The 144179-nt window shown below is 47.8% G+C and overlaps 1 protein-coding gene and 1 pseudogene across 2 annotated transcripts in view; both read right to left on the reverse strand.

Moving 5' to 3' along the window:
• Positions 1-796: 796 nt before the first annotated feature.
• SLC6A11 (solute carrier family 6 member 11) lies at positions 797-120888 on the reverse strand (the record flags this gene model as incomplete). The annotated part of the gene is made up of 14 exons (XM_079712796.1): positions 797-1039; positions 3936-4106; positions 4910-5010; positions 5833-5935; positions 9574-9711; positions 12489-12601; positions 24302-24426; positions 30211-30314; positions 66373-66507; positions 97040-97172; positions 113701-113791; positions 117302-117442; positions 117557-117691; positions 120624-120888. 14 exons carry the CDS (start codon positions 120886-120888, stop codon positions 887-889), a joined length of 1908 nt encoding a protein of 635 aa, XP_079568922.1. The 3' UTR covers positions 797-886.
• A 22510-nt stretch (positions 120889-143398) lies between these two features.
• Positions 143399-144179, reverse strand: part of LOC307058738 (26S proteasome regulatory subunit 10B-like) — a 1171-nt pseudogene continuing 390 nt past the window's right edge. Inside the window, exon 1 of the transcript in view lies at positions 143399-144179. This exon is cut by the window's right edge and continues 390 nt beyond it. The product of the transcript in view is annotated as a 26S proteasome regulatory subunit 10B-like (transcript).

Consider the following 144179-nt stretch of genomic DNA (forward strand, 5'->3'; position numbering starts at 1 on the left):
TCAGCCAGGGAGGCCTGGAGCAGCACCAGCCAGCTCCCCAGACCCCAGGGCTGTACCGAGGGAGGGGTGGGAGCCCTCATCTCCCCATCAGTGAGGCTGAGGCTTCTCAGCTCCCTGGCCAGGGAGGCAGGTGGTTGGCTCCTGGGAAAAAGGTAGGGAAGAAGCCTTGTGAAAATTCAAGGTTTCTGCTGGTGACAGGAAGGGATGGGGAGGGATTGGAGGTCACAGGATGGCAGGAGAGGGAGGAAGGCAGGGGCGACAGCGAGAGGGAGAAAACGAGGCAGAGGCACAAAGAAGGGGCTGGAGGAGGAAACCAGGCTCCAGGCCCAACCATAGCTCCCTCCCTGGAGGCTGCTGGAAGGTCCTACAATGCAGATCCCGGCAGAGGCAGTGGCAGGACAGGCAGCCGCAAGCAGAATAGAGGCTGCTGCCTGGGCCCGAGAACCAGCGCGCAGGCAACTCCAGCCAGTCGTGCTGAGGAGGACAGAGCGGCAGAGCGGAGGGTGTGAGCAGACGGCCAGGAGGAGCCCTGCCACAGGGCCGAGTATAAAAGTCTGACCCTATGATACAACTTCCTAACCCCTAGAAAATGCTGGTTAAAACTGTCCTAGCACAAGAGGATGAGATACTAGTCCCTGTACAGGATTATCTCTGCGTATCGTTACTCACATGGCAACTGGGGGGCGAGGAGGGGATGTGACTTGAAACCAGAGTGGGTGCGGCCACCTTAAAATTAACTTGTTAATAAATCCTGTGCAAAACGAGCAAGCCTCTACCATTAGAAGTACGTGTTTCAGGTATTCATTTGTACACGGGGCGGGGACGGCGGGGACGGCGGGGACGGCGGGGACGAGGAGCAGGAGAGGCCTCAAGGTGGCAGGGGCGGTCAGAAGTGCGTCTCCTTTTCTGTGATAGCTGCAATGGTCCCATCACCCTTGAGTTTGGCGTCACAGTCATTAACCATCACCGTCCGTGGGCCTGCCCCAAGCTTGCCCCGCATGTTCAGATCGGCGCTGGGGGTCGTCAACTTCTGGAATTTCTACATGGTTGGAGAGGAGAAGAGCTGTCTGAGAGTGGCTGCCAGGGTCCCGGGCCTGCCTTGGCGCCTCCCAACGGCATGGTGGACACCTCGGGGCAGTGGAGCCACCAGCCCCAGCCCTGCCACTCAGAGCTCTATCCTGGACGATGCGTGGACCTCCGGGTCTCCGTTTCCCGCCCCCACCCCCGGTCATGGGGACACCAGGGTACCCACTGCTATCACTGGATGAGGAGTAAGGAGACAGTGAGCGGAAGTGCCCACCCTGTACCTGGCCCGCTGCAGGTGGCCAGGACGTGAGAGCTGTACCCAGGGCTGCTTGCTGCATCCCTCCTCCCGTGGAGACAGAGAAGCTGGGGTGTGAGCCGCTGCCCAGCCTCACTACATGTGGGGCACGTCACCTAACATCTCTGAGCTGTGTTTTCCCATCTGTGAAGTGGGATAGGAGTACCTGCCCGAAGGGCTGCTGTGAGGATGAGCTACGGCACCTCCAGAGCCGTTCATATAATGATCGCTGGATAAACGGGTACGTTTCCCACAAAAGGCTGTCATCACGCTCCCCCATCCAGGGGAACAGGCGGTGTGTGTCTGAAGACGGAAACGTTATCCCTAAGGCCACAGCCTCACGCCGCCTGGCAGAGTGGCCGGCTCTGGGCTGGGCGCAGACAGGGTGGCCATCGTCTACTCTACCGATGAGGGAGTGGAGGCCACGGGCAGACCCTGGACACACGCTCCTGCCCCCTGGGCCCGGCCTCGGGTCCCACACCTCAGCCTCATGTGCACCTCCAGAAGACATCAGGCCAGGATTTGGGAGGCCTTTCCCGGGCATAAACCTTCTCCCCAGGAAGGCTGGGAAGACTTTGGGGTGGCTGGTTTCTTATGATCAAGGTTCTGTTTTCTCTTTCAGATCCTGCCGTGCCTGAGAGAGGCGGGACCTATCCTGCCCGGGGGGGATTAACAGGCGGATCCTGTACCCCCACCCACCCTTCGGCAATGCCGAGCACCTCCTGGGTGCCAGGCACGGTGCTAGGCTCTTGACACAGGACAGGTGCTGGGAGCACGGGCTCTGGAACCAGACACCTGGGCTTGACTCCCAGTCCCACCACTTAACTGGGGCAAGAACTTAACCCTCTGTGCCTCGTTCCCTCATCTGTCAAAGGGGGTCACAGTGGCACGTGCCTCTAGCGTTGTCATGAGGCGGCCTCAGATTTGTTGACCCATCCACAGCTCTTAGCACAGACTACCCACCCTCACAGCAATTCTCTGACCCCATTTTTCCTTCCAGATCCTTCCCATCAGTGGGCAGAACCTTCTGGAAATGGAGGGAGGTGAACTAACTGGCAGGGGCCTGCCATGGCCAAGGTGTTAGGGCTCCAGGGCTGCTCTCCTCTGGACACGTCTGGTCCCAAACCAGAATCAACAACTGCCCTTGACCTACATTCCCTGCAGGAGCGGAGGACCCTGACTTGCTCCGAGGGCACGAGCAGGCTGGAGAAAGGGACCTTCCCTCTCAGCCTGCCCCTCCTGGCTGGATGTTGGCTTTTCTGGAGCTCAGGCCCCTGGGTGGGCAGGAGAGCTGGCTCTTGCCTGTGCGTGTCTGCACAGGCCACATGCTTGTGAGACGCAGGTCAGCCCCGAGAGCCCTGGGGTGCTGCGTTGGGGCAGGAACGAGGCGGGGGTGGGGGGCACAGGGTACCTGCTCCATCACTCAGAGGCTGTGTGCCCTTGGGTAACTTGCTTCACTTCTCTGTGCTCAGCTTCCTCACCTGTGACATGGGGACAGGAAGCTCCTCCACCTCACAGGACTGCTGTGAGGATTCAGTGGCCTAGTGCTTGTAGATGGCTTAGAGCAGCGTCTGGCACACAGCAGACAGTTTGCAAAATGGGCGAGAAGCTGACTCAGACCTTCTGATCTGCCAGCGGGTGGGAAAGGAGAGTGAAGAGAGAGTGGGTGTGGGGGATATGACGCGTTGGGGTCCAAATTCACTCTGCTACCAAGAGACCACATACTGCAGGATTCCACTGGCAGGAAACACCCATAAGAGGCACACACACAGAGACAGATTTGTGCGTGTCTGGGCTTGGGACCAGGGCTTACTGGGAATGGGCACCAGGGATCTTAAAAAATAATAATAATAAAAATAAATAAATAAATAAATAAATACAAATATTTGCAAACTGATTTATGGTGATGACTGCACTACACAGAAAGTTACTAAAAAAAAACCCCACTGAATTGTATACCTGAAATGGCTGAATTTTATGATATGATATAGAAAACATACCTCAATAAAATTGTTAAAAAACTTTGGTTTGCTAATTTTTGGCTGTGTGATCCTAGGCAAATGACTTAATTTCTCTGAGGACTAGAGGAGATGCAGCACAGAGAGAGCTTGGCACAGCGACGACACAGGATAGATGTTTCACAAATGTCAGACACTCTCCCTGTGCCCTGGGAATGGGGTCCTTAATGAACACAATCAACAGAGCAGTAAGAGCTAACACTTGGTCTCTCTCTCTCTCCCAGGGCCTGGTCTAAGCGCTTTCCCTCTGCATACTCACTGAGTCCTCAAACAACCTCTGTAAGTGAGCGACTGCTGTTGACCCATTCTACAGATGAGGAAACTGAGGCTGAGCTCAGGGAAAACATCTCAACCCCGAGGCTTCAGCACAGCAGTACTGACGAATACCCACTGGGGAGGAGCTGGCCAGGCTTCCCTGGGAGACACGTAGGGGCATGTTCTCATCACACCCATTGCCCAGATGAGGAAGCGGGGACCCAGACATGCCCATGGCTGTACCCACACTCACCAACCCTCCCAGCACTGCCAGCCCTGTCCTGAGCCATACCCCCCACCTCTGAGCCGCCCTTGCTGACCCCTTCTCCCAGGCTGCTCACCTCCAGCAGCGTCCCCTCCGTCTTCCACACCTTGATGAAGACCCAGAGCGGGATGCAGAGCATGGAGGACAGGGCCATGAGCCAGCCAATGCCATAGCCCCAGGCGGGGTAGGTGTAGATGTTGTTGTACTTGAGGGGCTTGTACTTGACCAGGAAGAAGATGAAGATGCCCTGCGGGGAGACATGGAAAGGTCCCTGGGGCGGCTCTCAGCCTGCGTGCGGGCAGCCAGCAGGGGAGACAGTCAACCCTGTGTGGCGGCCTTGGAGAGGTGACACCCTGCTGGGTCCACAGCGAGAAACACGGGGAACTGACCCCCACAGATCCCAGGAGACCCTCCCCGAGCCCCAGGAGCCTCATCCCCAGCCTCTGCCCAGTCAGGAATTATTACTTTTTCCTAGCTACTTCTCAGGGCTGGTTTCAAAGCTGCCTTTCAGAACTAAGATGGTTTGTGAAGATGCTCTGAGATACTTCCAGTGCCAAGAGCTGGGTGAAGAGCAGGGGGTTTTGTTTTTTTAATTAAACATCCTCTCACAAAGGCCTCTCCCGGTCTGATGTGAGGCGCAGAGCGTGAGCCCCGCTTTACCCTCACACTGTTGCTTCCCTGTGAACAGCAGAGCCAAGTGCCTTTCCTGGGACCCTCGGCCCTCGCAGAGGCAGGTCCCAGCCGCCTTCTATACATATGCAGGCATAGAACCTGAGGTCCCAAGAAGGGAGGTGATTTGCTCACAATCACACAGCAAGCTGGTTGCAGGGCTGGGGTCCTAGTGAGGCCCCCTGGCCAAGCCCAGAGACTGTCCCCATAATGCTGGCTTTGAAAGGTGTCAGGTGCCTCGGACTTTCTGAAGGCACAGAGGGTCCCCAGGGGGACACCACCTCCTCAGTCTCGGCCTCAGCCAGGTCTGGGCTCTGGGGTGCAGAAGTACATGGGTGGGTGGGTGGGTGGGCTGCAGGCGGCTCCTGGCAGGGCCCTTACCGCACAGATCCCGGGGGTCACGACTTTCCAGCACCATTGGATGAGTGACAACGGCCGGTAGCCAATCATGTCTTCGATGTTATCATAGAAGCGGTTGCTTCCTGTCCAGAATAAAGAAGACGGGCACACACACCCCAGAAGATTTCTGTACAAGACTCAGAGGGAAGGCTATGAGTGTCTGGTTTCCCCAGCCCAAGACAAATTGCGGCAGGAACCCTATTTACCGCTTAAAAACTACCAAGGTGTTACATATGTGAGGTGTCAGGATAAACTGCAGTAGAAGGGACTCTGGTTCAATATTGGGAAGACCCCTTCTGACCTTGGGCAGTGAGGTCCAGGAAACGGGCAGGAGTTTCTGGGGGAAAGGAGGAAGGTGGTCCCTTTGAGGCAGGGCCAGGGGCTGGCTGACCTGCACGGGGGCGGGGGTCAGGGCTCTGAAGGTGAGGGCCAGACGGGTGGCCTGTGGGGTGTCTATTCCCGAACCACACTTGGGAGTGTGCATCATCATTCAGACCAGCAACCCTCACGCACTCATACGGTTTGGGGAACCAGAAGGCACGTGCTGACTTAGGGCCAGGCACTGGGGTGGCTGCTTTGCCTACACTACCTCCTGCTCGGAGACATGGTGATTGTTTATAGTACTCCATTTTGCAGATGGGAAAACTGAGCATCAGGGGCAGAAGGAGAGAATCAAGGTCACAATGTCTGAGCCTGGAACCCCTCCCTCTGCTGCAGGGATATAAAAGCAGGAGGGTCTCCCGACAAGTGGGAAAGGACAAGAAGTCCCTGAGGGGAGGACGAAGAGGTTGATGCAGATGGAGACCAGCCACAGGGAACCCAGGCCCAGCCGGGTCCCGGGTGATGCCCATGTGCTGGGCACCATGGTGGCCTCTGGGGTGTGGAAGGGCTCAGCCTCTACTCACCGTATACCCAGCCGATGCAGATGCATTCGAAGATGGCCACAAAGAGAAGGCACATCCCACTGGCGGCGTAGGAGTCAAAGAGCTGGAAGATGTACATGCCACCCTGGGAAGCGAGAGGACAGAAATATGGACAGAGTGACAGACACACTGGACAGCAGGGTCAGCCAGCTGGCCCTGGGAAGGGCTCTCTGCCCTGTGGCTACCACCAGCCGGGACTCACTTCCACCAGGACAGACTGGTCTCCCCAGGGTCCTGGAACACTGCACCCACCACACCTGGGCGCTCCCTAAGACCACCCTCTGGGGGTTGCTGGGATTGCGTTGGTTTGTCTTGTCCCTGCTCCTCAAACGTCAGAGACAACACAGAAGACCAGAGATTGGAGGTTGGGAAGGCTCAGCACCTCTCTCCAGGAGGCTGTGACAGCCTCCCCACTGGCCTCCCTGCCTCCAGCCTCCCTCTCCTACCCTTCCACACACCAGCTTTCACAGGGACCTTTCCAACCTGCAAATCCAACCATGTCACCCTACAGTTTACAATTACCCCTTGGCTTCCTTCAGCCTGCCAGCCAGGGCTGCCCTCCTCACTGGGCCTCAGCTCCCCCTCCCACAGTCCCCCTCAACATGCTCCCTCCTGGACACACCAAGGGACTGTCTCACTTCTGTGCCTTTGCACATGCTATTCCCTTTCACTGGGTAAGTTCCTTCAAAGCTCATCTCAAATGTCACCTCCTCCAAGCAGCCCTCCCTGACAGCCTCGTTCTTTCTTTGGGCCTCCATAGCACATTTTAAGGATTCATAGTTTAAAAAAAAAAAATGCGTTCTGCCATCAGCTACTCTGTTAGCTCTGAGCTCCTGCTGGGAAGGCCCCCGCACTGGTCCTCTGTGTGTCTCCCACCCTCAGCACAGGGCCCGGCTTGCAGTATGTCCCCGTAAGTGCGAATTGAATCAAATGGAGTGAGTGCTCCATTGGGGAGGGACTGTGAATGGCTTGTCCACAGCTGTGTCCCTGTTTCTGGCCAAAGACTCGGCACACAGTAGGTGCGCAATCGTTGTGGGATGCAGGAACAAAGTGGGCCAGCTCTGTGATATACAAATCTCTGAAGATTAAATTCAGTGGAAGGCCAGGGAGGTGCAAGCTTGGCTGGCCAAGGTGATCTGGGAGGATCTCTGGGAGGCAGGGGAGGCGTCTGGGTGGGCAGAGGAGGGGAGGCCAGATGCAGGGGTGGGAAGGGTTGGGATCCGTAAAGAAAATCCTACAACACAATGAGAGTCCTCAGCGGGACAATCAAAAGCAGCAGAAATAAAAGTACAAAAGGGAGGGAGGGTCGGGTTGGGGGAGGTGTTCCAAATGCCAGGAAAGGACGGGGGTTAAGAGGCCAGGATGAAGCCTAGACAGCCTCCTTATGTGTCTGCCACGGGGACCTCTTGGGACTAAGCTTCTTCTCTGTGTTCCCCAAGCCCCCGGGCCTCCTTCTGTCATGTGAAAGACCACACACCCTGGGACTATTTGTTTCCTCATTCATCTCTTCAACTAGATCGGAGGCAACATCTCAGTGCTGAGTCCAAGTGGTCCTAGTGTGTGACAGCAGGGAGTGGTGGGGACTGTGGCTAACTGGAGAGCGCAGGCCCCACGTGGCCACACAACTCCAGTCGATTGCTGCTGGGGGACGTAGGCCTGGGCAGCCAGGTCTGCAGATTTTCTGGAAGGTGCCCAAAATCCAAATTTTCTTGAGAAATCTTTCTCTTTAATTTTGGTAACCTCTTCGTCTTCTTAAAAAATCACAGTGAGGGGGAAACAACATGGATCGCTGGGCCGTATCTGGTCTGGGGCCTCCTGTCTGTGACAGATATGGCAGGCGTTCGGGTCTCTGAGGGTAAGGAGCTTTCTGAGTTAAACCCAGGACTGCCCTCCTAATTGCTCTCCCGAGGGTCTCCTTCCACAAACATCATACATTAAAAAAACCCAGAAGGAAGCCTTAACGCAGGGCTCTCCAAGTGCCAGCTCTGTTGTAACTGGTCCCAGGTCTCAGTCTAGCTGTTCCTGGCACAGTGTGATCACAGGGCAGGCGCTACAGTTATCCTCAGTACTCACGCGGGGGAACCCGAGGCCCGGGCCAGTGACAATACGCACCACAGGTCACCCAGCTGCCCAGCCGTGGGGCTGAGGACTGAGCCCAAGTGTCCGGCTGCAGAGCCCGTGCCCTTCACCACCCACCACACTGCCTCAGTGGAAGATCAGATATTTGCGGACTAGTTTATCCCTAGAGCAGAGCTTTAAATGTGTTTAAATGAGGGAGAAGATCCTGCCAGCAATTACTGAGGCCGACAGGACCCATTTGGCAGTTTGAACTTCCCGGTGTGATCACTCAAGGACACGCTGGTCCTGGGCAGACGCAGCGCTGGCTCCCTGATGGGCTGGGGCCCCAGGTGCCCCGGGGCAGACCCGAGGCCTGGAGGAGGGTGGGCTGGAAGGCTCTGTGAGCAGGGCACCCAGGGCCGGTGTCCAGGAGGGCCCTCCACCTGCCTGCTGCAAGCCGGGGACACCCGCCAATGCCTGCTCTTCTTGTAGCGCCACCAGCCTTTTTAAGGCATCAGGTTAACCCCCCCAATTTGTGCGTGACAAAAGACTCTACTTTGCATAATTAATCAGTACTTAATGGGGCCCTACTCACTGCCTCCCTGGTTCTTCGTGTGGAAGTGCTGCACCATTCATTTTCTCAAACGCTGATTATCACTCCCATTAATGTGACAATGACTAGGAGCAGTAATAACACCAGCCACCGTGCCCCAGAGCCCACCCCATGCCAGGTCCCAAGGGTGCAAAGCAGGTCAAGGCCAGCTCCTGTTCTTGAGGACCTCGGGGCCTGGTGGGGGCAGCAGGTGAACAGACAGGTCATTGTCATGGCCAGAGGGAGGCTGAGCTGAGCTTAGAATGAAGTCCTGAGTGGGAAGGAAAGCAGAGGAGGCTTCCAGGAGGAGGTGGCATTTGAATTGAGAAGTGGAGGATGACGATCAACAGACCGACTTCAGTACCATATCAGCTGCTGTGACAGATTCTGAATTCCCTCATTTCTTTCCATGTTTCTCACAAAACCTCTTCTTGTCTAGACAACAGTTTTTAGGCTTTTTGGTGGGGGGTGGTTTGGCTTTTAAAATCAATTAATTTTCTGAGTGTGGATAAAAAGATATCTAATCTCACCTTCCCAAGGTACTTAAGAAAGTATTTATTAGACAGGATGGCTGCAGGAGGGAAGAGAATCATGGCTTTATGAGACAGTCTTAATTTAGGGTCATGATGAGCCCCTCCTGACCCCAGGCAGAGACAAGAAGAGGGTACACATGAAGGGCTGGCGCGGGCACACACAGTGCCTGAAGGTGCCAATTCCTCATGCCTATTCTCAGTGATGCCCCAGAAAAGCCTAGTAACTAGTTGAGGGTTCCGTAGCTGACACTGTCCCCTTCACCCAGAAGTTACTAAAAGGGGTGGCCCTGGCAGCCAGACGTTCACGATGACCAGGTAAACCCAGCCTTTCCCTCTGGGAGTTTTATTCCCTCTGGCGGTGAAGTGGACACCTTCATTACAACCCATTACAAACATAAGAGCATGGAGTCCCCGAGAAGTGCCGGACCTGGAGCCAGGGTCACACAGCTAGTCAATGTCAGATCCACTAAACCAAAGCCCAGGCGCTTAACCCTTGTGCTACCCTGTTCACATCACTTAACCTGTATCCTTATCACTCACCTCTGTTAACATCACGAGGCCCAGAAAATAGGAGGTGACCGACAGGGCCAGGATGAGCAGCTCCCGCCGATAGCCCCTCCGGAAGACCTTGGGGTACATGTCCACCACAGCGGTCACCAGGCTTTCCACACACACAAACTGCACAGGGTAGAAATGATGGTGTGAAACCCAAGAGAAAGGCCGTTCTTACTGGCCCTGGCTCCAGGCAAGTACAGCAGCCTTAAACCCTGGGCTTCCTTTCCACTGGGTCTCACTTTTATTCCCACACTTACCCTGATGGAGGACCCAAGAATAAAAACAATAATCCCAGCGTTTACAGAACTCCGGCAGGCCCATTTAACACATGAGGACCCTGAGGCTCAGAGAGGGAAAGCGACCTGCCCAAAGTCTCTCAGCAAGGAAGCGGCAGGGTCAGGACTTGAAATGAGGTCTCCTGACTCTAGAATTCCTTCTCCCCAAAAGCTGCCTATCACGTGCCTATGTGCGGGGCCCTGTTCTGGGGTCAACGACTTAAATGAGACGCAGCCTCTGCCTGGGAGGCAAGATGGGAGTCCCTGTAACTGTCCTGAGAGCTGAGGGCTCTGCTGCTGGCAGGCTCTGGTCTGTGGGTGGGACTTGACTTGCTTTGTCCTCCAGGCCTGTGACATTTCCCCTGCCCTTTGCTTCTAGTGGGCAAGTGACCCTCTGCTTCTAGTGGGCAAGTGACCCTCTGCTTGGGGGAGGGCAGTCAGGTGAGCTAACACCCAGCTCTTGCGTTTGGGCTGGGCAGCCTTCAGCGGCAGAGCCTGAGCCGTTAGGCATCTGTGTCCCGCCATGCTGAGACAGGGCTGGGTGTGGGATAAATTACACTCCTATTCACCCCTCAACACCCAGCCCAAATATCCCAGCACACCCCTACCCCCCTGCCTGGGTTCTCCCAGCACTGTGGGCAGACCTCCTGCATGAGCCTTTTCCTGACTGCTCCTCCTTGCTTCCTACTTGGGCAGAAGAGATTTCCCCTCTCTTCCATGCCTAGTCCACATCCCTCATCTCGTGGGGCCCATGATTGCTCTTGATCTGTCTCCTAGCAAGAAGGTGAGACCCTGGAGGGCAGAGGCCACATCATTTTCATCTATTTCCAGTGGCACAGAGGAGATGCTCAGAAAATGTTTAATAAATGAATAATAACAACAGTGGCAAACACATGGTGCTTGTCGTGTGCCAGGCTCAGTCCTAAGCAGTTAACAGATATTAATTTATTTAATCTCTAGGCGTTAGGTCCTAGTATTACCTGTTTTGTAAATGAAGACACGGAAGCATAGGGGTGTAAGCAACTTTCCCTGAGATCAGAGGTATAATATATTAGGAATATACCAGAATTTGAACCAGGCAATCTTGTCCCAGAGGCTGGCTGTCACCTCTGCAGGGCACTCCCCCCACTTCCCTGGAGCCATTCTTTGGCTCCAAATCCTTTCTGGTTCATGTCCACCTCCTTAGGGTACGGATTTCTATCCTTATTGTGCAAAGGGACTGTAGCACAGAGAGGTGAGGTGACTAGCCCAGAGTCACACAGCTGGCCAGAGTCGTGCAGCTGGGACTCAACCCCAGCCCTGTCTGGCTTCAACACCTGGACTCCTAGCCTCCAGGCTGCCCTGCCTCTGCAGCAAGGCTGGCCGTGCTCATCCTTTCTCCAGGGTCCCCAGGGAAGGAAGGAGATTCCAGGGAGCCTGTTGATCCAGCACCTAAACTGAAGTGACGTCAGAGCAGGTGGGCTAAGAAGCACACAGACCTGGGTGCATGTCCCAGCAACTCACTCAGCATTTCTGGGCCTCAGTTTCTTCCTCTGCAAAATGAGGATAACAAAAGGGGACCCCCAGCTCATGTCGTTATCATGACTGAGAACTGAGGACACAGCCCAGGCACAAAGCCCATGCCATTTACACCTGGGGGTGAGCAGAGCAGCCATCCAGGCCAGACCTCTGGGCCCCCCGTTCCCCTTTGCCAACCAAGTGTCTCTGTCCTAATGCTGGCCTGGCTCAGCCCAGAGACTCACAGAGCCTAGGCCCAGACCCCACACCCCGTGCGGAGGCAGGCCTGTCACTGTCACACAAGCTGCCGATCCTTCCTGAGGCCTCTGCCCGCAACAATGGATGGGATGATTATCAGCAAAAACACCCGGTGCTTCCGCAGCTCGGCTTAGCAGTTTCTGAGAAACCATCCAGGGGAAGAAATAGGACTTGGCTGAATAGACAGACACACCAGCCACCAGGCTTGGGTGCTAAGTGACTCGCACAAGGTCACAGGTAGGGGGGTGGGCAGCACCTCGCCAAGGGACCCCTGTCTGAGAGCGGAGCACCAGGCTTTGGCTGGAAAATCTTCTCTGGGGCTCTTAGGAAACCCAGCCACGATGGAGCAGCAGGGCAAGGGGCAGATTCTGGGACAGAAGAGAGACTGGAGGCCGCAGGTTTCTGGCAGGAAAACCAAGGAGAGGATTGGAGGAGGGTGGGAGGGTGGGCTGGGTGGGTTTTACAGTGTGAGAAGGTGTAAGTGCACGTGTTCGTGTAGAGAGAAAGGAAAACGTGCACAGATAAATTGCTAGTTCTAACTCTACAGCCTTCACGGAGGATGGCGGGCTGCCAAGTGGAGGGTGGGTCGGGAGAAGCCCACAGTGAGAAGAGAGGCAGGCAGGTGGAATGTCAGGGCAGCGGTAGCTGGTGGTGGTACCGAGGACCCATGTGGCCGCCAGCGGCATGACACGGGGCCCCAATCCAGAGATAAAGGAAGGAAGAAGAAGATGCTCTTCCACATCTCCGTGTCCTCCAGGGTCTGGGTGGTTCTGACGACAAGGACCAGGACGTGGTGTGTAGGTCTCAGAGCTGTTCTGGAGAGCAATATACCTGGCTCCCTGCCCCTTCCAGCCTGGACTCCCCTCTTACCTGGCTGTCCAGGCCCAGGAAGATGAGCATCATGAAGAACAAGGTGGCCCACAGCGGGGAGAGGGGAATCATGGTGACGGCCTTGGGGTAAGCGATAAAGGCCAGGCCGGGCCCTGGAGAGGAAGGAGAGGGAAAGGTGCTGAGTGGGGTCCAGTGCCGCATTCAAGTGTTATTTTAATCCAACATGTATTGAGTGCTTCCTCTGTGCCAGGTGCTGTGCCTAATTCTCACTCAAATCACATAAATCTCCCAGCCACCTCATGCTATTGGTACTATTATGATGCCCATTGTACAGATGAGCAAGCTGAGGCAGAGAGAGGGAAGCAAGGGTCTGGAAGGGTCAGATTCAAGCCCAGGTTGTTCTGACACCCAGATCTTCCTCTGCACAGACCTGTCTCTACTCTTCCTACTGGGGTAGGTGGGGCTAGGAGGGGGACATTCTTATTAAAATGCAGGCTCTCAGGCCCACCCCAGGGATTCTAATTCAGTCGGTCTAGGGTGAGGCAAGGACCAGGCACCCAATGATTCCTATGTAAGTATTTAGAAGTCCAGGCTTGGACAAATGCTGGTCCCCCCAGGCCACCTCTTCCTTTGGGCGTCTCCTCTCATTTCCCAGATCCACACTCACTTCTCTTAGCTGCTCCCAGTAGTGGGCTTGTTAGCACATCCTCAGGATAAGCTTTATTAATGTCAAGGGCAAGACTGTGATGTTCTAGCCCTGTAGCACAGTGGTCAAGGGTTCAGATCCTCATTTTTTACTGTAAGTTCTACCTCTGTCTCCTCAGCTAGAAAATGGGAACAATGTAGCCCTACCTAATAGGGTGGTTTGGGGAATTCAGTGGGATGATACAGAATATGGAAAGCATTTAAAAAGGTAAATGTTCAAAAAACATTCATTCTGATTGTTTTCTACCTTAGAAACAGCCTTGTTAAAGTCTAGTTTACCTATAATAAGCATTCATTTTAAGTGTACAGTTCAATGAGTTTTGAAAAGTGGATACACCCAGATACCCACACTGCAATCAAGATATAGAATACTTCCATCATCCCCTGGGGCCCCTCTGTAGTCTCTCCACCCTCATTCCCTGTCTTTGCCCTGGTCAACCACTGATATGATATTTTTTCACTTAGATTAGCTTTATCCATCCTACCTGGAATTACCAGGTCAGATGGTAATTTTATGTTTAACTTTCTAAGAAATGCCCAACTGATTCTGAAGTTAACTGTGCCATTTTACATTCCTACCAGCAATGTTTGAGAGTTCCAGTGGCTCCACATCCTTGTCAACACTAGATTTTATTTATTTATTTATTTATTTATTTATTTATGAATGCATGCATGCAGCACTGGGTCTTAGTTGTGGCACGCAGGACCTTCATTGCGGCATGTGGGATCTTTTAGTTGCAGCAATGCAGACTTCTTAGTTGCGGCATGTGGACATCTTAGTTGCGGCATATGGGTTCTTAGTTGTGGCATGCAAACTTTTAGTTGTGGCATGCACACGGGATCTAGTTCCCTGACCAGGGATCAAACCAGGCCCCCTGCATTGGGAATGTGGAGTCTTACCCACTAGACCACCAGGGAAGTCCCTGATGTTGGCTTGCCTTTTCATTTTTTAATTGTGTCTTGTGAAAATCAGAAGTTTTAAATTTTCCAATTGTTTGTTGCCAGCATATACACAATACAGTAGATTTTTGCTTATTATCTTTTTATCCTGTGACCTTACTAAATTCACTTAGTAATTTTTTTCTGTAGGTTTCTTAGGCCTTCTCTATGTGGTCAATCATGATGTTTATGAATGAAGACAGGTTTTATTCTTCCTTTCCAATCTTAATCTTTTTTATTTATTTTTCTTGCCTTATCACACTCTCTAGGAATTCCAGTATTATATGGAATAGAAGTGGAGACAGCATACATCTTTGCTTTGTTTCAGATTTTAGGGTAAAGCATTTAATATTTAATAGCTAGGAAATTAACATTGGTACAATACTATTAATTAAGCTACAGACTTTATTCATATTCCATCAGTTTTTTTCCTTATGTCCTTTATTCTGTCCCAGTATCCAATTCAGGATTCCACTTTGCACTTCATGGCTGTCTGTCTTTAGTCTCCTCCATCCTGTGACAGTTCCTCAGCCCTTTCCTGTCTTTCATGACCTTTTGATGAGTACTGGTCATTATTTTGCAGAATGCTCCTCAATGTGAGTTTGTCTGATGTTCATTACTAAACTGAGATTATGCATATTTTTGGCAAGAAAACTATAGAAGTGATACTGTGTCTTTCTCAGTTTATCATATAAAGGGACATAGGATGTCAGTAAAACTTAGTACAGGAGATGTATACCTTGATCATTTGGGTAAGTTGGTGAATGCCAGTTTTCTCCACTATAAAGTTACCATGTTTCCCTTTGTAATTGGTAACCATCTTGGGGAGGATACTTTTGAGATCATGAAAATATCCTCTTTCAGGTCAAACCTTTACCCATTGATTTTATCATCCATTGGTGGATCTTGCCTGCAACAATTATCCCTATGGTGTTTGCCTAATGGGTTTATATTTTCTTCATTCCTTCTATATTTACTAATTAGAATTTTCCTGTAAGAAAGAGCTGCCCTGTCACACCCACTTATTTATTCAATTTTTATTAATTTCAGGTATGGACTCGTGGGTACTTAGTTTATTCTAGGGGTCATAATCCAATACTATCATTATATATTTTGCTATTCAAATTATCCCTGGTTTGGCCTTTGGGAACTTCTTCAGATTGATTCCTGTGTCTTTTTGACATACCTCCAATATTTTTCTGAGTACTTTCTTATTTTAGGGGCACCATAATATGTTCCAACTTCATCTTGTCCTTCCCCAGCACTCAAATCAATTGCTTCTCCAAGGGGCTCTGGTTCCTTTCTAAATGGCATTTAGAAATCAAGATCTGACCACTAGGTATGGTCATTGCTACTGGAGTATCATTGTTCACAGACCCTCTCAGCACACAAAGCTAGGAAACATGTATACATATATTTACCCACACAAACATACACGCTGTGTGTCTATATCTACCTGTATAAATATTAAAACCATAAGTCCATACTTATACCTCCAATTCTAATACAGTTCATTCTAGCTTCTTTACTTTCCTTATTTGTAACTTCTTTTTCAGGCAGTGAAAAATCTGCCTCAAATTATCTATATTGACTTGTTTGTTCAATCCTAACATACCCAGGTAATAGTTTAGAATTGCTAACCCATTTCCTTTTACCAACAAGGGTACAGTAATTTTTTTTAGCCTTACAGTTTCCAGTCAACATACTGCTTCCTGAAATTCACTTATGTTAGCTCTTTTCTTCCCCATTCTCTTAAGTATGGTTGCATTGTTCGTTTGTAATATAGTTAAGTTCGTATGTCACTATTTGTATTACATTTTGGTTCCACCCACAAAAGGCAACTATTTATTTTGGGTGGTATGTGAAATATTACTGTGACTCTAAGAGTCGGAACTATTAAAGATATATACTCAGGGAAGGGGTGCTTCCTTCTCATCCTTACTTCTTATTCCTCCCCCTTTTCTATCCCTTTTCTACCCACCCCTTCAGGTAACCATGCTCTTTCTTTTCTAGTTTCTCCTATTTATTTTAAAATAAACAAACAAGTTTATTATTAATAATTAACCATATTTAATAATTAATTAATAAATAATTATATTAAAAGATTAATTAATATTAACAATTTTTAATTATTAATAAACAATTAATTATTGATAAAACTTAATAAGTTTTCTCCTTTCTATTTATTTATTTTCTGTTTATTTTTACACAAACACACAGACATATTTTCTTTTATCTCCTTCTTTATTACATGATGGTGGAATATCATAGATACTTGCTTTTTAAACTTTGATATGCATACCTATTTAAAAAATATGCTTCAATTTCCATTTACTTGATTTTTTTTATAGTGAATAAATGTTGAATTTTTCAAAGACTTTTTCAGTATCTATGGAGATAATTTTATGATTTATTTTATTTGGGCTATTAATATAGTGTGTGACATTAATGGCTTTCTTAGTGTTAAATCAACCTTACATTACTCCTGTAATAAATCCTACTTGGACATGGTATACTACCTTCTTAATGTGATTTTGGATTCTAATATTTTGGATTTGAGTTTGCTAATATTTTATTTAGTATTTCTGCATCAATACACATGAGTGATACTAATCTGTAGTTTTCTTTCTTTGCATTGTCTATTTGGTTTAGGTATCAATATTCTACTTTTCATATAATGAGTTAGGAAAGTTTCCTCCCCTTTCAATGCTCTGGAATAATTTATACAGCACTGGGCCTAGCTGGTTCCAAAGGTTTGGTAGAATTCTTCTGAGAAACCATCTGGGCCTGTTGTTTTTTTGTGGGGTAGTTCCTCAATAACTTTGTCTATCTCTTCTATGGAAATTGGCCTGTTTAAGCTTTCTAAATCAAATGGGGTCAATTTTAGCAATCTCTATCTCCCTAGGAAGATATTCATTTCATCTAGGTTTTCAAATTTATATGCAAAGAGGATTACAAAATAATCTCTTACGATTTTTAAAAATGTCTTCTGCTTCAGTGGTTATTTCCCCTTTGTCATTTCTAATTTTTCTATTTGCATGTTCTCCCCCCACTGTTTTTTTCTTGATCATCTGGTGATTTGCCTATTTTTATTTCTAAAAACCTAGAATTTTAATTTATTATTATTTTAACTTTTATTAGAGTATAGTTGATTTACAATGTTGTGTTAGTTTCAGGTATACAGCAAAGTGAATCAGTTATACATATATTGATACATAAATCCACTCTTTTTTGATTCTTCTCTCAAATAGGCCATTACAGACTATTGAGTAGAGTTCCCTGTGCTATACAGTAGGTCCTTATTAGGTATCTATTTTATATATAATAGTGTGTATATGTCAATCCCAATATCCCAATTTATCCCTACCCCCTGATCCCCTGGTAACCATAAGTTTGTTTTGTATACCTATAACTCAATTTCTGTTTTGTAGGTAAGTTCATTTGTACCCTTTTTTCAGATTCCACATATAAGCAATATCATATGATATTTGTCTTTCTTCGTCTGACTTACTTCATTCAGTATGACAATCTCTAGGTCCATCCATGTTGCTGCAAATGGCATTATTTCATTCGTTTTTATGGCTGAGTAATATTCCATTGTATATATGTACCACATCTTCTTTATCCATTCCTCTGTTGATGGACATTTAGGTTGCTTAATTTATTATTTTTAAAAAACCAGATCTACTATTTTTCTATTTTCTACTTCACTACTTTCTGCTTTTATCTTTATTATTTCCTTCCTTGTGCCTTCTTTTAGATCATTTTGTTGTTGTTTTTCTTATTTTTCTAAACAGGGGATGTAATTAATTTATTTTCATTCTTTCACTTTTATTGATAGATGTGTTTAGTAAAGTTTTCTCTTATTGTTAGTTTATTTCTATCTCTGTCTCCTTGCATCTCCTGCAGTTTTTGCTTCATAAAGATTATTGCTGTGTTATTTAGTGCATACATTTTTGTGTGTGTTATATCTTCATTGTGAATTGTGGCTTTTAACATTAAAAAGCATCCCTTTGTCATGCTTAATGCATTTGGGTTTGAATGCTACTTTGTCTGATATCAGAATTGTTATCATCATCTATCCCTTTATTTTTAGGCTTTGTGAATCATTTTGCTTTAGATGTGTCTCTTATATACAGCACATACAGGCATACCTCAAGAGATGCTGCAGGCTCAGTTCCAGACCACCACAACAAAGTGACTATCACAATAGAGTGAGTCACATGAATTTTTTTGGTTTCCCAGCAAATGTAAAAGTTATGTTTACACTACACTGTAGTCTACTAAGTGTACAATACCATTATGTCTAAAAAAACAATACCTTAATTAAAATATACGTGATTACTAAAAATGCTAACCATCATCTGAGCCTTCAGTGAGTCACATTTTTTTTGCTGGTGGAGGGTCTTGCCGCAATGTGGATGGCTGCTGACCGATCAGGTGGTGGATGCTGAAGACTGGGGTCGCCGTGGCAATGTCTTAAAATAAGACGACAGTAAAGTTTGCAGCATCGGTTGACTCTTCTTTTCCAGAGCGATTTCTCTGTAGCATTCCGTGCTATTTGACAGCATTTTATCCGCAGTAAACGGGGTATGCAGGGTTGCCACAAAGCATTAATTTGTAAAAAATGCAGTATCTGCAAAGCACAATAAAACAAAGTATGCCTGTGCGTAGGTCTTATTTTGTGAGCCAAATTGAAAATCTTTTTCTTTTAATAGTTAAGGTCATTCACATTTATTGATATGATTGATATATTTGGTCTTAACTGATAATATATTTTATAATTATGTATATTTTTATATGTATCTCTCTGAGTTGTGTATTCTTCGTTCTTTTTTTATACTTTTATTATTATTATTATTATTTTGGTATTTAGGAAGGTTTATGTTTTTATACTAGTGGTTACTTTTATACTTGTACCTTTTTAAAATGCTCTTAGGCCCTTGTTCTCTTATGTAAATCTTTACTATCCGGCTTTCCAGGTTTCACCCCCAGTATCCTTTACTATCACCTATTGCTCATACATCAGTGAGCTTTTCCTATTGATATTTTCTCTTGCCTCCTCTATTTTTTGGTTAATGATTTCTACTTTGTAACAGTATGTAGCATATTTCTACATTAGTCCTCTATCTTTTTCCCCACCTCTGTTTTGGTCTTATATGTATACTTATATATATTTTAAGTGCTTGCCATCAGGCCTTTTTCTGAAGTTTCCCCAGTCCTTAATGGGTTGGATGAAGTTCACCCTCTGGCAGATTCTTCCAAAGGGCTGAAGATTGTATAAGTCTCGAAGTTCTTGTATATTGAAAATGTTTTTTCTATAGCCTTCACATCTGAAGACATGGTCGGATATCAAATCTTTGGTTCACACTTCTTTGTGTGAATTTTTAAAAAATGCTGCCCCATAGCTGTCTTGTATGTTAGTTTTGAAAAGTATGATGCTAGTTTAATACTTTTGCTGTTATAAGTTATTTGATCTTTTTTTACCTGGAAGGCTTGAGGATTTTATCTTTATCTTTGAAATCTAGTATCTTTACTAAGATGTCTTGGAGTTGATCACTCTGGGTTAATTTTTCCTAGTACCCAAGGAGTCCTTTCAATGTGTATATTCAGCTCTTTTTCTGTTTCTAAAAAGTTTTCTTGGATTATAGTTTTAAATATTACCTCTGTTCCATTGTTTTATTTATTTATTTTTCTTTAGGGGGCTCTGATAATACGAATATTTCCTTCTTTGCTGGTCTTCCCTCTACTTTTTTGGAGGGATCATTTTTACTTCTTTATGTCATTTTCATTCACTTGGTTGTTTTCCTTCCTTTTAAAAATGCCTTTTATTGAGACTATTCTCCATTTGATACTTTGCAATTTATTCTTCATCTCTGAGATAACAATATCTTTCCTTTTTTCTCATTTTTTCCCTGATTTCAATCAACTCCCTTTTCATTCATTCCTGCTCTCCCCCTCATGCATTTGTTAAAATTTCTGGTTCAAAGAGTTTTTTCACATCCTCAGATGCTTGTTTGAGTATATTTAATTCTGTTTGGAGTGTTGACTTAAATTTTTCTTCTACTTCATGTTTGGTTTTCAGAGGCACAGTGTGGTTCTTCATAGATACGTGGGAACTTTCTACTCCTGATCTTCTATAGTAGTTCTGCAGGGACTTGACTTTTCTCTTGTTTGTGTTCTTGGGTATTTTACAATAGTCCCAGCTTAATAGTGCCCTCTTCTGCCAGTATTGCAAAGTCCAGGCACATTAGCAGCCTTTTGTTCTGGTGATGGGGGAAGGGTGAGCTCCCATTTTCACACCCTGACTTTATGGTTCTCTTTTGTTTTGCAGGTATTTACATTTTATCCCCTTTTCTTGGTTTCCCTTCACCATATCATTGTAAAAGGGTGTTTTTCCTTTCTTTTTGCCTTTTTTCTCCCCAAGAAGCTTTGTGTTTTAAATGGTACCTCCTTTAAAATGTTCCTGTCCCTTTAAATGGCCCATGCCCCTTGAAGTCACACCTACATTGAATCCCTTCTCTGTAGTCCCTGCTAAGGGATCTGTCTGGATCCTTTCCAGTATATTCAGGTTTAGAGTAGATTTAATCTTTCTGGTGGTTGCTCCAAATCACTCTTAGGTCCTTTCACTAGCCTCTATCTTCTGTCTGTCCCACAGTTTTTCTCGGTTTGCCTTTGTGGTGGAGATTGTGAACTGGGATTGGTGATTTTTCTTTCTGTTACAGTTATCTGCATCTTCAACATTTTCTGCTTCAGGTTATGCAGGGGGCATAGTTTTCTGTAGAATATACTTTTCCCTTCTTGTTTTTTTCTTTTTTGGGGGAAAAAAATGGGGATATATGTAGCTATATAGCTGTCGTCCTCAGATACTCTTACTTCCTCTAATTTTTAAAAGAGTTTGTGTAAGAGTGATATTATTTCTTATTTAAGACTCCAGCAGGGCTTGGAGTCTTCTTGGTAGAAAGATTTTTGACAATGAATTCAATTTCTTTTCAAAATATAGAGCCATTTAGTTTTTCTATTTCTTCTTGACTCAGTTTAAGTAAATTATGGATTTTTAGGAATCTGTCCATTTAATTTACATTATCAAGTATATTTGCTTGAAGTTGTTCATGATATTTCCTTATTCTCATTTTTAATGTCTATAGTATCTGTAGCCATATCTCTGCTTTCATTCTTGATATCAGTAATTTGTGTTTTCTCCCATTTTTTTCCTTAATTAGTCTTGCCAGGGTGTTATAAATTTTGCTACCTTTTCTAATACCAAATTTTGGCTTTGAAAATTTTCTCTATTGTTTTTATGTCTTAACTTTATTATTTATTTATTTTTAAAATATGTAACGCTTCACGAATTTGCGTGTCATCCTTGTGCAGGGGCCATGCTAATCTTCTCTGTATTGTTTCAATTTTAGTATATGTGCTGCCGAACCTAGCACACCTTTATTATCTCTTTGCTACTATTTACTCTGGGTTTAATTTGTACTTTTTTTTCAGCTTCTTCCGATAAAAACTTTAATTTTTTACTTTAAACCCTTCTTTCTAGTGAGAGAGTGGCATTGACATATATACACTACCAAATGTAAAATAGATAGCTACTGGGAAGCAGCTGCAGAGCACAGGGAGATCAGCTCAGTGTTTTGTGACCACCTAGAGGGGTGGGATAGGGAGGGTGGGAGGGAGACGCAAGAGGGAGGGGATATGGGGATATACGTATGCATATAGCTGATTCACTTTGTTATACAGAAACTAACACAACTAACACAAGCAATTATACTCCAATAAAGATGTTAAAAAAAAAAACCCTTCCTTCTAATTAGGTATTTAAAGTTGTAAGTTTCCTTGTAAGAACCTGCTGAGAAGGGTGATGGGGCTACATACTTGCAACATGCAATTTATCCAAATGGCGGGAACTCCTAAAGGGGATCTTGGTCTGATTCACACCCCTAACCATAGAGCAGGCTTACCTGCTTGGCACCAGGAGTGACACAGGAGGGTGAAGCAGAAGAGGCTAGAGGCAGGCTGTACCACCTATGGGCTGTGTGGCCGTAGGGGAACCACTTCCTGCTCAACGTTACAGAGTCCTCGTCTGTAATGGGCAGTATAAAGCCCAGGACTGCTGTCTATGTGAATGACGCCCCCTGGAGTTGTGCAGGGCACATTCTTCACAGCCACAAATGCAGGCCTTGATAAAGCATGCCTTGCAGAGGTGCTATGAGCATTTCATGAGGTAGTATATGAACAACCACCCCAGGGCCTGACAAGTGAGACACAGTAAATCAATTATGGTACATCCATTCAGTGGAATACCACACAGCCATTAAAACTCATGATTGAGATCTTTATTTACTGTGGCAGAAAGTTCTCATGCTTTATTATGAATTGAAAAATGCAACCTAATATGATCTAGTTTTCATTAATATAGATATAGCTACGTATGTATGGAAAATCCTGGCAGGAGAACCCCAAAGTGTAGTGAGATTCAGATCAGAAACTTTCCTTTGTCAATATTTCAGCATTTTTTCTACAGTGAATGTGCTTTCAATTTGAAATAAGAAAAAAAAACAATATAATTTATTTTTAGTTGGCTCTTTTGCTTTCTATCCATGACTCTTCTCTGAGCTTCATCTGTAAAATGGAAATAACAATAAAAAGAATAACAATAGTGCTGTAGATATCCTATAGCACTCAACACCTGAGGTGGGAGTTAGTTCGTTCATTTTATAGAGGAGGAAGCAGATTCTCAGAGAGGACAAAGGTCCCTCAGAGAGGGCCAAAGTCCCATAGAGAAGGTAATGCTGCCTCCTCACAGGGCTGCCCCGTGGTTTAATGCGAGGGAGGAACATGAATATTTTGTGAAGTGCCAGGTGCCTGCCCCCAGTGGGCAACGGGATGGAGTAGTGAGAGCATGGCCTGGATTAAATCTAGCCCTGTTCTTTCCAGTCTGTGTGACCTTGGATAAGTGATGGCACGTCTCTGAGCCTCAGCTTTCTCATCTGTAAAATGGGGGTAGCAAAACTGCCACCTCGGAGGGCTGAGTTGAGGATCATATGAGACAGTTCCTGCCCAGAGCAGGCACTCGATGATTGAGAGCTTCGATCATATTAATATCCTCTGGTCCAGCTCTGGCCCCCCGATTTCAGCAGGGACTGCTTGTCCCTCTGACAGACACCCTGCAGAGGAAGGTGGAGCCCGAGTGGTCATGAAGCAGAGCTTGGCAACCAGCTTCCTGCTCCAGCGTCCACATCTACCACCCTGCCCAGCTTGGTGGGTCAGAGGGGTGCTTCCCTCTCTGTGTGCGCCAGGCAAAAGCAGCCACACCCTAGACTGGGGTACTCAGTGGAGGGAATGCAGCCCCAGGGGTGTGTCATAAAAAATGGAGGGCATGACCAGCACTGAGTAGATGGAGGCCAGGGAGGCTGGGCCCCCTGTGATGTTCCTGACTAACTGTCCTACCAGACATTCTTGCAGGTGAAAAACCTATTTAGATGTATTGGAGGTGAGAGGCTAACTCTGTTATGTAAATGCAAACTATTTTTGTACTTTTAACTATACATTTAATTTTCTCAGAATTCAAAAAAATGTAAATCAAGGGGAGAGTTATTCACCATTTTGCACAATTACCTTAGCAGCAATAACCCTACCTGTGGTGTGTTTGATACAAACACGTCATCTTACACTAGGAATGTCACACTCGTGGTGATTCTACATCTAGAACAAGGAAAGGGAAAGAGGTCCTCCAAGCAGAGGGAACAGCATGTGCAAAGGCCCTGGGGTGGCAGGGCGGGAGAGAGTGATGCTGCAGAAGTGAAAGCAGACCACAGTGTGGTGAGGCAGAGTGAGCACAGGGGAGTGAGGTGGAGGGTGAGACCGCAGGAGCTGGGCAGTGCAGGGCCTTGGGGGCCACACTGAGAGGTCAGCCCTAGGAGAAGCCAAAACAGGCTGTTCATCAGGGAAGGACATGTCCAGGTTTGCGTTTTGAAAAAAAAATCACTCTGCAGGATCAGAGGTGCATGGAACAGAGCGGACAATAGGGGAGGCAGGGAGGCCAGTGAAAGCTCCTGTGGTCGACCAGGTGACGGTTCTCTGGGCTGGTGGCTCCCTCCCAGGAGCCTGGTGTGTGGATGGACAGTGGGCCCCCTCCTGAGACCTGAGCCCAGGAGAAGAGCGAGTTGAGGAGGAAGATCATAGTTTCTCTTTGGCAAACTTACCTGACTCTGCTACCTCGGCGATGGGCACCCCTTGCTCATATGCCATGAAGCCCAGGACTGAGAAGATGGCAAACCCGGCCAGGAAGCTGGTGCCGCTGTTCAGGCAACAGAGCATGATGCAGTCCCTGTGGGGAAGCAGCAAGAGAAGCTTGGGTCAGGGCGGGTGAAACCAGTGCAGTACTGGAACATTCTGTCTGAGCACCATGGCTGTCCCACTGCCTGAGGAAGCCCTCGTGGTTCAGAGAGGGTAGGTGGCTGGCCCACGATCACACAGCTTCTCCTGCATTTCTAGAAGGTAAGGTAGGTCACAGACCAGAAGCATGGAGAGGGGGTGGGAAGGAAGGGAAGGTGGCAAGTGGGAAAATGCACAACCGGTGAGGAAAGACTTGGAGACAAACCATCGCTCCTCCAAATTTCTGGTAGGAGAGAAAACCAAGGGAAGCAAGAGAGGATTGATTTTCTAGGAGCTCAAAACATGAGGATATAAGCCTCTGAGAGAAAGGACTGCTTCCCCGACAGTGGAGCAGCCTTGGGAGAGACACCCCTCCTGGCCCAGCTCTTTACCAGAGCGGCATCTCCCAGACCTCACTGCAAGTCTATGCTCTTCTGCTGTGAGGGGCAGCCCCTCCCAGGCCAGACTCCTCATGGGGGCTTCACCAGAGCAGTGACGGCTCCCTGCTCTTGGGAAGGGCTCACAGCAAAGAAGCAGCAGCATAAAGCCGTGACCCAGGAGATTTCAGACTACAAATGACAGGGCTTTGTCAAGATGAAGAAGATGGAACCCTCACATCCGAGTCCCTTCAACCTCCAGCTGTGCATCCTCATGCAGATGGGTCAGGGAATCAGCCTCTCAGGATCTCAGCCCCCACAGAGCGTGCACATAGGAATCGCGCTTACAACACCTGTGATGCTCCACTTCAAAGCAAGGGGCTCTGGGTGTTCTGTCCAATCTCCTCCCTGAAGCATGACCAGCCTGGAGCATCCCAGCAATGGTGGCGAGCTGGCCTCTGCTCCCACCCTAGCAAGCAGGACCAGTCACCTCGCTCCGTGGTGCTTTGCTGCCCGGACCGCTCTTGCCGCTCACAGTGTAAGAACTTCCTCATGCTGTGTTCGACCCAAATCCACCTCCTCTGGGAAGTTTTAGTTCTACCCTCCCTAACAGCCTAAAGATCTGAAGATATCCCCTTCAGATCCCCTTGAGGTTTTAGCTCGCTCATTTACACCTCCCAGTTCCCTTATCAGTGTTCCTCATCCTGCTCGTGATCTGAAATTCACTCCAGCTTGTCCAGACCCTTTTCCAATGTCACATCCAGGACTGAGCACTACACTCAAGAACAGAGCAGTACTCTCACCTCCTCTTCTCCTGACACCATACTTTTTGTAATGCAACCAAAGGTTACACTGATGTTGGTGACTGTGACCCCCAGTTGCATTGCATTGACCCTGGGAATCAAGGGCATGGCGGAAAGAGCATTAGACTGGGGGTCAGGAGCCTTGGGTTCCAATTCCCCTTGTAATACCTTCTCTCTGGGCCTGACCTTACCATCTATATGACAAGGTGGCTTGGATAAGAGGGTCTCTTGGGCCTTGTGATTGATTAAGTCATTTTTCAGCAAGTGGTCGCTTCCATACCTTTTTCCTTGGGGTAGAGTATATTTCCCTGCCCCAATGACTTTGGGCTTAGCCACGCGACTTGCTTTGGCCAATGAGCTATCAGCAGGTGTGACACAAGCAGAGGCTTGAGATGTGCTTGCGCAATTGGTCTTGTCCTTTATCCCTTCTGTGATCTGCCATGAGAAGGACTTTTCCAGGGGAGCTGCTGTCCCTGCAGCATGGACCCCAGAATGTACACATGGAGCAGGCTTAAGCCTGGTCTGGACCCTGGAGCCAAACCTGCCCAACCCACAGCCTGAAGGAGAGAGTCCCCAGCTGACCAGCAGACTGGTGAGCAATAAAAGCGAATGCTTGTTGTGGTGAGCTACTGAGTTCTGGGGCTGCTTGTTACACAGCATTCTTGTGGTAGTGAGTGGCTGATACAGGTCCCTTTACAGAACTCTTCAGGCACTGTGGACAGAGGCTGGGCTGGCAGGCCTGGAGACTTTATCTGCAAGACTGATCACCTCCTCTCTCAGGGAAATTCAGCTCAGCCCAGGAGGGCAAAGTTATTCCTAAGGCTGGGGTAAATCTGCCCTGCATGCCTGTTTCTGGCCCCTGACTTATCCAACAGTGCAAAACAAGGCAGCACTGGTGAGCAACGTGTTTTCTCCATAGCCTCTCCATTCTGGAATTCTCCTGTGTTTTTTGGACCTGCAGTGTTGAACATTGTCACTGAATCCTGAGGCCCAGGGAGGATAGTCACACACTCAATCTCTTTTGTCATCTGCCGGGAAAGCTGGGATGTGAATCTAGTTGTCTCAAACACCAAAGCCCACTCTTTTCCTAAGAGCTACACAGTAACAATGCTCCCTAAGAATTCAGACTTCTAAATCCTGACTTTTGGAAAACAATCTTTGGGTGTCCATGTGGCTGTTGAAAACAAATGTACCTTATTGCAAGGTTCCCCGCCACCCCCCCCCGACCCTGAGTGATGTCCTCACATCACAGAGGGACTGCTCTGAGCAAACCCGAGGTGCTTCCAGTCCTGTGCCCTGAACCCCCTTCCTCGCAGCACCCCAACCTCCAAGCAGAGAGAGCTTAGCGGCCTGTGTTCTGAAGTGAGGATTTTCCCCGCCTGGTTTGCTCCATCTCCATCCTTCTAATTCCTTCCCCACAGGGCACTTTCTAGGTGAAAAGATACGTAAGAAGTGCTTTGAAGTTGGCAGGAGCTGAGCTGGGCTTTGAAGACCTCCAGAAGCTATTATGCTGTCGGAAGAGAAGGTATTAATCTACTCCCTCTGAGTTGGGAAGATCTGCTCAGGGAACAATTTGGAAACAGAAATAAAAGGAGCCCTCAGATTTTGCAATGTCACCTAGGGGATTTGCTTTCTGCTGCTGACAGGAGGGGGAAAAACCTGCCTGTCGGAGGGGAAAGCAGAAGGGATCTGGGGCGGTCAGCATATTTCACCCACGTGCTTGGCGAGGAAGAAAGTTGCCATTGCCACTGCCCTGAGACACAGCCTGATAACGAGGCATTCTTGGCTAAATCCTTGTTGACTGTAGTAGTTGGGGAAGAACTGGCCAGGCCTGGGAGTGAGGGATGGGGTGCAGCAGCCAGAAAGGCCCAGGTTCAAAGCCACGTTCCATCGAGCAAGTGGCCTACCCCTGGCCTCAGTTTTCTCATCTGTATAACGGCGTGGCTCCTTCCTTGCTTCCTTACACTTCAACCAGTGTTCTCCTAGGCTTGAGGAATGGTGGTGAACAAGAGGACCCAGACTGTGTCCTCATGGAGCTGACGGCTGAGCTGGAGGTGATGGACAGTGACCTAGAGATTTCCGCAACGCCCAGCACAGAGGGCCCGCACTGGACGCTGGCTGCTGATGTGCTGACAGCTGTATGCAGACAGCATCCCTCTCCAGCAGCCAGAGGGTGTCACACTCAACCCGGACCAGAGGCCTGCCCGCTGCTCTCCCTGTGCCTGCGCCCTTCTCTTCCTACCAGTGGTTCTATTTTGTATCGTGGCTGACAGTGCGCTACATCTCATCCCCCAGACCCACCTCCCGTGAATGCCTTGAAGGATGAGAGGCTCTTCTGGACAACCTGGTCTGACCTCCCACCTCTCTAACATCCCTCTGTCCAACAGTACCCAATGACTTCGCTGCCTAACGGCCCAGGGACAGCAGAGCTCGCTGGCTTCCCCTGTGGCCTTTCCTCCAGCATGTTGGATCTGCCCCCTTTCATTGCCTTGGTTTCCCCAAGTGGCAGTCTCTATAGACTGGAGCTGTGTGTATCTCCAAAGGTAGCGATTTGGGCATCTCACACTTAGTGACACATACAGCACACGGCTGACTTAACAAATGGGTTGGTAAAGCGATCACAAAGCCAGCTTCCAGGGAGGATGCAGCGGAGTGGTAGGATGGAGATTAGAAGACCGTGGCCAGAGTCCAGGTCTACCACACCTAGCTGGAGGAATGACATCCATGAGCCTCAATTTCCCTCCCTCGAAGATGAGGATAACACGGGAGGGACTTCATCACCGACAAAAGTTCTCTGAAATGATGCTCCCACTTGAGCCACATAACAACCAAGTGATGTGGCTGTCACGTCCAAGTTCCCATCCCACCAACAGACTGTGACATGGCCCCTCTCACTGTACCCTCACCTGCATCAGACATGGGTCATTTTTAGACCACAGCTCATTTGCTAGTTAAGGAAAATAAGCTCATTATTTTAAGAGTGTGTTGCTGATTTTTCTCTTGGCGTTTTAGGGTTTTTCATATGGGTCTGTTTGTAATCTTTACATATTAGGGGTGCCAACCCTTTGAGTATCATATTATATGTTGTTAGTATGCCCTTTAATTTTGTAGATGATCTTCATAATGTTTTGTTTGGAGATGTAATGCAGAAGGTATACAGATAACATTTGTATTAATGTGGCTTTTTAAAAATTATAAAAGCAATATGTACTCAAGAGTAAAGACAAGGCAAAACAAAACATTTAAATTGTACAGGAAGGTATAGGTAGAAAAAGCCTGTCTCCCTATCTCTGACTTCTGTGTCTCTCTTCAGAGGTGACTCTTTTTAATAGTTTCCTATGTATCTTTCCAGAAATTTAGAAGTTCTAGATATTTATGTGAATCAATCTGTCACTTCCTTCCTGATTTAATTACTTTGATGTTTCCATACCTTTCCCATTATGAAAACAATATTTTACTCCTTGTTTTAGGATGGTTTTCTTTTAAAAAATATTTAACTGTTGAATCAATCTGACACTTATTATAGTGCATATGTGGGGCAAGGTGAGGATCTATCCTAATTACTTCCACCAAAATACTTATCCTATCTCAGAATCGTTTGCTGAAAAACCCTTCCTTTTCCAATGAATCCGTGTTCAGGGACGGCTTCATTGCCATTAGTCCACAAGTTTCTACATTAGAATGAGGAGCTCTGGAACTCGGGGGCAGAGATGTGCTGTCCAGCCATCTCTGCGTATTCACCGTCTGTGACCAGGCACTGATTCAGGAGTGCAGCGACCTCAGCAAACAGGCCACTGGCCTAGAGTTAGAGACCAGGGTGCAAAGTTCACTTCCGCCAGGCACTGATGGGTGACCCTGGCCAAGTCCCTGGGCCTCTGTGGACTCAGCCTCAGGGTAGAAACCAGGCTGCAGGCATGAGGACCAGGCAGCCAGGGTCACACAGCCTCAGGCTCACCTCCCCATGTGGGCCCCTTCCCCACGATGGGTGCGGCCAGCTGCAGGAAGCCAGGGAGGGAGGGAGGCCTGTCAAGAGAGGGGCAGCAGGGCACTGGCCATTCCAAGCGGGACTGGACAGGACCCTACAGTCAAGGGTGAAGAAGCAGGAAAGAAATTCCTGAACAGAAGGCAGAAGAACAAGGCCCTTCATGTCAGAAGACCTGGGTTCAAGTCCCAGCATTGCCACTTACTAGCTGTATAACCTTGGGCCAAGCATTTATCCTGGGATAAAGCTTTGCTGTATAGGGTAGGATGGAGGCCTGAATACCATTCCCAGAGTAGACTCACTTTGCAGCCTGGAACGCACTCTGATCATGTTTGTTATTCTCCTGGCCCCTCTGTTGGACCATTCTTTGACCCTGGGGTGGGGAGAGGCTGACAAATAGCCCAGGGTCCTCTCCAGTTCCACCTGGAATGGCTGGTGCCCTGCCGCCCCTCTCTTGACAGGCCTCTTTCCCTCACCCAGACCTGCAAGGTGGGAAGATGACCGCGAACTAGCCGGGCAGCATGGAGGGCTCTCCGGTTTGGTGGAGAGCTGGCAGGGCCTGGGGAAATGCTCACCTGTAGCAGTTGTTGTTATAATCGTTATAACTTCCCAGAGCAGTCAGACAACCCAGGCAGATGGCATAGGAGAAAAAGATCTGCGTCCCAGCATCTACCCAGACCTGTAGGGAGGCACAAAGAAGTTGGCAGAAAGAGAAGTCAGATGTGCGGTGAGGGGGTGGGTGGGGGGGATGGCCCTGTTCTCTGAAAGCCCCCACCCACACCCAACCTGCAAAAAGACTCCACAAAGGGACAATCAAATGTCTTCATCTCAGGAACGTGTTTTTTTTAGAAGTTCTATTCTTGGGGTGATTAAATATAAACAGCCTTAGTTAAAACCAGAATTTTCTGGACTTTATGGACAGTAGTTCACCAAATAGCAAGAATTTGGGTTTTAGGACTCTGCTCCAGCTGTGTGACCTTGGAAAAGTTACTTAACCTCTCTGAGGCTTAGTCTCCTGAACTGCAAAGTGGGAAATAAACTTCCCTCTCAGGACTGCTGAAGCCAAAACAAGTGATTTTTCTGCTTTGTGATTAAGACCACCAAGAGAAAAGCTCTCTCGGGTGTTTCTGAACTCACAGAACTTATTTACCATGTAGACCAGGGGACCATTCACCATGGGGCCCAGTTACAATGAAACCCCATTTTTCCTACAGGTCTGGAAGCTTCTCTCACTCTGCCCCATGCGCTCGGCCAGAGGACAGGGAAGTGAGATGGGGGAGGCCCTCCCACCAAATCTTTACCACCTTTCCAAAGAGGTGCATTTGGGCTTCCTATGTGATACATGTGGAAACTACTTTCTTAGTCTCCAAGCTTCCCTCCAACGAAACCTGCCGTGGAAGGCCTGACACGCACAACAGGAATTATGGTGGTTTCTCTAACGCTCCCCTGGGCTCTCTTTGAGCCCTGCTCCTAGAAGCTACCAAGGAAAATCCACAGCTAAAACCCAAATGCAGCTGATGAGACTGAAGCTGGCGAAGCAAGTGCCATCTAGAGAACGGGGCAACTTGCTCAAGACCACACAGCTGGGAGTGGCAGATGCAAGTCCAAGGAGACACACCTCTAGAGAAACATGTGTAACCAACCCCAGAATTTCAAAAAACCTCTGGTGTAACCCCCTACCCAACACAGGACTCTCTTCTGGGTATTTTTGACAGAATAGTCTCTGCTTGACTACCACCAGTGATGGGGAGCTCCCTACCTTTTGACACAGCCCCTTTCTTTTTCTTTAGAGAACTCTGACCATTAGAGCATTTCTTAAAATAAGAGAAAATCTCCCTTCCTGTTTTCCTAGTTCTGGGGCCACCCAGGCCACATCTCCCTCTCCCATGCGGCAGCACTTTACAGATTTGAAGAACCCTCTACAACACAGCCTTTTCCAGGCAAATTATCTTAACTTCCTCTCTCTTGGGGATTTGATTACACAGTACAGGTCACTCTACCCTGGATTTGCTTGCTTGTTAAATCATTCAAGAAATACTTATTAAAAGTGAAGATCACAGTGCTGGTTCTCAACCTAAAAAGTGGTACATTTTCTTCCTCTAACAAAGAGCCTTCGGGTTTAGTGTCTCAGTGCTAAATGAGGAACGCAGGGAAGGCTCTTTCACGAAGTGTGTGTATGTGTGTGTGTGGAGGGGGTGCCAGCAGATCAGAGCGGGCTGAGACACGGTGAGGAGGAAATGGGAAGAGGGAATATTAAAAAACTTTTTCAAGAAAGGGGAGTTGGGAGACAGGGTGGTCGTGAGAGAGAAAATAATTTAGGGAGGTTTTTTTAAAAAATAGCAGAAACTTGAGGATGCTTAAATGTTGATAGGAAGGGCCCAATGCAAAAAAAAAAATGTTGAAGATTTGGGAGAGAAATGGATGTAATTTAAAGTCCTCCTGCTCTGCCTCAGTCTCCCCATTTGCCACCTTAGTGCACTCCCTTTTCTCCTCGGTAAGGCCAGTAAACCATATGGAGAAGCAAAATACAGGTCAGCTCCTAACCTAGAAAGCAAAGCCAGATCCCAGCAGCAAGGTGCTGGGATGCTCAGCACTCGAACACGTGTGGTTTCTAAAGCCTCTGCAAACAGGGTGTCCCTCTCCCCAGAACCTTCACTGAGTGCACAGACCAGAGCGAGAGAAGCCTCCAGACCTGTGGGAAACCTGGGGGCTTCATCACAACTGGGCCCCATGGCAAATGGTCCCACCCTCCCCACATGGTAAATAAACCCCTCAGTGAGTTCAAAAACACCCAAGAGAGCTTTCCACCCACACGTCCCAAAGATGGGGCCTCAAACCACGCTTTCCACCTGCAGGGGATTTTTCTTGCAGTTTGCTCATCACACCCAGCACTAAAACAGGCATCTGCTGGTTTTGCCCACCCGGCACCCATCTCCCCTTTTCAGGTAACAGCACCCCAGTTTTACTTTGAGAAACCACCTCTTCCCCACCCAGGCCAATCAAAGCATTTCTCTTGGCCACAGTGACTGGTTCGGGGATGAGCATATGATGCAAACCAAGCCAATGAAACTCAATTCTGGGACTTTTAGTGGAGCTACTGCAAATGGGACACATTCTTTTCTCTTAGAGATATTAAGCTTGTAACTGCTGGGGGTCATCGCTGACCATGAGTGAAGAGCCTGCCTGAGAATAAAGCCAATGCAGAGGAAAGCAGAGTTTAGAGCAAAGACGGACTAATATTGGAGATATGACTCAAGTCCCTGGATCCAGCCACATCTGAAATCAGGCCTACCTGAGAGTATTTCAGTTTCAGAGGCCTATAATTCCTCTTTTTCTTAAGTCAGTTTGAACGGGACTGCTGTCACTTCAAGCAGAAAAAATTCTGACTAATAGCAACATTAAGATCTTAGAAAAACCCAGGGGCTCTAAGCCCAAATTCTTCAATCAATCCTGAATTACCAATGACCCAGCATTTATTGAGTGCCTTCTGTATGCAGAACCCTGTGCCAGGCTCTGAAAGAGGTACTGTACAATTATTTATAGCACTCCATCTCTGTCTGCAGGTGAGATAAAATGAAACATTCAGAGAACAAGATACCCAGTACCTGGGAGTGGCAGAGGAGGGGAAAGATTTACATGTGCTAGGGCAATCAGAGAAGGCTGTCTGGAGGAGGCACACCTTTAAAGACTAGAGAAGTGATGAAAGAGGACACATTGGGTATGGTTCACGTGAGAGAGGAATGTGTTCTCAATGATTTTTTTTTCTTGCTCCCTTACCTCTGTAGGAAAAAGGCTGTCATTTTTATTCAGATGATTACCATTAAATCAACACCTTTATACAATACCCTTAGCCCTCCCCCTGTTGGTTCCCTACTATGGGGAATATTGAAATTAGCCACATCTTCTCTTTCTTTCTTCCCTTTCCTCTAGAATCTAACTTGAAGAAATATTCATTTGTTTCCAGTTAATACCTAAAGGCATTATGTGAATTTACTTTACTTTTCATATACACACTCCCTTCTCTCCCAATTTTTAATACTGTACTGTATCTGCATTATCAGAACATACAACCATTTCATATTATATCGTCCCCCTTTTGCCATTATTTAGTGTGAGTTCTACAGGTGACTATAAATTTAATGCTCACCCCCAGCCATTATGTTAATACCTCTCCAGTCAGTTTTGTTGTAGCTTGTTCTCTAGTAAATTCCTCAGGAAAGGCTTATGGGAAATATATTTCCTGGGTCCTTTCATGTTCCTAACAGTTGATCTGTGGCTTTTGTACCTGAAAGTTGGTTTGGCTGCATATAAAATCCTTGGTTCTTTTTCTCTTCCTGAGTACTTTGATGTTGCTTAGTTGTCTCCTGGCACAAAGTGAAGCTGTAGAAAAGTCTGACGCCACTCTCATTTGTTTCCTCTTACAAAAGCATTTACTCTTTTTGTCTGAATTATCAACAGGTTTGTTGCTTTCTCTTGGAAGTCTAATAATTCTAATATTATTCTAATAAAAACATGTCTTAATGTTGATTATTCTGGGTTATTTTTCCCAGGCATGTGATATACTTCTTCAAGATGCAAATTCAAGTCTCTTCTTTTATTTCAGGGGGAAAAATTTCCTGAATAATTGTTTTTAGTATGTGTTCTCTTCCATTACTTTGGATTTCTCCTTTGGGGACTTGTTTGTATGTTGGATCTTCTTTATTTCTATACCTATCACTTTTTCTTACATTCTTTAAAAACTTTCTTCATTTTTTTCTTTCATAAGCTGTCCTTCCTGTCAGCTCTCCTTTCAAATATTCTTTTTGCCTAACAATTTCATTTATGCTAGCGCTTCATAGCATCTATTGTTTCTTCATTTCTTTTAGCTTGTTGTGAAGTATTAAGTTGCTGGGTCTTTGTGGAATGCATTCATTATCTATAGGAACACTATTCTGCTCCTAATTCTTTTTCTTATAATAGCTTTGTATGAGACTTGATTGCAATCCTTTTCTGGTGCTCACATGTAGGTGACATGCTTTTTTTTTTTTTTTCTTGGTACTTTTAGTAGGAGGTTTTCTTGTGTAGAGGATCCAGGGAGATTTTCTGGCCTCACAGGTCTAGAGTTGCCTCTTCCGACAGTACCAAAAAGTCTTTAAAACTATAGCCACGCAGAGAGTACTTTCTGAAATTACTGTTCTCCACTCTTATCCAGAATTTCTTTTTGTTTCCTCTACTGTCTTTGTCCTGCTCAATTTGGATTCTGCTTCCAGTGGTTTCTCCTCAATGTGGGGGTCCTGTCTGACCACAGAGCCTCAGCTGGTCAGTCTGTAGAGTTCCCAGGTCCCAGAGCCCTGCCTGAACTTCCCACAGTCCTCTCACACTCACCTGTGACTTGCAGCCTGAACACATCCCTCCTAGTTTCAGCTGACATTCTCAGATGGGTGCACCAACCTTGTATTCCCAGAGCCCTCTCCTTCTGTGGGTGAATACATGTTAGAGACTTATGGGTTTCCTGTCTCTCAGCCTTCTGTATCCCTTTGCCTTCCTCTTCCTCTTCCTCTTCATCTCATCCCATAGAGTGGATACCATGCACATGTTACTGTTGTTGGTGTTTGACCCTACCTGTTCAGTTCACCTTTTGTGGTTCATGGAGCCACCTAGTTATGCTGAAGGTACCATCCATATGCTTTTTGGTTTACTATCCTAGTTTCTCTGTTTAGGTGTGGAGATTCTGGAAAATTAAAAAAAAATTTTTTTCTGTTGCCATCTTGTCTCCTTGGTTCTCAAGACATTTTCAGAGGGCAGATTAAAGAAGATTGGTCTTGACTAGAGGTGAGAGACGGATCCCCAGAACTGAGGGATGTGGTGGATGGGGGTGTAACACTAGAGGATGAGCCAGTTTTTTAAAGGGAGGTTCGAGGTACAATGTGGGGGAAATGGGTACAAGTATAGTCTGAGCTGTTCAGGAGATAGGCAGAAAGTCTAGGGCTAAATATTGCAGTCTGGGCTGGAGATACAGATTTGCAAGTCATCAGGATTTTAGTACTAACTTAACGTCTCCTTGACTCCAGATCCAAAGCTCTCTCCACTGGCCTTTTCTATTTTCCACATTTGATAAACCAGTGTTGATTCAACTTTTCTGCTGAGCTACATGTTTATTGGGCCTGCAGAGCCCGAGAAGCTTCAGGATTAGATTTCTTGAAAAAGTCTCACAAAGAAGCACGATATGTCTTCACGTGGACTCTACACCATCGGACTCCTTAGCAGACAGGCATACCTGATGCACGTCTATATTCTTAAACACACCTGTGGCTGCGAAAATGCCACAGGGTTCCAACTGTCAGCCTCCCTACAACCTCTGTTTAGGAAGAAACGAATGAACTCACTGGGGGAGCTGTATTTGTTAAGGCTACGCTGAAATAAACAATAACCCCCTGAGTCTCAATGGCTTAGCACAACGGAAGTTTATTTCCCGCCTACACAAAGCACATGGCAGATTGTGGAGGGGCTGGCTCTCTTCCACCCAATGACAGCGAGCAAGGCTTCCTACCTTATCACGATACCCCTAGGTCAGCACAGCCTCTGACGCAGAGGAAAAGACTACTAGAGCTTTGCTTGGGAAGGTGTTTTTTTTTTTTTAATGATTTCATTTATTTTTTGCTGCATTGGGTCTTCACTGCTGTGCGTGGGCTTTCTCTAGTTGTGGCGAGTGGGGGCTACTCTTCGTTGCGGTGCGCGGGCTTCTCATTGCAGTGGTTTCTCTTGTTGTGGAGCACCGGCTCTAGTGGGCTTCAGTAGTTGTGGCACGTGGGCTTCAGTAGTTGTGGCTCGTGGGCTTCAGTAGTTGTGGCTCGCAGGCTCTAGAGCGCAGGCTCAGTAGCTGTGGCGCACGGGCTTAGCTGCTCCGCAGCATGTGGGATCTTCCCAGACCAGGGCTCGAACCCATGTTCCCTGCATTGGCAGGCGGATTCTTAACCACTGCGCCACCAGGGAAGTCCCATGCTTGGGAAGTTTTTAGAATCAGACTTGGGAATTACTAATACCACTCTGCTCACACACCACTGACCAGAACCAAGTCCCGTGATCCCAACTTAAAGACAAGGAAGTCTGGGAAAGTCTCTTCCCATTTCACTCAGGAAGAGAAAAAATAGATGGTTAGTGAACACAAAGCATTGCCTCTGCTACAGGCATTATCCCAAGTCTTTTTCATCTAAGGCGATTTCTTTCTTCAACTAGGAATTCCACAAACACCCGGAGATCAAAGTAGAACATGGTGGCCACTGGAATGATTTGACAGAATGATTTGCAAACAGAGGCTAATAAAACAGGCCAACAGGACATTCATGAACCTTCTACCAGTTTGGTGATGCCTTAGGAAGTGGGAATCTTGAGTCACCATTTGTTGAAAACCTACTGTGTATGCAAGGCTTTCATGGAACAATCTCATAATTTACATAACCATCTCACTAGGCAGTATTGTCACCTCCATCTTTAGAGAAGAGGAAGCGGATCCATAGACGGCCAAACAGCTAATAAGGGACAGAGTCAGGTTTGAACCCCAGGCGTTCTGGCTCCACATTTTAAAGAGAAAAGCTGGGGCCTCCTGGTGCACTGAGTAGGCCTGGACTCTCAGCAGGGGTTTAAACAGCTCTGTGGCTGTGAGGTCAACAGGACAAAAGCAACCCCACCTCCATGAAAGGAAGACCAGGCAACTGAGCCCCACTGACCAGCATCTCCCAGGACGCCACAAAGGGGGGGCAGCTCAGTGGAGAAAGGGCTTCCTAGTTCTCAACAGAATTTGAAGAGAAAACAGTCTCCACAGAACAAACCCTAAGGAAGCTGGGTCAGTAGCCGAGAAACGGATCGCTCCCCATGTTCTGCAGCAATGAATGGGGGGCGTTCTGGCTGCGCGGCAGGGGCGGTCCACATTCAGAGGTTTGGAGGACAGATTTGCATGGGAACCAGGGAGCAGAACCCCTCTGGAAGAGAAGTGGCCCCACCCTCCTAGCTCTGGGGCAACTTCACCTCTCTCAGAGCAACTTGTTCCCATGAGCCCTGGTGCCCAGTAGGTGCAGAAAGCAATGGATCAGGGTGAAACCTTCCTTCCCAACTGGATCAGTGGGGCCCAGCTGGGGGAAGCAAGGAAGGATGGACGGACCAGGACACACTCTTCCCTACCAAGCTCAGGAGCTACGCTGTCAAGATGGATGCTCAGTACCCGCTGCCCCTGTCCACACGGACAGCACTTTAGAGTGTACAAGACATCGTCCTACATCCTGTGACCTGCCCACTGCACTGGGGTGGGCGTCATCACGCCCAGGTTAGAGACAGCTGTTGGCGGTGGCGGGGGGACACGGAAAACGCCTGCCCTCTCTCCCTCTTCCCCCTTTGACCTTATATGTAGAATGTCTAATCTCCTAGAAGCTTGAGGGCAAAAGCGTCACCTCTTTTTCTCACCCCTTGTAGAGAAGAGACTACCCTGATTGCGGAGACCTGGGAGAGGGTCAGTGTGCACAGCGGTGAGCCCCTCCCTCCTTCTCTTGCGCACAGAAGATTAAATAAGATGATGTGTGTGAAACAAATGCTCAGCACAGAGCCCAGCTCTTGGAAAGCACTGAGGAAGTGCTCAGAAACCCAGCCGTGAGCTCCAACAGCAGGCACTTAGTCAACGTTAATCCCTTCTCAGAATCTACCGGTCTTCACAAATCTGGAGAAGAAAAAAGCCTCTTTTCCCTTTTCTCCCCACAATGCACAAGCACTGAGTGTCCACTATGTGTCCAGGAGCTCCTGCCCTCAGGGAGCTTACTACCTTCTAGCAGGAGAGACAGACCACACACACGGGCAGATACGCTGGAACACGGCATCTGGTGGAGACGGGCAAGTGGGCGGATGGATGACGGTGAGAGGCAGGGGCGTGGGGCAGCGGGGCCAGGGCCCTGCTCTGTGAAGGGGCAGTTGCAGATGTGACCTGCTGCAGTGTCTTAAGGCAGCACGGGCTACAGAAAGAAGATCCCCCAGAGATGTGCTCTCATGTCTACAAACAGCCGCCAGTCAAAGCAGAAGAGCAGCAACCCTGCCAGGGATCAAAGCTGGCGCCGGCAGGTGGGCCTGGTCCGTCTGTCCCTGCGCCCTGGAGGAGACGGTGTTTGCTGCACTGAGGCTCTGAGGTCTCTGACAAACGCAGCGTTAACCCATCCTGCCAGGAAAGCACCAGTGAGACGAGCCAGTCATCAGAGCACCTGCTCACCTTTGGAAGCACCGATGACACACCGGGGGCTGTTCTACACACTTCACAAATATTAGACTCACTGCTGAGATCGGTGCAATTATTATCTCCCTTTTATGGATAAAAAACTAACACCCAGAGAGGGGGAGTTTGTTGTCTATTTAGCTTTGGAGAGATGTACGCACTGGCCACTGTGTGAGGAGTCCCCTTGGGCTTAGGGACAAAACCTCCAGAACCTGGCCCGCCTTAGGGAGAAGGCCCTGGAGCATCATGTGAAGGGGACTAAATCAAACCTGGGCTTTTCCCCGGTACCTGGTTCTGCACCTCTCTGGGGCTTAATGGAAAGGGCATGAGCTTCAGGGTCAGGGAGACCCAGGCTGGAGCCCCGCACTGCCATCTACCTGCTGTGCAACTCTGGGCAAGTGACTCCACTTCTCTGAGCCCCAACTTCCTTGTTCACAAAAGAAAGATACAATGAACGTAAAGTACGTAATGGGGTACCTGGTATGGCTCCCTTAATCTGCTTCCTTTTGGTGGCTAATGCTTTTCCACTTCTAATGTGGCTAATGCTATACATAGCATGTACAGTAGCTTCTCCACTAAACATGTTATGAAAACAGGCTCCCAGGTCTTTCCCACCAACCCAGCCCCCTCCCTACCAGGTGAACTAATCAGATTTCTGAGCAGTACCAAATGCTGCCACCGTCCATCACTAAAGCAGAGTCACCTGCCCTTAGGGCCGTGAGCTAGGGTACAACAGGGAGGGGCGGAGGGAGCCAGCACCCCACTGCTCCCATGCTCCTTGCCCTGCCAAGAAGATGCAAAAACCTCCAGACCCAACAGCGCATGCGGTGTCTGGCTCTCGGATCCAAGTAGCCAGGACAGGGCTTGGTGGCCGTCCTGGGCTCATGACCCCCAACCTTCTCTTTCTTTAACATTTTCTTTTCAGACAGACAGCCACACACAGACACACAAACACACACACAACACCACTTTTGTAAGCAGAGCCTTCCACTGAGGTGAAAACATAACGTATATGGCCCGGCAGAAAATAGCTGAATTAAGCTCTTTCTTTTGGCCATTTATATTGGCAAATAGTCTCAGAAGATTAAAAGTAGGTTAGGAGAATAATACAACAGCTGTGTTTCCAGTGTGTACCTGACAACGGCTTTTGTAGAAGTGAATGATTACATGAATATCACTTCCTTCCCACCTCTTTCGCAGCCCCCTCTGGGTTGCTAGGCGCCCTCTCTTCTCCGCTCAGCTAATGCCACATACAGACACTGATGAATACAGTATGGCCATTATGAGGAAGGGAGTCGAGGCAGGAGGATTCAACTGCTCCCTCCCTGGTGCATTCAGTGAGGGGAGAGGGCTTTGGGGGAGATGATTCTGGATATATTTAAATGCTAATGTGCTGGGCAGCCGGGCAGGGCCGGCGGGAACAGTGGTGGGAAGGGGCAGCAGCTCTTGGCCTGGAAGCTCCACTGGAAATATGTTCTGCAGCCTCTGGCTCCAGTGCCAGCCCTTCCCCGGGCAGCCAGCCTTGCCCAGAGGCCCTGCCAGCAAAGTGTCACTGGGCTGAAGGGTTGCACCGTGGGCGGTGAGGGGAGCCTGGGTGTGTCGGCTGACCCTGGTGGCCCCTTTGTGTGGAGCAGGGAGCAGGGTCACTGTGCTGGGCCTTTGCCCGGAGGCTGGACAGCTGTGTCCTGGTCACACAGTGTAGAGGGAGTGGATGAGAAGTTGCTGGCACTGGGCTGATGGCAATGACCTCCGTGCCTTATGTGACAGAATCCTGGGGCCATGCACGTCTACCCCTTAAACCATCACATGAGACAGTGGAGCCCCATTTTACTATAGGGCTAAAGAGAGGAGGTTTGGAGCAATGGAGGGCATGAGTAAGGCCCGAAGACAGCACGTTCTTGGTCCTGCGCTGTTCCCGGGACTGTTCACACGGCCTTGGGGGCTACATTTTAGGGCAAGGTCTTCTCCCTAAAGTGTTCCTCTAAGAGGGTGCTACTGGCCTTCTGGACAGGACATTCATTATGCAGGACGGTCCTGTTCGTTGTAGGAGGTTTAGCATCACCCAGTCCCACTCCCTAAATGCCAGAGGTGCCCCCGTCATAGAGGAAACCAGAATTACTCCCCGACGTGTTACTAAATGACCCCTGGGCAGTGGTCCCACCTCTCTCCCTGGGAGAACCAGTGAGGCAGGGGATTCTGAGCTGGCATCAGCGGTGGGGCTGCAGAACCCAGCTGCCATTGCTGGGAACACAAGGCCAGGGTCTTCTGGGCCAAACCGAGCCCCAAGCAGGTGCGTTCTCCTGTGTCATCCAAGCAAGCACTGAGATGGAAATGAAACCTTGTCATCTCCCGCCTTAACCACTTCTCTCCTAAGAACCATGGAGCTGGTACAGAGGCAGAGAGCCAGGGAAAGAAAGGGCACACAAGGAGGCTCCAGGCCCTAGGAGAGCCAAGCAGTGGTGTATACTACAGTCTAGAGAAGGGACTTCCTCAAGAGGAAAACAAAACAGCAAGCAGCCACGGTTGGTGAAGGCAGCCGCCTCTGCGTCTGCCCAGAGACAGAGAAGTCAATACATTTAATGACATCATTATATTCGTTGATTTTTGTCTGTCTCCCCCCCAACTAGAACAGAAGTGCCAGGAGAGCAGGAAGTTCTGTTTTTTTCACTGATGCATTCCCCAGCACTTTGCACATTGTCAGCACTCAAAAAATATATATTGAATGCCACAGCTGCTTAGAGTCTCCAGTACATAGGAATGGGGAATTCAAGGCTTATGCAGAATCCTAGCTACCAGGCCAAGTGGAGAGTGTGTTAGACTGAGAGGGTCAGGACACCTGGTTCCAATTCTAGGTTGTCCTGAAAGTTCCTATGTGTTTTCCCTAAAGTTCTTTCTTTCCTCCTGGCCTCAGTTTTCTGATCTTCAAAATAAGGAAACTGGAATGCAATGAGATGACAAATATATGGCATGCACATCCCATCCCTATTCCTGTCCATGGCAGACATTACTGATCAATCCCACCTATCATTCCTGCCCATGGCAGACATTGCTAATCAATCACACAGTTCTTTTGCCCCCAGCTATGGTGGAAAAAGCCCACCACCAGTCAGAGTTGGTAAGCGAGTTAAAACCTGACAGTGATGTACACCGCAGACCTACATAGCAAGGCTATGTCTGGGGGTCAGCTGTGACTCATTTTCCTTGGGGTTTTCTGCTGGGGTGTTTCAATCCTACAGTCTTGAAAGTCTAGGAAGACACTATAACACCACACAGTTTAAGCTCCTACCCCACATTAGGAACAAACTTCAAGTCAAATGCACAGGGCAGAGAGTCTTTATAAAAGCAAGAAGGAGAACAACACCATGCTCATGGAGATTCACACTTTCAATGGATTTTTGGTACTTGTCCTGGCCTGGAAGGCTGGAGGTAAGTGGCATAAGCAAAGGCCTGGAGGTAGGGAAAAGAAAGGACTGTCTGGAGTTTCCTAGTGGGAATGCTAAGGACCGAGAGAGGGGATGGAATGCTCCTTCCTGAATCCCATGGATTCAGAGAGCTGGTATTTCATTCATCACTTCGTCTTTGGCTGAGGTGGGAAAATACCTATGGTAGCCACAGGGTGGATGCAGAAGATGCTACTCAATTCCACATGAAAAGAATTCTGATGGGGCAAGGCAAAGTGCTCAAATTTCGGCCCTGAGCAGCCTCCCAGAGGGGATCCATGGTGGCGGTGGAGGGGTGGGGAGGTCAGTCAGAGTCAACAACGGAAGAGCTTCCTCCCTGGCTGAGACCCCCAGCCCTGGGATGAGTTCCCTGTTAGTAGAGGTAACCAAGCATAGTTGGGGATGCAATTCTTGCATTGCCTTGGAAGTTAGGGCAGAAGATCTCTGAGGTTTTCTGCTGGTAAGAAACTTGATGGTCAGTGGGCCAATTCCCCTCAACAACGTTTTCTGAGCACCATATATATCTGCCAGGCATGGCCAGTACGGAGATAATTCAGAACGCCGATCCCCTGCTCGGAGGCTAGCAATCTAGCAAGTGTATGTGGGGAAAGGAAGTCAGCCAAATGCTTTCCCTAGTCACACAGAGTCAGGCAGATCTGGCTGAGTGCCAGCTCTGCTGGGCAACTTCAAGGAGGTCACTCCTCGAGCCTCAGTTTCTTTGTGGGCACAATGGGAACAAGAACAGCTCCAGGGGGTTCTGGAGACATGAGTCAGCATGTGTAGAGCGCGTGCTGGCACCTGGCTCACAGTAAATGCTCATCCAGTGGGAGGGGCTGAGTGGCCAAAGATGGCTCCTGACTTCCGGCTTGAGAAGAATCTTTGAAGGGTCTAGGGGCTGAGTAGGTGTGTCCCAGGAGGGTAAGCAGAAGAAAAGTCACCTCTTCTCGGCACAGTCAGGGGCTGGTCCCAGAGCCCCGCCACCTCCCCACCTGGTATCACAGCTGCACCAGGGGCAGGACCCTGGCCCCCTTGCAGAGTCTCAGAACTGCCCCGAGAGCTGCCCAACAAGCCTCCTTCTTAGTCACACCTCCTTCCTCCCCCAGGCCCACAGACAAACCCCAGGGAGCGGGGCTCTGAAGGCCTCAGGGCGCCTCTCTGTCTCCCTGGGGCCATTGCCTCCGGGTGTCATTAGGAGTAAGAACAAAGGGGAAACCCACTGAGGCTGTGGGGGCCTTCATGGCTGCCTGTGTGAGCATCGCCTGGGGATGCAAAGACACCCTCTGCTCCTGAAAAAAGAAGGTGGGTGGGTTTTCTTAATCATCTCAGCCACAGACATCCAGGATCCCAAGCCCTTGCAGACTCCCTCTCTGCTGGGGGCTTACGAAGCTGACTGCTCATCTCGTGTGGTCCTCGCCACACCTCAAGTCAGATGCTGTTATTATCTCCACTTACAGACCAGGAAACAGAGGCCCAGAGAGGCTCTAGAAGTGGCCCTGGATCAGCCAGCCAGTAGGGAGAAGACCCAAACCCAGACTTGTTGACCCCAAAGCCCTCCCTTTAATCTCCCCAATAGACTTGCACCATCTCAACCAAGAGGAGAGAGCCCCGGGCGACCAGCCTATCACCCGAGTCTCTGCTCCTCCCAGGCCCACATCCCAGTGGAGGCGGTGCTTGACATCCGCGGACCTGCCTGTGTCCGCTCACAAATTCTCCCTCCACCGCCCACCCCCACCGCACGTCCTTGCCAGCCTTCACGGTCACATAGCCATCTGCTCCACACCGCCTCTCCTCTGCTCATCCGAACGGAGAGGTGACAGCCTTCAACGACACCAGATGCTCGGGAGGCTGACTAACAGAGCAGCAAGCCCAGAGTGCCCAGGAAGAGGGCAGAAGAGGTCCAGAGACTGTGTGAGTGCACGACCGTCACAATATGGCAGGCTGCCCCCCACCCATAAGCTGCGAGGTCATCTTCCTGACCACGCAAGTCAAGGTCGTGCAGGGTGAGAAAACAGAAGGGATGGCTAACCTCACGTGAGCACGCACAGGAGACAAGACAGGCCGCCACAACACTCCCTCCCAAGTGATGCTACAGGAGGGTGGCCTCGGCTCTGGGCAAAGCCAACTGACAGAGGGACTGTCCTCACTCCTCACACCTCTCTGTGATGTCCCCAGGCATCTGCTTGAGCAACAAAACCAAGAATGACAGAATGACCAGTTTAAAAATAAATCAAGACATGAATGTTGAAGTCTTTGGGGAATGAAGTGTGCCAATGTCTGCAACTTACTCTGAAATGTATCCAAAGAAATAAAATGGATGGATGGATACAAGTCTTGGGAAGGTCTGTGATGAAGCCAACACAGCAAAATGTCAATGGCAGAATCTAGGTGGCGGGTAAGATGTGAGTGTTCCCTGGGCAGGTAGAACCAACAGGATGCTGGAGAGGATGCTCCCATGCAGCAGTGGGAACTGTGGACTCACTGGGGAGATGGGTCCGTAACTGCCAAGAGGGAGGGAAACGCTTCCCAGGGACATGTCCGGGAGAAGATGTGTGTTTTGTGGCCAGTACCTCACGAGCGCATCAGTGGGGACTAAACTGAGGAAATCCTAGCTCTGCCCAGGTGACAGTCAGGGGCCAAACCCAGCATTCAGTCAGCGACCAGAAATCTCAGAGTTTTCTGGGATTCACAAGTCTCCTTGACCTCAAAGATTAAAAACACATCTGAATTCTTTAAATCCTCCAACTGCGATTTGTGGATTTATCTGAGCAGGGCTTAAACCTCACTGTCAGCCACAATTCCTTTTAGGCTGAGGTGGAACAACCTTCCAGGGTTCAAGAGAGGAGCAGGAGTGGTGACCAAGAAGGCACAAGGGCACACACCCTCCCCACCCCCACCGTCGCCCTCTGCATATGGTTTCACGGATACATGTGATGCTCTGTCTCTGAGGCATTCACTAAGATGTCCATGTCTGTAATGTGTTTTCCTCATCTGTCTCTCTTAGAGAACCTTTACTTTCTTCCTCCCTTTGTGTCTTCTCTACTCTGTCATCTATTTTGAGGTATAAACAATTATCATGGCAGCCCCGGGCAGGAGCCTAGCGCTGAGATGATGGCATTCTACAACAGGTGTTTAGTGAGCACGTACTGGGTGCTGGGCAGCATGGTAGCCCCCGTGGGGGAGGTATGGTTGAAAGAGATGCTGTCTATGTTCTGGAAGGGTAGTCTTGGGTGGTGAGCCTGTGTAGTTAGGATTAAGCCCCCAAGGATGTTAATCACATATTTGCTTAGAATGGCATTCATGCAACCCTCTTCCCCCACTTACTCACATGGCCTTGAAAACTCTTAATGTGCTATCATCTATAACCTTGGAGACATGTGGGTGATTTATAACATAAAAATATTCACATGCTCATAGATAAATCATCTCCAATCTCTGGGTCTGACTTTCATAGAAGGACATTTTAAAGACTAATTCCTGGGCTCTGGCACATTTTTTTTTTTTTTTTTTTGCGGTACGCGGGCCTCTCACTGTTGTGGCCTCTCCCGTTGCGGAGCACGGGCTCCAGACGCGCAGGCTCAGCGGCCATGGCTCACGGGCCCAGCCGCTCCACGGCATGTGGGATCTTCCCGTCCCGGGGCACGAACCCGTGTCTCCTGCATCGGCAGGTGGACTCTCAACCACTACGCCACCAGGGAAGCCCTGGCACCTTTATTAATCATACACATACAACCGCTAATAGGAACTTCCTGTCCACATGAAATAGCCCAGAATGGGTCATAAGGGGAGAAAGAAAAGTCAAGGGTCATTGATCGTAAAAAGATTGAAAACCAGTGATTTTACTTGATGCCCTCATTATGGCTGAGGGAACTCATCACAAGGGGGGACAATGACCCTCCAAGGTCAGTGATGGAGCTGGCCCCCTGATCCTGAGCCTAGGAGTTTCCCACTGGGCAACAGTACCTCCTGCAGGCAGGAGAGGGTGGGAACGGCACGGAGGGAGCGGCCGAGCCAAGTGGGGTGTCTCTCGGCGCTAATCAAGGAGCCGGAGCAGCTTCCACCCTCTTTGTGAATGTCATGCAGGACTCAGTACTGGCCCTGAGGGTCTTTTCAGCTCTCGCTTGCACACGAGAAGTGAGGCAGGCAGAACATGAGATTCACACACCAGTGAGTTTTCAGCATCAAAAGTCCCAATCCCCAGCAAACTCAGATGTATCAAAGCCCTGTCACCTTGCTGCTCGCAGGCAGAGGAAAGCCTTGCTCTCCTTGCTCCCATTTGTGCTGGGTCAGAAATCATCAGAGTATGTTGCATTTGCAAAGCATGCGCCTTCCTCACTAAGGAGGTATCTCGGGAGGCAGTCTTAGCATCTTCCAGAAAAGAACGGCGTACACCTCTTGGCGGCCCTGTGTTCCTCAAAGGTCTGTCGTACGGGTCAGCCCCATTGGTACTCTCAGCAGTCACTTGAGGTGGAGAGGGTTGGGCTTATAAAGATAGAAGCCCAGAGAGGTTAAGTGACCTGCTCAAGGGTACAAAGCTAGTGAGTCAGGACCTTATTCCATGTCTGCTCTAACCTCTTGATTTCATAGCTGGGGAAACAGGCTCAAAGGGTGGAAAGATAATAGATGTTTCAAACTGGAGGTTCTATGTCCTCGTCCTGTTCTCCCCCAGCTGTGGCCGTGGGTAAGTCATGTCCTCTCTCTGGGACTCAGCAACTTGTCCACAAAAGAAGAAGGTGAATCTAGAAACTGACTCTCAAATTTGTTAAAACAGCAAATAAATGGGGCCCATGGGACTTTTTGTCAAAAACCTTGACAAATATGATTTTACTCCATGTGCTACAGACAAATTCACTGTCAGAAAACATAATCATGGATAGTATGAAATATGGAGTCATCACCACAAACATATGACTTTATGAACAAAACTGAACTGTTGAATTAAGCACTCAGGGCTACTTCCTTTAATATTAATTTCCTGCTTAAACGTTCAGTATGTCATGCTCAAGACCAGCAGATGAAGAAAAGCAAATACCAAGGGTCCAACATATTTTTATGAGAGATACAGAAAACAAATAAGTATGAAATATAACAGATATTGAAAATTCATAACCTGTCTGGAAAGGGCGATAGAAAATTCTTCCAGATGCCAGAAATGAAAGTCAAAGCTAAAAGATGAGGACTAGGAATAGACCCAGCAACCCATGGGGATATCCAAGTAGAGAGACACCTGAGGATCTAGAATTTAAATTCCTTCCCAAGGACAGAATTAAGATTTCAGGCCCTGGCAGGAATACACAAAGGAGAAAAGACAGTCTCCTGAATAACTTGTGCTGGGAAAACTGGACAGCTACACATAAAAGAATGAAATTAGTATATTCTCTAACACAATGTATAAAAATAAACTCAAAATGGATTAAGGATCTAAATTTAAGACTGGAAACCACAAAATTCCTAGAGGAAAACATAGGTAGATCATTGCTCTACATGAATCACAGCAATATTTTTTTTGGATCTGTCTCCTAAAGTAAAGGAAATAAAAGCAAAAATAAATAAATGGGACCTAATTAAACGTAAAAGCTTTAAAGCAAAGGAAACCATCGACAAAATGAAAAGACAACCTACTGAATGGGAGAATATATTTGCAAATTATATGACCAAGAAGGGCTTAGTATTCAACATACACAAACAGTTCATACAACTCAATATCAAAAAAACCAAACAACCCAATTGAAAAATGGGCAGAATAGGCATTTTTCCAAAGAGGACATGCAGATGGCCAACATGCACATGAATAGATGCTCAACACCACTAATCATCAGGGAAATGCAAATCAAAACCACAATGAGATATAACTTCACACCGGTTGGAACGGCTACCACCAAAAGAAACACAAATAACAAATGTTGGCGAGGATGTGGAGAAAAGAGAACCCTTGTACACTGTTGGTGGGAATGTAAATTGGTGCAGCCAGTGTGGAAAACAGTATGGAGGTTTCTCAAAAAACTAAAAATAGAACTACCATATGACCCAGCAATTCCACTCCTGAGTATATATCTGAAAAAGACAAAAACACTAATTCGAACAGATACATGCACCCCAATGTTCATACCAGCAATATTTATAATTGCCAAGATATGAAAGCAACCTGTGTCCATCAACAGATGAATGGATAAAGAGGATGTTGTTCGTTTATACAATGGAATACTACTCAGCCATAAAGAGAATGAAATAATGCCATTTGCAGCAACATGGATGGACCTAGAGATGATCATACGAAGTGAAGTAAGTCAGAGAAAGACAATAATTCCATGATATCACTTATATGTGGAATCTAAAATATGATACAGAGACAAATATTGTATGATAGCACTTATATGTGGGATCTAAAAAATATAACAAACTAATGAATATAACAAAAAAGAAACAGACTAACAGATATAGAGAACCAACTAGTGGTTACCAGTGGGGAGAGGGAAGGGAGGCAATATAGGGGTAGGAGATTGAGAGGTACAAACTATCATATATAAAATAAACTACAAGGATATATTACACATCACAGGAATATAGCCAGTATTTTATAAGTGGAGTATAAACTTTAAAAATCACTATATTGTACACCTGTAACTTACATAATACCGTACATCAACTATACTTCAATAAAACAAATTATTTAAAATAGAAGATTCCAGGCCCTGGGCATGACCAGAAACTGGGTGGGATTACTGCAAAAACCTAGGAGCCAGAAAGGGATTGTCTTATAGTGAATGAGGTGTCAGAAAACTCTGCCCCTCAGCCCAGGACTCGGTATGGAAATATCAGGTATGGGTATGATCACACGGTGCTCCTGCAAAGTGGGCATCCAAGTTTAAACAGACACTTTAAAACTATTGTCCTAGAATTGCATACCCAGCTAAACTCCCATTCCAGGGTGACAGTGAAATAAATACCTTTTCAGTTATGAACTAAGAGAGCTCAGTTCCCAAAGGCCTTTGCTGAAAGAACTACTAAAGGATGTACTCCAACAAGAAGAAGTTTAATCTATTAGAAAAGAGTAAAAATAACAGGAAGCAAAGAAATCAGTAAACACATTGTAAAATCCAAATAAGTATCAACTCTATACAGTAATAAAGCAGAATTTAAAAAGGGGTGGAAAACAATAACAAGGATGGGGAGAGTGTGGAAGCTGGAGGGAAATTTGTGTCCTCTGGTATTTCTTGCTCAGAAAGACGAAAAGGCTAGTTAAGAGCCACTCTGACTAACTGGGCACCCGTGTCTTCTGTCTTCCCACTGCTCTGGGGGGGAGACCCTTTCCTCCCATCCTGGGGCCACTGCAAATGCAGCTAGCACAGCCTCCTCGGCATGTCACTGGGTGGAACTCCACTGCAGTCCACTCTGCCCAAGACAGCTGTGGCCACAGTTCTGGTCCTAATTCTTCAATGTGCATTCTTTGAACTCTTCTGGAAATAACCAGGCCCCTAAGGGGTAGAGGAAAGAAACCCACAATGCCAACAGCATGCCTTCAGAGAGCCAGGGCTCACTTGGCACCCGATGCAACTGGAGTTTGAGTTTCCACAGACTCTTCTGCTTCTTGAGGCTTTATCCCTCTAGAGCACAAAAGTACAACAGAATGGTCTGCAATGATAGAAACATTCTATATCTGCTCTGTCTGACATGGGAGGAACCAGCCACATGTGGCTATTGAGCATCTGAAATCTGACTCTTGAACCCGAGGAACGGAATATTGACTTTAATTTCAATGACTTTAAATTTAAATGGTTAGGGCTTCCCTGGTGGCGCAGTGGCTGAGAGTCCGCCTGCCGATGCAGGGGACACGGGTCTGTACCCCGGTCCAGGAGGATCCCACATGCCACAGAGCGGCTGGGCCCGTGAGCCATGGTCGCTGAGCCTGAGCGTCCGGAGCCTGTGCTCCGCAACGGGAGAGGCCACAACAGTGAGAGGCCCGCGTACCGCAAAAAAAAAAAAAAAATTTAAATGGTTAGATATGGCTTGTGGCTCCTGTGATGGACAGTGTAGTTTTAGAGGGTGGGCGATCCCTGAAGGGATCCATTCCATTCTCAAATGATCCTGAGAGAGATGGGTACAGGAATTCCCAGAGTGATCTCTCCCACCCTCTGCCCTGGAACATGAGCGAGAGCAGGTAGGTGGCCCCAACACCCAGGAAAACCTTGCTCACCTTACTTGGCCCCAGGACCTCTTCCTCCCTGACCACAGCCTTCACTGATGTGTCTGATACGTCTCAGCCAGACCTGAATGCTCTTAGATCAGTGCTCCTCAAACTCCCACATTGTAAAACCAGTGAAGATGCTGCTGAGATGCAGACTCTGATGGGGCAGGTTGGGGATGGGGCCTGAGAATCTGCATTTCTAAAAACCTCCCAAATAAGGCTGATGCTACTGCTGGTCTGGGGACCACACTTGGAGTCATAAGGTTTTAGATTTCTTGAAATGTCGGTTAGTTCTGCCTACATGTACGATGACAGCTAGCATAATAGCTTACATTAACATCTGTATCTGTTCTCTAAAAGCGTTTAAAAGCATATTCTGTGAGAACAAGATGGGTTAACAAGTTCATACTAGGCAGCACCACAAAAATGCCTGAAGTTTTGGTCAAGAAAATAAAATTAAAGGCATGTTCAACTCTTAAAGAAGATAACAGCTAACATTTACTGAGCATTTACCAAGTGCTGGACACAATGCTATCCACACAATGAATGAGCATTGTCTCATTTAATCCTCACAACAACCCTTTTTACAGATGAGGAAATCAAGGCACAGAGAGGCTAAGTAATGTGGCTGCAGTTACACAGTTAGTAAGCTGATGAGCCATGAAATCCAATTAGTCTGATGGGACCCCACACTGTACCTGCAGCTCTGGTTGAAAGCCAAGAACAGGGATCTCTGTTGGGGGTGAATGGACTCTTTTTAAGAAAAAGATGCTAACGAAATACGTGCCCACAGATATTCATAGCAGCTTTATTCACAATGATCAAACTTGGAAGTACCCAAGATGTCCATCAATAGGTGAAAGGATAAACAAATTGTGCTTCAACCAGACAACAGAATATTATTCAGGGATAAAAAGAAAAGAGCTATCACGACACAAAAAGACATGCAGGAACCTTAAATGCATATTATTAAGTGAAAGAAGCCAATCTGAAAAGGTTACATAATGTATGGCATTCTGGAAAAGGCAAAACTATGGAGACAATAAAGATCAGTGGTTGGCAGGGGTTTGGTGAGGAAGGAGGAGGGATGCCTAGTGGAGCAATTTTAAGGCAGTGAAACTGTCCTTCCTGTATGACACCATAATGCTGGATACATGACATGATGCATTTGTCAAAACCCATAGCCTGCAACACACAAAGAGTGTGCCCTAATGTAAACAATGGACTTATTTAGCAAATACTGCAATAATAATGTATCAATACTGCCTCATCTTTTTTTTTTTTTTTTTTTTTTTTTTCGGTACGCAGGCCTCTCACTGTTGTGGCCTCTCCTGTTGCGGAGCACTGGCTCCGGACACGCAGGCTCAGCGGCCATGGCTCACGGGCCCAGCTGCTCCTCGGCATGTGGGATCTTCCCAGACCGGGACACGAACCCGTGTCCCCTGCATCGGCAGGCGGACTCTCAGCCACTGCGCCACCAGGGAAGCCCACTGCCTCATCAATTTTAACAAATGTACCACAGAAATATAGGATGTTAATAATAGGGAAAAGTGGGACCAGGGGAGAGGAGATATATGGGAACTCTATATTTTCTGCTTAATTTTTCTGTAAAGCTAAACCTGCTTTAAAAACGTTTATTAATTGAAAAAGAACATGCTTAATATACAATATTTTATGTCTAACTTTGGGGAGGGGTGGCCAAAGACCCTCCCCCAATGAAAAAAGTCCTGTCCTAGAATATATCGCTCATCCACCCCTCCACCCAACTCCCACAGAGCCCAGCAAATGTCTGGCAAGAGTGGATACTTTGTACATTTCTGTTGATTCATTTTCAAAGCAAAGACCAGGCGCAATACCTGGCATACAGTATGTGTTCAGTGATACTTGCCGGATGAATAAACATAAGACTGGAATTCTAAAACATTGGCCTAAGAACCCCTGGAGATGGGCTTGCAGCTGCTCCTCTCCTGTGCTGTAGAGCTGGAGTCCTCACTCTCTGTGGCTCTCACCAGCCCCAGCTGTGGCCACTCCCGGTGACATCTCAAGGGTAAAACCAGTGCCTGATTCATCCCTCATACTTCCACCCCATGGGCAGGGCTTGCACACAGTAGGTGCATCCTGAATGTTTGCTGACATCGGTCTCTTTTCTCTGTAGCGCCTCTCGGGCTTCTGCAAGTAGCTAGACAAACTCACACAATGGCACTAACTCCAGCCACACCTGCCCATACACCTGTGACATCACAGCTGGAGCGCTGCTTCTCATACCCCCTATGACATGGCAAAGCTTCCCCTCCCCCCCAGATCAAGGTCATCTGGTACGTATCTCTGCTTCTTCCCTCTTCACCTCCAAACATACTCAATTTTCTCGCTCTTTCTACACACCTGGAGAAGTTCCCCTGTGCTGTTTCATCTAACCTTACCATATCTACGAGGGGGCAGGAGGTGAGTAAAAGATGGGACCTTGCCTGCTAGAGGCTTACGAGAGAGGAAACTGAGTCTCAGAGAGAGTGAGTCACTTGCTCAAGGTCACACAGTGGGTGAGGGAGAGGCAGGCACTCAAATGCAGCTCCGTTCGACTCTAAAGCTCTCTGATGGCAAGCTCTGCTGACCCTCTCTTGTCTGCAGAATCGTCTGACGTTACAGCTTTGTTCATGCCAGTCAACCTCTGGCCCCGAAATGCTCAACAGCTCCCTACCGACCACTGGATGAAATCTTCAGCTCTCCGGCCTTGACACAGGATGCTCTCAAATGGAGGGGTCTCAGTCTACTGTCTCAACCTCATTTCCTGTGATTCCCTGTCACAAAACCTATCCTGTAGCCACCCCGAACTTCTTACCATTTCCTTCGTATATGTAGACTTTCTGGTCTTTGCTTATCTCCAGATAGCCTTCCCTTCCCCATCCTTCAAGGATGAAATGAAAGGCTCCCTGTTTCATAAAATCTTCTCTGGGACATATAATTGGAAATAATTTGGCTCTCCTCTGTTAGCAGTCCTTCATCTAAACCACCATATGACATCCACCCACCCACTCACCCATCCACCCACCTTCTCATCCAGTATTGACTGGGAGCCTAACATATGCTAGGCTCCGTGCCAGGTGCCAGGGAGTCCATATTCTAATTGAGGGAGGCGAACAGAGAGGCTTCAACAAATGAACGCGCGATCGGTTCAGAGAGCCATCAGCCCCGTGAATAAAATAAAACAGGGGCTTGGTTAAAGTCACGGGGTTTAGTGGGGATGTTTGAGCTCAGCTGATCAGAGATGACTTTGAAGCGGAGACCTGTAGGGTGAGAAGGAGCTGGACCTGGGAATATCTGATGGGGCAGTGGCCCAGACAGACAGGGTCTGTGGTAGGAAAGCGCGTGGGATGCCCAGGACCATGTGGGACATGGGACCAGGCCACCGAGGGCTCCTCAGCCTCGGCCATGGTGAGTAGTCTGGATTTTTAATCCTACTGCAAGGGGAAGCTGCTAGGGCTTGTAAGCAGGAGAGTCAGACTTCTGCTTCTGGTCCTGAGTGACGGGTAAGGAATGGCCCTCCTGCCATAAGCAACTATCAGAGCAGACAAAAATATAACCATTTTCAGGCAGTAGATAACATGCAGGGCAAGACTGCTACCCCTGAGAGATGGGAAGATCCAAGAGGGGTGTGCTGAGCCCTCTGCCTGGGGACAAGAACTAGAGCCAAGCAGAACACACAGTCCCGTCAAGCTGAACAGGCAGGGCCAGAGAGTAGGGCAGCTGAAATAGCTGGAATCTGCAGTGCGGGGCACAGGAAAGGGGGAACTGTGCAGAGCGGATGCCCCAGATGTCCCTGTGGAGGTTCCCATGAGGCTGTGGCTGATGTAAAAATCCAGGGTGAGACCACCAAGACTTCCCAGATAGCACCACTTGGGGTTGAAAATGCAACAGAGACACTAGAGGCCAGACGCTGCCAGGGAAAGAGCAGTGCCAGGGGATCGGGGCTCCCTCCCTGCCCGAGTAGACAGATCTGGTCAACACCAAGTATTCACCCTTGCTACCTGGCTGAGACACAGGAAGACCTTCCATTAGGGGAAAGAACCATGTCCTAAAGCAGGGTTTCTACACTGTGGCACTATGGACATTTGGGACCCATAATTCTTTGTTGCAGGGGCTGTCCTGTGCATTGTAGAATGTTTAACAGCCTCCCTGGCCTCTGCTCACTAGATGCCAGTAACCCCCCAAGTTGTTAACAATCAATACTGTTTGCAGACATTTCCAAGTGTCTCCTGGGAGGCACAATTTCCCTGGTTGAGAACCATCACTCTAGAGTAATCACTACTCTAGCTCCATCCTAATAAACCCTAAAGCCAAGCCCTGGCAAGATCTACAGGGGAGACAGAGTTCAGAATCCCATTAAGTCCTACCCAGTCCTATTAAATTAGAGGAGCTTGGGAAACAGCTTGGGATTTCCACAGATCCACACTAAAAAACAAAGTTGAACCTATATACGTTTAAGGTCATCAGCCAGTAACGGAACTACTTATTAAAATAAAAAAAACAACACTCTGCAGAGGAAGATAACAAAATCCAGAGTGTGTACAACATACTATTCACAATATTCAGTCAAAAACTACCAGACATGCAAAAAAAAACAAAACAAAAAACCAGAAAAACATGACCTAAATCCTAAAAATGTCAGATTTAGCAAAGACTGTAAAGTAGTTATTATAGATATATTCAAAGCATTAAAGGAAAATATATTTGAAGAACAACATCAGGAAGTTGCATGATCCAGGATTCCTTTTTCAGAGCTCCCTGGGTCTGCTATGTGAGGAAGAGAGTGAGTAAGTGAGTAAGAGGACCACCTTGGAGGACGGGGCCCATCTTGGAGGCTATTCTATTAGCCCAGAGGAGGCTGGCTTGTGCCTCAGTAGTTTAGGCTCCATTTAAATTAGTGTGTTCAACCCTGGTGGATACTCTCAAAGTGGGGGACTGCCAACTTAGAGCAGATGAGTGGAGAAAGAATAAATGAATATCTCAACATTGGGACCCAGGTGAGTAGAAAGCTGTCCCAAAGTAGAGGTGAGGGGCTTCCATGTCACAGGAGGGGCCAATCAGTGGCTGACCAGGTTACTACAGAGGGCATTCCTGCACTGGGCACCTCGGGTGGGAATCTCACCCAATGCTGAGATTCTAGGATTCCTGCAAAATAGTCACATAGGTCTGGGATGCTCAAAGACCCCAGAACCAGGACTGTCAGCCCAGTGCTGGGCAGAGAGAGAGTGAGCCCAGAAAAATCAGATATGACAGAAAGTTTCAGCGTTGAATCCTTTACACGGCCAAGTCAGACTCACCTGGGTTCAAGTGCTAGCTCTATAAGCAAGACGCTAGTGCTTTAACCTCTTGGAGCCCTGACTCCTCATATGAAAACCTTTAGGTCATGGGTTTTAAGATTCTCAGGTCCTATAAGATAGGACTTTTCTCTCGGTCACAGAATCTAAGGACTTATTGGTCATCAGAATTTAAGGTACTTATATATAGCACTTAGCTCCTGAGTCTGGAACAGAATAATTTTCAACAACTGACTATTTGCTGATTGAGTGAATTGGATAAATTAAATGACAAGTTCATAAAGCACAGTAACTGACATAGAGTCAGCCATCAAGAAATGATAAGCAGGGCTTCCCCCGTGGCGCAGTGGTTGAGAGTCCGCCTGCCGATGCAGGGGACACAGGTTTGTGCCCCGGTCCGGGAAGATCCCACATGCCGCAGAGCGGCTGGGCCCGTGAGCCATGGCCACTGAGCCTGCGCATCCAGAGCCTGTGCTCCGCAGCGGGAGAGGCCACAACAGTGAGAGGCCCGCGTACCGCAAAAAAAAAAAGGAAAAAGAAATGATAAGCAGTAACCAGTATCACTACTCTTACGGATACCTGAGCAGCTCTTCAACCATCAAGACTGCAGGTTAATAAGGTGCCACTAAAACTGCTGAAAACTAAAAAGCACAAACCTTCACCTTGAGTAAACCTGTGGTTGGAAGAATTTAATGGGCGCCCAGCAATGTACAGAATCTCACTGGCGTGTACAGGAATTCTGATTCTAACAGCAGGCAATTCTGAAGGAATTCCAAGCAGTAAAGAAAGAAACATTCACTGTCTTTAAGTGTACATGATGTCAGATCAATAACGCATCTCTCATTCCAGAGGAGTTTACCTGATGACTGGAAGGAGCACACCTGTGTCAGGAGAATTCCGACCACTGCACAGCCCTTCATCACTGACTTTATTGTTATTGTGTGTCTTTCCTAAGAGGCTGTCATCTCCTTGAAGATAAGAACAACGTGTGATCTGATTCTGCACCCCCCTGCTTGGTACTGAGAGGAAAACAAACCAGCATGGTGGAGCAGTGACCCTAACCCAGAATCAAACGTACCGAAAGGAGACCTTGGGGGATTTTCAGTCCCATGGCGTGAGGTTTGCAACCCCCATGTCAGTGAGGTTTGTAATCTTTTCCAAAACACATCCAATGTCTCTGAGTCGATATCAATTTTGTAAATATTGGTTTGAACGTCCAACAGCCAAGAGGCCCATTTTCCCTTGGGTCCCTGCCTGGAATCAGAGTACACTGCCAACAGGTGGAAGCAATTCCATGGTCCCATCCCTGAGGTTCATCAGGTAGGGTTTTCTTTTATTTATTTATTCATTTATTTATTTTTCACATCTTTATTGGAGTATAACTGCTTTACAATGGTGTGTTAGTTTCTGCTTTATAACATAGTGTATCAGCTATACATTTACATATATCCCCATATCTCCTCCCTCTTGCGTCTCCCTCCCTCCCACCCTCCCTATCCTACCCCTCTAGGTGGTCACAAAGCACCAAGCTGATCTCCCTGTGCTATGCGGCTGCTTCCCACTAGCTATCTATTTTACATTTGGGAGTGTATATATGTCCATGCCACTCTCTCACTTCGTCCCAGCTGGGTAAGCAGGTAGGGTTTTAACCCGGGGTCTTGTTTTCCCTGATGTGTCCTCCTTTGGGGTGGGGAGGGGGATAGATTTGGTGTTCTACGGGCTCTCACTGTTTGGGCATCCTTGGACCCCATCCCCAGGATCTGACACCTTAGCTACAGGCTCCAGTTCCCTCCAGAGAGGAGGCTGACTTGGGGAACTTGTACACGCCCTGGGAAAGCAGACCCCACGACCTGGATCTGTGACAGGCTTTTCTATTCTTGCCCTGAAAACACACACTTGAAACACAATGAAGAGCGAGAGTGGCAGGAATCTGGGGCAGGGAAAATGTGATTTCCTGCAAGAGCCCCTCGGCTCCCCAGATACTGAAAAGGCAGAAAATAAAAATTTTAGGGGAAAAAAAATGGAGTGGAAGCACTTCATACTTCAGAGAGAACACAGGGCTGACAGAGAAGACAAATAGATGTTTAGAAAGTTATAACAGACCACGGAATGCAAATTGCCAGGGGACAAAGGCAGCAAGTTGCTGTGTAGCTTCAAGGGCTTAACGAGAAACTTAATTTACTGGACCCATGATAAAAGCTCTCGGTTCTGAGTTCAAGGCCTCCCCTTTGGGCTGTGAGGCCTAGGCTTGTCCTGGCCAGCGCCAGTGGCGTGGACACAGAATGAGGAACACCGCCGACTTCCCGGTGCCCTCCTATGTGCCGGGCACCCAAACTGAAAACTAGAAGTGTGTTTGCATTCCCAGGCGCACTGGCTTCACGGCTACTCTATGCAGTAGATAGTCATACCTGGACGGAGAGGTGAGCGCCTTGAGCCCAGAGAAGTAAAGGGATGGGCTGAAGGCCGTCCAGCAGCTCAAGGGCAGTGGTGTCTCAAATTTCGTTCCCTCGACACCAGATTCCACTGCACTGAAAACCCCTCTCTCTGGAGAGCAGACCCCCAACCACAATGTATGCTACGTCACCGTAATGCAAAGTCACACAGGCTCTGGTGGGAATCGTCCTTCCTTCACTCATTCAAAAACTATTTATCGAGTGCGTACTGTGGGGCAGGCACAGTTCTGGGGGCTGGAGTTCTACAGCGAACGGAAGAGATCAGTCACCTGCGCTCACTCACGGAGCCTACACTGTAGCGTGTGGAGGACAGTGACACACAATGAACAACGTCTGAATGTTGGCAAGTGTCAGGGAGAAACCAAAGCCGGGAAGGTGGGCAGAATGCGTGGAGGGTGGAAGGGGGCTGCGGTTTTAAACCAGGTGGTCGGGAAGCCCTCACGGACACTACAGCCTTTTAGACCTGGAAACAACTGCCATGGCTCTCTCGACCCCGCGTTTCCCTGTGAGGAAGGTGTTCTCCCAGCTCCCAGGCTCCCACAACTTAGCTCTTTACCTACTTTTGCTTTCTGGGGTTCTCTCTCCTGCTTCACTAGCTGGGAGACAGGAAGAGGCGGCTGTTGTGAACGCTCCCCGAGCCGGACCGACAATCAGTTTTGATGGAGAATCCCTGCCACACAAGCCCAGAGGGGCCAGGAGGGTCCCTCAAAGGGAATTTTCCCTTGTCCAAGGCCCCGCGGAGCTGGGGTCCAGAGCTTTGCACCAGTCAGGCTCCCTGTGTCCCTTTGTAAATGTAAATGACACAGCAAATAGGCGTGTCTGAGCCCCTTGTAAGCAGGAGGGTAGGGGAGCTGGGCCCGGGCCTGGAATTAATAGAGATGCTGGATCCTGGGGAGGCTGCAGGGCTGCATCTAAGCTCCTCATCAGTCTGGTCCGGATGCCGGGAGAAGAGCGTCCTATGGGGCGGGAAGGCACACTGGGGACCGTCTTTCTCCTGTGGGTCACTGCCTCCCCTCCCCCTGATGACCTGCATGGGCACCACCCCCCCACCCCAGGCCCAAGACTTCCGGGAACCCCCAACATGTCTGCAGAGAAGTGAAGCTCTGATGGTAATGTGCAGCCCCCCAGTTATCACTGGAGCCCCAGGACAGGGCCCGTGCCTCAGGCTGCAGGAGAGACCAGGAGACTTGGGGGTTCTAACGTGTGCAGCCTCAGCCATCAGCACCCCCCGCCCCTGAAGCCCCCACCAAGTAAGCCTCTGGAAGGCATGAGAGGGAAAGGCATGGCAAGAGGGCAGCCGCTTCCCATCCCCTTGGATGTATGTACAAAAGGCTGAATCATGCACTGGCTTTGGCACAAGGACGGTTATCAGTAACAAGCTGCCACATTCTTCTCAACTGACTGGAAGGAAGCTGCAATCTCGCCCAGTCCCTCTTCCCTCTTCTTACAGGGACAAGAACTCAGGCGAGGAGGGGTGACTCTGCCCTCTTATGCCAGACTGTGGGTCCCCCTGCGGGGAAGGGGGGGTCTTACTCATTCTACACACTGATGTCTGGCACATAGGTTCACGCAACAAGCATCCGGAATAATGGAAGGTGCGGCTTTGCCAGGCTCTGGTGACAGATGAGTGGTACACAGGACCATCGGGATGCCTGTCCTCGTGCGGTCTGCAGATCAGGAAGGACCCCCAACCAAGTGTTCGCTTCACCCCCTGCTGACCCCTCAGTGCACCTGAGATCACTGACCACCCCCCACTCCCCAGGGACCGGATGGGGCAGCCCAGGGGACCAATGACCTCCCTGTGGCTCACCTGTCCCCATCACCTCTCCTTCCCAGCTCTCCACCCAGGTGGCTCCAGAATCAACCCTTGAGTCCCTCACAGCCTGAACATTGCAACTTCTAGATCATCCCCACGAAACAAGCGTGTTCACACTCCAAGAGCAGCCAAACAACTAGACCGAGTGACACTTTCCAGGAACTTTCCTTCTTGGTGCAATTTGAAGTACAAATGGGAAACTAACTTAAGATGAGTATTCAGAAAAAAATAATCTGGACTTGCTAAAAGGAGAACACTACCAAGAGACACAAGACCGAGGCTTTTTTTTTTTTTTTTTTTTCCCGGTACGCGGGCCTCTCACTGTTGTGGCCTCTCCCGTTGCAGAGCACAGGCTCCGGACGCGTAGGCCCAGTGGCCATGGCTCACGGGGCTAGCTGCTCCGCGGCATGTGGGATCTTCCCAGACCAGGGCACGAACCCATGTCCCCTGCACCGGCAGGCGGACTCTCAACCACTGCGCCACCAGGGAAGCCCAAGACCAAGGCTTTTACTGACCTCCTGATAAAATATTTCCAGCCAGCAGCTCTCAGACCAATTTTCTCTAACTGTGAGAGCTGGTCTCTTGTGTCAAGCAGGAGCACGTGGCCACCTAAAGTCCTAACGCTACCCAGATGTCCCTCCAGCCCCGGCTGTGGCCCAAACTTCAGCCAACCACCTTTCACTTGCGCTATTTTTGCCATGTCCATGTTTGTTCTAATATTTATTTAATACTGCCTTACTAACACAACACTGTAAAGCAATTATGCTTCAATAAAGATGTTAAAAAAAAGAATGTTATGACAAGATAATAAACATAATTTGCAAAATAAAAAAAATTAACCTTGTTTATTTTATCATGCATATATATACACACACACACACACATATATATTTTTTACCAGTCATTATTTGATGGATATTTATTTCCAATGTTTCCTATGATAAACTTTTTATCTTTTTTATTTTTTTATTTTTTTTTTTAAGCAAACCTCTGTGTGCATGCCTCCTTATGCACACACATAAGGGATGTTCTGGGTGGCAGCCTATGCTCACTCCTGGTTTTCAAAGTTCTTGCCAAATTACCCTTCAGAGTATGTGTGTGAGGTTGTGGGGAGGGGTGTCACATATATACATGTGAGTGTGTACACTGTCGGGCCTCTGTATTCACGGTTCCACATCCTTGGATTCAACCAATTGCAGATGGAAAATACTACATGGTCTGTGGTTTGTTCAATCTGCAGATGCAGAAGCTGTGGATATGGAGGGCCAACAGTAAGGGACTTGAGGATTTGTGGATTTTAGTATCTTCAGAAGACTGGCTCCAGGACTTCACACAGAAACCAAAATCTGCAGATGCTCAAGTCCCGTAGTCGGCCCTCTGTGTCTGGGGCTCTGCATCCGGAGATTCAACCAACCACACATCGTACTGTAGCATTTACTGAAAAAAAAAAAAATCCATGTATAAGTGAACCCACACAGTTCAAACCTGTGTTGTTCAAGGGTCAACTCTGTGTGTGTGTGTATTTTGATTTGGTTGATATCCCAGATTTTTTTCTAATGCACATTAAAATAAGTACATAACTATAAAAGGAAAAGAATATTCCTCCATGGCTGGGCCATCATCCTAGACCTTCATGGTCATCTGATGGCGCAGGCAAGTACAGCCTGGGATCCTCATTCTAGAAAAGAGGGGACTCACCCCAGAGAGGTGAGGAACCTTGCTTGAGGCCACATCTCCAATAACGGGAGAGTAGGAATCAAAACCAGTGGCCTCTGCTTCTTCATGGTCTGGAATATGTACAAATGGGAACAGTTGTTACAGGATAGTGTGGATCTGTTTTCTTCTTAAGACAACACCCTTCATTTAGGAGTTGTCCTTCCCAGAACCCAGGAACCCTGGGCTCTAAGTCTTCACTGGGTTGCCAAGCGGCTGTGTGGCCACAGGCAAGTGGCTCAGCCTCCCTGACCTGGACCTCTCTATCTGTCGAGTAGACATTCCAGCTGGGGCATTGTGATTCTACTGACCTGCTCAGATGCTGCCCTCCCTCTCCACAAGGAGACAAGCTTTGCGTGATGCACCAGCCTCCAAAGTTTGAGGAGCCATCAAAACCCTTATGCAGACTCATCATGACTGTACACTCCACTGCCTGCCTTTCAGCCCCCAGAGCACATCAAGAGCAGGTTCAGGGCTGCTCCCACCTCCCTTTCCAGACATGCTGAGCCGTTCCTGCAACACACCCCAGCTTCCAAAAAACACTAGCTACCTGGAGTTTTGTTTTCCTTACCCTTTGGGGTCACTATCCGTATCTCTGTCCAGACAATCAGCTATGACTATTGCTTTTTGGTGGAGACACACACAAACATATCTATTTTCTGGCCATTACTGAGAGAGAAACAAAACACATTACAGCTCACAGATCTGGTGAGCGGGAGGTTTTTAGACTTCTTGCTAAAGCAACAAAATCTTTCTTTAAAAACCACAATAGCTCTGGCTCTTATATTCATTCAGCAAACATTTACTGAGCTATTATGTACCAGGCACTGAGCTATCCAGGGCCTAGGGACACAGTGGTGGGCAAGGCAGATACAGACCCAGCTTCCAAGGTGCCTTCTTAGAGAGGCCCTTCCTGGCCACCTGTTGGGAGTCACAGCCCTTTTCCCCAGCACTCTTTCCCCACGTCCACACTTTGTCTCCATGGTTCTTGCCACCCTCTAATGGATGGCACCTTTTACTTGATTTTGTTTACTGCCTTCTTCCCCAGCCAGCATATAAATTCCATGGGGCGGGGATCACTCTTTTGTCCACTAATTCCATATGCCTAATACCTATAATAATCTCTGACACAAGAGTAGGCACTCAGTAAATATCTGTTGCAAATAAATGGAAAATAAATAAATCATACAGGTCATACATATATATGACATATATATGTGATTATTTCACTGCAAACATGATAAGTGCTTTGGAAAGTCAGTCCAGGGGTGCATGGTTGGCAGTTGGGACAGACTTGCCTGACCAAATAATGTTTAAACTGAATCCTAAAGGGTGACTGCGGGTTGTTCAGGCAAGGTGGGGAAGGAGGGTCTCGGGGAGAAAGAGTGCTCGCAGTGGAGAAACAGCATGTGCGAAGGTCCTGGGGCAGAAAGGAGCCCCAAATCTGGAATTCTAAGGTCTGGAATGATAGAGGAGGAGAGTGATGGGGGATGCAGCAAGGAGGCAGCTCACGGAGGACCTTAGAGGCCCCTCCACTTGGATCTTATTGCAAAGACCACAGGGAACCCCAGAATGGATTTAAACAAAGAGGTGCCCATCAGATTTATATTTCAAAAAGATCACTCTGCTGCTGGGTGGGAAGTAGCCTAGAAGGGTTAAGAGCCACTTCTGGAAGACCAGTTAGGAGGCTTCTGTAGTTGTCAAATGGGAGATGGTGGTGGCCTGAATGAGGCTGGTGGCAGTAGAGGCAGAGGGCAACAAGGATGGAGTGGGGGGGATCAGGTGGGGGTCGGAGCCCATCAACCTTCCCCTCACAGGTGTCTGAAGGTTCTTCAACTCAGGGGTCAGCAGACTTTCTCCAGAAGAGGCCAAACAGTAAATATTTAATGTTTTGCAGGTGTGCAGGAAAGCGTTACCATAGCAGGCCTGATGCTGCTCTCCAGGAGGCATGGCTTGCCCTGGTGTCTGGGAACTCCGCTACGACATTCCCTACGATGCCAAGTGATGCGGTTGTCCGCATGCCTGGGGCACTCAGTTCTGCTGGACCAGCCTGCCTGGACTGTCCATACAAGCAATGCAATTTACAGTGCATGCCTGCTTTCCTGATGGGGGTGTGGAATCCAGAGAACTGTGATCGATCATGCACTTAATAAAATGCCCCCATTAAAAACCCGGACTCCAAGTCCAGAGCAGTCTCCTCTGGGCAGAAGTGCTGCCCACGTGCTGCCGCATTTCGATACTGGAAGAAGGAGGACGTTCTGTGCAGCCTCTCCCGGCAGCAAGGGGAGAGACGGCTCTACGCCTGGTGTGGATTCCTCCAGACTCTGCCTGATGTGTCTTTTTCTGCCACTGATGATGGAAATAAACCAAATCCAAGAGAATAACTTCTTCTACGTCTCGCAAGCCCTTCTAATACATCACTGAATGTGGGGTGGTGATGGGGGGAGGTCTTGGAACCCTTGAAACAGGGGGTCATATGGTTTCTGCCTCAACCACCCAGTTCTGCCTTTGAAGAGCCACAGACAATATGTTAAAAAGAAATAATACCATGGCCATGTTCCAATAAGACCGTATTTATAAAAATGGGCAGGGGGCTGAATCTGCCGTGCAGGTCATAGTTTGCCGACTCGTGCTCATGGAAAACTCAGGGCTCTCCAAATCTACTTTGAAAACCATTGACTGAATTCACCCTTTCATGTCATCAGCGGGGAATTGAGGCCCAGAAGGAGAAAGAGAAGGAACTTGCCGAAGGTCACTCAGGACCAGTGGCAGAACCAGAGGAAGAATCCATGTCCTGACTCCCAGCCCTGTGTGCTTTCCACCACTCCAAGCAGCCGCTCCATAGAACAGCCTCGCCGATACGTGCTGGCCTGGGACCCAGAGGCCTAAAGGAAAGATCCCGTAGGAAACTGGGATGATCAGGGCAGGTGGTCTGAATGGGGAACCGCCTGGCCTCACTTCTATTCTGCGTGTGGAGGTGGGTGTGTCTGAGTGTGCACACGTGTCTATCTATGTGTAGGGCTCCAACGTTGTAGGTATCAGTTGGGTTTTTGCAAACTTTTCTGATCATCAGAATGGCCTCTGAAGCTTCTTAATGACACAGATGCCCAGGTGCCATCTCAGCCCCCTGAGAAAATGCATTTCAGCATGTGCCAAGGTGTTCTGAGGATCAGCCAGGTTTGGAAACTCTGGGAGATGCTCAGGACTGGCCAGCCCTGAGGACCAGGAGAAGGAAGCCGGTGGGCAGAGGAGAGAACAGGACAGCCATCCTGGATCAAGGCAGAATTTGTGGACCTAACAAAAATGCACAGACCAGTGATTTTGGAAATCTGTTTTCCAAAACTGCTTCTTCAACTGAGCCTTTGGCATCAGACATTGGAGTTAGTGAAGCCAGCCATCAGGAGCTAATTTCCTTCTTCCTGGGATTCTGCTTGCAGCGCAGGCTGCTGCTGTTGGGGCCTGAGCCTCGGGGCCCTCACGGCGGGGCAAACTGAGACAGAAATGAGCACACGGGCCCAGCCGCCATCGACCTGAACCCACCGTAATGAGCTACAGCTCAGCTGCGCGAACCAGCACTCCTCACACCCCCATTCTCCTAATAGGGGGTGGCCACAAGCCAGAGACAGAAGACCTGACATCTCTTGCAAGCCTCGTGATCAGCTGAATGCAGATCCCACACTCTACTGCACGATCTGTGTTTGTTTTCAAAGAAAAACGAGCGCCTCTTCACCCACTGAGATATCTGTTGAGTATGTTATTTCACACATTGGAATTGCCAGGGGGCCTTTAAAAGACACTGAGACCTGAGACCCACCCCCAGAGAGTTTGTTTTCAATGGTATGGGTTGCGCTCTGGGTGGGAATCAGGATTTTCAAAAGCTCCCCAGGAGTTTCTAACAAGTAGTGGAGGTTGAGAAGACCTGGGCCCCTAAGATGCTGCGTTCATCTGTTGTCTAACACACCCCCCAGGCACACCACCCCTACCCACCTGGAGAGGCTTCGGCATGAACAGTTCTACCCAGAATTCAGAACAGCTGATGCCTTTCCAAAGACAACTGACAGCTTAGCCAGGTCACCAGTTACTTTGTTTCTGTGACCTACCCCCGCAAAGAAAATCACCAACAAAGACCCAGTTTCTCTCAGAGACGCACGCCTGCAGAGATCTGTGTTCTTAGGTGGAGAAAAAAGTGTATTTTTATTTTAAATGACCTCTAACTGAAATTTAGCATTTCCTTCAATTACAAAGGCAGGCAACAGACCACAGTACTGTAATCGGTAGAAATCCCAGATATTTTCATATCACGGTACAGAGTTCTCCAAATATCATGTATGCTCATCACTACTTTGAAATCATGGAAATTATTCACCTCGTGCTGGATCTTGCTACATTACCATGTCACAAATCTGTCTATTTTTCATGTTTTGGTGATTGTATTTCAATGTATTTGATTCCCTGTGTATGTAATTTATGCATTGAAAAGTATTATTCTGAGAAGGGGCCACAGACTTCCCTCCAAGGATCGTTGAGTCTCCGTGTAGAAGGCTTCCCAGAGGTGGAGGGCAGCTGTGCACGGAGCCAGCGACTCTTACCTGTGGGTCGGAGAGCCGGGAGAGGTCGGGGTACAGGTAGAACTTGATGCCGTCGGAGGCCCCGGGCAACGTGACCCCCCGGATCAGGAGTATCAGCAGCATGACGTAGGGGAAGGTCGCGGTTACGTACACCACCTGCCAGGAGAGGAGAGGAGAGGATCAAGAAGGAGTGACGGTGGCGGGCAACGTGGCAGGCCCCTAACTTCTTGCCGGCAGCAAAGGGCCACCCAGCGCAGCGGTAAGAAGTGAGCCCTCACACAGCCTGTTCTCACACCCACCCCCTCAAGGCTGGGTCTTGCAGTGAGCATCTCCTGAGAGCCCACAGTGGTGCTGTATCAGTGCTTTCCAATCTTTTTTTGACCAGAACGGAAGAAAGAAATATATACGATATCACAACTCATACACACATAGAGCTGAAACAGGAAGTTTCACCAACTCATGCTCATCTCACATGTGTGATGCACTCTAATATTTTCTATCATACTGTGTCATTTTTAAAAAACTGGTCATGGCCCTTTAAATTCATGTCACAATTCACTAGTGGGTCAAGACCCACTTTTTTTTTTTTTTTTTTTTTTTTTTTCTGGTACGCGGGCCTCTCACTGCTGTGGCCTCTCCCGTTGTGGAGCACAGGCTCCGGACGCGCAGGCTCGGCGGCCATGGCTCACGGGCCCAGCCTCTCCGCGGCATGTGGGATCTTCCCGGACCGGGGCACGAACCCGCGTCCCCTGCATCGGCAGGCGGACTCTCAACCACTGCGCCACCAGAGAAGCCCCAAGACCCACATTTTTGAACATCACTGCTCTTAATGAAAATCAAGTTTTCACAGCCAAAGATGGAGAGGAGAGGAGAGGAGAGGATAAAACAGAGGAGGGAATGGGAGGGGGAGAGGAGAATGGGGAGCTGTTTAGGGTGGGAAAGACCCAGTGTTTTCCTGGAATCATTTCTGCTTGGTCTGCTTGGAAGCAAGCGATTGGACCCAATGAACCTGAGAGACCCTTGCAGCCCATGGATTCTGTGCAAGAATCAAGGCAGTGAAAGAAACGAAATCTTCCCTAAGCTTCCTTGAACAAGAGCTGCACAGAAGGAAACAGCAACACCTTGACAGACCACAGGAGTTCCTGTTCTACCTAAGGTGCCCTCAGGACTCAGTGTCCCCTCCTGGTCTTATTTTTTCTCCCTCGTCACATGCTCTCCTCCAATCACTTCATTCCTCCACCTATTTAGAGCATCAGCTTGTTAATATTTGGGGGCCACAGACACTTCTGAGAATCTGATGACAGCTATGGACCCGCTCCCCCTTTTCCCCCAAATGTGCACTTTCACAGATATGTGCACCAGCTTTTGGATGGTCCAGAGGCTCAGATTCCTCAAGTACAGAAGCTGTGCTCGAGGACCTAAGATCTTAATCCCTCCATCACTCTGGAGCCTCTCACCCCTTTGCAATGCAGGGTTTCTTTCACTAGTGGCTCAGGCCTTCACTCCACTCATTTATTTATTTACTCACTCATTCACTCACACACCCTAAACACTCCCTTGTACCGAACACTGAGCTAGACTCCTGAATGAATGGGAGCCACAGGATGAAAGTTTCTGTTTCAAGAGGCTTCCCACTGACAGAAAAGACAGGCGTGTATGTAGGTAGATAACTAATGCACTGTGTAATCAGGGGAATGCAAAGGATGGTGGAGCACAGAGAAGGGAGTAGCTAATCTCAGGGGTAGTCAAGAGAGGGCTTCTCCAAGGACGTGACCCAGGTGTCCTCCCGTAAAGGATGAATAGGAGTTCAGGACATGGGAAATGGAGACGGAAGGAAGAAGGAACGAACAAAATCCTACTATATGCTGCGCACTTTACACATGACGATAGAAACTGCTATGTTTATTCATCACTTCCACACACCAGACATTCATTCTTCAGATAGTTATGATTATCGTCTTTTTAGATATGAGGAATGTCAGAGAGGTCACTGCTCACTCACCTAGGATGGCCCAGCTAAGGAATGTCAGATGTCAGATTCACAACGAGGCCTGTCTGACTTCAAGGTCATGCAATCAACCATGAAGCTGTATATGTGACTCCCACGACAGCCATGCAAATTCAGTGTTATTTTCCCCATTTTTACAGATGTGACTCTCAGAGAAGTTAAGTCATTTGGTTGGTAAGTGACAATGCAGGGATTTAAACTCAGCCTGAACAATAGGAAATAAGAACCAGCAGGGGGTGGGGTCCATGGGTCCTGCCAGCACAACCTGGAAGGCTGGATGATCTCATCCAGACACTGTTCCTAACCTACCATGATGGCACCCACCTCAGGCCACCCACAACTCTGCCCCACAAATTTCTACGTCCATGTTCCCAGATCAACCACTGGCTCAATCGACAAGGCATATAATCAATACAAACAATTTCTTGCTGTCACATATATGGTAATCCAAAGAAGTTGAAAGCAAGTCAAATATATAACTACAGACCAGTAGACAATACTAGTAATAATAATACTAAAAATAATAAATTAGAGACCAGTAAACAGTAAATGTTGGTGGTTCCTGCCCAGAGAGCTAATTAATATTGCTATAAAATCTCCACTTCCCTTAGCTTTGTAGGCACAATCTATCATAGATCTTCAGCATTTCACACAAATGCTTGACTCTCCTCCTTCAAAATGAACCCCCCTAATCAACCAGCTTATGTCTATGAAGCTGGGAAGGCGAAAATCTATTGCTTTCACCGTATAATTTCCATTTTTGTCTCTGTTGTATGGCAGAAGATTAATTATCCAAAATGCCCAGGACCTGATTAATGATATTTCTGGAGCTTAACCCCCAATGCTCACAAAATTTAGGGAAAAAGATGTTATCCTGTAAAACATAAGAACAAACGAAAATCATAGACATTTGGCCTTCATCTATGGGACCATCCTGATGTGACTAAATGTGCTGGTTGTGCTCTGTCTGGTCTGTGGTGAGAGGACTGGGCCACTGGTGTGTCATCAGGGGTCATCCATAACCTGGCCACACGCAGCCTGCCATGCCCCTGGCGGTACACAGAGCAGACTGCTCCTCAGTCAGCACATGGGCAGGATTTATTAAGTGGCTGATGATTATTCTGAATCAATTCCAATGTTCAGAGTTCTAAATGGATGCTCTGCTTCTAATATGACATTTAGGAGAACTCCACTCTCTCCACTGGCACCCACACCCTCCTTTTTATGCTCATTTTGTAAAACCATAAGGGAAATAAAATATTCAGGTAAATTGCCCGAAGACCACAGTGCGGACGAGTCAGCCTGCCAAAATGAAACCACTGGGTGTCAGGCGTTAGCTAGAACAATCCCCTTGTAAGCTGATGTTGGAGAGCCTGGAGCCAGGGTACAAAAGGTGGTTCGGGAGGATCGTTAGGTAATGCACGCAAGTGGAGAGCAGTATGAAAACTGAGATGCATTGCTGGCCCAGCTCTCCTAAAAGCCCCTTGCAATCTGTCTCTACCCTCAGCCATCCTAGACACGTGCATATCACCTTTGATTTTTCCCAAGAGCAGCTGTAGACTGTCCAAACAGTACAGACCTTGTTATTGGGAACCTGCACGTAAATGGTACACATGCTGCCACTTCCCTCCTGTGCCCATGCCAGACATCACTAGCTGATTATGATACCCTGCAGCTAAGCCTGGATGTGGCGCCAGAACCCTCCGCATGGGACTCCAGGCAGCCCCATTATCAGCTGGGAAGAACCCGCTACCTGCTCCCCTTGCTCTAGTCCATTTTTCACTCATGCCTTCACCATCCACTGCAGGTCCTTAGTCCCAGCCCTCAGAATGGTGAGACCAGGTGTTGTGCTCAAGCACTGCTGGATGTGTGCACACGGATGAGGTGTCTAGGGTCATGAACCCACCACAGTAGCATGAAACCGGGAAAGGAGGCTAGAGAGACAGGTTGGAGGGTCTCCAGGAAGGGCTCTGGCCTTCTCCTGGCCGTGACAGCGGGGTTGGAGCTGGGTCTCCAAGGCTAAGCAGGAACAGGAGAGCTGATTCAGGCGGGGAAGGTATGGAACTAGTCTGAAATGAGCACAGATCTGGTCCCCTGGGATGTCTAGGCACCTCCAGGTTGTCCTGCGGGTGCTCAGGCTGCAGTCAGCCTCACCGAGGCTGCCCTCACACCCCAGAAGGAGCATCCAGTCCTGCCAACTTGATCTCCAACTATACTCTGAAATGACACCCTGTCTTCATCCTCATCGTCAGGGCCCTTCATCACCTTTCTTCTCAGTCATGTGACAGCCCCATTCCGTAGCCCAAGTTTTTAAAATAAGAAGCTGGCCTGTGTCTTCCTGCTCCTGAGCCCACCTCCCAGTCTCTCACTCAGGGTCGTGGGATACAGAGCGAAGGGCTGGGCTTCACGTCAGGGACCCTGTGCTCCAACCCTGGCGCTGCCCCAACTTGCTGTGTGACTCCATCGGTCTCCACCCCTCCCCCAACCACTCCGCTCTCGCTGTGCCAAGTTCCTCGCTGCTGGGGCGCATGCCAGGCCTCCTTCAGACCTCCCTGCCTTTTCATGCCTCCCTTTGTCCAGAACGTCCATCCCTGGCTCCTGGGCCACCCAAGGCGTTAGTCCTGGGTACGCCTGAATCCCCACAGGGCTGAGGACTCCTCAAAGCCAGGGGCCCTGCCTTCCAGCTGCGATATCGTCCAATCTACCGTCCACATCAGGCAGGGAGGCCCCCGGTGGTGGGTTTGAAGTACCTCAGTCTTACGTCAGGAGCCGCCCTCTTCGCTATAAACCACGCCTGTCTGCCACGTCCTCCCTGACCCTCACCCCACATCCATCCCCCAGTCACGCCAGCATCTGCCCAGCACCATAGCTGTTCTCTGTCAGCTGTTTTATTGTCTTGCAAGTTTAACATTTCTAAAATGTAAGTTCCACAGAAAAAGGGAGTTGGGTCTTTTACATTCTCTGCTGTATCCACAGTGCCCAGGCTGGCATAAGGTACATACAATGTGCTCAATAAATATTTGTTAGAGAAACAAATCAGTAGTCTGATATCCGGACCCCGAGGTTAGAATGCAGGTCTTCAGAATAGCTCTTGTGCTTTGTCCATGTGAAATGTTAGAATCACATAAAATGGGGTTCAGAAAATTGCATCGGATTTTAGGGAGTGTTCATAAATAAGGAAACCACAGGAGATGTGGCTTTAAAAGACAGACCAGTCCAATGATGGAGGGCAAGGAAGTTCAGGTGCAAAGTTCAGTTTCAAGATGTCTGAGGCCCTAGGATCTGTCTGGAAGGGAGCCAAGCAGGGCTCAGGCATTATGCTAAATTATGCAAGGCCTGGTTACGGGCATAATAAGGTCACTGACAAGGTACCATCAAGCCTGGCTGTTCCTGGCCACTGCCAGTGGTGGTTAGGACCCAGAGAGGTGGGTGTGGGGGAAGGAGGGTCTCAGCTGTCAGACCTCTCAGGCCTCTGAAAGGAGACTCCTGACCAAAGCACACCCTTTGGTTCAGAAAGAGGTTGTGTTGGGTTTTTTTTTTATTTTTTGTTTTACTATTGTTTAATTTCCTTTTAGCAGGTCAAGTCCTACTGAATATAAAGGTTAGCACAATTGGTGGTAATTATACTGTATCCTGTTTTAATTGACTCTAATTGCTCATTTGCATTCCAATACTGGAATTGTGGGGTGTTTTCTCCCTACTTCCAGGACAAAGCTATTTATTTCCTAGGGGGAGGGGACGGTCCGATCACTGAGAATGCCACGAAAGTTGAAGAAGGGCTGCCCCTCCCTAAGTTTTCTAGGATAATGGAGTCAATTGGAAAGCTGAGCATTGTTCAAAAGGCACTGAGCTAGCAGGGTGGTGTTGGGGCAAGGACCCAAGACCGCAGGGTCAGAAGGTACAGTTTGCTGAGCAGTTTGGGCAAGTTCCATACTCGCCCTGGGCTGGCATTTTACCATCGACAATGAGGCGGGGGGTGAACTAATCCAAACTGGAATCACTCTTACCATCTTCCCAATTTTTTTTGCCACATACATGTATCATCTCTGCATTATTTACTTAGTATTTTCTATACATCAATATGCTCTTTTACATTAAAAAAATATTATGTAATAAGAAAACTGTAAACTGCCACAATCAACTGAAAACCATTATCTCTTACCACAAATAGAAGATAAATGCAAAAATAAATGCAATGAAGATAAAACGTGATTAAATTCTAGCTAAAGGTTCTGGGTCTGAGCTGTGTTCTCTCTTAGTTCAAAGGCAAGAGGAGCAAGTGTCAGAGAGGTGCTAAAAAATAAGCCAGCTTACTGCACCTTTTGCCTTCAGACACATGAAAAGGGAATACTGTCTCATTATGTGATGGGATGTTCTTTAATCTGGGCTCACATATTACTAAAATCACCCTGTGGACCGCCAGGAGAAAGAACACTTCCCCTATTTGTGAGAAGGACAGGATGGATGAAGCTGAGATCCATCCCAGCAACTGCAGTGTTTCCTAGAGCAGCGGTCCCCAACCTTTTTGGCACCAGGGACCGGTTTCATGGAAGACAATTTTTTCACAGATGGCCGGGGTGGAGGGGGAGCAGTGGGGGGGGTTGGGGGGGCGGGGTGTGTGTGGAGATGGTTCAGGTGGTAAATGCAAGCGATGGGGAGCGGCAGATGAAGCTACGCTCGCTCGCTCGCCCACTGCTCACCTCCTGCTGTGCAGACCAGTTCCTAACAGGCCGCGTGGTCCATGGGCCCCGGGTTTGGGGACCCCTGTCTAGAGCACAACCCTTTTCAAAGGACCAGGACTCCCTGGAGCTCTCCAGGGTCCTGATCCTGACTTCGGCTGAACCTTCCGCGAGCCAGCTACCTGGAGCTTGGAAGACACTGAGGTTAACTGAGCACCTACTGGGTGCCTGAGATGTGTCACAGAGTATCTTGAACTGATCTTAATACCACTTGAATAAGTTCTATCCCCACTCTGCAGACAAAGAAAAAACTGAGGCTTGAGAGAGAAGTGGCTTGTTCCAGGTTACAGAGCTGTCAGTGATCAGGAGTTTGCCCTCTCCACCACATGTGCTGGGCTCTCTGCTGCAAACCTGGCGACACAATACCTTCCTGTTTTCAACTCCTGTTTGCTCCTCTGTCTGTCCTTAACCTCAGGGGCCCAGCTTGCCTGACTTCAGGCAGCAACTCATCATTGCCTGCTACCCCAGCCATGTTTGCCTCTGTGTCTGGGGTACATCTGCCCATCCCATATGGTTGGAAAGCAGGGTACTGAACATCCAATCCTTAGAGAATCATTGTTTTCAACACCAACAGATTTTTCCCAGCTTCGGATTTTGAGACAGCACTACCTGAACTCCTAGGAAAGAATGCTACAGCAGGCACCAAATAGTCTGGCATAACTTCCATTCAGATGTTATTGATCTCTAGGAACAAGGTGCCAGGAGAATGAGAATCTGAAAAGGGAGGTCACCATGGACACATCTGGCCTCTTCATCATTTTTAGAGGCGTTCTTAGACCACTGTAGCAGAAACAGTAAACAAAGAAAAAACATTCTGTCTGTTTCAAGTAACCAAATTCTAAATAGGTGGAGGGAATCATGTTTTCAAAAGAAAATAGTGAAGGTATTCACTATTCAAGGAGGTAACAGTACTTTAGCAATGCAGCAAAATTTCCATGAGGAGCTAAAGTTTTAATTTGACAGTGGTTTGTCATTAGCACATGTGTGGAGCCTAAAAGAATACGCCAAAACACTGGCTTGCCTTGGGATCCAGGTAACATGGCATCAGCCCTGAGCTGGGCTGAGGAGTAAGTGAGGGAAAGTGACAAGGGACAGGATTAGAACTGAGAGGCAACAAGGGAGGGAGGGATAACTGGGTTCTAAGTCCCCATCCCACCACAACGGTAGAGACTCTGAGCTGTCCCCCACCAAAGATCCACTCTCCCTTCTTCAGCAGTAACAAACCCCCTAAGTTTCGACTGGATCCATAGCTGCCTAGAATAAAGACATTTCCCAGCCTCTCTTGCAGCTAGGTGTGACCAGGTGACTACGTTCTGGCCAATCAGATACAAACAAAGTCAAACACGTAACCTAAATATCTAACCCTTGAATCTAACCCCTGACTACCTCTGTGACTGTGGGTAGGGCCTGCTCCCAATCTTAGTCTATGCCACCTTTCCTTAAGTGAATGCACCTGCCCAGATGATCCACACTATTCTTTTCCACTCAGAATGAAGTGAAGATGCTGAGGACAACCTGAGGATCTGAACATGGACTCTTGAGAGGGACCATCCTACACCTGGGGTCAACCAGGAATAGGAATAAGTAGAGTCAGGAAGCCTGCAGAAAGGTCCCGTCCATCATAGTAAAACAGAACTTAGAACAGACCTGCCAGAGATCACCATTTCTTAGTAATCCAGTTCCAACCTTCTCTGTCACAGTTGACTGACCTGACAGTGTGGACCCCACCACCAAGTACAAAGGTGCGTGCCTGGGTTAGAAGGTCTCTGCAGCCTTCCAGGGCCTCCATCTTCCTCAGTGTAAAATGAGGATAACCCCTGTTTCCAAGGTCGATGTGAAGATTAGAGATCACCACGCCAAGCACATGACACAGACACCGACCGCTCAATAACTGAAGGATTCTGACTGCCTTTGCTGGTATCACTGGGGCAAGACGCAATGCCCTCCAGCCCAGTGGCCTTGACTGGCAAAGAACAACATATCTGGGGGCTCAAAAATGCAAACAGAGAGGCTGTCTTAGCTATATGGGGAGGGACAGAGTGGAGTCTCCTGAAAATCCCTATGGGATCCCCTTACTGACAAAGGGAGTGACTGGCAATGTGGTGGCAGTGGAAGGCTGGTGTTAAGAGGTGGTTATGCATTGCCTGGAAAATCTGGGTGAATCGGGTGAACAGGACTCAGAGATTAAAAACAAAAAATCATCAGGACAGAGAGAAGTGTACACAGCCAGAGAGAAGTGTACACAGTTGTAGCAGCCAGACTCCGGAAGAAAGGATGGAAGGCAGTGGGAGTGAGCCATGGTGGCCATTATGGACAGAATCCTCTGAAGTCCTAGCTCCAGCAGCAGCTGAGGGGCCGGGGTGCCGAGGGTGCTGAGATGGAAGACATTCTATCAGGCTGGACCAGTCAAGACAGAATTCCAATGTAAAAGAATAGAAGGGACTCAAAAGCTGAGTTGAAGGGAAGGACGGGTCCCAGATGTGTCATCACAGACATGTTTATGTCAGGGATGAAGCTTGCCCTGCAAAGGGGGAAGCCAGACTTTTGGAGAAGCTGAGGACAATGAGCATCACCAACCTCTGTGGGGCTCCAGGAACCCAGCGAGGAAGGGGCTCAGGGGCTCCCCACTGAGGGGTACGTGGTTGCTGGGGGCTCACGTGCAGCTTATGGAGAGGAACTTGCAGAGACTTCTCAGACATTGACCCTAAAATGCCACTTCCAGCCCTGGTAGTTCAGGAGAGAAGGATTCACTCAACATCTAATCTCATCATCAGGGTTGGGGCATTGTGGGCAAGAAACCCAACATCTTAGGAGGCCAGGGAATGGTGTTACTCTTTCTTCTTGCTGATGGTTGGCACCAAAAAGATCATCCACACCCATGGCCTATTCCAACCTTGAGATCCCATGGCTTTATTACTTAGTAGTCAGGGACATCCTGGTTGAAAGCAGAGGGCTCAAGAGGGAAAGTGCTCAGTTTGGGAGAAATGGAAGATCAGGGGATACTTAGTAATGATATAATGATGGGACTAGTAGTTATTGCTGGCTCTACATGCTTTACTCTTATGCTATCGAATTCTAAAAGACAGAAAGTAGTATTATCATTCCCATTGCACAGAGGTGGAAATGGAGGCACCCAGAGTTAGAGTATTTGGCCCACGGTTGCCCATCTAGAAAAAGGTAGGATTCAAGCTCAGATCCATCCAACTCCAAGGCCGATACTCAACTACTACCCAGCCCCATGGGGAATTCAAGTGCAGCTTCATCACACACCACATTTCCCTGTGTTCCCTGAACAAACCCTGCACTTTCCCACGTGCAAGCCTTTGCTTCTGTTCACCCAGAAGCTCCTTTCCACCTTCTCTACTTACCAAAATCTCGCCAATCTTCAAGACCAGTTCAGTTACTACGTCTTCCAGGTCTCAGCATGAGGCCATCCAGGAAGGACAAAATGCTCCCTCCATAGCCTACAGCACACTGGGCAATACAGCACACAGATCCGGGATAGGCCTTGACTCCAGAAAATCCAAGTTCAAAACCCAGCCTCTGGTGCTTTCTATGCATGTGGCTGATTTTTGGCAAGTTGTCTTTCTAGGTCTTCATATTCTTTTCTGTAAAGTGCGGACAATAATGCAGCAGATTGACTCAATCCCTCTGAGCCGTGCGTTTTGTTTTGTTTTTCAATTAATTAGTTTATTTTTGGCTGTGTTGGGTCTTCATTGCTACACGCAGGCTTTCTCTAGTTGTGACGAGCAGGGGCTACTCTTCGTTGCGGTGCGTGGGCTTCTCATTGCGGTGGCTTCTCTTGTTGCGGAGTACAGGCTCTAGGTGCGCGGGCTTCAGTAATTGTGGCTCGCGGGCTCTAGAGCGCAGGCTCAGGTGTGGCGCACGGGCTTAGCTGCTCTGCGGCATGTGGGATCTTCCCAGGCCATGGCTCGAACCCGTGTCCCCTGCATTGGCAGGTGGATTCTTAACCACTGCACCAACAGGGAAGTCCCTGAGCCGTGGGTTCTTAACTCCATGGAATGTGGATTACAGTTCCCACCTCTCACGGCAGGTGTGAATTACACGAGCCAGTGTCTACACAGCACCAGGCACAGCAGCCCTTACTCAACAGCTCTCCTTCCTCCTGAGCCCTTTTTCATTCCACACTCTCGTGCACCTGCCTCTCCCTTACTGAGGGTGAGGGCCTTATCTTTGCATGCTCTGCGTGCTTCTCGTTGAGGCCTATGAAAGCTGTAAACACTTGGTGAATGAGCCCATTCTGACCCCAATAACCCAGTGAGAATGAATGGGACAAAACAGGACATAAACCCATGTGTCTACAACGGGCTTTCGGCACAAACAGTCTTCTCTCACTCGAGCCTCTACATCTGAAAGTAAAGGACTTTCTGTCCAATTCAATTCACCAGCCATTTATTAAGCCCACTGGGTGCCAGGTCCTGTGCTGGTCTTAGACATCATGCTGATGAATGAGCCGGACCCAGACAGTGACAGTCATGACGAAGGGCCATTCGGGAGACAGCAGCAGTGGGAGCTCAGGGACACAGAGGCAGCTCAGGTGGCAATGTGTCGCTAGCGAGGTCCTCCTGGAGCTGGGCTTTGAAGGGGAACAGGCTGTCCTGTTGCTCCAAGGAGTCCTGATCTAGAATGTGCTGTGTGAATACATTCTTTAGAACAAGAAGGGTCAGCACACAGGGTGCTTCAGCCTAGGAACCTCACCTCTAGGAAAGAAACAAGATCTGCATGGTGGCAGGGAAGCTGTGTCCGGAGGGGACAAGAGACTTGAAGAACAACCACATGCACAAAGATTGCTGAGCCCAATTCAAGTCCCTGTCCACAGGATACCTAAAAAAAAATCACTGGAAGGGGGAGTCTGGTGTTTAAGCCTATTTCATGATGAATTAAGATTAGCGAGAGAGTCAATGCTATTGATTTTTACACATCTCCACCATGAAGGCCACAAAAATGAAAATGAATCCCCAGAATAGCCTAAGCAACATAAATATTCCATGCAGTGCCCAGCCAAGCTTCCACCGGCATTAGGAGCTATTATTTACTGCCTGGAAAACACATTGCTACCTTGGCTTATAGTGATTTAAACACCATCCATCTCTCTTGGACTAGAAGGCTGCTGTCGCCATGGCAACCAAGGGCACCATAAAAGCACACCCTTAAATCCCGGGCAGGGGTTTACTGGTGCCGGGAGGCTGTCGAACAAGAAACACCACTCCATGTCCTCTTACTTTGGCCTTCAACACACTCTTAGTGATGGAGGGCAGAGGAGAGCGTCCATGCTCAGGGGCTGTGTCTGCAGCCAGAAAGGGCAAGATGCTGCCTGGATCCTGTAAGCATCACCTGTTCCCTAAGACAGACTGCCTCCCATCCATCCCACAGGGCAACGACTCGGGGGGCTCTCCTGGGCCCTTTCTCAGGCATCCTGAGCAACACGGGTCCTTCCCAGACCACCTGTGCTAGCTGCAACACGCTCCTTCCAAAACAGCTTCATCGGTTGAAAGCAGAATCCATGCTTGCCTCCTGTTCTTGCCTCAGGTGATGGCCATCTGTCTTGTTTCCCAACTCTCCACTCAAGGGCCACTCCCCAAGGACACCAGGGCACCTCATTAAGGGACACCTTGTCTTTCTCCCAGTTCCCAGCTTAAACACTTTCCCCCATTAGATGCTCCTGCTTTCCTGCTTCCTTTCCTCATGTTGTTTTTAGTCTTTTACAAGTTCATTTTTTCACACATTCCTTCCATCAATTAATCAACCAGTCAGCCAACTCTGATTAGCATCTGTTATGTGCCAGACACTGCAGTAGGCATAGAGGATGCAAAGGTAGGTCAGGAGCGAGCCCTGCCCTCTGGCTGTCATGGTGGCTGCTTGCTGGGTCTGCAGATTTCTAAGCTGTTTCCCGGAAGTCTGGCCTCCTCCCACATCTGTTCTTTCTCTACACACTCCTGTGGCTTTTCTTACCTACTCCTACGGTTCTTAGGGCCACTGATGTGCTGATGATCTTCAATGTCTCTCACCAGCCCAGTGGTATCTCTTGAGTTTAAGACCCGTACTTTCAACACCCTTTTGTGTACATCCACCTGGATTTCCTACCTACAACCGCATGCTCAAAACACAAATTGTTACTTTCTCCCCCAATCTGTTCCTCCTTCTGTGTCTCTTTCTTGGATAATAGTGTCACCTACCCGACAACCTCACTGTGTCCTCTTTGAGTTCAACTTCTGAACTCAAATGAATAAAGCCTTTGAAAGGGAGAGACGCACGGTCGGGATCCACTGCCCCGCAGCCCCGATGCTGCCCTCCCCAGGCGTGGCCAGCTGCAGGGGGCCCTCCCTCTCCTGCTCTCCTCCAGGTCCCCCCACACCAGCCTTTCTCTACTTCCCAGAGGACTCAGCTTCCCCCACCGCTCATCTCTCCAAGTCCCATACCTTTACCCCTCCGTCCTTCTCCTGAATTCTCTCCCTGGGTATCCCACCCGTTCCCAGAGCTTTAATTCCATCAACTCTAAAATGCATTCTCTTAGCACTATTTATCTTGTCTCTGAAATCAGGATGCCCCCCAGGTGGCATGTAGTTACCACTCTCTGAGTGTAAGGGACCTGGCTCAGAGCTGATCCTTTTATCATCACTTTGGCCGAGTTACGGGCTCTGTTGGTTAAAATATTTTTAAATCAATTTAATTTAAATCAATTGCTGTTTGATGTTTAGAACGTCTTTTTAAAAGATTACACTGTTTCACAGACAGAGGGTTAAAGTTGATACTGTAAAGCAAATATAAATCATCAGAGAAATGATCACGATCCTGTATTTTCTTGCAAAGAAACAACCAAGTACTTTATAGATTTGAGAAGATACACACCAGTAGACGAAGCTGGATTATGCTGTTACTGCAGTACATGCAAACTGATCGCTGTCTTACCTCAAACAATACACCTGCAGACAGGAGAACCTGCCGGTTCCTTTGGGAGAGATAAATAATCTTCAAAGCAACAAGAGTCCGGTGTGGTTATTTCATGTGTCACAAAGGAATAACCAACGTTAAGGTAATGTAGAGCAGATTAACTAGCAGTATTTCTGCTTCTGATGTACATCCTTCTTAATTGGACGTATTATGTACCTTCTGGTATATAAAATAACAGTGTAACTTAGAACAGGTAAAATATGGCATGTCAGAGGTTTCTCATCTTTTGGGGGACACAGGCCCTTTTGAAAATCAGATGATAGCTATGGACTCATACCCTAGAAAAATGTACTTATTCACATGATCCCATCTTTTTTTTTTTTTTTGGTGATACGCGGGCCTCTCACTGTTGTGGCCTCTCCCGTTGCGGAGCACAGGCTCTGGACGCGCAGGCTCAGCGGCCATGGCTCACGGGCCCAGCCGCTCCACGGCATGTGGGATCCTCCCAGACCGGGGCACGAACCCACGTCCCCTGCATCGGCAGGCAGACTCTCAACCACTGCGCCACCAGGGAAGCCCCCATCATTTTTTTTTAAGATTTTTTTTTTTTGTGGACCAATTTTAAAGTCTTTATTAAATTTGTTACAATATTGCTTCTGTTTTTTTATGTTTTGGTTTTCTGTCCACGAGGCATGTGGGGTCTTAGCTCCCCGACCAGGGATTGAACCCACACCCCCTGCATTGGAAGACGAAGTCTTAACCACTGGACTGCCAGGGAAGTCCCCTGATCCCATCATTTTTATACAATTCCAAGGGGTTTCAGGGGCCCGCCTGAAGCATCCCTGGGCCCCAGGTAAAGAAATCCTAACACACAAACTGATGACTCCACTCCACATCCCTCTGTCCGAGCTCCAGGCTTCCTGTCCACCACCCGGACATCTCCACTTGCAGTCTCAGAGGCACTGCAAATGTAACGGGTCCCCAAAGAGAGGCATATCTCCCTCAGTTCTGGCCCAACCTCTCCCTCCCCTGACACCACCCCGTCTCATCCAACAGCTCCACCAAGCACGGGCACTCAAGCCAGGAAGCTGCGTGGACTTCTCTGCCCCCAACACCCTCTGCGTTCAGTCACCGAGGGTGGATTCTCACCCTTGTGTATTTCTCAAACCGTCCTCTTCTCTCCGAAAGCTGCCACCACCTCCTACCGAACGACTACTATGTAGAATGCAGCCTCAGGTCCCATGGAACCATTCCTCATGCCACAAGCACAGTGGCCTTTCTCTAAAGAAAGCCCGGTCACCACACCCCTCTGCTTTAAGCCCTTTGTGGCTCTCCACCACCTTTATCTCACTAGGTGCCTTCCTAAGCCACCCCTGCCTACCACTCCAACCCGTCTCCCTCCGTTCCCTCTCAAGGACTGTGCACTGGCCACCCTGAACTTCTTTCTGTTCCTTTCCTGAGCCATGACCCCCCACTCCACCCTCTCTCTGTACCAGCCCACACGTTGCACAGGGACCACATCTTAGATATTTGCCTCTGTGTCTCCAGGACTTACCAGGGTGCCTGTAATCCAGTAGGAGTTTAATAAATGCATGTTGAAGTAACCTTAAGGCACATGGTTCCATAAAACACTAATGCAGTACTAAATGCTCTGGTGAGGCAGAAAAACAGAGAGGGTTCTGGTCCCAGCTCTGGGGCCTTGAGCAGGTTACGGCACCTCTCCAAGCCTCAGTGTGCATATCCAGAAAATGGGAATGAAAACATCTACTTCAAAGGGTTGTTGCAAAGGTTAAACAATTTGATATAAGTTGGCAGTTGCTGCAAAAGCAGTATTGTCATCTAAAGGGCAACCTGGAGACACATAGGGCTATTTTAGGTGACCACAAAGACTGAGGGTCAGCATGTAATGACTGAGGCCTAGGAAAGCTGGCAATCCTGCATGCACGGGGACAGCCCCGCACAACAGTACTGCCCTGTTTTTCATGATTTCTAAACGTGCCACCAGACACTCGTGTGTGTGGGTTGCTTCTAATTATTAAGCCTAGAATCTGATTCTGCTTTACATATAACCTCAAAGTATATTTCACCTCATTTTAATATAAACTGAATTTTCCAGAAATGCAATTACCATATAAATTGAAGGTGGATGGTACTATCTTTTACTCAGTGCTTTACCAAATGTTATCCATCATTTCAGAAAATCACGTCACTACCGGCAATACCACCAGTGGAACCTGAGTAGCCAGTGCCACTCCCTTGTATCAGTCCATGTTTGTAGCCATGGCATTCATGGAGAGTCTATAATAACGTAGGTGCTAGCTCTTATTTCAAGATGTAAAACGTAGAGGAAAAGTACAGACAACACTTGGCTCTCCCATCTTGCAGGCAAGTGCAATCACTCCAGGGTGGTGCCGGTACCTGTCGACTAGATTACGTTTGTGTCTGAACCTTTACATGTTGAAACACATGTTGTTCTATTACAAGTTGCTTCCTTTCTGCTTTTCCTTTACAATACAGCTGGGGTATTATATAGATTTTCTCAGACTTACCGGTGCTGGTAGATTATTTATGACTTGCATTTCCAGGTGGCAAAGGCAGTGTTACAATCCTCACCATCAACAGGGGTGCTGGGTCTATAAATGGGGCTCGTAAAGGCTGTGGTGCCAGTGCTGGCACAGAGTCAGCACCGGTTTCCTGGTGTCAATACGATAATTGTCACAGCACTGGGCCAGTCATAACTGTGACACAACATACTTGTGATTCAGGACCACAGCAGTGTCTGGCTTCTGCAGGGTGAGTTACCATCTGCTCCAATGTTCTTACTGGGGGGGGTCTCGTTTATTACCCACGGGCGGCTGTCAGACAGGAAGGAAGGCAGCTGCTGCCCAGCACAGAGTGCAACGTGAGGCCTGTCGGGGACCCCTCCACTCTCCTCAAATACACCCCTGCTCAAGAACTCTCAATGGCTCCCCATTGCCCACTTGCCCACGGGACCTAGTCTAGCCCGACCCTGGAGTCTGGCCCAGCCTATCACTTCCAACCTCCACAGCCATGCTGGATGGTCTCTTTCTTTACCCCTCCTCCTCCACAGGGCCATCCTTCAGCGTGAAGCTCGCATCCCACCTCTCCCAGGAGCACGTTCCAGACAGCTCTGGGCCACAGCAACTTCTTTATCCAAACTCTGTACCAGCACTGGCCGAGCCATCATTTGACAGTTCATCTAATACTACAAAACGCGGTTAATGATCTTCACGTGAGCGAATCCAATCTTACTGCCCCACGAGACTGAAAACTCTTTTAAGCTGGAGAATGGGTTTATAGAAATGACAAGCCATAGTATAAAAACAATAGCGATTTGTGTGTTTACTGTGTGATAAGCAGGTAACTTAAAGGCATCACCTCACTTAAGCTTCACAGCAACCCAACGAGATGGGTGCTCTGACTGCCCCCAGTGAAGGCTGAGGAAACAGCTCAGGGGCAAAGAAAGGCCCACCCCCAGGGCCATGCTGGAGGCAGAGCTGTGATGCAAACCCCTGTCTGCCGGGCTCTGCTCTCTCCCACCCTCCCACCACCAGTGGGCCCGTGGTGAGCACCCGGGCCGGTGGGCGGCTGAAGGTTCACTTACTGAGGGCCCTGCATTCACCAGTGGGAAGAACAGTGGTTGGGGATCGGGATCCACCTTGGCAGACCTGGGTTCGAATCCTGCCTCTGCTAGCCATGTGACCCATGCCCATCACCTACGCCTCCGGGACTTCATTTATAAAGTGGGCGTGCTGACCCTCACCTGACCGTCTGCTGTAAAGTTAAATTAGACAATGAACAGAGAGTGCCGAGCCCCATGTCAGGCATACAGTAGGTGCTGTGTGAAAGGCATTTCCTTAGCTGGGGGGAGGACCCGAGCTTTGAACCTGGGCAGCCCGACCCCTTAGCTTCTGTGCCCCCTGCTCATCTCCCTGCACCCCCTGGACCTGCAGCCACCCTCCATTTGCTCCTCATCCCCAGAGAGGGTCTCGCACCCACAGCTGCACACAGATCACACGCAACTGCCATCCACCCTGCCTCATTTTCCACTTCTCTCCCCCGAGAAGGGTTTTCCCTCTGCTGTTTCTTTACCACAGGGAGGGCGGGGGTGGGGGGGAGAGCTTAGTCGTGTGACTGCCAGGAAATGCTTTAGAACTTTCACCTCAATCAGTCAAACAGGTCCTAGCATGTGACAGGCATCACACACTTGTTGGCTGATTGAATCAGCAAGCCATAGTTCCCAGCACCTACCACGTGGGTTACCCTGGGGACAGAGAAATGCACAAGGGCCCCCGACAAGCCATGGATGCTCTGTCAACATATACAAAGAGGAAGAAGGAGGGAAGGAAAAAGAGAGAAGGGAGGAAAAAGGATGTAAGCTAGCTTTTTGGCCTTTGTACGTGGTTCTTTTTACCTGGAATCTCCTTTCTCCTCTGCCTGTGGGTAATTAATAACCATCTGTACCTCCCCAGCCAGCGTGGATCCCACTGCTTCCTGGGGTCGCATTTATCCCCAGCACAGGGACATTTTGTAACTGCCTGTTTACTTGTCTTCTAAACTCTAGCCTCTAAACTTGTTTAGAGTTGATATCTGTGGTCCTGGGCACAGGACATGGTACACAGGACATGTTTAATAAATATTTGCCCTACAGGGTAAGAAATCACTCTGGGCCCACAAGCCCAGCGGTAATGAGACAACGAGAGGCAAACTCAGGACAGCTGAACGCTGCCGAGGCAAGAGCCATCAGGGGAGTGAAGAGAAGGCCAAGAAGGATGAGGGTGGGAGGGGCCCCCGAAGGCTTCCTGGATGGAGGAGAAGAGACAGCAGGAGGGTGAGGAAGCAAGAGCTGGAAGGGGGCAAAGTGCCCCCGGTCACCCTGCTCATCTGGCGAGTGAACATGGAGAAGGGAGCGCTGGTGGAAAGTGGGGACAGGGAGGCGGGTCTGAGGGAACGGGTGTTTGGGGTGAAGGAGACTCACCTCTTTCATCCAATCCTAACATTTCCCAAATGCCAGGACCGGACTTGAGCTGGGCCTTCAACCATGAGCATCTGGGCATGAGGAGAGAGATGGTGGGGGGCCCAGCCTGGCTGGAAGCAGGGGGTGGGAAGGGAAAGTAGACAAAGATTTTTGGGGCCGATAAGACTGGTGATTCTGGCAGAGGTTTCACACCCTGTCACCTTCCTAGCAAAATGATCTCCCATAGGGAAGGAAAGCCACATGAATCAAGCGCTTCCATTAGCATTTTCAATGACTGGAAAAACTGTAAATATCTTGAGTCCAGTAAGCCATGGAAGAGTTTACGATGTCATGAAAGATTTATTCAATGGAATTTAAAAATCGTCTTTTGGCAAGATGGGGGCAGCGGGAATGCTTTGTGATGAAAAAGGCAAAACATTCAATTCTATCATGTTATGATTAAATGAGGTATAAACTACGGTTATACGAAACGTGTATAAGGATTGGAGGGCAACAGGGAAGCGATTTGCGGGGGGACCATTTTTCACTTTGAAATAGCTATTGTTACAATATTGTTTGGGCAATTTTTAAGACTCAGAGTAGGTGCTAGAGATGCTGGGAAGCTATGGTAGAGTTCTGAGGGAACAGGTGCACAACGAAAGCCATGGTTAAGAAAGCAGAGTCGGGCTTCCCTGGTGGCGCAGTGGTTGAGAGTCTGCCTGCTAGTGCAGGGGACACGGGTTTGGGCCCTGGTCTGGGAGGATCCCACATGCCGCGGAGCAACTAGGTCCGTGAGCCACAACAACTGAGCCTGCGCGTCTGGAGCCTGTGCTCCGCAACGGGAGTGGCCCCCGCTTGCCACAACTAGAGAAAGCCCTCACACAGAAACGAAGACCCAACACAGCCAAAAATAAAACAAATAAATAAATTTTAAAAAGTTGTTTTAAAAAGAAAGCAGAGTCTGGCAGTGGTCAACACACGGCCTGGGTCTGGGTGGCCTGCTGTGCCAACATCCAGGGGTGAGGTGGGGGGCACGTGGATGAAGGCGCTGGGAAGGCTCTGCTAGGTGGCTAGGCTACAGTCCCAGTTATTCAAGCAAACACTAATCTGGGTGTTGCTGTGAAGGTGTTTTATAGATGTAATTAAAGTCCATCATCAGTTGACTTTAAGTAAGGGAGATTGTTCTAGATGATCTGGGTAGGCTGATCCAATCAGTTCAAAGGCCTTAAGAGCAGAACCAAGGTTTCCCTAATGGAGAATGCCCACCTGTGGGCATCGTTTCCTGCCGAGAGCTGCAGCCCGCCCTCTGGACGCCAGACTTGCCCAGGCAGCCCTCACAACCGCCAATTCCTCAACGGAATCTCTGAATATGTATCTCCTGGTTCTGCTGCTCTGGTTGAATGCTGGCCGGCAAAGATGGCCACAGGGGTGGGGAGCAGGGGGAATCTGCAGACACCCTGGTAGGAGACAAGCGCAGTGGAGTGACGGACGCCTCCACAACACGCCAGTCCCCTGCTCAGCCCCCGGCCTGCATTCTGCACAGGCTCATGCCATCCCTCACTGCTCCCCCAGATGCCTCTTTGGGCCTTTGCCTGTCACTGTTCCCATCACGTCTGTCAGAGACAGCCCACCAGTCACCTGCCCGGAGTCTCCTGGACATGCTGACCCCTCCCACCCCACCCCCAGCATGCTCCGGCTGCCAGGCCCCCAGGACTCAAAGGTTCTCTCCCTAGTGACACCAGCACAGCCCCCCACCTGTCACTGTACCTGTCACGCTACCCTTGAAAGAAGGGGAAACTGAGGCCCAGGGAAATGGAGTAACGTGAACAGCCAGAGAGGGTGGTGGTGGCCACACTAACTCACGCGGCTGGCAAGTTGCGGGGCAGGACACCAAACGTCGGCTCATTCCATTCTTCGTCACTAGCTCTGTCTTCGGCTTCTTTGCCCAATTCTGGAGGGCAGGGTGCACAGCTAGCAATTCTTTTAAACTCCCCCTTGCAGTGCTCAGCCTGGTGCTAATATTCAGGAGGCACAACAGAAACACTTCTGCCCGTTTCTGGTGCAGTCTATGACACCTCGCTTGGCCTCATGTGGAGTGCAAAGCTGACTTGACTCCTTGACGCTGCCACGCGGGAGAGCGGCTCGTTTCCCAGGGAGATGGCAGCACGTGGATGGGCTGCGGGCAGGGCCAGGCTCCCCGGGGCGCTCCGGAAGGGTTAACAGCGCCCACTCCCCTTGGGCCCCGCTGTGTGCTCTGAGGGCTTTCTCAGGAGGCGGCCAGCCCCGCGGGACCCCTCCCACCCAGAAACCACTCAGACTTTGGGGGGCCTTTGTGCTTTAATAAAGACGGTATTACTGAGTCGCAAAGCTTCCCTCCTTTCCAACCCTCCTCGCTGCCAGGGTTCCCGCTAAAGGTGAAGCGCTGTCATTCAAGGCCAAAGAAAGGGCTGAATCAAGACGCTAAACTCTTTTGACTTAATGTTAGAATCTATGGCTCTCCCCGGACCAGTTGTGTGAGAAGTGCTCCCAACTTCGCACAAAGGCCCCTCAGCAGTGGATTGGGGTGTCCTCGGGCTCTGGGGGCGGAGGGCAGGGGATCTCCCTGCGGGGCTCTCTGCATGCATCTCATGAACGCTCTAGTTTCCTCTCTGAATGTAGACAGCAGCCGGGTGCTGGAAGAGCCCCACCACCAACGCTGTCCCCGCTTGCTTCGGGCTGCAACAAAGGCCACTTGAGGGCCGAGAGACAGCACTGCCCAGTTCCTTTCCTGGGCCTGTTCTCTCCCCTTTCACACATCTTTCCCTTTTATTCCCCCCTGCCCCCTTTACTCCTGCTTTATGCCTCATTGAATCCATCAGCCACTTTACAGGGCGCTCCTGAAGAATAAATTTTCTGTGGGGGGCTCCTGATGGTTTCCCTGCTGGCAGTTCCAAACCCCCTTGGTGGTAGTGGGAAGGAAGAGCCACTGATGGCCCCTCCAGGCTGCATCTCCATCTGGCAAGTCTGGGAGAAGCTGGAGGCAGCAGGCACCCTCACCTGCCAAGATGCCCCACCCTGCTCCTCCCTGCTCCTGAAGGGGTGTGATCCCTCATGATCTTAGGGCAAGCAGCTTAAGCCCTGTGAGCCTTTGTCTTCTCATCTGTAAAATGGGGATAGCCATCGTACCTTTCTCACAGGGTTGTTTTAAGGGCTCAGTGGGTTAATGTAGTAAGCGCCTTAGAACAGGGCCTGGATCAAAGTGCCACTGAAACATCTGCTTTACCATTACCATCACACAGAGGATGCGGGCTGTTTAAGAGCCTTTGCACAAACAGAACAGAAACAGACTGTGGTTATCAGTGGGAAGACAGGTGAAGGGGATTAAGAGGTACAAACTACTAGGTATAAAATAAATAAGTTACAAGGATGATGTAAGTACAGCACAGGGAATATACCCAATATTTCCCAAAAACTCTATATGGAATATAATCTATAAAAACATCGAATCACTATGTTGTACACCTGAAACTAATATTGTAAGTCAACTACGCTTTAATAAAAGAAAGAGTCCTTGTACTACCTCCAACTCCTCTACTTGTTTGTGAATGAAGGAAGGAAAAGAAAAAAAAAATCAATTCAAGGCTATTTGCAGCTGTTTCTGTGTGAGTGTGTCTGTCTGTGTGTGTTTTCTTTTTTTCCTGCCTTGGTGTCCTGGAGCTCTGAAAAGAATAAAAACAGTGGCCTAAAGCAGTGAAAAGGCAGGATTCTTCTTAAAATCCCAGCTAATCCTGCAGCTTCCTTTAAAGTGGCACGAGGACGAGGCACGGAAGGGGCCAGAACTGTTTTTGTAGCACCCTCCCCTCCCCACCACTGCTCCTGGAGACCAGGAAACGAGGGGGAAAAATCCATAAATCATCCTCTGAGAGGAGGAGAGAAGAAGGAACCGCCAGGAGGACAGAGCACAGAACAGGAACCAGCTGGGCAGGGAGTGCGGGCGGCATGAGGGGGCACCTGACTAGCTGGTGGGCAGGGAGGGCTGCCTGCAGAGGGCAGAGCATCTAGGCAAGAGCTGGGCAAGTCGCCCCATTCAAAACTCAGGAAAGAGAAAGGTCTTAAACTCCTGTGCCGCATCAGGTCCCACAGAAGGAGGATGCCACGCCAAAAGGTGTCTCTGATCGGACACTTCTCTCCATCCCGCGGCACCTTCACTCTGGTCACCCGCTACTAGAGCTCCCCAGCCTCTCCGCTCCCACCCGTCCATTGTCAACGAGTAGCCAGAGCCAGCTTTTAAGGATGAAAGTCAGAGCATGCTACCCCTGCTTAAAAGTTTTCAGGGGCTCTCCACTGCCCTTAGAATAAAATCCCCGACCCTTCACCGTGGCTGTTAGCCTGTCCCCCACCCCATCACATGCTAACATTGGCTCCATCTGGCCCCCACCTTTACTTTGCCTCTCAAATTCACCAAGTCCTTCCCACTTGAGAATTTCATCTGTGCTGCTCACCAGGCCAATCCCTTCCCATCCTTCCCATCACAGATGGGGGCCTCTCTCAGGGAGGCTTTCCTGACCCCCCCCCCGAGGATGTCTCCTGCCCTAATTCTTCCCCCTCAAGGCCCCCGTCCGCCACCCACAGCGTTTCTATAGCTGCTCGTTCTCCATCTCCCCCACCAACAGTCAGCTTCACAGTCTGACTTGCTCACCACTGAAAAGAGCCCCTAGCCTGGTACCTGGCACACAGTCGGTGAGCAGTAAACATTTAATGAATGAATAGAAGAATCAATGAGTAACATCCATAACAAGTGAGCATTTCGATACAAGAACCAGAACATTGGGCTTCCCTGGTGGCGCAGTGGTTGAGAGTCTGCCTGCCGATGCAGGGGATGCGGGTTCGTGCCTCGGTCTGGGTAGATCCCACATGCCACGGAGCAGCTGGGCCCGTGAGCCATGGCCGCTGAGCCTGCGCGTCCGGAGCCTGTGCTCCGCAACGGGAGAGGCCACAACAGTGAGAGGCCCACATACCGCAAAAAAAAAAAAAAAAAAAGAACCAGAACATTTAGGAGCTGGAAAGGCTGGGGTGAGATTTTAAGAATCCTTCAGAAAAGCTCTCCATTGCAAACCATCACTGTAGCTTTTCAGTATCTGAAGTGGTCCACGTTTTGGGTGACAGCAATTTAGGTGTTAGTTTCTTGTTACATGGCAAATAGTTTGCATTAATTAGTTTAATAGATGAGAGATCCATGAACTTTTTCTGTGAAAGGCCAGATAGTGAATATTTTAGCCTTTGTGGGTCACACAAACTCTGTTGCAACTACTCAGTTCTGCCACTGTAGTAGCACAAAAGCAGCTGAAGGCAATGCAGAAAGATATGGATGTGGCTGTGTTCCAACAAAACTTTATTTACAAAAGCAGGCCATAGGTGAAATCTGGCCAAAGGCCAATGCTGACCAATCCCTGGGTCAGACTAAGGCCTAGCAAAGCCAAAAGAGAAGGACACGTAGTAAGGACCGGTTTTTTCAGTCTTCAAAGAATATGCATAGCAGGTACTAGGATATCATCATTCCCTAACGTTGCTTCCATGCTGTAGGATGACAACATAGAATAAAGACAGGAGCACCTTGAATTTATTTGAAATTATTGTTTCATAGAATATAAAGGATTTCAGTTGTGTCATTCTGCATGTCAGAAATATGTTTGTGCAAATGGGAAGTTCTAAGAGCAATTTTCACTCTGGAGGTCCTGGGGAGCTACTGTTGAATGTCTAGGTGGGTGGGTGAGTGGATGGATGGACAATAAAAATGGAGAAGACAGGATGTTTTCTAGGGTGATTACAAAGTAGACTTGGTCAACAACTGGAGAGGTTAGGTGAGAAGTTGTCAAAACAAGTTAGTGGTCTATGAGACCAGAGGGAGGACCTGGTGGTGGCGATGGGCAAGATGGATTTGGTGGACAAATGAAAAAAACAAGGAAAGAGCAAAGCCAGTCTTTTCAACAAATGGACATCCACATGCAAAAATGAATCGAGACACACACCTTACACCCTTCACAAAAATTAACTCAAAACGGGTCATAGATCTAAATGCACAACTATTAAACTCCTAGAAGATAACATAAGGGAAAACCTAGATGACTTTGGGTATGGCAAAGACTTTTAGATAAAATACAACACCAAAAGCACAATCTATGAAAGAGCTAGTTGATAGGCTGGACTTCATTAAATTAAAAACTTCTGTTCTGCAAAAGACAATGCCAAAAAAATGTGAAAACAAGCCACAGACCAGGAGAAAATATTTTCAAAAGACCCATCTGATAAAAGACTGTTATCCAAAATACACAAAGCTCTTAAAACTCAACAATAAGAAAACAAACAACCGATTACAAAATGGGTCAAAGACCTTAACAGACACTTCACCAAAGAGATATACAGACAGTAAATAAGCATATGAAAAGATGCTCCACATCACCTGTCATCAGGGAAATGCAAATTAAAACAATAAAGAGATACCACTACATATCTATTAGGATGGCCCAAATCCAAAACACCCACGATGCCAAATGCTGGCCAGGATGCAGATAACAGGCGTTCTCTCATACTGCTGGTGGGAATGCAAGATGGTACAGCCAATTTGGAAGATAGTTCAGTGGTTTCACACAAAACTAAGCATGCTCTTACCATAAGAACCGGCAGTCATGCTCCTTGGTATTAATACAAAGGAGTTGAAAACATATGCCCATACAAATGCTTGTACGTGAATGTTCACAGCAGCTTTACTCCTAATTGTCAAACTTGGAAGTACCCAAGATGGCCATCCATAGGTGAATGAATCAACAAACTGTGGTACATTCAGACAATGGAACATTACTCAGTGATAAAAAGAAATGAGCTATAAAGCTATGAAAAGACATGGAGGAAACTTAAATGCACATTACTAAGTGAAAGAAGTCAACCTAAAAAAAGCTACATAGAGTATAATTCCAATGATATGGCATTCTGGAAAAGTCAAAACTATGGAGACAGCAAAAGACTTTTCTTTTTGTGGTTGCCAGGGATGGGGAAGGGGGGAGATGAACAGGTAGTGCACAGAGGATTTTTAGGGCAATGGGACTATTCTGTATGATACTGTAATGCTGGATCCATGTCATTGTACATTTGTCCAAATCCACAGAATGTACAATACCAAAAGTGACCCTAATGTAAATTATGGACTTTGGGAGATTATGATGTGTTTAAGTAGGTTCATCAGTTGTAACAGATGTACCACTCTGGCGGGGGATATTGATAATAGGGGAGGTTATACGGTGTTGGGGGCAGGGAGTGCATGAGAAATCCCTGTACTTTCTGCTTCATTTTGCCGTGAACCTAAAACTGCTCTAAAAAATAAAGTCTTTAAAAAAAAAAACAAACAAGGGCACAGGAAAATCACAAAGATGTCTCCATGTCTTAGCCACTTGATTTCAATTATCAATTGAAAATGATTATCATCCACAAGATGACCAGTTATAAATAGCCTGGAAGTTTCCTCCTGAAGAAAGCAAGTGTTTCAGAATCCTATATTTTCTCAGGACTTAATATACAATTGAGAAAGGTTCTTATTTATTTTGTTAACCCAGACTTCTGAGAATTTCCAATATTGTCCAGAGAGAGAAGAAAAATAACCTTGTAGAACTAAAACCAGGGCAAGAAAATAAATGGCTTACTAAGCCCCTGCCACGCGCTCAGAAATCGGATCCATGTGTTCTCTTTGAACCTGGACATGAACCCACAGCTGGAGGTATTAGAACAGATGAGGACCAGGCCTAGGGAAGGCAGACAGATCTGGATTTGGATCCCAGCTCTGCTCTTTCCAAGCGGGGTGGTCTTAGGCACATCTTGTGGCCTCTCCGGGCCTCCACTTCCTTATTTGTATAATAGGGTTTGGACTTAAACTCTCCCAGCTCGGACAAGCTACATTCTAACATTCCAGAGCCAGTTTTCCGCCATTAGAACCCCCATGTTCATAGGACCTGATTCTCTAACTGTTCCCCAGTGTGTCCCAGCACCTCACAGGGAGCCCCTGCCCAGGCAGGATTCATCCGTTCCTCAAATGTTTACTAAGCAACAGTCATGGGCCACTTGCTATGTACCGAAGCTGGAACCTAGCTACTCTCTCTCCAGCCAGAGCCGCTTCTTCTGAGAGTTCATGTTGCTCGCCCTGACTCTGGGAGACCCTGCCTGTGGGCCTCTGTGATGTCAGAAGGATGAAAAGCACTGAGGAAGGCGCAGGAGGAGATGGAGTGAAGGTCACACACAGCGATTGTCCTTGGTGGGGGCAATGACGCCAACACCGCCTCGGGGCCCACACACCGCCCCTCGGGCCACTGGAGAGCACTGCTACCCCTTCACCTATCGCCTTGCCATGGCTTCATCCGTGATCTACTTATTTGTGACGTGATCCGAAATCCCCACTTCCAGAGCCACCTGCCAAGAGGTTGAGCCTGCAGCATCTGTCTGCATGAACTCCTGAGCAGGGGATGGGCTCTCAATTGAGTTAAGGTTGGGGTTATAGTTTTTGCCTTGGAGACAGGATGGGGCCAGGAACGTTTTTTCAAGTTAATGAAATTTCAGAAATTTCTGGTGAAGCCCAGGTATGGAGAGCACGCTGGAACTTGGGATGAAGAGGAACAGCCAACTCAGGCATGGCCGGGACAATAGCAGGAAGATGGAGTTCCTGCTGCTTCCTTTAACTGGCTCTTGAGAGCGGCTCTGGCCAGGGTCCCGCAGGCAGGCAGCAGGGGCAACCTCTGCCCACTCAGGAAGACTCCGATGACCCTGTGTTTATTTTTAGCTGTTTTTGTACAAAATCCGAAAAGCCTTTGGACACTGGGCTCACGTTCAAGGTGAGATGAACGATAAACAGTAACAAAAGCATCAGATCCTCCCCTGAGGAGCCCACATGGTGATCCGGGCTCTCCTGGTCACCCCAAACTGTCAGATGTGACCTACAGAACCTTGTCATTTATAAACAGCCAGGGAGCTGGGCCACCAGACCAGGTCCTAACCTGACACTTACTCACTGTGAGACCGTGGACAAGTCCCTTCTGCTCTCTGAGCCTCAGTTTCCTCATGCATAAAATACGGTGCAGATGGACCAGATAATCTCTAAGGAAACTCGCAGGTCCAGCAAACCACATCTCATCCTGGACACGTACCCTGGTCTTGGGCATGAAACATGGGGAAGAGCCCATGAAACCCAGTCTTGAGGAAAATACTTAATTGTTCACGTGACTTCAGCATTTCCCTTAATAGCACCATTTAGATCCAGCTGCAACCAACAATCATGGAGCACCTACTATGTTCTAGACAGTCTCATTAACCGCCTCTTCATAACCAATCCGTAAGGAAATGGTCATTGTCCTCAGGTCACAGATGACAGGAATAACGGTACACTCACCCAGAGGCATGGGCTATGTGGTCACCGAGGCTTGGGGTTAATCCCAGCCCTCCCCTCCCTACCTGAGTCTCCTTGAGCAAGTTACGTAACCCCACGAAGCCTCAGTTTCCTCATCTGTAAAATGGAGATAATGCTAGCCCCTGTGTCTCACGGGGTTGTTTCAAGGTCTGAATGGAAGGGGCATGTGAAGCACTCAATAACCGTCCTCTTGCCTTCCCTAAATCTTTTCTGAAATCTCTCGGAATGTAGCCTGCCAGTTCTTCCTTGATACCTGGTCCCTGCCTTAGGATTCTCTGACACACAGGCTCGATGTCCCAGCCAATGGCAAGTGGCCCCACTTGGGGACTGAGCTTCCTCCTGAGGGCTGAGTGGAATGAAATTCTGCCGTGGCCCAGGTCCAGGCCCGAGAGCTCAAAGCCACACATGCACGTGGACAGCCCATGCGTGCGCACGCACCAAAACCTCATCACTGCAGTCCTCACCGGCCCAGCATGGACTCCCGGAAAGGTGGTCATCACAGTAGGAGCAATAAGAGCACCACCCATGATACCCCCTCCCTTTTTTCTATGGTTTACAAAGCACTTTCACATATGTCACCTGGGCAGGGTAGAGGCTGTGCTTTATTCATCTTTACATACCCACTGAATAATGCTAGGTATTAAGCAGATACTCAGAAACTACTTTTTGAATGAATAAGTTTTATAACAAGATGTTTTTAAATCACCATCTACTCAGCACGTATGACCAGTTCCCCATTCTGCTAAGTGCTGAAATGTGCAGCCTTGCATTTCATTCCTACAACCATCCCTGAGACGAGCTCACTCATCAATCCCTGTTTTGCAGAAGAGGAAACAGGCTCAGAGAAGTTAAATGATGCACCCAAGGTCTCAGCCAGTGAGAGAGAGACCTGAGATGTGGACCATGGTTCCAGACCCTGGTTCTTACCCCCTCCAGTCTTTCTCCTCTTCTTTAGCCAGAAGAGGCAGCAAGGGGGGCATGGGGGCAGGATGCATGTAGTCTGAAGCAGTAGATCGATAATACAATGAATTTTATGCTTGGAAAAACAAAAAAATCCTATTGTCTTTAAGATACAAACCAGAGAAAGCAAAGATCAGCAAAATCACCTTGGCTGAGGGGACATGAGAGTCTCTGTTCTACTCTCTGGTCCCTGAGGCACATTTACGATGACTTTCTAGTCCATCCTTGGCCTCCTTATAGCCCACAGCACGGGGCTTGTTGGTATCTCTTCTGTGTTCTCCTAAGCCCCCTCCTGCAGGTCTGCCCACCTCCCACATTCTAGCAGTTTCCTCTTCATCTCACCTACCACTGTGAGATAGGTAGGGAGCCAAGGGGACCATCTCACCTACCACTGTGAGATAGGTAGGGAGCCAAGGGGACCATCTTTTGCAAAAGGTCCCAGAGTTATTAAGTTCTATTTCCTTGGACATTTTGTCTTCACCCACTGCCCCAGCCAATAACTTAGAATAAAGTTTATGAGCAACTGCCTACCAGAAGCAGGCAGGCAGGGAGTGACACGGTCAGGGTGACACAGGCATTTAAAAAAAGCCTGATTTTCCTCTTTTCCACAAATGAGGAAACTAATGGCATTGACACTCAGCCACAGGACCAGAGGTGATGGAAGTGGTGGGGACTGGTCAACCTAGTATCCCTAGAAGCAGGCGGCTGCTGCTCAACTTAGCCCAATGCTACTGGGTAGGCGTGCAAGCCCAGCGTGGCCCAATCTTCCAACTCAGCCCAGTGCTACCGGGTAGGTGATCAATCCCAACATGGCCCAATCTTCCAACTTTCCGAGGGACGACAGAGCCCTATTTCTTTTTTCACATATTTCACATGAAACTTCCTGATTTCTGAATGTTGGTAACTAATTCTCCCCCACCTCTTTTCTTTTTAATATGATACATGAGTGGGCTGGACTTGGCCATGAGCTACACATTTATAGCCTCTCGTGAGCCTCGTGGCACAGACAGCTGCACTCATCAGACGGCCCTTTGCTCCCCTCACTCCTAAGCCTCCCTGGCGGTTGGTAAGCCTGTGCCTTAGGCTCAGGCCAGTGGCCTGTGAGTGGAAGAGCCGCAGTAACTTCCAGGCCAGGGCAGTTCGGAGCTGGCTGTCTCCCCCCATTTCTCCTCCCCTGTGAGGCCCTGGCCCTGGAGGCCACCTGCTGCAGCCAGCACAGCAAGGCTACAAGATGGAGGCGGGTGAGAACTCGGGATCCGTAGCAGAGGCACCCAGCACCACCTGCCCTAGCGCACACCTGGAGTGCAGGTCTTCATGACAAAACCCCATGGTAGTAGTTTAGCATTTCCTGGTTTCCAAAGCACCTTAACTCCACTTTCCTTCTATGACTCTCAACCCAGTTAGAAAACAGGACAAGGCTTTATTATTTCACAGGTGAGCAAACTGAGGCTCACAAGGTAGAACCGAACAGCCCCGAGGTGTGTGGCAAACAGGTGGTGGACTGGGATTCCAGCTCTGGACTCCTTGTCTAGCGCTCCTCCTAGCCCCCACCTCAGGAGCTGGCCTTTGCAACATGAGCCCCCTGGCATTCTCTGGGCCACCTGTGGCTTGTACAAGGACGACCCGCCCCTCCCCTGCCCGCAGCTAGCTGAAGATCCACCTCTTACTTTTCCTGTGGACTTGGTCCCCTTCCAGATGCAGAAGTAACAGATGGTCCAGCCTGCCAGCAGACACAAGGCCAGCTCCCAGCGAAGGTTCCCGATGTGCTCGATCCCATCTGAGATGGCCAGGACCCGGCGCCTGCAGAAGGGAGGGCAGAGAGTCACGGGGGTTGGAGATGGCCCACACTGACCCCACCATAGTGGTGTAGAGGGGCAAGGACAGCCCACTCACTCATTCGCCCACCATTCACCAAGCGTCTTCTCTGAGCCAAACTCAGGGCCGGGTGTGGGAGCCTCAGGAAGGAGCAAGACTCACCCGCAGCCTTCATGGATTCACTCCATGGGGGATAGGATGCGGGTTAGCAGATGGTTTATGGAAACAGTATGGTAAGAGCTGCAATGGGAAGAAGCACAGGGACTTTGGGAAGACCGAGAAGTACCTAGCCCACCTCAGGGGTGCTGGAAGACGGCAGCACGGTCCATAAACATTCCAGGTCCCTCCCTCAGGGTAGATGACACAATGCTGCTGAACTCAACGGTGGCCAGAGGACTTGCTTTGGCCAGTGGCACACACTTTCCTTCAGACGGAGGCGTTGAGAGGCAGGCGGTGTGGTCTGCCATGTTCTCTTTGCCCTAGTGTTGCTCTCATAACAGAAGCAGGTGTCAAGGTGGACCTCTAGAGGCCCAAGTTCCTAAGTGAGTACATGAGCCCTCCTGCCACCCCACATGAGCAGGGTGGCTTTTTTTAAATGCCTGTGTCACCCTGACCATGTCACTCTCTGCTGCTGCCCCACGTGAGAGCTGCTGTGTGAGCAAGAAGCAAACTCTGTGGAAAGACAAATGCTGGATGATATCACTCTATGTGGAATCTAAAAAATACAACCAACTAGTGAATAAAACAAAAAAGAAGCCGGCTTACAGATACAGAGAACAAACTAGTGGTGCTACCGTCGGGAGAGGGAAGGGGGGAGGGGCGAGACAGGGGTAGGTTTTTTTTTTTTAAGGGGTTATTATGGGATTATATAAAGTCATGGGTGTGAAAATTTTGAAAATTGTAAAGTACTGTAGAATTTAAATAACCTTTCATTCAAAAAAAATAAAAAGCCACAAAAACAAAAAGAAACCCAACTCTGTTGCTTCAAGCTACTAAGATCTTTGCTACTGCAGCATAACCCAAACTCTCCTGACTGCCACAGGTGTCAGAGAAAGCTTTCTGGAAGAAATGATATTTGAGCCAGATTTTGAAGGATGATAGAGTTTAGCCAGGAGAAGGAGGGGGCTAAAGATTGTTTTAGGCCCAGGGACTAGCACAAGCAAAGGCCAGAAAATGGAGCATGGGATACTTGGGGAACGAGGAAGCTCAGAGACCAGAAGCGAAAAGCAGGACAGATAAACAGAGGAGGCATCCTTTGGAGGCTTGAATAGTGTGCCGAGGGGCAGGGGCGTCCCAGAGGGCCCAGGCCACAGGAGAGGGGGACCCTGGCTGCGCTGAGCCAACGTGACCAGCCGTGGCTCTCCCTCAGAACCCACCAGTCCTGCAGGGCTGACACAGGGCTGGCTCCTACAGCCCCGCCTGGGGTTTGTGTTTCTCTAAAGTCAGACTCGCCACGCTTCATATTGTGCAGAACCATGGCACCAACACAAACCCCCTCCACACTCGCTCCACGAACCCCGTGCCGGCTGCCAAGCCACCCCCACCAGACCACGCCAATCGCCTGGGCGCTCTGGGAACGTCCTTTGAGAAAGCAGCTCCCATCCCACTAAGCATGAAAGCCTCCCTCAGTGTCTGTCTCCCTGGGAATCCACTCGGGGCCTGATTTTGCATTAATTACTCAATGACACCAATTAGCGCTGGTCTGCAGGCTCCCTCCAGCCCCAGCCCCTGTCGGAGAAATCAGGCAGGTCCCCAAATAAAATTGGGCTGTGTGCAGTCGGGGATTTACTTGAAAGGAAGCCAGCTCTCACACCTATAGGCAGAAGGGGGAACATCTACTAAATATACATTTATTGAGCATGTACTAGGTACCAGGCACTATATTAATACTGAGGATAAAAAGGCACGTGTGGTATGGTCCTTGCCCTGTACTGGGATAAGTTGGGCAAAAAAAAGTCCAAGTTATCTGAGAAAGAAAGGAGACAGCTGCTTAGCTATAACGGTTACTTCATTTGCTTCTTATGTCTTAGCAGTCTTTGGTTTTAATTTGTTTTAAAACGACAGGCTGTATTAAAGGAAACCTTTAAGAGTATCTATCATTAAAACAGAGCAGCAGGACCCAGAGCATGGTCCTTGTGGGATGCTTGCCAAAAATGCAAAAATTCAGGTCTTCCCTGGTGGCACAGTTGTTGAGAGTCCGCTTGCTGATGCAAGGGACACGGGTTCATGCCCCAGTCCGGGAAGATCCCACATGCCGCGGAGCGGCTGGGCCCGTGATCCATGGCCGCTGAGCCTGCGCGTCCGGAGCCTGTGCTCCGCAACAGGAGAGGCCACAACAGTGAGAGGCAAAAAAAAAAAAAAAAAAAAAAAAATCCTGTGGGCCCATCCTGGACCCACTGAGTCTGAATCCTTACAAAATGGTTCCCGGGAAGCTGCATTTTCCTATGTTTCCCGGAGAATTGCTCATGCACAGCAAGGCTTGAGCAGCACCGCAGAAGGAGAATTTCCTGGTGTTGGAGGAATAATGTACAGACTCCAAGGGTTTTGTTTTGTTTGTTTGTTTCTGACAGGACGTGGACAGGGAGTTAGGGATCCTCTGAGAGGGTACTGAAGGGATGTACTTTCTCCCCAGAGAAATACCCTGATGTGCCCATTAACACCCCAAATTCTGCAGGAACTTCAGGGTGCTCACAAACTCCCCTGTCTCCAGACGTAGAGCCGAGGACGCATAAGTACCACCTTACAAACTGCCCCCCGAAGCTTCCCAAACACCCATCAGGTGGCAAATGGGAAAGGACAACCCAGAGCAGGAAAGAAAGCGGCTATGGCAGACGGAAATGCCCAGGGTACCCTCTGTGCCTGTTACTGCAGCCTCGAAATCTCCATTAAAGAAACACTGAGACAGGTCTAGAAGGGCTGCATGCACACCCATGCCCTCTTGCTGATGTTGGTGTTTCTTTTTTTTTTTTTTTTTTGTGGTACGCGGGCCTCTCACTGCTGTGGCCTCTCTCGTTGCGAAGCACAGGCTCCGGACGCGCAGGCCCAGCGGCCATGGCTCACGGGCCCAGCCGCTCCGCGGCATGTGGGATCCTCCCAGACCGGGGCACGAACCCGTGTCCCCTGCATCGGCAGGCGGACTCTCAACCACTGCGCCACCAGGGAAGCCCGATGTTGATGTTTCTTGAACAGAGAATCTGAAAACTGGAAACGGCACAGGGACAGAGGGAGAAAGAAGGGGGCAGACCCGCCAGGAGAGAGCTGGTGCAGGGCCCCCTCTTCCCCTCTTCCACAGTTTGGATGCTGCAAACTTTTGAGTCATGCAGCTGGCTTCGGCGCCCTCTCGCTTAATTGAACAATCTAATTCCCAAAATGGGAAGCAGATTACTAAAAGCTATGCAGGATGAATTGCTCTTTTGTTCCACCAGACATTATTTGAAAACATCCTCAAACTATTTTCTTTAGGTTTTACCAGCACTGACTCTAACTAGCAAGGGACATTGAGTTTCTAAAGAAAGGAGGCTCAGGGACCAGGTTCTCAGCCTGCAGGACTGCGGGGTTGTTTTCAAATCTACAAGGGCAGCCTTTGAGAGCATGGGGGCTGGGACACTCAACTCTGGAGACTTGGAGAAAGCACAGCTCTTCCTGGGAAAAAACTTTCTTAATGACCCTCCCCCGTGAAGCGCCAGGACAGAAGAAAGGTCTGAATAAGGAAGAGTCTGCTGCCAACACCCTGGCAAAAAAGGACCCAGGAACAGACCTCCCGACACCGTTCAGGGGGCGGGAAATGTTGAAGACTGGATGGGGCCCTTCGGAGTAATATTGTGCACCTACCACGAGCCAGGCATGAAAGCAGGTTCTTCATGAAGCATTTTTTTCAGGCCATAAGACTATTTCTGGAGATGTCCACCCAGCACTTGGAGGTGTAATGCCTCTGCTTCTCCAGCCCTGGGCACACACAGAGATGGCTGGGCTCAAAAGCCAGCTCTGCTCCTGACAAGCTGTGTGACCTTGGGGAAGGGACATCACCTCCTTTCCATAGGTTTTCAAGCAGGAACTCATCTCACCCTCCCAACAATCGAGATAGACGCAATTGTTATCATCATTTCAAAGATGGGGAAACCGAGGTGCTAGGCGGTTAGGTAACTTGCCCAAAGTCATGCCGAGAGCAAGTGATGGGCGGGATCCTGGCTCCAGGGCCCAGACTTTCAGCTGCAGTGCTAGCTCCTAGACTCCCCCACGACACTAAAAACACCCCTTCCTTCCTTCATTACAAATCAAAGCCATGTTGAATGCACCCCCCCAAAGCTACCTCACGTGACTTTGTGCGCTGGGCAAAACTAGTACACAGCACGCATCCTTCACGCATTTATTAATTTATTCAAGTGATACTTATTAAGGTGTTTTCAGTGTGTCAGGTACTGTGCTACACTTGGGGTCCTTCAAGAGCTCCTGGTCCACAGGGGAAGACAGACAAGTGAACAGAGCAGAGTGTGGAGAGGGTCAGGACAGGGAAAAGCACGGGACCCTCACTGCAGATCTGGCCAGTATCCGGACGTGGGAGTGGGGCTGTGGAGGCCCTGGAGGGACAACAAAGAAGAGGGAGGCATTTGGGGCAGAAAGTCCACCAAAGGCAAAAGCCAGGAGGCTGGAACAAGGGCTCAGGAAGGAAAGACAAGGGTTCAATGTGCAGCAGGAAGCGGGGTAAGAAGTGGGGGCAAGGATGAGGCTGGAGTGATGAGCAAGAGCCAGACTCTGAGCCTTGCTGAGGAGCTGGGGCTTCATCCTGAGGGTGATGGAAGCCGAGAAGAATCTTAAAAAAGGGGAAGACTCCATCAGATGCACGTTTCCGAAAGCTCTCTTTGGCTGCACTGGAAAGATTGGATGGTAAGGGTGGAATGGAGCAAGGTGCCCAGTGTGGAGACTTTTGCCTTAATTTGGACAGTAAAGAGGGAGGGGCTGGACTAAGGTAGGGAAATGGCCCTGGAGGGGAACAGATGGGCTGGGGAGCAGCAAGGGTGCAAGGTGGCTGCCTGGGGGTGGCAGGTAGCAGGGAAGTTGGAGGTCCAGACTGACGCCATGTTTGTACCTTCATGGGTGGGGGTCATTAGCTGAGCAGGAATGAATTGTCAATCAGGGTAGAGGAGGAGGAGGTGGAGAGTCCATCTTTTAGATAAGGTGATTTTGATATGCTTGTGGAACACCCAGTCAGCTGCAAGGCCCAGAGGCAGCTGGGTGTCTGGGTACAAAGCTCACAATAGAGATGCAGGGAGGAGATTCAGACCTGAGCCCTTGGCCATCAAGTGTCCTGGGAGAGCTGGAGAAATGGGAGGGAGAGGGCTGGCCACACAGCCCCCAGAACCCCATCATTTACAGGGCAGATGGAGGCTGGGAGGAGCCCTTTGAGGAGACAGAGAAGGGTTAGGCATCCCTGAAGAAGGTGGCATCCCCAGAGGCAGAGGGCGTTCCAGCAGGGGAAGCAAACCATCTGCCAAGTGCCTCCAAGCAGCCTGGTGAGAGGGAGAGTGTTGTGGGATTCGGGGCCAGAGTGGCAGGTGAAGCAAGGATTTCTGCTCAGCCCTGGCAGGGCAGACTTCAGACAGCGGCACACAGGGAGCAGAGGGCAAGTGAGACCTGGTGAGGCGGCTCTTTGGGGAAGTTGCTCTGATGAGAATGCGAGCTAGGAGTTCTTAGCCACAGGGCACCAGAGCTGTCTTACCTACATTCGTTTTATTTTCAGGTTGGCATGACTGGGATACTTAATGGGAAAGAGCCAGGAGGGAGGGGAAGCTTCAAATGCAGGAGGGAATGGGGGGCGAGGGAGGAAAGAAGCAGGTAGAAGTCTCTGAGACGGGCAGCAGGGCAAGAATCCATGGGTGGAGATGTCATTTCTACAGGAAGAAGAGGGAAAGAATTGGGAATCCAAGAGGTGAGTTGAAAAGCAAACTATCCTCATTAAGAGACTCTCAGAGTAAGGAACAAGAAGGAGCTGGTAGCAGAGGGGACTGTGGCAGGCGCCACCCAAGAGCCCTCACATCTCACTGCATTCAGTCCTCACACCAACATAACTACCATGAGGGCATTCTTATACCCATTCTACAGGTGGGGAAACTGAGGCCCAGAATGGTGAAGCAACTGGCCCAGGTTGGGACCTGAAACCAGGTTCTTCTGGGGGCCACACATCCTTCTGTCTCGGCAGAAGCTGACCCCAGAGAGAGGATGCCTCCCGCTCGAGGCTTCTGCTATGTCCTCCGCAGTCTGCGGGAAGTGGCTGGAATCCAATCCTGCAACACCCTCACTGTCCTCTCTGTGTCTCACATACACAGAGGGGCTGAGTCCAGAGGGAAGGGAACAGCCTCATACCTGGCGCTTCCCTTCCAAACACTAGCTTCCAGAGCCGAGATCGGTTTGACCAGAGAAAGCAGAGATGGAGTAGACCCTTCTCTCCCACCACCGCAGAGGGCCCGGGAGGGGCGCTGTGGGAACAGGTCCCAAGCCGACCGGGGAGGCCTCACCTTAATGTCCAGCATGGAACCAGCAAACGCACCACCTTTCTTTAACCTGCCATGGAGGGGAACACCGCCAGGGATGCAGAGACCGCCCTAAAAGCCGGCACTGAGGGACTGCGCTATAAATAGCCTTGCTCAGGCCTCCTTTCTGGTCTCCCAAAGCAACAAACAAACAAAAGACAGCCCATCACCCAAACAAATGCGCCTTCCCTGCTCCCTCCATAATCCCTCCACCTTCGGGGTCCTGCTCTCACTTCCCCAGCCCAGAGCAGGCCCCCAACTCTCCCCATGTATGGGGTCTGCTCCTGCAGAGCCCTCGGCCGAAGCCCTAAACTGAGCTGGGGACTCAGGGCAAGGGCCCTCCTAGGCCTCTGCATCATGCATTCACTCAGGAGAGTGACTGGATGCTACCTGCGTGTTGCTGAGGGCCCTAAGAGCAGGGCCTGCAGTGATGAATCCTGCCCTCAGGGAGGAGAAAGGTGATGACAAGGTCAATGACAGTTTACACTTCCTTCATGCTTACTGAGGCCAATGCAACCATGATTCCTATTTTACTGATGGGAAAACTGTAGCTTAGGGCAGCAACATGCCCAGAAAGGCAGAGGCAGAACCTGAAGCCACATCTATCCAACTTCAGAGACAGCGCTTGGACCCATGGCCCCATCCTGGGGAAGATGGACTAGAAATGTGTCACCCAGGGAAGACAACTAGGCAACAAAGCTGGTCTGTGGGGTCTGGAGCTCCCATGCCGACTTCTTCTATCACTGCAGAAATCCTCCTCCCAGGTTGCGAGGAAGTCCCCTCCAGTCCCCTCCACTTTCCAGGATTCATTCCATGGTTTTCTCTGCCAAGAATGTCCCTCTAAATTCTCACATGCCTTAAAAATTCTGCCTGTCCTTCAAATACCAGCTCAAATAATACAAAGCCTCACAAAGTGCTTCCTTGGTCCCCACCTGTACCCTGAGGATGGGTCCCTCCTTCCCCCTGAAGGTGCAGTGAGCATATACACGTACCAGGCACTCCTAGGTCAGGGGTCAACTAACTGTTTCTGTAAAAGGCCAGATAGTACAGATTTAGGTTTCACAAGGCATATGGTCTCTGTCCCAACTTTTCAACTCTATCTTTGCAGTGTGAAAGCAGCCAGAGACAATATGTAAATGAACACTATGGCTGTCTTCCAATAAAACTTTATTTACAAAAACAGGCAGCAGATGGGATTTGGCCCATAGTTTCCTGACCTCTGTCCTAGGCTAATGCTTCCCAAAGAACACTAATCCTTTAAGACACCCTGAGGTCACACTGGGACCTCACTGAGAAATGGCTGCACATTATAGCCCTCCTTAGAGAGTCCCAATGCTCATTAGACTATTAAAGGCTCTGAGAAGTCCTGCAATAAAGACATCTCTATAGCTCTGTCTAACCCAATGTTTCCCAATCTTTTTTAGAACTATTCCCCATTAAAGTGAAAATTAAAACCACAATGAGATACCACTTCACACTCACTAGGGTGCACCCAAGAGGACGGCTGTAATCAAAAAGACAGAAAATAATAAGTGTCCTCAAGAATACAGAGAAATGGAACCCTCATATATTTCTGGTACGAATATAAAACGTTCTAGCCACATTGGAAAAGTCTGGCCGTTTGTTAAAAATTTAAACATAAAACTCAGCCATTCCACTCCTAGGTTATTCAAAAATAGCCAAAACCTGAAAACCACCCAAATGTCCATCAACCAACAGACAAATTGTGTTCTATCCATACAATGGAATATTATTCAGCCACAAAAAGGAATAAAGCAGTGATACATTCTAGAATATGGATGAACCCTGGAAACATTATGCTAAGTTTAATGAGGACAGTGACAAAGACCACACATTGTATGATTCCACAGAATATGCCATGTCCAGACTACACAAATCCACAGAAACAGATAGAAGATGAATGGCTGCCTGGCAGTGAGAGTGAGATTAACTATAAATGGCTAGGGCAATGGAAATAGTCCAAACCTATCTTGCGGTGACAATTTCACACTTGGCAAGTTTGCTCGAAAATCACCTACTTGCACACCTAAACAGCGTGCAGTTTATGGCATGTAAATTATACCACAAAGCTATTAAAAAGTTGTTAAGAAGGAAGTGCCCTGGGCTTCCCTGGTGGCGCAGTGGTTGAGAGTCTGCCTGCCGATGCAGGGGACACGGGTTCGTGCCCCAGTCCGGGAAGATCCCACATGCTGCGGAGTGGCTGGGTCCGTGAGCCATGGCCGCTGAGCCTGTACGTCCGGAGCCTGTGCTCCGCGACGGGAGAGGCCACAACAGTGAGAGGCCCGCGTACAGCAAGAAAAAAAAAAGAAGTGCCCCACCACGTTTCTGCCTTTCCAAAGCAATACCTCCTAACTTTGTACAGAACACACTTTGGCACAGAGCACTGGGCAGTCTCGCATATGTTATCTTGTTTTACACCCACTGCCCAGAGCAGACTGAGGCTCCAAGTAGATATGGACCTTGCCATAGATCACAAACTGGAAAGTGGCAGAGCCTGGCCTTGCACACCAGTCTCCTGACCCCAAGTTCAATGCCTGTTCTGGTCCTGCATGGCTGGAGGGTAAGATCCAGCAAGACAGGAAGCAGTAAGGAGAGGTGTCTATAAGTAGGGCTCCCACGCCACAGAAAGGGCCTCACTGCTCCGTGGCTGGAATCCCAGCGCCCTCAGGTTCCAGGCCTTCTCCTCCTTACCAGGACTCAGCACAGCCTTCCCAGATCCCCGGGTTCCCCTGGTACAGCAGCTCTGTGTTATGAGTGGCCGAAAGCTCGGGGAGGGTCTGACACCTGGCAGGGTCGGCCCCTCCAAGACACTCTGTGTTAAGCCTGGCAGAGAACCACTGTCTGTGACGGAGGGGCTGTGGGCAGGAGAGGCACACGTGACATCAGGAAAAGCCCTGGACGAGAGATCCAGAGCAGGAGCGGGCATCTGCCCCCAGGTCCAGGGTATCCCACCAGGAGGCCTCTGTTTTTTGAATGACACCTCATCCACCTGAGCTGTGGGGTGAGGGAGTGGGGACACGCTGAGAAAGGGCAAGATGCAGGGGTGAGAGGAGCCACCATCAACTGGTTACTGCCCCCCTGCTTCCATCACTTTATGCTGACTGCACCTGGAAGGGTGGTGAGGTGCACCTATTTGCCAGGGAGGAAACTGAAGTTCAGAATCACCTGCCCAGGGCCCCCATGAGTGAGTGGGAGAGTCAGGTCCCAGCTCTGGTGCTTCTTCCTCATCTTAGAGGTCTTCCAGGGAAAGCATGGAGCAGAGTGTGTGTGTGTGTGTGTGTGTGTGTGTGTGTGTGTGTGTGTGTGTGTGTGTGTGTGTGTGTGTGTGTGTAAATCTGGAGAGTTTCAGACACTTTATCCTGGTTTTATTAGAAATAATAAGGAATCGAGATAACACGCTAAAATTTCGGAACAACCCCTTCTGAGTTACTCTCTGCCTGAGCCTGAATTCAAGTCATTCATTAACCTCTTGTGCCACCAGCTGCAGGGCCACAACCTACTCCAGGAGGCCAGCATCAATTTCCATGTGTCATCACAGCAGATCAGAGTCTGCTTGCCTCACACTCAATGCCTGGCTCAGCTGGAAACCACGGTATTCTGTTAAAAGCAAGGTTCAAGTCATTTCCTAAAGGTACCTCTTGAAATCCAACAAGACAAAAGCCAACAGGTTTTTTGTGTTTTGTTTGTGCCGGGCGCTGGACACAAGTCATTCCTCATTCGTTCCTCCCTCCCTCCACCAATTATACATCTCCATCTACAGCAAAACTCTCTCTTCAAGAACCTAGGGCCACAGGGCTGCAGAGAGAAGGGACATACCAGTTGGATTCTGCCCCGTGATAAAACAGGGAGCTGATGGCATTTCAGACACAGGCGGGAGGAGCATGTACGGAAGGGTGGAGGGATGCAGGTGGGATCAGACAGGGCCGGCTCTCAGCCCAGCTCCAGCTCTTGCTAGCCAAGAGAGGCACTTTGCATAAGTCCCTCAACCTCTCCCTGCCTCAGAATCCCCTGAGTGAGATGGGAATCTGTTCAGTGATGCTGTACCATGTATCCCCTGGGTGGGTGGATTAAATGAAGCGATAGGCCTGGAGGGCCATGCTCAGGGCCAGGGTACACAGTAGCTGCTTAGCAACTAACTGCAACTTCCCTTCCTTTACTTCATCCGTCAGGATGTAAAAGGAACCTCAGTCAGAACTCTTGTGGTTCAGTAAATCACTGCTTCCCATTACTCGGTGTGAGACATCCCCTATTTATGAAAACAAATGCCCTCGTAGCTGATTTTATATACAAGTATCTTTAATGATCAAGATTGGATAATAATAGGAGTTCTATAAAAGGGAGCTGATCTAAGAGATGAATTACGTTTCTGAACCTGGGAACTTATACTCTTCAACAGACAGGGCAAAAGCAAAGTAAGAGGACACAACTCCACGAGGTTAAAAAACATTCATTCATTCAATCTTCCATCCATGCGTTTGAATCAATATTTTTTGAGCACTTAGAATGTGCTGGCAGGACAACAGGGAACAAAAGAGGACAGCCCTTGCTGGCATAGGGCTTATAGTCAAATGGAGGGAGAGAGAGACAATAAACTAGTAAAAAAGACACAAGGATTTCAGATAAGTCCTATGCAGACAATAAAACAGACAGATGGGGTTGAGAGGGACTGGGGTGCCAATTCAGCTGATAAGTGGAAGCAACAGGATGGGCAGGGAGGGCTTCCCAAATGACACGTGAATTAAGACTCAATGATAAGAACGAGCCAGACACACAAGGACTTGGTGAGGAAACTTCTAAGCAAAGGGACTCTTCTATGCACAAGCTAGACACCGAGCCTAGGACAAGCCCAGGACATACGAAAGACAGAAAGAAGGCCGGTGCGGAGGAGGGCAGAGGGGAAGATGAAGGAAGCAGGGGCAGCCCTGGGCCCACAGCAAGAATTGGAGTTTCACTTCAGCAACGTGGAGCCCAAATTTTGTGTCCAAATTAAAATCAGTTCAAGTGGCCACATGATTTAGAAATAAACATTTTTTTTAAACCTCCTCCAGCAAAGATAAACCAGAAAGACAAGACTGCATCCTTCTGAATAAAGATAGAGAACTGAATACCCTTAGAGTTTAATGCAGGCTCAGCACACAATATGCTCTCGACAAATGTGTGCTGAATGGATGCCACGCAAAAGCGATTTCAACTGTATACATGGCGAGCATGCAGTTGCTTGCAAAACCCTGGACGAGAGGGATGAGAGGACCGAGAAAGGGAAGTGAAAATAGACCAAAGCCCATCTGATGCTACAATGTCGGTTACACTCTTATAGCACTCAATCCCTCCAGAGGACGCAGGCTCAAAATGTAGAACCGCAAACATATTGAGATAAACTCACGGGTGCCAGATGCATAATGAGTTACTAAGGGAAACCAGGGTGGCCTGATTTTGAAATCTGACATGAGGAAGACAAGCCGTCCCTGCCCCACAGGCCCCCTGCCTGAGCCAGAACCCAGGACTGACCCAGAGCCTGAGCTGAGCCAGTGAGAACAGCTTTCCTGAAAAGGAAAATGAACTTTCAAGATGCCAGATGCCCAAGGTCAGGGAAAAGCCATGGGCAGCCCTGCGCAGGGAAACAGCACCTTGTACCTGACTTTATGGGAATCTACGGGCTTGTCTCTCCTCTGCTTCTAGAGGGCTAGAACCACGTCTTACACTCCCACCCCTCCCAATTACACCAAGCATCCTTCTTATGTGCACCAGGAGCTCAGACATTTGTTGAATGAATGAACAAGCACACAACTGAGGCAGTCCATTCTGACCAAGCAACGTGGCCCTGAATAAGGTCCCTGGAGTTAGAGGCAGTGAGAGCAAGACAATAAGAGCACACTATAGATGGGAACCAGCCACACAAGGAAACAGCAAAGAGAACTAGGAAAGAAAGAGTTTTAAGGACACTTGATCCAATACTTGAAGGGCTGTCACATGGGAAAGGAATTAGGCACGTGCTATCCAAAGCCCCAGAAGGCAAACTATGACTGAATTCAAGGAAGAACTTTCTCCTAGCAGAGCGTTTGCCAGGCTGTGTTTAGTGGAATGCTAGCATTCTGGGGTGCGGGATGGGTGGGGGATGAGGGGAAAGAGTCCAAATGATTGCACAGGAAAATATGTTTGGGAATTTGAGTTAATCAAAGGTAATGGATATTCTTACTGAAGGGCATGGCTTTCAGCCCTTCCCAAATTTATGTGGCTCCAAATAGCTTTTCATAGGATGCTACAAACATCTCATAGAGTCTCTACATTCCAAGTTCAGCTCTGAGGAGAAGATGAATTAGAGCTGTCTGATAAAAACACCTTACGAAGGAAGGAGTGTCACACCAGCATTTGAGTACTTTTAGGATGCAGAATTCAACATTGCATAGATGATACAAATGCAATCAGAGTAGAAAACTAGAACGATGGGTTCATTCTCACATTGACTTTCATTTTGAATGACCAAGTAGCAGACAAAAAGGCCCAGTTACAAGTGAGGACACAGACTCGCCGTCCCCTCCCACCACTTGGTGTCCAAATGAGTGGGTGACATGGATATGACAAAGGGATCCTCAAAGCCGTCAGTGCTGTTCTGGGGAGCTTAGGGACAGGATGAGTTCTTGCCAGAGCCCACTTTGACTCTCCTCATGTAGTATTTTCTAGAAAATATTGCCTGCCACCTTCCTCCCATGTACCTGTACATTCTGTAAACATTCACTGGGGGCCTTCCATAGACTGGCAGTAGTGAGCAAAACCAGAAAAGGTACTGCTTCATGACTGCCTCCTGGGGAATTCAGACAATAAACAAACATATTGCACAAATAATAATTTAATCGAGGTTTTCCATACATGTTACAAAGGAAATGAATGGTACAAAGCAACATAAGTTACGCAGAGAACTTATCCACTGTAGGATTTGAGGTTGCGTTCCCTAAGGGAGCACAGAGACCATGTTTTGCAGACACTCAAATGTGCAGGCCCTAAACACTCCACTGGAAAACCATAGCCCAGTGAGGCTGGAAAAGGTCACACAGCACCTCCTCCCGCCCCCCAAGAGCAGCCTCTGCTCTAGCATAATGTCATATGGATGCTCTATTTGGGACTAAGACTCGGTAGGTCTGGAGAGAGCTAGAGAGTTTGCATTTCTAACCAGGTGATTCCAATGCTGCTTCTCTGACAACCACATCAGGCAGCACTACTTCATCAGGCATTTTAAAAGACCTAAATAGGGGCTTCCTTGGTGGTGCAGTGGTTGTGAGTCTGCCTGCCAATGCAGGGGACACGGGTTCGTGCCCCATTCCGGGAAGATCCCACATGCCACGGAGTGGCTAGGCCCGTGAGCCATGGTCGCTGAGCCTGCGCATCTGGAGCCTGTGCCCCGCAATGGGAGAGACACAGCAGTGAGAGGCCCGCACACCGCAAAAAAAAAAAAGACCTAAATAAATGGAGGGCTATACCATGTTCATGGACAGAGAGGCTGAATCACAAAGATATCAGTTTTCCTCAAATTAACCTATAAGTTCAATATTCTCCCAACCAAAATCCTCACAGAGCTGTTCTGTTATTATTGTTTTTTAACTTGACAAGCTGATTCTAAAATTCATTTGGAAGACTAAAACAATTTTGGAAAAGAGTAAAGTGAGGGACTTGCCTTATGAGGTCAAGGCTTAAAATTAAACTATAGGTATAGTATTGACACACAGTTAGAAAAGAGATGAGTAGAACAGAGAGCCCTAAACAGACATGTGCTTGTAGGAGAACTTTATATGGAAGATGGCATTACAAATCAGTAGGGATAGGATGAACAATTCAGCAAATACATATATATATATATACGGCTGGATTCCTACCTTGTACCATATACAAAAAGAAAATTCCAGGTAGATTATATTCCTGAATGTGAAAAAACAAAACTTTAAAACTCTTAAAAGAAACCCGCCCCCCCCAAAAAGAAAACCCAGAAAAAAAATTTTTTTACAACTTTAGGGTAGGGAACTATATCTTAAATAAGACACCAAGTGTGCACACCAAAAAGAAAACTATTGGCAAATTTGAATTCAATACAATTTATGCCATACATAAACAAGAAAGAAAAGCCACACACTAAGAAAAGCTATTTGCAGCATGGGTACTAAAACCTACAAAGTATCAAGAACTCCTACCTATGAGAAAAGAGAAAAGGATATGAGCAGGAAGTTAATGGATGAGGAAACCCAAATGGAGCAAAAAAACCATGAAAAGATGCTCAACTTCATAAAGTTATTAGAGAAATGCAAATTTAAAATAGTGGGATACAATTTCATACCCATTACACTGGCAGAACTTAAAAACTCTGACCAGAACAAGTGCCTAGGTCTAGAATGGGGAGCAGTAGAAATTCTCGTTCTACTCTTGTTTGGAGAGTAAACTAGAACAATTCCTTTAAAAGGCAATTTGACATAATCTGATAAAACTGACAGTGCATGAACCCTACCTCCCAGTAATTCCACTCTTAGGTATATGGCCTAGAAAACGTCATTTGTGCAGAGAAGCACAAACAAGACATTCACTCAGCGTGCTTAATCATAGAGGGAAATACGAGACAGTCTAAATGCCCATCAAGAGGAGCCAGGTAAACACAATGTAGACTCTTTAGATATGGAAATACTATACAGCAGGAACAGAATGAATGAACTGAAGCTACATGTATCAATATGGAGACCATCTCAAAACCAATATTGAGCAAAGAAACAAAGCTATAAGAAAAAAGTGAGTAATGGATACCATTAATATAAAATTTTAAAACATTCAAGAAAGACTTAGCTATTATTTGGAAGATATACATAATATGAATATATGTGTATATATGCACATGTGTGTATGTATAGAGGGAAGTATTTTATTTATATTAATATTTATATAAATAAGTTATATTTATAATTATAAACTCATGTTCTTTACATTCATTTTATAGAATGATAAATCTAAATTCAGCATAATGACCTCTAGAGAGGGAAGGAGAAGAATGGTATCTGGGAATAGAATAAAAATCACTCATAAAACCACTGTCCCTCTACATTATCATTAAAGTAGGGGAGGGTCTTCAATGAAGCCAGACCTTTCCAGATTAGAAAGCCTTTAGCCACCCTTCAACCCACAGAGGAAACTTCTCTTCAATTCCTGGGGCACTGCACAATTCTGCACATTCACAATGTAAATCATGCCCTCTAGGGTTGTGCAGTGAACAACTTATACAACTGTACATGGCAGCTCTCGTAACTCCAGGGCCACAGACCCCTTTGGAATACTGATGAAAAATGCCCGTCTCTGGGAAAATGCCCACCCACACAACTACTGCCTATAACGTCTGTGGATTCAGGCACCTTCCCAACAACCATCAGCAGCCCTACATTGGTCAAACTCTTCCAGGAACAAGGGCTTACAACCTTCAGAAGTACTTGCAGACAACTCTGTGAGACTAAAGCTCTTCCTAAGTACGTTGAAAACCTGCCTCTTTACAACCTCTACCCGTTAATGTTGATGTACTTCCTTTCCACATGACATTGCTGCTACTGAGAGAAAGCTAACCTGTCCCCCCGGAGACTTCTGCTTTCCAGGCTAAATACATTCTTGACTTAGTTTATTGCAAACATGCCAAATCTTCTCTTTTGTTAAAAATGAATTTTTAAACTGCCCATCATTTTACCAAGCACGTCTTGTCCCAGTAACTAAATAGGCATGCTGACATGTCATCAAAGAACAAGAAAGCATTTCTCTCAGCTGCCCCTTTGGGAAACCTCTCAAGATCTCCATTCTGGCTTCCAAAGCAGCCAGATGCCCACAGAAGCCAGGAAGTACAAGGCTGGAGGCAGGGTCAGGCTTTTTCCAAGGGTGGGGGCACCGTTAACTGAGCAGCACCAGGACAGAGCCCCCCACCGGGCCGAAGGAGACAAGGTGTTTCCACTTACTCCCAAAACTCCATGACGGGAGAGGTGGCATTCTGTAGGGACACGTGGCTGTGGTTGGTTGCGTTCAGTTTCTGGAACTCCACGCAGTTCTCTACAGTGGAAACAAGACAAGAAACACAGGAAAATTACCCTCCGTCAGGGCTGGATCTTGGAAAACCTTCAGGGCCGATGGTGCAACCAAGAGGTTTCACCCAGCCGCTCCAGGTAAACATGCCTCAGAGAGCACTGTGGGAAAAATCAATCACGTACAAACAGTTTAAGAGGGAGGCTTGGCTTGATTCAAACAGGAGGAGAAGTTTGGGGGGCAGGGTACCTCCTCTCTCCTATTCCCACGAACATGGCCTTTCCAATTCTTTCCTCTGGCCTGATTCTTGAATCTTTCACCTTTTCCACTTCCCTGCCTAAGGCCTGTCCATAGCATTCACCTGTTCTGCTCAGTGGCCCCGGCAGGAACAAGGGGGCTAAAGGGGGGCGTCAGCCATGGTGTCCCTGGGCCAGTAATGCAGGTGAGACTCAGTTTTTCTTCATGGAAGAAGAGGCTAATGTCACAGCTGCCTCATAAAGACCTGATGACTGGATGAAATAACATCCAAATGTGTAAAGAATCCCTAATTCCTTCATCATTCCCTCAATCCAGGAAAGGATTTATTGAATATCTCTTCTCATTTCATGAAACTTGATGACCAAGAGAGATTTGAATCTCAAGTTAAAAACATCTGAGTGTTCATCCTTTAAGGCCCAGGTCAGCCCATTAACCTCTCCTCCAAGAAGCCTTCCGTGATCTCCATCTCCTGAATTCTAAGAAAGTTAGAATTTAAAGGTCCTCCAAGGAACCACCTTCTCCACGCCCTTTATTTTGAAGAGGAGGAATCAGGGTTCAGAAGTAGTCAAGGGACCCCACCCACATCCATTCCCCCCTCACAAGTCACCAGCCAGTTAGGGGAAGAAAACGGGATCAATTCCAGCCAAGGCTCCACCTCCTTTGCCATGGTTATCGCCTGGTTCTGTCTGCCACCATGGGATCTGGGTTTCCTTCCTGCACCTCCCTGTTCACAGAGCTACCTCAGTCACCAGACTGTGAGCTCCCAGAGGACAGGGCCTCCTGCACCCATGCGCTTCCAAGCCCATGCACCCAGCACAGTGGCCAGCACGGAGCTCGTATTCAGCCTCACTCTGGCCCTTCGCTCTCCTCATGTGTGCACGAGCCCTCCAACTCCATCTATAATCTCCAGAACAGGAAGCCTTCCTATATGTGATGTTTCACACAAGTGTTCACACGCCTTCAGAGAAAAGGGAATGCAATCAGTGGAAGAAAGCTTTGCAGCCCACTGGGGAAAAGTTCCCCAAGTGTCTGCCCCCTTCCCACTTCTCTGGGCAACTGCTAACCATATTAGGAAAGGAGATGGTCCGTGGGGTCCACAGACAGTCCTAAGAGAAGTCTGGGAACCTAATATTATAGGCAAAATGCCTGAATGTACACTTGTGCCTTTTTCTGGAGAGGAGCCCTTAGCTTTGATCAGATTCTCTAAAACAGTGTTTCTCAAAATTTTTTTCTAGAGTAAAAAAATGTCTCAGACACCCAAGGTTGACATGGTATTTTTTATTAAAATGACATTTAATCTTTTACAAATAAGTAATGAATTATAAAGTCTTTGTGATTATAGTATTCGAACATCTATAAAACCAGAATTTACAAGTTAAATACCAACTATACTATGGAACCAACACAATTCAAATTGATAGCATAAAATGGATGTGTATGATAATGCCATCTTGTGAAATTAAATCAATTTCCCAACAGAAAAACAGTACTGACAGGTAGGAGGCAGGGTCTATGGAATTAAGCTTGCGTATTTTTTTTTTTTTTTGCGGTACGCGGGCCTCTCACTGTTGTGGCCTCTCCCGTTGCGGAGCACAGGCTCCAGACACGCAGGCTCCGCGGCCATGGCTCACGGGCCCAGCTGCTCCACAGCACGTGGGATCCTCCCGGACCGGGGCACAAACCCGTGTCCCCTGCATCGGCAGGCGGACTCTCAACCACTGCACCACCACGGAAGCCCAAGCTTGCATATTTTTCCATGCACTATTTGAGATTCAATTCTACCACCATTTTTCTCTAGTCCCAAATTTGCAAAACCTTCGTTCCTACAGTTTGTTGCATTCTTGGCTGGACTTAGCATCAATGACCATTTATGAATTAAATCTCTCTGCTCTTTTTCCCTTGGCCACCATCATCCTGTTCACCAAGAATGCACCTTAAATTGTAAACATGGACATAGTCAGGCACTGAGATCCCCCAACCGTCCTCATTTATAAGGTGGCTGTGCAGATGATCCAGAACATACACATATTTTTAGAGTATCCTCAAAATAAAGATGCACAATTAAATGATCATGGAGGACTCACAGCCCTCCAAGAATATGTCCTTGAATTTTAGTTTGATAAACAAGACCCCACAAAATGTGGTGGGTGGGGGGAAGCAAGGCAAAGTCATGCAGGGATAGAAGCTAGTTCACAGCGTTTTCTTGGTCTAATGCCCACTGTTGCTTCTGCTGGTGACCAACATCCTACCCAGTCTTACTGTGTCTCAGCTTTCAGGATGACTGGCCACTTCCAGGGACAACCTAACCACAGGTTACAACACAGATGGCGAATAGGTTAAAGCATGTGTGTTGATTCCAGTCAAAAGGTGGTGGCTGCCTAGACTACTGAGCAGAGTTCTGAGGCCAAGACTAGACTCAAAAGGAAAGCATTCTACAATCGACTAGTGATGTCTGCACTGAGCACAGCCTCCAAAGACAGGGGTTAAGAAGTATTTGCCTTCCCTAGATTGTAAGATTCAATCCTGACAGGATGACAAATTGATAAGTAAACAGTATATTAGAATCCAAAGTAATGTAAAAAGTTACCCATTCAAGGCAGGAGGAGGGTGGTGAATTCAAGTATCTACCTGGGTAGCACAGGTAGAATAAATGAGCAATGTGAGCTGGGTGGGGACTGTGGCCAGCTTGAGGACAGAAGCTTCAAGCAAAGGCAACAGACGGTTCTCAGCTGCAGCCATTGCTGCCAAGTAAGAATGGGGGAATGTGGCTCTGGTTTCGCCAGATCTTTTTAATTTTTCAAGAGAAGCTGAAAATCTGGATTTTCATGTCAAGCCTTCTGATTTTTCAATTTTGACAACCAAATACATTTTTGAAATTCGCTGCTCACTGATCTAAAGCCTAACTGGCTGACAGGCCCCCTGTCTGCAACCCTTGATCTAGTCTAACCCCTTCATTTTACAGAGGAAAATCTGACACTCAGAGGCAGGGCTGCAATTGCAGCCCAAACCCCCGAATCTCAGTTTAGTACTTCTTCCTTGCATCCCTACTCTGTGCAGGAAGGGTTCAGTCTCTGTATTTGGCAAAGCAAGGAAAGAGCATCACAATTCTTCTTCCTGTGCCAATCCCTGGGCCAGTGCTCAGCTCAGGTTCAGAGCTGAAGAGTGTACAGAACAGGTACACTTTCAGTGGAATCTGGACTCATGGCAAGAGACATGACATACCACCAATCCCAGGTCCCCCAGCAGGACCATCAGAGAGACCCTCTCTGGAGGCCATACCTGTGTTCCATTCGTGCCCACAGGTGGCCCAGGGGAGCTCGGTGGTGAAGCAGTTGCTCAGGTAGAAAATGGCCCACGCCAGGATGATGATGTAGTACACGTTTAGATGGGCCTCAATCACCTGCGTTGCATAGCCAATGCCTGAAAGAACAAAGGAAAGGCAGTGATTTGTCTCTCTCCGCCTTGTTAAAAGCGCCCTTCACAACCTGACATCACCCAGGAACCCTTTTACTTTCTTACTAACTCAGCACTTACCTTCAAATAAAGGGCACACTTTCCTCCAACACGTAATGCCACCTTCACTCGTAAATTGTCCCAGAGCTGTTTCCAGGAAAAAAACAGGAATCCCACAGCATATAAAAAACACCACATAGGGAATCAGGAATGCCCCTGCAAGGATGCAAAGTAAGCGAATGAGGTTAAAATTGCCTCCACCACTTCATGTTCAGCCCTTTAATAAGCACCTACTAGAGGCAATACATCATGTGCTCTGAGCTTGAGTTCAAGTTCCTGCTATGAGGACCAGAGTCAGAAAATGTGAGCCTGGGTTTGTGCTGTCTGCTGCCTACTCCCTTGAGTAAGTTTATGTCACATCTCCCAGCCTCAACTTCCTCAACTGTAAAAGAGGGCTTTAATACTTAGTATCTGCACCACTTATCTCACAGAACTGTTGTGCAGCTAAGATGATAATGTAAAAGAAATTGCGTTATATGCTTGATTCTTTTATTTATGCATTCTACCCTCCAGCGCAGGTCAAATTCATTCCCTCCCTGAACACTACATCCTTCTTTATATTCTAAAGTAACCTCAACAGGCCAGGGGAGGGGGACCTCTTCTTCTTACTTGGGAAGTGACCTGCAAAAAGTCTTCATAAAGAAAGGCATTCTCAAGGAGATATACAATGAGCAGTAACAGGCCCTTGTACATGAGCCCCAGGTATGAAGTTGAGTTATGAGCAGTTCGTAGCAAGAATCTGTCCAGAGAGGCTGGCTTTGAGTCAATCTGAGAAAAGACCACTGTTAAGCTTTAGTGCTCCCATCTTGAAACACAATACCCACTGCCTGGGCCTTTCTGTGAAACAAATTAAATAACTGAGATGAACATGAGCCATTACAAGAAGAAAGGGATTTTTCCAAATCCCTCATTCTCTCGCTCTTGTCTAATAACAAAGCATGAAAACACACGCTATTCCCCACCATCTGATCTCACAAATGAAGGCTTTCACTGAAATTGCTTTTTGCTAAATGAAGTCCCTTTAACCACTGGATTAATAGCAACGATTTTGATCAATCCTGATAATAGGACAATATTTACCAGGTTTTGAAAAGGTCTTAGTTTTCTATTTTTACAAAGTTTCACATTGGGAAAGAAATATTAAACTATTGTTGCAATTTATGAGTAGAGCTGTGTAGATTTTTTTTAAAAGGTAAACAGTTGATAAGCAGATACCCCAACTATATTAGAAGGAAAAAAGTGTGTAAAAGAAGAGGGTCTGTTTGCTGAATATAAATCTAAGTGATTAAAACAAGCCACAGAAGTTTCCCGAATATGCTGTAATTTACCTGTGAATCCTCTAGAACCTAACAGATGACACTTTCTAAAAGCCTTGTGGCCTCTCTGTTCACAAAGCTAGTAATCCTTAAGATAACTAGCTCAATTAAACCAGGATATCTGTGCACCCAACGGAGACTCTTGTCTCATTAGAGTAAAAAGAAAATGACTCATTTTTAAACTTGACTCACTACAACTTTTTTTTATCTGAGGCAGAGTTTGTAATTAATGCAACTTACACTATTTTCTGATTTTAGGAATGCATTTTTTGTTGTTGTTTTGGCATAAGAATTTCCCATATTTAAAAAAAAAAAGAAAAAAGATGTTAAAACAGCTCTTGCCTGGGACTATCCCAAAGGGTTTCCACAGACATCTAAGCGGACATGGCAGCTTACACAGGCTGAATGTGCAAAGAGAGGTGGATTCCCAGATGAGGGCACAGGGCACGTTCGGGGTCTCTGAGTCTGCTCCCTCTTTCCCCCTTGCCAAGCCACCAACACTGGCGGCCACTTCATTACCACTGCAGGGCAGGCTTGGAGCAGGCTGTGCCTTCAGGATGAATGTCTCCAAAGAAAGGGCCCTGGCCAAGCAATACCCTTTTCACTCTCCCTGCAGCTGCCCGCACAGGAAGTCCCGCTCCACGAAGCCTAACAGTGTGGTCCCTGCCAACCTCTGAGCCACCTTCATTGGGGTCTGGGGATCTGCTGGAGGGACACAGCAAATAGAGGGAGGAAAACATAGACACAGACTTCTCCTTGCAGAAACTGTGCCACTCAAGGTTTCACAAAGTCCTTTGCCATGGAACTGCCAGCTGTCCTGCTGATATGACAGGTCGGGGGCTCCTAAAGTCTGGAGCCCCTTCCTTGGGCTGGGAGTTTTGAGGACTCACTGCTGCATCTCCACCAAACTGACTCGGACACGTTGTCTCTAGAAACAACTCTCTCATCACCTTCCTTTCCCTGACCCCTGCAAGCTTTAAGCATCTTCTAAACATCCAATTATTATTGTTGCTTTTTGTCATGAGTGACTCTGAGACCAGTAAAAGAAACTGAATGGTGCCCATTTCCCCACCAGACAGTCCTGAAAATAGGCCCTAGAAAAGGCCCTACGGGTAAATGAAAGGCATGGAATCAAACAGCAATGCCTCACCTAAAAGTTCTCCCTGTTGTCATCCAATCCCACTTTAAAACCAGGCCTTTGGTGTCAGAATCCCATCTTTACCCCTAAGTGAGTGACTTCTCTGGCCCTTAGCTTCCTCATCTGCAAAACGGGTATAGCACTACCTACAAAGATGACTGTAGGATGAAATGAGATGATGTAGGTAAAGTTTAGTACGGAGGCTGGCGTTTCAACACGCGCTCAAAACCCGAGCCTACTCAGATTAATGAGCCCCTTTCCTTCATGCAGGTTTCCAGTCAGGAAAGCTGAGGCTCAAAGGGGCTGTCTCCTGCCCCAAACATGAAGGGCTCCTCCTCTCGGTCTGCACCTCACGCTGGGACAGAACACACCTGGCTGGGACAGAACACACCTAGCGGACAAGTCCCCGCGTGCTAGCAGGTGGTACACGCAGGTGCGAAGCGCGCATGCGCACTGGGACTGCGCGCCTTGCCCCGGGGTAAGCTCGCTCGCCAGGTGGCCCGGGGCCGGCGTTCTCCGCGAGGGTTCCCCTACACGCAGGCGCGGGAGGGGTCTCGCGCTCACCCCTAGCTCCCCGCCCCCACAGGGCTGGCTTCCCCCAACGCATTCTCCTCAGGGCCGCGCGCCGCCTCACCTCCGCCGTTCTTGTAGCACAGGTAAGGGAAGCGCCACACGTTGCCCAGCCCGATGATTTCCCCTGCCACGCTCAGCACGAACTCCACCTTGTTATTCCAGTGGCCGCGCTCGTGGACTGCCTTGTCGCGCTTGTCGCGCTTGTCGCGCGGGTCGCGGGCGGATGCCGCGCCCCTGCTGCCGCCGCCGCCACCCAGCACCTCGGACTCCCGCGCCTCCTCGGCAGCCTTCCCGTTGCCCAGAGGCAGCGCCTTCTCCGCCGTCATGGCCGCGCTGGCTGCCTCGTGCGCCGGGCCAGCTCTGCGCCGCCGCCCCGGGCGGGCTGGCTTTTCAGGAGGCGCGAGCAGGCGGGAGGGGGAGGCAGGGGGTGGAGCTGAGGGGCCGGGCCGGGCCAGCGCACGGACGGGGACGCTGCGCGGCGGCCCGGCCCGCCCGGCGCCCGCGTCGCCTCAGCCCGGCTGGGCCGGGCCAGCGAGCACCTTGCGCGCGCCGAGCGCCTTGCGCGCGCCGAGCATCTTGCGCGCGCTACCCCTTCCTTCTCATGTCCTACCCACATGGCCTCTTAAGAGTGGAAGGGTCCACTCAGGCCTAGGCTGGGCTCCAGGCACCAAGCCCTGAAGTTCCACCACTCTAACCTCCAACCTCCTGGGCCTCAGTTTCTCATCTCTAATAAGAGAAGTGGCTGTAGAACAGGCTTCTCCGACTTTAACGTACACACCAAACACCTGCGGATCTTGTTAAACTGCACATCCTGATCCAGTCGGTGGGGCTGGGCTGGAGCTTTGGCGTTTGGAACATGTGCCCAGGTGATGCAAATGCTGCTGGCAGGCACCACACCTGGAGGAAGAACGGAGTAAATGAACTCCGGGTTTCTTCCCAGTGCTCAGACTGTGAGCTCCCCTAGGGAAGGGTCACCTCCAGATCTTGTCCATCCTGGCGCCCACTGCTCTAAACACAGTGTCTCAGGACAGTGTGGCAGTTAAGCGCTCCGGTCCAGACTGGCAAATCTAATTTGAATCTCATGCTCCACCTATCTTAGTCTTCTTAGTCTTGGGAAGAAGTCATCTGACTTCTCTGTGCCTCAGTTTACTGATTTGCAAAAAGGAATACCAACAGTGCTTTTCTTATGAGTTTGTGTGTGTGTGTGTGTGTGTGAGAGAGAGAGAGAGTTAATAAGAAAATGCTTATAAAGTATTTAGTGTATTCGAAGTGCTCTATGAACATTAGCGATTATTAGTATTATCATACAATGTGTAGTCACTCACAAATATATTTGTGCATATTCTTGTTTAATATCTTTCCACTCAATTGAAAGGATGATGTACATTGTCTTGTTCATTATAACAGGTACAGAAGCTAGCACAAAACCTAGCACATAGTAGATGCTTACTAAATATTTGTGGAGAGGAGAAGGAAAGGCCAGAGGAAGGAAAAACAAAAGCAAAAGATTAGGTCTGCAAGGGGCCACAGAGATCATCAGACCCACCTCTCATTTCACAGCCCTGAAGAAGCCCAGCCACATGAACTGTCGCTAACGCCACCCACTGAGCTCCATCCCTTGGAGCTCCCCCGAAACTCTGAGGAAGAGCCTCCTTGTCTTGTGGCCTCAGCTTCTCCTTCATTCTAGCTAACGACTGCTCAAATCTCTCCCCACCTCCATGCCCCCCAGAAAACCCTTCCAGCCACCATCTTTGCCTTTCAAGCTTCCTTCCTCCCCTCCCCCTCACTATCATATTTCTTGAAAGAGTGAGTTTACATGCTGCCTGCCCTATCTTCACCTCCCACTCATTCCTCAGCCCACAGCAATCTGGCACCCACCCCCGCCACTCCCTTGAAAATGGTATCTGTGAAGTCCTGGAAGCACTCTTAAAGTGGCAAATCCTTCCTTGTCTATTGCCATCCTGCCTGACCTGTAGGTAACTTTCTGCACCATTATTCCCATCTTTCCCTCTTAAACTTCACACCTGCTTGGTTTCCTTGGTACTGCCTGCCTCTGTTACTGTTTCTCTCTCTACTTCTCTAGTCTTCCTCTCTTTCCACTTAAATTGGGTCTTTCTCACGCCGTTAGCCATCCAACTAAATGCTGACAGCTCCCAAACCTCCACTCCCAGGTGCTGTCCAGCATATACTCAAAAGCAGAGATCCTGCAAAGTGAGAGTGCAGGGTGAGAGTGAACTGAACTCAGGTAGATGCAGGCTCTGCCCCTTATTGGCTGTGTTACCTCTGCCTCAGTCTCCTCCTCTGTAAAGTGGGGTTAATATTAATTCTGACCTCCTGGGGTGGGTGTGAGGGATAGAAACCTTGAGCACAATAGGTGCCCTGTGAATAGTATTTATTATTTTTATTGTGATCATGATGATGATGATGGTGTTGATGGTGATGGTGGTGATGGTGATGTCATTCCCTTGCTTAGAAGTCTTCATTGGGGCTTCTTTTCCTACAGGATAAAATCAAATCGCTGACCCTGGCATTTTGAATTACCACCATAATCTGATTGTCCCAGACTTTCCTTCTAAATTAATTCCATCTTCTCCCATGCTAAAGGTCCACATCAGTATTTTCATCTTCTTTGCAGTGATCCTCAGTGCTGCATATACAATGGACAATCAAGATCATCTTCGATCTTCGTGGTCCCTGCACATAATAGGCACCTAGGAGTTCATTTGTTAAATGAACAGCTACATCAAAAGTTAGAGATATATGCCTGGATTTTATGATTGCAATATTAGGCTATACCCCAGAATCTGTGTAAACCTCCTTTGAATCTAATTACATTTTCACTTTGTACAGCTGGTCAGCATAATTAGCTACAGGAATTGACTTCCTCTGAGCAGCTCTGATTTTACAAGGCCTGCTTGGGAAGTAACGTGAACCAGCAGCACAAGAGGGCGGGGACCCCCGCTCAGTTCTGCTGACGAGTTCTGTGGCCTCGGGTACATCCCCTCGCCTCTGAGCTCTGGTGTCCTCAGTTCATAAAATGAGCCTCATTGTCGTCATCTCCCATGGTGGTCTTAAAGATGAAGCAAGACCATATGCGCAGAGCATTGTACAAATACTAATGTCCCAAACTCACCTCTCAAGTTTTAACATTTCCCTTTATGAAGGTTAACCAGGTCAGTGTCCTCCTGTTAGAATTTAGTAAATAAATATTTAAAGTCCATCCCCATGATTATTTCTTGGCTCTTGAAAAGGCTTTGTCTTTTTCTCTGTCTTTATCCAAAAGAGACCACATCTCCCTTATCATTTCACAGCCTCAACTCTGGACCTTTTCTATTTGGTTATTCCTTTGTTTAGGTTCAGTGACCTGACAAGCACACGCCATGGCCATGGGGGTAGATGTGCTTAGGTTGGAGCACAGACAGCGATATGAGCCAAGTCTCATTTCCAGAGCTGGTCCTGATGCAGCATAGCATAGTGGTTAGGAACGTGGGCTCTGCAGGCATACTTCCTGGGTTCAAAGCCCAGCTCCACCACCTTGGCAAACTACTCTCAGCCTCAGTTTCCTTATCTGTAAAATGAGGGTACTAATAGTATCTGCCTTTTAATTGCTACGAGGGTTGAATGGGTTAGCGTTTGCAAAGTACTTGGATTTGTGCCTGATAGAGACATTTTGTTAAATAAATATAGAAATAGTCTTCAGAGAACAGAAATGTCATGACTCCCTATTCCCTTCTTGGGCCAAGCATTCAAAGTCTTTTATCTTCTAGAAATAGCAGTTGCTGTCCTGAAGGTCTGTTTAAACTTCAGGATTGCTCATTCATTCATTCACCAAATACCTATGGCTCTTCAGTTGTTTTTCAGATACCGTATTGGTCATGAGGGGACAAGCACAAGGCCTGCCCCAGTGGGATGCTGGAACCAGCTCAGACCACCTGGTGAAAGCTGATGATTAAGTTTTCAGGGATTTTGCAAGCCACAGTTGTTGGTAGCTTGAACTCTGTCATGGTGGTTGTATTTACACCACGGGAATCTGCCGACACTACAGACACTACCAATCAGCTCCACCCCACTCAGCCAGTGTACCGCCCACTGTTATGGGAGGAGACAGCTGCTAGTCAAGTAGTCACAGCAATGACTGGGAAGTTGGTGCTATGTACCACGGAGGAGAGGTCTGTGGCGCTGAGAGACCTTGTAACTGAGAGGTTGGACCTTGTCAAGGAGGTCAGGGAGAGCTCCCTGAGCAAGTGACAGGAGAGCCGCAGCCTGAAGGGACAGGAGCAGTGATCTGGATGAGGAGGGGTTTGGGGGTCCTGAGTAGTGATCTCGAGGGCTGGGGCTGGAGCACAGAGTGCAACAGGATGTGCCTGAAAGGGAAGAGTTTTTAGCAGTGGGCAACATGAGCAGATTTGCATTATAATGAGATTAGTCTGACTGGCTGCAGTGTGAACAGTGGATTATGGGGCAGGGTGGGGGCAGTGAAGAAGCTACTGCAGAGGTCCCAGCCAGAGATGATGGCAGCTTAGAGGAGGGAGGGGACAGTGGAGAGCGACAGAAGAAAGTGGAGTAGAGTGATATGGCGGGGGCGGGGGGCTGGGGAGGGGTGAAATCCAGAGGACTCAGCCTGGGACTGGATATGGACGGCAAGGGAAGGGAAGCTGTCAGGTACGTCTCCTGGTTGATGGAGCTCTAGCACCCCACCGTGGGGTGATGGTCCCGCTCCACTTTGTGCAGGTGTTCCCACTGCTGGCTTGTTGGGGGACCAGAACACTGTCCTCAATCATGTGAACGGCTGCTGGACCCAAAACCTACATGGCAGAACCAGGATCAAAGAGCGGAAGCAAAAAGGCGTTCTGTACCAGAAAGAACCTCCTGCAAATTGTCCATTCTGAATAGTCTGCTCCAGGAGGCGGTGAGCTCCTCAGAGCTGGAGATGTCAAAGTGGAAGCTGGATGCAGCACACGGCAGGGACACCGTGGGGGGGACTTAGGGATGGGATTTCCCAATCATGAGAGTCAGAGAGAGCACAGTTCCCTGGAAACACCTTGCCTTATTATTACCACCATCCTTTTTTTAATAAGTCTGCCTCAAGAAGCTCAGTTCTTCACCTTTTGTTGGACCACGCCATTAGCCACGGACTTCTGCAGGACCCTCCCAGCCCTGGAGTTCGGCCATCTGACTTGCTTTGGCCACTACAGCGAGGAAGAAGAGATGATGTGTGAGTTCCAAGCCTCAAGAGACTGTTTCTGATCACCTGCTACTTCGAAAGGATGTTTCTGGTCAGTCTGCTGGTCCAGGAGGAAAGCAAGGTACACACAGAGCAGAACTGCCCCAGCTGAGGTGCCCCCAGACTAACCCAGACTGAAGCAGAGCCTGCAGCACCCCACAGAGGGATGTGCAAACCCAGCCCAGGTCAGCCCACCTCCCGCCTCCTGACTTAAAAGCTGTAATAGTCAGTGCCTGTTGTTCTGAGCCACTGAGTATAGGGGAGGCTTACATACTTTTGTTCAAGTCCTTCCCTTTTTTTTTTTTTTTTTTTTTTTTTGCGGTACGCAGGCCTCTCACTGTTGTGGCCTCTCCCGTTGCGGAGCACAGGCTCCGGACGCGCAGGCTCAGCTGCCATGGCTCACGGGCCCAGCCGCTCTGCGGCATGTGGGATCTTTCCGGACCGGGGCACGAACCCGTGTCCCCTGCATCGGCAGGCGGACTCTCAACCACTGCGCCACCAGGGAAGCCCTCCTTCCCTTTCTTGAACACCCCCGTTTGCTCATCCGACAGAGCTCATTCCCTCAAGCCCAGATCAATGCTCACCTTCTTCATGAATTCTAAAATGCTTTCTCTACCTCTAAACTCTCAGGGCTCCTTGATGACTCAACCTTCCAGCATGAGGCATCATTTTGCCACCCTTCCACACCAGATCTAGGACATGCCCCCGGGGAAGGTCCCTGTAGAAACATTCTTCCCTAAATGCCCTCAGTGCTGGCTCCGGGCAAGGTCTTTACTGGTAAGGCCAGAATTCAGATGGAAGGATGGGGGAGGCCTGCTGGCAATGCTGCCCTCCCCTTGACCTCTAGCAGTCTCTAAGTGTTTGCTCCGTCATCTGCGTATCTTCTGCCACAATGTCTGGCACAGCCCTCTTTTATCGGAAGGAAATGCTGAAAGAACTGAAATGAGCATGAGTAGACGATGACTCTGTCTGTATACTGTAGTAGATTGAACGATCGGTCCTGACTCTTCACTCCCCCGTAACTGGGTTTACACCCTCATTCTTGCCGCGGCCCCCTGATGGACAGACTGTCCTGCGCCTTGCCTTGGTTTTGGCCTCGGCCACGTGATTCACACTGGCAGTTTGACACGTGCTTGCACAGTTGGGTTTGCCCTCTTACCTGCTGACACTGCTGTGAGAACACAGCCCACGTGGCTGCTGCCCCCTCCCCCAGCCTCAGCCCCAGAAGGAGACAGTGGGGCTTGTTCCACAGCCAAAGCTGACCAATATGCTTATCACAAGCTGTGCTCGGGCACTCACGCACCCCTTCTCTGTTATGCTGCCCGACACCGCTGTGGGGTAGGGATGGTAATATCTTTGTTCTACAGATAACAAAACTGAAGCTCAGAGACATTGAGCACCTTGTCCAAACTCACACAGTGGAGCCAGAATTCGATCTCAGTTTTTTGATTATACTCTTTGACCTGCCAGGTTTGATCGCAGTCCTCTTCTAGCCAGTGATTTCACCCATATGAACTTTGTCTTTCCCTGTTTGATCTAAGCAGAAAAAGGAGGGGACAGAGGAGGAAGTCCATGTCCTCTTCCTCACCTAAGCCTGAGAACATTAGCTCAAAACTTAGTCATTATATCCTGGATGCCAACCCGGGAAGAGGAGCCCCCATCTGGGCCATTTCTGGGGGAGACTCTAAGTTCCCAAACCCTGATTTTATACTTGGACTCTGAGCTACAGCCCTTCTGGAATTGGGCAGCATCTGTGTTGTGAATGCAAGCGGTTCCTCACTTCTGAGTTTCCCTGTACTTGTACCTGATCTCCCCGTTATCCTGCCTCAGAGGTCTAAAGCCAGTGGCATATCAAGATGTGTACATTTACCTACAGGTGGGGCTTCCAGAACCACTGCATCCGACAACAGGCTGTGTGTGCTCAGCTCCAGTGGCGCCGTTCACATTGTCACCCGAGAATTGTGCAATGTGGTGGCCCTGATCCTGTTACGACACATGTCAACCCTGACCCTGGGTTACCCAGCTGGGAGACTGCTACGCTCCCCATGGGCCCCAGATATACAATGCCTTATAACTGTATATCAAGGTTCCTCAAATATTTCCTGTGAGGACCATAAACTGAGAACTGAATGACTATTAACGATATGTCCAGCCCCAAATCATAGCTCTTTGGGTCCGTTTCTCTGGTAACAAGGATATCCCAAGCAACATTTTCTACACCACTTTCCTTTTTGTGATCCATTACCAAAGGAAAAAAAAAAAAAGGGCTTCCCTGGTGGCGCAGTGGTTGAGTGTCCGCCTGCCGATGCAGGGGACGCGGGTTCGTGCCCCAGTCCGGGAGGATCCCGCATGCCGCAGAGCGGCTGGGCACGTGAGCCATGGCCGCTGAGCCTGAGCGTCCGGAGCCTGTGCTCCGCAACGGGAGAGGCCGCAACAGTGAGAGGCCCGCGTACCGCAAAAAAAAAAAAAAAAAATTATTGGGGAACTTTTAAAGAAATTTTCCTTGTGCCCTAACACCCTCATCCCAGAGAGAGCCCACAGTGGCCCCTAGGGTCTGCCATGTGCTAAGCAAGGTGCTGAGTGCTGGTGATGGTTCAGAAGTGGTCTTGGCCTTTCAACAAGTTAAACATAATCCAGCATGGTGGGCACTCAAATAGAGGTGGAAACAAGGTCTTATGGGAGCATCCTAGGGGGTTGCATAAGACTTCAGGGAGGAGGTGACATTTGCACTAAGCCCTTGAAGTATGAGTAGGCGTTCAGGTGGGCAAAGGAGAGGAGGCTGTGGCAAGCAGAAGGAACAGTGTAGGCAAAGGCACGGAGGTGTGGAGATGCTCGGTGGGTGTGGGGGATGCCAACTACCTAAAACAGAAGTGTCCAACCGAGCAGCCGCCAGCTGCACGTGGTTACTAAGTGCTTTAAATGTAGTTGGTCCTACTGGAGATGCAAAACACATTCCAGATTTGGAAGACTTAGCGTAAAAAAGAAGAATGTAAAATAGCTCACCAATATTTTTAATATTGATTACATGTTGAAATGAGTTTTTGGATTTGTGGGTGTGATATTGTGATTTATAAGAAATATCTATTTGATCATTCAGATGACCAAAATATAGTTCTCATATATATATGGTCTTCATCCACAGTTCCTGGCTCTCAGCACCCAAAACCCTTGGAATTTCCTGAATGAAAAGGACAACAGAAACATCTTTTGTCATATTTGGTCTCTTGTCCTCAGTCCCTGAAATCCTTGAGAGACGTAAAGGGGAAATGGTATCTTGTTATTCGTAACAAGTCTCTTTCCACCACAACTGGGTTTTTGTTAATGAGGTGACTTTTGGAAAACACCTGAAAATGAGGGCTGGTTGCCAGGGAACCAACCACTAATAGAGGGGTGGGACTTTCACTCCCACTCCCTGATCCCAGGGAGGGGAGAGGGGTTGGAAGTTGAATTAATCACTAATGGCCAATGAATTGTGCATATATAATGAAGGCTCCATAAAAACCCAATTGGACGGGGTTGGGAGAACTTCTGAACCAGTGAACACAGGGAGACATCCTTCCCCATACCTTGCCCTATGCATCTCTTCTGTCTGGCTGTTCCTTGGTTATATCCCTTTGTAATAAGCCAATAATCTAGTAAGTAAACTGTTTCTCTGAGTTCTGTGAGCCACTCTAGCAAAGTAATCAAACACAAGGAGGGGGGCATGGGATCCTGCGATTTATAGCCTGTTGGTCAGAAGCACAGGTGACAGCCTGGACTTGTGATGGGCGTCTGAAATGGGGAAGGGTGCAGTCCCATAAGGGACAGAGCCCTTAACCTGTGGAGCCTGATGCTATCGCATCAGATAGTGTTGAATTGAGCTGAATGGTAGGACACCAAGCTGGTGTCTGAGAATTGCTTCGTGGGGTGGAAAAACCCCACACATATTGGAATTGGTGATCAGAATCATCTCTTGGGTTAAGTATAATATAAGATTAAAGTGAATTTCATCTTTCTCCTTATAGTTTTTAAATGTGGCTACTGGAATATTTTAAATTACTTATGTGACATATTTCTGTTAACACTGGGCTAGAAGAACTGGAGCCATAGAGGCAATAAATTCAGATTCGAGCCTTTAGTTCAGCTGTGGGCTGAAAGGAGCCTGTAAGCACGCCCGATTTGCTGCATAGCTCAGAGCACCAGCCACTCACTGTTACATGGCAGCCAGCCTCTTCACACTGTTACGTGCTCTGCCCAGTCCCTGAAGCATCTGTGCTTTAGAGGCCGCTGTGAGCACCCGCGGTGGCCATACTCCCCAGAGTGGCAGCCAGAGCGTGAGTGTCCCAGCTTTTCTGCACCAGTGCTGTCCTGTTGAGGTATAACGAGAAGAGGTCCAGACTCTCATTTTTGCGCTGCCTGGGGAAAACGTTGGTCTATGCTGTAAACCCAATCTGAGTCCCAAGCAAGTACGCTCTCAGGGGCCTATTTGAGGTCTTGAATCAAAGCTATTGCAAAACCCAAGACAGACAGCTTCCTGCCTGAGGCTGAATATTCAGCCATGACTTAGAGATCAGCCCCCCACCCCCTGCCGTGGGCCAGTTGCTTCTCATCAAGCTGTGAGTTACGGAGTGCTGTGCCCATTTCTAAATGCCCATCTGTTCTCCTCTTTAGAGAATGGCAAGGGGACAGGTGTCTGTCGCTGCCCCAAGTAGATTTTTCTCAACTGTCTTTCTTGCAGATTCCCTCATTCAGTTCACACCACAAATAGTGTGTGGTTTGTATTATCATCATCTCCAATTTATATTTGAGCGAACCAGGCTGAAAGAGTTTGAATGGCCCACGTAGCTTGTAAGTGGGGTTGTGGGAGCTTGGATTTGGGTCTCCTGGCTCCAAAGTCATCTTCCCATTCCCTGACCTGGCCTCAGCCTTGTTGTGTTATCTGACTTCCCAAGCTCCAGTCATGAAGCTCTGTGTTAGTTAAGAGAATGCTGGCGGCTGTAACACATAAACACTGAAATCCCAGTGCTTTCACACATTTGAGGTTTACTCTCAGTATGCAAAGCTCTATCAGATGTTTGAGAGGCAGCGTTCCATGCAGTGATACAGGGACCCAGGTTCCACCCATGTTGGGGCTCTATTAATTTCAACACGGGGCTCCCAAGATCTCTCCCGGTCTCCTCCACGGCTGCCATGACAAGACAGAAAACCGCCGACATCCTGTTGGGGGATGCTGGGGATGGAAAATACATCAGGCAGCAGTGGCATTCCACTTCTAGGACAGAGACCCCAAATGACAGTGTCTTAAAGAGAGGAGGCATGCCCCTGCTTCCCTGCCTTCTTCACCCTGCTGCTTAGGACATACACGTGGTGGTAAGCCACCTTGAGCCACGTGGTTGAGAAAAACGCCCTAGGGATGGCAGAGTGCAAGAGCAGAGGCTGGGTCCCTGAATGACTACACGGGGCTGAGTCACCATGCCAGCCGTGCACGACCCGCCTCCAGACTGTATGCAGGAGAAAGGGATTTCCGTCTCATTTAAGCCACTGTTGTTTTGGGTTTCTGTCCCATGCAGCTGAACCTGTATCCTAAATACAGGGTGCCCACTCTTTTTGTCCACAGTAGAACTCTCACAAACACAGTGGCTGGAAAAAGAGTTAGTCAGCCCACAAGCCCCAGCCCTTACCACAGGTGCTTAGGGAGTCAGCAGAGGGAGTCACAACCTTTTGGGCGTATCATGACATTTTTTATTACGATAAAATAGGTATAACATAAATTTACTATTGTAACTATTGGTAAGTGTACAGGTCAGAGGCAGGAAGGACATTCGCACTGTTGTGCAGCCATCACCACCATCCACCTCCAGGACACTTTTCATCTTTCCAAACTGAAACTCTGTACCTGTTAAACACTAACTCCTCCTTCTCCCTCCCTCAACCCCCTGGCAACCACTATTCTACTTTCTGTTTCTGTGACTTTGACTGCTCTAGGGACCTCATGTAACTGGAATCACATAGTCTTTGTCCTTTTGTGACTGGCTTATTTCACTTAGCACAATGTCCTCAAGGTTCATCCACGAGCCAGAATTTCCCTTTTTTAAGACTGAATACTATTCTCTTATATGGATGGATCATATTTTGTTTATCCATTCATTTGTTGATGGACACTTGGGTTGCTTCCACCCTTTGGCTATAGTGAGTAATGCTGCTATGAACATGGGTGTGTGAATATCTGGGAGGAAAGAAAAGATCTCTGGGAAGGGGAAGAGAAAGTAGAAAAGGCACGTTCATATCTTGGACCTGGAAGTAGTGTGTAACTTTTCAGCTCACATATCATTGGCAGGAACTAGTCATAGGGTGTACTAGTTATCTATTGCTACATAACAAATTACCCCAAAACTTAATAGCTTAAAACAATAAATACACAGTACCTTATGGTTTCTGTGGGTCAGGAAATAAGGAGCAGATTCGCTGAGTAGTTCTGGCTCAGCTTCTCATGAGGCTGCAGTCAAGAGATGGGCTGGGGCCGCAGTCGTCAGAAGGCTTGATGGGCTAGAGGACCTGCTTCCAACATGATGCACTCACATGGCTGTTGGCAAAAGGCCTCAGTTGTTTGCCATGTAGATCTTTCCACAGGGCTGATTGTCTTCAGAATGTGTCAGCGGGTATTCTCCAAAGTAAGGGATCCAACCTAGCCTCAGAAATTATACACCATCATTTCTGTGATATTCTGCTGGTTACATAGGTCAAAGCTGTAGGTGATGCTCACTGGTGTAGTTCAGACCCAAGTCTCAGAGAGACACCATTAGGGGAAAGGCATCATCAGGAAAAGTATGGATGGGAGCTAAATTCAAGGACTGGGAGTCAGGAAGCAGTATAGCATGTCAGATAAGAGCACTGGTTTTGGAGTCAGTAGCCTGGGTTTGAAATCCACTTAAAATTCTTCGTTCTTGGATGAACACTCTCCTCTCAAGAGTCCAGTTTCCTGTGTAACAGGAAAAAATGACATTTACCTCATAGGATTGTTAGGATTGCTGATCTAATCCAGTGTTTCCTAAACTTTGCTTTATCTGTGTTCTTAATGCTTTTTTTCATATATGTATGCCACCTATAGTATTACCTAATATTTTTATATGTTTTATAACATCTTTATTGATATATAATTCACACAATACAACTCACCCATTTAAAGTATACAATTCAGTGGTTTTAATATATTCACAGTTGTGTAAGCATTACCATAATCAGTTTATGAACACCCCAATTTTCATCACCCTAGAAAGAAACCCTGTACACTTTAGCAGTCACTCCCCATTTTCCCCCAGCTCACCCCTCCTCCAGCCCTAGGAAACCACTGATCTACTTTCTATCTCTATGGATTTTCCCATTATGGACATTTCATATAAGTGAAATCATAAAAATATGTGGTCTTCTTTGTCTGGGTTTTTTCATTTAGCATAATGTTTTCAGGATTCATCCACATTGTAGCATTTATCAGCACTTTATTTTTTATAGCTGGATAATCCATTGTATGGCTATGCCACATTTTATCCATTTATCTGTTGATGAACATCAGGATTGTTTTCAGTTTTTCACTATTATGACTAATGCTGTGAACATTCGTGTACAAGTTTTTGCATGAACGTACGTGTTCAGTTCTCTTGGGTATACCTAGGAGTGGAATTACCTGGTCGTATGATAAATCTATGTTTAGCCTTTTGAGGAACTGTGAGACTGTTGTACAAGGGTTACAATTTCTCCAACTCTTACTATTATTTTTTTTAATTGTAGCCATTCTACTTGGTGTGAAGTGGTAGCTCATTGTGGTTTTGATTTGCTTTTCCTTATTATAGACTCATTTTGTTTATATTTAAAGGAGACTTTACATTGCTACCCTAAGTGGAAAGACAGTATCATTCACCACACATAGTTGGTAACCTGCTAATAATGTAGCTATCAGAATGACACTTGTCTGTGTATGCATGCTGTAATTGATGTTTACTGCATTTTGGGAAATACCAATATAGTCTATGTAATAAACGTGAAGCTATCATTTTATTATTGTTTGTGAGTCATAGGCAAAGGCAGAGGAGGGTCTTTTGTTGTGTTTTGGTTTTTTGGTTTTATTTCCAGGAAGAGAGTGGGGTGAGATTCAGAAGATCTGTATTAAAGAGGGAGGTCTGGCTAGTGCGAGGGAGCAGCCTTAGAAAACTGAAAACAACCAGAATGTGGATGACGAGAATTTAGGAAGTAGTGTTAAGTATAAAATCTGCTGGATGGCAGAGGTGAGAGCTCAGGGATTCTTTTCTGCAATGTATGTTGATCTTAACTCTCTCTCGCATCCTTGCAAGGCAGGCTAAAGTGTATATTCTTAGAGCTCATGGATGGTGAGGGGGCACCGCTGGATCTGATTCAGCCTTAGATGCCCTGCCCTGCCCCCAGTGCTGCAGCTCAGACACCTTGTGTGAGGGCAGGGCTGGTCGGGGAGTCCTGACCTGGCAGCTGGGACTGAGGCTCAGAGGCTGCAGAAACCTGTCCAAGTTCATGAGCTTATAGACAGGAGACCTGGGACTAGAATCCAGGTCTCCCGATCCCCCTACCATTATTGTTTCTGGAAGGCTCTTCTTGGCTCTTTATTTCACCTGTTTGTATAGTGAGATGCCCACAGATTTCTTGCTAATAGACTGAGCTTTGCTACTCACAGTGTGGTTCATGCCAGCAGCAGCAACAGCACCTGGGAGCTTATTAGAAATGCAGACTCTCGGGCCCCACCCAGACCTACCGAATCAGAATCTGCATTTTAACAAATCCCCAGGTAATTTGAATGCACATCAATGTTTCAGAAACACAGACTAAGATATTACTGTTGGGTTTATTCATCCAAAACCCTGATTTCCGCACCTACTATCTGCCAGGCTCTAGTAAGTGCAAAGCAAGCAGAGGGTCCCAGGCCAGTCAGTGAGACAGATGAGAAACCAGAGGTCACAGACCTGCCACTGACTTTTATTTATTTATTTACTGCTTGCTGAAACAGTAGTTGCTTTATTGATTTCCCTAAAGATGAATCGCTAAGAATTCAGTGGTGGCTGCTGTGGGTAGTGTATGTCCGTCCAGCATGCTTTGCCTTTTGTCTTCTTCCAGATCATTTGGAAACTCCTCCCCTACTCATTTTTTTTAAATTCAAAAATATTTATTGAGCACCTTTATATGCCAAGTCCTGTTCTAAACACTTGATACAGTGGTCAAGAAATCAGACAAAACCCCTCTTTTCAAGGAGCTTCTTTATATTCTAATAAAGAATGAAAAATAAATAATATCAAAGAGTAATAAGTCTCCTGGAGAAAAATCAAAGTGACAACAGGGTCAGGGAGGAGTGTTCTTTGGGTAGAATGGTAGAAGAAGGCCTCTCTGAAGATGTAACATTCCCACCCAGGACCTGAGAAGGAGCCAGTCCTTTGACATCTCAAGCAAGAGCAGTTGGTTGGTTTTGGTGGGGCTGTCACTCAAGGTGCTAGAGCTGCCCTCTGGCGACAGTGATTGGTACAAGGATGAGCATATGATCCCCAAAGAACCAATAAGAGTCTTTCCTGGGGTTGATACATAGACATGGGGAGAAACCAGTTGCTAAGGAGATTTCTTTGTGACCTTCAACAAGTCTCTTGCCTTCTCCGTGCCTCATTTTACTCATCTGTGAAATAGAAGGGTTAGACCACATGCCACTTCAGCCCCTGCTACCTCTAACTTGCAATTCGGAAAGATCCTGCTTTTTGAAACAAAGTATCACAATGCTGGCTTCTTTGGGGGTCTGTCCTCCCTCCAGCCTTCTCAGATACATCTCAACGACAGTCTTAATAACTGAAGCTGACTCCTATTTGAAAATTTTAAATGGTCAGCCTCTGCCCAGCAGGGATTCTATCTTTTAGAAGTTAGTTGAGGTCCATCTACCATCCCTGTATTTGTTTCACAACTGGAGGTTGGGAAGAAGGATCTAGGCTCAAATCCTAGTCTGCTTCTTATTCGTCAGGTGACCCTGAACAAGAATTGTAACTTCTCTGAGTCTCAGTTTCTTCATCTGAAAAGTCAGTATAATAATAGCATCCATCTCGTGGGGCCCTTTTGAGAAGTAAATGAGCTGTCACAGGCACCTCTCATGCCCAGATCTGTGGTCTGTGGATCAATGTCCTCCTCTCCTGCTAGACAGTAAGCGGCATGGGGGCGTGAACTGGGACTGATTTTACGTATAATACAGTTAGCCATTATTTTCTTTTATTACTGTTGAGAAAGTTATTGTTGATTTTTATGCTTTTAAATAGCTACGCCAATCTGCTACCAAGATTATAGAAAGGCCTGGGGTAAGATAGGACTTTTTAGGGGTCTCTAGTGAAAGTGTTTGCGTAGAGTACATGGGAATAGCAAGAGGAAAAGAGAACAGACATCTATGGAGCACCTCCAGTATGCCAGTCAGTGTGCAAGGAGCCTGTACGTCCAGTGCCCATTAACCCCTCACCACAATCCCAAGAAGTGGGCAGGGTTGTTATCCCCATCAGGCAGATAAGAAATTGGAAGCTCAGAGAAGTTATGAAACTTGTCCAGGATAACACAGCTAACGAGTGACTCGGATGAAATTCAAACCAGTCTGGCTCCAGGGCCAACTTCTTCCTACCTCTTTAAGATGTAGTTCTTCAGAGGTGATAGGAAGAATCCATACTTGGTCAGGAGTCAGGGAAGTAGGTGTTCTCTGGTAATCAAGGAGGGGAAGAGAGACCTTGCATGTAAACTGAGGCAGAGCTTCTGTGCTGAGAGGGTGATCCTGGGCTGAAAACAGGGGACATCTACCTGTGTGGTCCTGCAGTGACCAGATCTCAGGTACTGTTTGTTGAATGTCACTGCGTGCCATGCTCCATTTTTAGCTTTACAAGCATCACTCACAGGAGTGCCAGGAAATAGGGATGTTGTAAGCCAGATCTTACAGATGGGGAAACAGGCTCAGAGAGGTAAAGCTATTTAGTGGAGGTCACACAGCTAGTAAGGAGCAGAACCCGAGTTTGAATACTTGTCTGCCTGATTCCAAAGCCCATGCTGTTTTTTGTTTGTTTGTTTTTTTAAAGGAAAGCCAACGTTGGGGGAAGATGTGGAATCTTTTTTTTTAAATTTATTTATTTTTATTTTTGGCTGTGTTGGGTCTTCGTTTCTGTGCGAGGGCTTTCTCTAGTTGCGGCAAGCTGGGTCCACTCTTCATCGCGATGCGCGGGCCTCTCACTATCGCGGCCTCTCACTGCGGAGCACGGGCTCCAGACGCACAGGCTCAGTAGTTGTGGCTCACAGGCTTGGTTGCTCTGCGGCATGTGGGACCTTCCCAGACCAGGGCTCAAACCCATGTCCTCTGCATTGGCAGGCAGATTCTCAACCACTGTGCCACCAGGGAAGCCCGCCCATGCTGTTTTACAGAACAAAACAAAACAAAGTAAATGCTGCCTTTTCTAATGCAGGGTCTTCAGGGGTAAATCAATAGACCAAAAGAAAGGTGGACAGCAAAAAGGATCCCCAAATCACTTGGGTGTCATCCACACACCCCTTCACATACTCAGACATGCTCCAGCCCACCTTTCCGGGGCCCTATCACTACTGTAGGCAAGTGGGTCCCTTTCTGTGTGCCTGGACCCCTGGGAATCTGTGCAGACAGTGATGAGATTGGGCTAGTTTAAACATTTCAGCAACATTTCAGATTGCACACTTCCCTACATTAGGAAGATACCAGAAAACTCACACAGTAATTGCCTTTGTTGAGGGTAGCAGGAGGAAGTCTGTACAGTAAGCAGACCTGTTTGTGGCAGTTTGCTTTCTACAAGTCACTTTGCCTGTCTGAAGCCTCAGTTTCCCTGTCTGTGAAATGGGATAATAGTAGCACTTTACTTCAGGGGCTGCTGTGGTGATTATCCAGGTTGAGTGCTTAGCCCAGCACTATACAGTCAGTACACAATTAAGCATGTCACTTTGTAGGTGTGAGAGTGATTCTGGCAAGCTCAAGCTCATCAGAAGAGCTGACAGCCCATTATTTTTGTCTTTGATTAATAAAATATTATAGCACACAGTAATTGCTTTACCAGAGGTGGTGGGCAACAGTGGAGAAAACATGGGATTTAGAGCCAGCAGACTAAAGCTGAGTACCAGCCCTGCTGCTCCCTAGCTGTGTGACCCTGGGCAGTTCAGTCTACCCTGCAGGGCCTTGATCTCCCCTTCAAGGGGGTCTTGCTGTCCAGAAACAAGGAATGTGACCAGCAAGCAGCCTCCAGCTATCACCTCTTCTAGGGTCTGCTTTAGCTGGAGAGAACACCCTTGCCAAGGTCATGCCCTTCCCTGGGCAGTCTCATCTACTGAGTAAGTGAGGCGGGGATATAAATGTCCAGCCATTTCTGCTGGCGCAGGACGCTCTGGTGGTCAGAAAGGCACCAGCTTTCCCCCAATCAGCCAAGGCTTCCTCAAGCTTTTGTCAGACCTCCACTTCACCTCTGCCCAACCCTGCTTTCTCCTTCTTCCTTCACAGGTATTGATCCCTAGTAAACATCTTGCACCCCAGACTCCATCTGGGCATCTACTTTTGGAGCCCCCAACCTCCAACATTTGGTACCAGGGCTGGTCTGAGAAGGCAGGTGATAAGATGGGCTTTTGGAGCTAGATCACTTACTGCCTGGGTGGTAAGAGGGCCCCATCACCAGTGGCTGACAGAGCAGAGACAGCTCACTTGTTATAACTTTCACAAGTGGGGAATCAGAGGGTGGCTCTGTGGAAGGAAATGCACTAGCAGGCGTGGTGCATTGGGTAATTGACATGGATAGAGGACACTGTGGGATAAATGGGGTTGATGACCATGCCCAAGCACCACTGAAGCTCTATACCCAGAGTCTATAGACTTTTTTCCTTAAATCGCCAGATAGCAAATATTTTAGACTTTGCAGCCTACGCAGTCTGTTGCAACACTCAACTATCCTGTTGTGGCACAAAGCAGCAGTAGACAATATGTAAACAAATAAAACTTTCCAAAAACAGGCTGTGGGCAAGATTTAACCCATAGACTGTGGTTTGCTCATTCTTGCTATCTACTAAAGAAAAATACTGAACAGCTAAGGGTGACTAATGGACAGGTGGTTGCTTTTGAAGCAAGAAGCTTTCATTTTGTTTCCAGTAGCAGAGAGAAGAAAGCTGAGGACCAAAGTCAGGACCCCAGGATGTGATAAAGTTAATTTAAAGACAGCTAAATGACCACCCCAACCAAATGCTCTTTCCAGAATTCTGTTGGTTTTCATCATGGCACTTTGCACACAGAGAGTCACTTTTTTGTGGAAGTGTGACATACATAAGAAAAATGTACAAGTCGTAAGTGCACAGCTGGGTAAATTTCACAGGGTGAGCCCCTCATAACCAGCACCCAGATCAAGTAACAGAACAGGACCAGCACCAGCAGTCCCCTCATGCCCCATCTCAGTCACTCCTGCTCCTAAGAGGACCACTACCCTGACTTTGAGCATGTGTAGAGTACCCTTCCCTGCTTATGAGCGTTATAGAAATGGAATCCTACTGTGTGTGATCTTTTGTGTCTAGCTGGCTCTTTTACTCAGCATCATCAGGGTAAACTTCATCTATACAATTGTAGCTTGTTTGTTCCCATGGTGTGAATATTCTGCACTTCATTAATTCTATAGTTGATGGACATTTGAGTTGTTTCCACTTCTGTCCTCATATGAGGAGTGGTGCTGCTGTGAACATTTTTGTGTGTGTCTTGAACACGTGCACACATTCTTGTTGGATGTATTCCTAAGTAGAAATGCTGGATCATAGGGTACATGTATGTTTGATTTAATAGATCCTGCCAAAGAGTTTTCAAAAAGTTACACAATTAACATTTTTACCAGCAACGTATGAGAGTCCTAATTGCTTCGCATTCTGGTCAACACTTAGTATTTTCTGCCTTTTTAATTTTAGCCATTCTGATGGGTGTATAATGGTATTGTATTGGGTTTTTAATTTACATTTTTATATTTCTTTGCACTTTTCACATGACTATTGACAAGTTAGATGTCCTCTTTTGTGAAATGCCTGTTCAGGTTGTGTGCCCATTTTTCCACTGGGTTTTTTGCCTCTTTTTTTTTACTTGTAGGAGTTCCTATTAAATTCTAGATATGAGTCTTGTCAGATACATGTATTACAAATATCTTCTCCCACTATGTGGCTTTCCTTTTTAATAACTTTAATGCTATGTGCTTTTGTTTTTAGTTTAAGAAATCTTTGCATATTTAAGGGCATATGGATATTTTCTTACGTTTTCTTCTAACAGTAATATTGTTTTATCTTTCATATTTAGATCCATTTATTTTTGTGTATGTGTATGATATGGGCTAGGAGAAGGATTCTTTTTTTTTCCCCATATGGTAATCTAATTGCTCTGGCAGCATTTATTAAAAAGATCATTCTTTCTTCACTGAGTGGCAGTGACACCATTGTGTTATCATGCATGTGTGGATCTTTTATGGTCCCTCTATTTTGTTCCATGGGTCTATTTGTCTGTCCTTGTGCTAATACCACACTGTCTTAATTGCTATAGTTTTTAACTACCAGTTGAAATCTGGTAACGTAAGTCCTCCAACTTTGCTTGATTCTTCAAGATGGCTATCTAGATCCTTTGCGTTTCCATATATAGTTTAAAAATAATTTCTCAATTTCCATAAAAAACCAGTTAGGGGTTTTCATGGAGATCGCGTTGAATGCAATCACATGGAAGAGAATTAACATCCTGACAATATTGAGTCTTCCTATCTTGAACATGGAATTTCTCTCCATTTATTCAGTTCCTCTTTGTTCTCAATCATGTTTTGCAGTTTTCAATCTAGAGGTCTTAAACATCTCTTGGTAGATTTATTCTTAGGTATTTGACATTTTTGATGCTCTTATAGATGGTATTTTTAAATTTTTATTTTCCCATTTTTTGCTGCTAGTCTATGAAAATACATTGAAGCACAATTGATTTTCTTACAGCTTTTTTGAGGTATAATTGAGGTACAATAGCTGTACGTGTCTAAAGTGTACAAATGATAAGTTTTTACATATATATACACTGTGAAACTAACACCATAATCAAGATAATGAAGATATCCATCACTCCCAAAACTTTTCTCATGCCACTTTATAATCCATACCTTCCTACCCCAGGCTGTCAAATGCAACAACAAATCTGCTTTCTATCACTATAGATTAATTTACATTTTCTAGGTTTTTATATAAATGGAAATTCATATTATATGTACTTTTTGTGGGGGGAGGGAATGGGGGAGTCTGAGTTCTTTCACAGAGATAATTATCTTGAGATTTAGCCATGTTGCTGCATGTATCACTAGTTGATTCCTTTTTTGTTGCTAAGTATTCATTACATGTATATAACACAGTTCATTTATCCATTCATCACTTGGTGGGTATTTGAGCTATTTCCAGTTTTGTGCTATTACAAATAAAGCAGCTGTGAATATTCATGTACAAGCTTTTCTGTGGACACTTGCTTTCATTTCTCACGTCTTGGGTATGAAATGGATGGATTAGTGTTTTTGTTTTTTTCTAATACATACTCAGGAGTAGAATTGGTGGGTCATATGGTAGTTTCATTTTTAATTTTTTGAGGAAGCTCCATACCATTTTCCCCAGTGACTGCACAAAATTACATTCCCATCAGTACAGTACTGTACAAGGGTTTCCTTTTCTTCACATCCTCACCAACATTTGTTATTTGTGGTCTTTTGATGATAGCCATTCTGACAGTTGTGAGGTGATATCTCATTGTGATTTTGACTTGCATTTCCCTGATGATTAGCAATGTTGAGCATCTTTTCATGTGCCTTTTGGCCATCTGCATTTCCTCTTTGGAAAAATGTCTATTCAGTACCTCTGACCATTTTTTAATCTTTTTTTTTTGATGTTGAGTTGTATGAGCTGTTTATAAATGTGGGATGTTAACTCCTTATCAGTCATATCATTTGCGAATATTTTCTTCCATTCAGTAGGTTGTCTTTTTATTTTGTCAATGGTTTCCTTTGCTGTGCAAAAGCTTTTAAGTTTAATTAGGTCTCATTTGTTTATTTTTGCTTTTGTTTCCTTTGCTTTAGGAGATGGATCCAAAACATATTGCTGTGATTTATGTCAAAGGCTGTTCTGCCTGTGTTTTCCTCTTGGAGTTTTACAGTATCCAGTCTTACATTTAGGTCTTTAATCCATTTTGAATTTATTTTTGTACATGGTGTTAGAGAATGTTCTAATTTCATTCTTTTACAAGTAACTGCCCAGTTTTTCCAGCACCACTTATTGAAGAGGCTGTCTTTTGATTAATTGACCATAAGTGTGTGGGTTTATTTCTCGGCTCTATTCTGTTCCATTGATCTATGTTTCTACTGTTTTGATTACTGTAGCTTAGTAGTGTAGTCTGAAGTCAGGGAGCATGATTCCTCCAGCTTTGTTCTTCTTTCTCAAAATAGTTTTGGCTATTCAGAGTCTTTTGTGTTTCCATATAAATTTTAAAATTATTTGTTCTAGTTCTGTGAAAAATGCCTCTGGTATTTTGATAGGGATTGCACTGAATCTGTGGATTGCCCTGGGTAGTATGGTCATTTTAACAACATTAATTCTTCCAATCCAAGAACACGGTATATTTTTCCATCTATTTGTGTCGTCTTCAACTTCTTTCATCAGTGTCTTATAGTTTTCCAAGTAAGGTCTTTTACCTTCTTAGGTAGGTTCATTCCTAGGTATTTTATCCTTTTTGATGTGATGGCAAATAGGATTGTTTTCTTAATTTCTCTTTCTGATAGTTCATTGTTAATGTATAGAAATACAAAACATTTCTGTATACTAATTTTGTGTCTTGCAACTTTACCAAATTCGTTGATGAGCACTAGTAGATTTCTGGTAGGGTCTTTAGGACCTATATATAGTATCATGTCATCTGCAAAAAGTGACAGTTTCGTGGGCATAGAGGAAACATACATCAACATAATAAAGGCCATATATGAAAAATCCACAGCTAACATCATACTCAATGATGAAAAGCTGAAAGCATTTTCTCTAAGATCAGGAGCAAGACAAGGCTGTCCACTCTCACCACTTTTATTCAGCCTAGTTTTGGAAGTTCTAGCCATGGCAATCAGAGAATAAAAAGAAATAAAAGAAATTCAAATTGGAAAGGAAGAGGTATGTGTAACTTTTTTTTTTGTAGGAGAACTGAATCAAACAGATTTTATTAAACTTTTTAGGATGAGGAAAACAAATGATATAGAATAAGTCATAAGAAATACTATCTGGTACTACTGTCTCAAACCATTTTCAAGGTTTTACAAAATACACAGCAAATACGAAAAGCTTCAACATACTCTTCTTTTATAACTTTTGCTGCAATAAATACAAATTAACAAACATACACATTTCTTCCATACTTCTTAAAAGTAGAATTACTGAATTACTAATTTTTACAATGTTATTCATACACATTTTTATTTATACACTTTTAATGAGATCATTGCCAATACATACATTATTTTCCTTAACTTTATTTTTACATTAAGCCAATATCTGTCATGCAGCCATCAAAAACCTTACAGTATATATTACACAGGTTTGTAGTCCAATCTAGACTCTAGCTTCTTAGAATCAGCCACTTTTCGGACTGCTTTCATGAAGTGTTCCTGTACTATAAAATCATGATCAGCAAGAATTGCAAACATACTTGCTTCAGTACAAACATTTCTAAGTTCTGCTCCATTAAAGCCATCTGAAAGCTTCACAATTGCTTCATAATCTATTTCACCATGCTTTGGAATGGGACCTGCATGGATTTTCAATATATCTAACCTTGCTTGTTCGTTTGGTAACTCAGTATGTATTTTTCTGTCTAATCTGCCTGGACGAAGCAAAGCAGGATCCACTGTATCTGGCCTGTTTGTAGCCGTGATCATTTTAACTCTATGTAGAGTATGAAATCCATCCACTTGATTCAGTAGCTCCATTAAAGTTCTCTCAATCTCTCTGTTAGCTGAAGTACCCTCAGGAAACCGATGACCACCAATAGCATCTATTTCATCCATAAAAATGATGCATGGCTGATGGTCCCTGGCATAATTAAACATTTCTCTGATCAAACGAGTACTTTCACCACTGTACTTGTCTACAGTAGAACTAGATACAACCTTTAAAAAATTACAATCCAGCTTGCTAGCAACAGCTCATGCCATGAGTGTTTTTCCTGTACCTGGTGGTCCATATAGCAAACAACCTTTTGGAGGTATTATTCCTACACGTTGGAATAATTATGGGTTTGTAAGAGGTAATTCTATTACCTCTCTTAATTCCCGAATCTGTTCTGATAGCCCTCCGGTCTCAGCATAAGAA

The sequence above is a fragment of the Hyperoodon ampullatus genome (assembly GCF_949752795.1).
Source record: "Hyperoodon ampullatus genome assembly, chromosome: 10".
NCBI classification, from domain to species: Eukaryota; Metazoa; Chordata; class Mammalia; order Artiodactyla; family Ziphiidae; genus Hyperoodon; species Hyperoodon ampullatus.